A 144,179-nucleotide genomic window follows, 5' to 3' on the forward strand; every position below is an offset into this window, starting at 1 on the left:
AATAGGAATGACTACTACCTGCTCTGAGTCATTGCTTTTCTGTTCTTGATAGACAAACTGATGTCTTGCTCGAGCAATCCATACGCCAGGCTTAAACTAACTTAAACTAGTAACGAACATTTACAGACCATGCTTCATGAAGCTTTGACAAATCATTCGCTTCAAACAAATTCTTTGGAGTGTATTTTAAACTAACCAAATAATGTGATTTTATCAGTAAGTGTCACCAGCATGTGGAGTTTCAAATAGCAAAGCATTTTTGTAAGTAAGCAGTTTTTTTGTGTGTTTTTTTTATTTATTAAATTACATTACACCAATGACAATAAACATAACACATACAAAATCATAAGACAACAGTAAATTATGTAACATTCAGGACATAATTGCTTACATAATTTTGAGCACAGTGGTAAATAAGATATCATTCGGGACCTTCCAAATATTATGTATTGTCTGAGCTGAGTATTTTATGTTATCCCTTAAAACATAATCTCGAATAGACTTGAAGGTATTACAGATTTTGCTGGCATATCGTACTTTTTAAAAACAGCTTTATTCCTTGCTTTCCACATTCCTTCTTTTACAGCATTTATAATTACCCACCATCTTATCTTTCTATCACAATTTAAATTTTTAAGGTCCCCATACAAAATATCCTGTTCGCTTGATAGTCTATACAAATCACCTAACCAGGATTACAGTAAGGACCAAACATCTTTCGCAATTTTACATAACCAAAATAAATGTTTAATTGTTTCATCCTCACCACATTTTATTCTTGGACAACACGCACTGCGTGTGCACATTCTTTTCTTAAGAAAAACACGAGTAGGTAAACATTCATGTGCTACTTGCCAAGCTATGTCTTTGTGAACATTAAACAAAAAACTATTATTAACATTTTTCCAAATTGCAATGCAGTCAGTTTCTATAAATTTACCTATTGGAACCATTTTCAATGAAAGTGGGTGCACATTTTTTTCCACGGCTACTCGATTTAATTCCACAGCTGGGATAACAGAAACCTTCATTTTACTTAAAAGAGTCAAGACTCTATTATATGCGTCTGGTCTACTTTCTGCATGGGATATATTTTGGTGTACTCTCTCACTCCACGCTCTCTGTACTTGCTGACCTATCCAAAATCCAAAGCCCGTGGACATGTTTGTGGGCAACAGAGGAGTCAGGAGGCAGCAAACCTTTAACATGGGTATTCTTTTTATTTACACATTCAGGGTCGCAACTTCAACATAAAAGGGCTCTTAGTGGCCAAACATAAAACAGGAGATTCTTGGCGTTTCTCACTCCAATATGACGGACAACACTCTCTGCTGTCACTCTCTCTCTCCCGCCGATGCTCTGGCATGCCTTATCAAGTCTCCCTCCACCATCACTATAATGAGAGACAGGTGTTAGAGTAATTACAGCCCAGGTGACGAGCCTTACTGCTTTCCATCTCCCGCAGACAGACACATGACCACGACCCCCCCATGCCACATACCCCCACCGCCGACTCAGGCCGGGGCAACATCCGGCCTGCCTACTCCCCCACCATTTCTGGAGAGAAAGTCAGCCACAACCATCTGCACCCCCAGTCTGTGGATCACCTCAAACTTAAAGGGCTGAAGAACCAGATATGCGTGGATCACCCGTTGGTTAGTATCCTTCATGTGGTGGAGCCATTCCAGAGGAGCATGATCAGAACAGAGGGTGAAAGCCCACCCCAGCAAGTAGTAGCAAAGGGTAAGAATAGCCCACTTAATCGCATGACACTCTTTCTCGATGGTACTGTATTTTGTCTCCCTGAAGGAGAGCTTGTGACTAATAAATAACACAGGCCGTTCCTCCCCTCCCACCTCCTATGAGAGCACCACCCCCAGCCCCCTGTCAGATGCATCCATCTGCAAAATAAAGGGGAGAGAGAAGTCAGGTGCATGTAACAGCGGCCCCCCACAAAGTGCAGACTTTACCTTCAGTAAAGCCTGTCGGCACGACTCTGTCCACTGGACCGGATCGGGAGCTCCATTTTTAGTAAGGTCAGTCAACGGGCTGGTGACATCAGAATAACTAGGCACAAACCTCCGGTAGTAGCCAACCAGCCCAAAAAACTGCCTTACCTCCTTTTGGTCTTGGGCGTCAGGCAAGCTGGGATCGCTGCAGTTTTGTTAACCTGTGGATGCACCTGCCAGTGTCCTAAGTGGAACCCCAGATACCTAACTTCCACCCGCCCAATTGCACACTTCTTCGGGTTGGCCGTGAGTCCCGCCTGTTGCAGCGCTCTCAGGACAGCCCTCAGATGTTGCATATGCCGCTGCCAGTCATTACTATAAATGATGATATTGTCTAGATATGCGGCAACATATGCTGTACGCGGTCTGAGTATCTTGTCCATGAGGTCCCAGTATGTGGCCGGGGCTCCGAACAAACCGAACGGAAGCGTCGCGAATTGGTGTAGTCTGAACAGTGTGGAAAAGGCATTTTTTCTCAGGATATTGGAGTTAAAGGGATGTGCCAATATCCCTTTGTTAAGTCCAGCATTGAGTTGATCGAGTAACTCGTCAATTCCCGGCATTGGGCAAACATCAAATTTGGACACCGTGTTTACTTTCCAGTAGTCAACACAGAACCGGGCCGAGCCGTCACTCTTTGGTACCAGAACTACCAGGCTAGCCCAATCGCTGTACGACTCTTGTATTACACCCATTTCAAGCATTGCCTCCAATTCTTCCTGAACTATCTTTTTCTTGTGTTCAGGAAAACGATAGGGGCAGCTACGAACCACCACCCCCGGGGTGGTCTCAATATGGTGCTCTATAAGGTTCGTGGGACTGGGAAGGGTGAAAACATGTCCGCGAATTCCGCTTGCAACCGGGCAATGTCTGTAAGTTGTGACAGTGAGAGGTGGTTTCCACAGGGGACCGGGGTGAATGAATTTGGTTTGGGAGTCACCTCCAGCCCGAGCTCCACCCTCTCTGGAACTACCGTTGCCAAGGCTACAGGTACTGCCTCCCTCCATGGTTTGAGGGGGTTGAGGTGGTAAATTTGATGTGCCCCTCCCCTATCCGTTTGCCTAACCTCATAATCGAGATCTCCAACTCGTTGTGTGACCTCAAAGGGTCCTTGCCACTTGGCGAGTAATTTGGAGCTCGAAGTGGGCATTAATATAAGCACTTTATCTCCCTGTGCGAATTCGCGTAGTCGAGTGCCCCTGTCGTACAGTCAGCGTTGACGTTCTTGTGCTCGGAGCAAATTCTCCTGTGTTACCTCCTGTGGAGTTTTGCTTTAAGGTCAAGAACGTATTGCATTTGGTTTTTGCTATTCGAAGGTCCTTCCTCCCATGCTTCCTGTACAGTAGCTCAAATGGGGAAAACCCTGTGGAGGCTTGCGGGACCACTCGTACTGCAAACAGCAGGGGTTCGAGCCACTTATCCCAATTTTTTGTGTCTTCATGTACGAACTTACGAATCATGTTTTTCAAGGTCTTGTTAAATCGTTCGACCAACCCGTCCATTTGCTGGTGATAAAAGCTGGTGCGAATTTATTTAATGCCCAATAATTCGTACAGTTCGTGTAATGTACGTGACATGAATGTTGTGCCTTGGTCAGTGAGGATTTTCTTTGAAATCCCCACTTGGGAGATAATTTTGAAGAGTGCCTCTGCAACACTACGTGCTGAGATGTTGCGCAGAGGCACTGCTTCCGGATATCTCGTTGCATAGTCCACCAGAACTAATACAAAGTGATGCCCATGTGCAATCTGCTCTAATGGTCCAACAAGGTCCATGCCAATTCTCTCGATGGGAACCTCGATCGACGGCAGAGGGTGCAATGGCGCTTTTGGTGTGGCCGGTGGGTTCACCAACTGGCATTCACGGCATGCCGCACACCGTTTGCATATGTCACCATGAATGCTCGGCCAAAGAAAATGGGCCATTATACGGTTCAAAGTCTTTTCATGCCTTAAGTGACCAGCAATTTGGTTATAGCGAGCCGCCTGGAAGAGTGTTTCCCGATGGCTCTTTGGTACTAATAGCTGAGTTGTATTCTCTTTGGTCTGAGTGTCCTGCATCACTTGATACAACCGCTCTTTAATAATGGAAAAGTACGGATATGTGAGCGCGACGTTAGGTTGGAGCTGTTGACCATCAATTACTTTCACCTGGTTAAAGGCATGCTTGAGGGACTGCTCCAGAGGGGAATCCCCAGAGTACAGGAATTCCCTCATCTGCATCATCATGACACGGGGCTGCCATTGACGGCCCTGGCACCACCTCTCCAGCCATAGCGTCGCACGTGACACACCGCGACACTACTTTTCAGGACACATCCACACACATTACCCTCAGTACATTTTTAAAACCAGGCCAACTGGTTCCCAGAATTAGTGGATAGGTGAGGTGGGAGTTAACCGCGGCCTCGACTCTATGCCATTTTCCCCTGAATCGTATTTCAATGGTAACCACTGGATACTTGTGAATGTCACCATGCACACACCTCATCCTCACCTGTTTATTCTCACCCAATGCCCCGCCTTGCACCAAGCGTTAGTGGATAGAGGTTGGGGAACAACCCGAATCAACCAAAGCTTGATGTGTATCCCCTTTTACTCTTACTGGTATCCGATACGCCCCTGCCCAATCTGGGTTGGCCTGTGTAGCATTGGGGATCTGGATCAGTGACCCCATCTCCATCACCAGACATCAATCCTGGCCATGTCCGGCTTCCCCACAGCTCCAACAGACCGGCCCAGGCTTTCCTTCCACACTCATGGGGGTGGTCTCGCCAACCTGGGGGGGTATAGCGGAGGGAGACGGGGGACTAGGAGGGACAGTCAAGGGGAGGGGTCCACTGGACCTGGGATGGGGCTTGGGCGGGCCTCCCCCCCACTTCTGGGGAGGGACGAGAGGGGGGGATGAGTGACACACGGGGTGGAGAGAGAGCAGAGAGAGGAGAGAGATTTTATTGCTGCCTCCTGGAAATGCCACCTTGTAGTCCTCTGCCATCTGGACTGCCTCTTCCAGTGACGCCGGGTGGTGGCACTGGACCCACTCTGACATTCCTTGAGGAAGTTGGGAGACGAACTGTTCCAGCACCACCAGATAAACAACCTCCATGGCACCACAGCTTCCCTCCGCCAGCAACTATTTCCGGCAGGCATCCCAGAGCTGTTGCTGTAGTGATGGCGGAGGGAGACCTGAAAAGGCATGCCAGGGCATCAAAGCGGGGAAAGAGAGCAAGACGAGCAAGAAAGCTGCTACCCAATGTCCCTTTGTTTGAGTTGGCTATAAGCCATGTCAGTTCCACCGAAAAATAAAGACACTGACCTGAACTGTTCGCTTTTTCCTGACTCCTTTGTTGGGCCTCATGTATTCAGATAGAAGACAAAGGTAGGACTAACACAGTCGTAAAACCTGACTGAGGTCCACACACACAGTCATATATCTTACTGATAAAAACTGCGCCAAAATCAAACAAAGGGAGTCCAAAACAGACTACAAATCCCATGAAGCCTTGCTCACTGAAGGATCGAACTCTCAACTCCTATTGGATGAGGCACACAACAGAACGGCCCTCAACCATGACGTCATCGGGAGTAGAAATAACTCTGAGATCCTTCTGGGCATTGCTTCCAGCAACTTTGCTCACCGTGTGTAGACGCAGCTCATCGCTGCTCTCAGGTGTAGCCTTGTGGCACAAAGAAGTAACATCCGACTTGAAACTGTGGCCATACAATCTCCATCTTGCTGGATGAGTTGAGATTACTCTGTGTTCCACCGAACACTCTAACGGATCCAAAGGAGACCGCTGAGCAATCCGCATCTTCATCCGTTTGCCCACAGAAGTGAAGAGAAAAAGATTTATTTTCCCTCTTCAATCAAGTCGATGTCGCTGATTTCTCTGCCAGCCCGCTGAGAATCCGCAGCCATACCGCCCGCCGACAGAGCGAGGAAATGGCCTCCCGTAACCGAGTCGGAGTTAAAGGACGGATGAACACACATTCGTCTGTGTCCTCATACGATTCAAGTAAGAGGTTTACATCTGGGCAGAGATAGAATATTATAGTGTGTTATTCTTGTGTATCAAGGTTATTGCTTGTACAGTTTACGGACCGCCGAGTCCACTCATTGCTGCTAATAATACTCAAGGTATTACTGTAATGTACTGTTATCACGAATGAGATCTGCTGTGTTGTAGTCCAAACACATTGGACTGTTGTGTATTTCCGCCATCGCAGGTGAGACTGGCACACTGAGTTTATCCATTAAAGAATCAAAGACCGCAGGATGGTTTACGAGCCGTTCACCGCGTCTCTGAGTGATAAACTAAAGCTTTCTCTCCCACAATCACGAAACTGGCTTTGGTGCCGCCACTTTATTCTTTCTCTCTCATACTAACCACACACACACAAACAGTCACACTTTTGGCTAGTAGATAACTTTGTGATAAAGCTCAGCTTTGTCCCTAAGTTATCCTACAAGCGGAGACACGCGGTAAACGGGCAGACGCCATTAGCCGGCTTCTCTCCACCCACATTCTCGGCCATATTCTCTGGCTGGAAATCTCACGTGACGTACTCTCCACGAGAGTCACGTCCGCCATTTTGTGCGCATCACTCCTTACACACACACACACACACACACACACACACACACACACATACATTCACACACACACACACACACACACACACACACACACACACACACACACACCTACCTTCCTCTCATGTGTTATAAGCTTATTTTGGTTACCATATCTAATCATGTCACTGTTTAGTTTGTAGTTGGAAGTTGGAAGTTTATTGACTGCATTGTATTGATTATTAATTGATATTACTGCATAAATAAACTTTGTTATATTTCAAAGAGAAGTGTTTTGGTTTGTTTTGCATACACCTGTGTCAAATGCTGGCAGGGGATGTCAGCGCTCAGATTCAAGCCTTCAATGTTTCCTTTTGAATGTCGATTTTCTTAAGAGAACAATCTAATATTGAGACGGTTATACTGTTATTAGTCCCTGACTCCAGGGTGGTGCCCCGGCAATATTAATCCTTATTAATATTCTATTGATTTTGATAATTAATAATTATCTTTAATGATTGCTGAATTTGAAGGATCAATAAGCTAGTGTTAATTCTAATCAATGTTCCATTGATTTTAATAATTAATGATTGTCTTTGATAATAATTAATATTCTATTGAATTTGATGGTTATCTTTGTTGATGTGAAGGATTAAAAGAGCTAACACTGATTCAAATCGAAGTTCTATTGATTTTAATAATTGAAGATTATCTTTGATAATTATTAATTATTGCTAATAACCAAACCTGCTCCTGAACGTAGCGCACTACATTTACTGGTGCCCCGTATGAGGCTTTAGTAAGTTAGATTCTGTTATTTAATTTAAATATTAATTAATAACTAAATAAATAATTATTAATTATTTCTGATAGTAAAACTGATCTAAACAACCAGTAGAACCTATACCTTCATTGGCCACGAACCTAGAGCTTTCACAGTGGTGCCGAAAACCCAGGTTTGGAGGAGTACGCCATTATGGAGTCCTCACTGCTGGGTGAAGTCTTAAAAACCCTCGCCAGTATCCAGCAGACCCAACACCAGGAACTGCGTTTCCAAGTCCGTCGCCCAGCTTCCACTTGGACATACCTTGCGGGTCCAGTGCCACCACCCAGCGTCACTGGAGGAGGCCGTCCAGCTGGCAGAGGACTACATGGCGGCATATCCAGGAGGCAGCGATCAAGTTTTTTTCTCTTCCCTCTTCTCACTCTGCTCTCTCTCTAAACCCTGTGTTGCATGTTCCTTGATCGAAGTCCCCTTCAAGAGAATTGGCATGGACCTCATCGGACCATTAAAGCGGACTGCACGTGGGCATCGCTTTGTATTAGTTCTGGTGGATTATGCAATGCAATATCCGGAAGCAGTGCTTATTCATCTACAGAGAGCCCCCTTTGAGCCTTTGCAGTCAGCTGAGTTTAAGGCACTCTCCTTGATGACTGCCCTCCTGACTGCGCTCACTTCCATCAAGAGGGTAGGAGACCTGCAAGCGTTCTCTGTCAGCAAAACATGCCTGGAGTTCGGTCCTGGCTACTCTCATGTGATCTTGAGACCCCGACTGGGCTATGTGCCCAAGGTACCCACGACCCCTTTTAGGGACCAGGTGGTGAACCTGCGAGCGCTGCCCCAGGAGGAGGCAGACCCAGCCCTGTCGTTGATGTGTCCAGTGTGTGCTTTATGCATCTATTTGGATCGCACACAGAGCTTTAGGATCTCTGAGCAGCTCTTTGTCTGCTTTGGTGCACAACGGAAAGGAAGTGCTGTCTCCAAGCAGAGGATCACCCACTGGCTCAATGATGATGGCATATCACGCCCAGGACGTGCCGCCCCCTGTAGGGCTACAAGCCCATTCTACCAGGGGTGTAGCGGCCTCCTGGGCCCTGGCCAGGGGTGCCTCTCTAACAGACATTTGCAGAGCAGCGGGCCGGGCAACACCCAACACCTTTGCAAGGTTCTACAACCTACGGGTGGAACCAGTTTCGTCCCAGGTAGTGGCATGCAATACAAGCGGATAAGCCCGGGATAGCCGGCCGGGTGTATCGCTTGCACACAGCGGCTTTCACCTCCTCTGAGCTGAAGACGTGTGTCATTAATTCCCAATTGTGTTCACAAACTATGTTCCCTGGTTGACTTCCTCAGAGCCCTGTGGCAGTCGAGTTTTCGGAAAGACTCGCTGCCGGCCCAGTACACGTGCTAACTAAGAGCCCTGTTCTGGGGTAGGTGCTCCGCATGTGGCGGTTCCCTGTAAGGTAACCCCATGCAATGTATATCTTCCGCTAATTCATTTCCCTGTTGGCAAACTGTTGGCAAACCCTCTTCCTTGGGCAGAGCCCCCTCTGCCACAGTCTCCATGTTTGTAGTAACTCCTCCCCCATTGGGTAGGATCTACCATGAGACTCTTGCCGACCATATGAGGTATTTTCCACTTAAATACCACCCCCCCTTTGGGCGAGGTGTGGTCTCCGCGGTGTCCTCCCCTTGGGAGGGACACCCCCTGACTAGAACTGGCGGCCCAGTCGGATAATCCCCCTTGTTTTTTAGGGAGTGGAAAAAAAGAAGGGGAAAAGAGGCCACGACTGGGTTAGCCTGTCTCTATCTTTTGGGTAGTCGACTTGTCCCCAAAGGGCCATTCGACACATAACTATGTTGGGGGAGGTTACGTGTCGGCCTGGTGCGCTGGCTACGAGGCACACAGTTGTCTGCCCGTCACACACCGCCAGTTCACGTAACACGGTTCAGCCAGTTGCGGCGTTTTGTATAGGGACCCCTAGCGTCACTACATCGACATAACGTTGAGTGAGTGACAGATAGGGAACGTCCTGGTTACTTGCGTAACCTCCATTACCTGATGGAGGGAACGAGACATTGTGTCCCTCCTGCCACAATGCTGAACTACCCACTGAAATGGCCGGACCTTGTCTCGGCTCCTCAGCATAAAACCTGAATGAGTGGTTGCATACCAGCTCCTTTTATACCCGTATGTCAGGGGAAGTGGCATACAAATACCACTCGCCAATTTTCATTGGCCTTTTATCAAAGACCAGAGGTGTCTCGGGCTCCCAAGAGTGACCCCTAGTGTCACTACATCGACACAACGTCTCGTTCCCTCCATCAGGGAACGGAGGTTACGCAAGTAACCAGGACGTCTCTCTGTGCCGGTGGCGCGGAAGCAGATTTGAATCTCTCTAGTTAGATTACGTCAACATTTGAACAATGTATGTAGATAAATAACTAGTCATTCACCGTGATTTTGACAATCTTGGAAGCTGGTCTGGTGTAAATTGGCCATATTGACTGTGGAATTTTCCCAGTTTGCTGCCAATGTTAGTTTGTGTCCACATCAGTATGTACTCACGCTCTTATGCACGTCCCAAGAAATCAATTGTGCAATGCAAAAGTTTGGGCTGGAATGAAAAGTACATTTTAAATCATATTTCTTTGTTTAATGTAAAATAAATTGTTAAATTATACAGTAATTTAAATGCAAACTGTGGAGACTGTGAATCAGAGGTCACACAAATGATTATCATTCACTTGACAATAGAAAAGCTTAACTGAATAGCGATTACATGCCTGATTCTGTTTAAAACTACTCAAACACACATGACTCCCATAAACTCTTGTTGGAAAAACAAACAAACGCTTGTCACAGAAATGGCAAACGGCAACAGTTCCTAAGAACATTTCAGTCAAAAAATTCTTAGCGAATTGTCAATAGTGCCACAAGAATTTATAAGTTTTTACAGAATAGGTGATGTCAGCCAAAAAGGAATGTTGTTTTAGCAAGCATTTTGATAAAAGATGCACTAATGAATTGTGCACAATAAGACCAGGAACGTGTATTTCAAAAGTAAATAGCATCAATTTGGAGTTTATTATTACATTTTGACTTCCAAAAGATTGTTCTTAGGCTCTGTGGCACTTTAAACATATTGCTTGTTTTTTTGGAGCAGTCCGATAGGCTCTATCAATGCTAAGTTTTTTTTTATTATTTATTTTTTTTTGCAAAAACAACAAACCATTCAATTCTGAGTTTAGTATGTTTACAATTTCTTCAGTATGTGTAGCATTCATGTAACTAATGGCTAAAGCATTTGTACATTTGTATAAAAAAATAAAAAGGCTTCAAGGCCGTTTAGACTGAACACCTTGCACGAAAAAGCAAGACACAGAGCAATGATTAGAGCAGAACACAGTTTTTAACAGTTGAAGTTGTTTTTAACTTGAAAAAATTGTGGTGCTCCTGCGTGAGACCGCAGAAACACAGCCATACACGGCACAACAATCAAAGTCCATTAGCAGGTTTATATAGAAAAAACGCATGGATGGACACAAAATGCATTTGGTATGAACTGCCCCTTATTCACATGACACAGCACCAGTTGAAGTTTCTCAGTGTCATCTCTCAAAAAAGTAGCCTTTTGTTCCAAATGATTGTAGGTAAATATCCACTTAATCTAGCAATCGGTTTGATCTCCGTGTTCTTAAATATCCGAATACTGTTTTACTGAATGAGAAACCGCTGCAAATGATTCAGTGAGAAAGCAGTCCGAATGATTCAGACCTTTTTGCTAACCCGTTTGGCCAGTTCACTGAAAAGGTCAATGGAGCTCTGTGGCTCTAAATTCCATGTGGGTGATAAATTAATTTATTGGTTGTACAGGGTGACTTCTTGAAATTCCTAACAAATTAAAAGATATCAGTTATTTTAATCTTATGTAAAACAGAAAAGTACAACAGAATTTTTATATTTGGGTGACCTGTTCCTTTAAGGAGTAGATAAGAAAAGTTTAATGATTTCAGTTGTCATAAAAATAAGACACAGTGCTAGTGTTGATTCAGTGGCATTTATTTTTAAAGGACTGGACCCAGCCAAGGCAGTCTAATATGCTGGAGAAAAATGGCTTTTGGGTCCATTAGAGTTATTGGTGAGTTTCCACAGGCACTGTGTGGCATGTGTAACAGGAGACGAGGTTACAGTCTCATCGGCTCGGTGTCTGCATCTCGCTCTGATACAGTAGACTCTGTCTGGATGGGCGTGGTCTCTACAGCAGACTCTGTTTGGTTCTCCAGGCCCAGACCCCAGTCCTCATGCCCTTTCTGAGGTAGACTGGCTAACAGCTCCTGCCATACATAAAAACACGTTCACTAACATTACATTTACTTCTGTTTGTCTGCGAGTTACAAGCTTGTATATTTCCTCACCTGCTGTTTGTCTCTGTCCTTGTTCTTCACAGCTTTCAGCAGGCTTTTAGTGAAGCTCTTCAGTTTTGAGAACTTTTGCTTTTGGTTCTGCAGCTTGTTCTCCAGGAACTGCACTTCCTCATTCTGAGAGAATAATTCAACAATACTTCACTCATACAACACTGATCTGATCATAAACTTCTCATCAGAAAAGGACATTACAATCAAAATGTATAAAACATTTGAGAGATTAAAACAATTATGAACAACAAAGTCTTAGTGTGAAATAAAATTCTAGTTACTTCTAGAGCTTAGGGAAGCACTGGAAATCTTGACCAAAAATTTGAAAAGAAAACCTTGCGTTAAAGTCTGATTACAGAAACAGTGTGTAATACTTAAGAAGGTAAGGAGGAAGCTGGGGCCATCTTGACAAACACATAGACATTTAATGACACTTTTCAGTGTACAAAGAAACATAAACGCACTGCTTTTCAGCCAGCTGCGTCAAATCATAAAAAAACTCAGACACGTGGACAAGCTTCGTACATCTCTCTCCCGTCTGCCACTGTCTCTTCTCCTTAAATACTCCCGCCTCCCCTCGCTGGAACTCGAGGCCGGTGTGGCGCACAGGTAGAAGTCATTCGCCACTTATCTACCCAGCCTCACTCTGCCCAGATGCCGCTCGGCTCCGCCCTGCTCACCACACAGTGACATGGAGAAAAAACAGGGTTCATGTAAAATGATCTTGGTTTAATTACATTTAATGTAAATGCTGGCTGATGATTGATAAAATGGATGGTAACAAAGATGTGCTTATAGTTAAGACACAGGCACCTCCCTGTGTGGTGAGACTCTTGAGGAGAAATCCAAACTTAGGAGCGTAACAGCACAAAAAAATCACAGATGTTGCCAATACAGTTAGCATTTGCATTTCCTAGTTGCACATTAAAGTCCCCATCCCCAGAAATGAAGTGATATATTCATATATATATATATATATATATATATATATATATACACACACACACACACACACACACACACACACACAAATCTGTTATATACAGATGCAAAGAAATGTATGGCAGAAGAGGTAGGATATGTTGGATAAATATAAATAGACTAAGTTGTGTATTGCACATAATTATTGCTCAATGGGGCAGTTTTAACCGCTCATGAGATGGGTAGCCTGAGGGAAAAAAAACTGTTCCTGTGCCTGACGTTCTGGTGCTCAGTGCTCTGTAGCACCGTCCAGAAGGCAACAGTTCAAAAAGTAAGTGGGCTGCGTGAGTGGGGTCCAGAGTGATTTTTCCAGCCCTTTTCCTCACTCTGGAAGTGTACAGTTCTTGAAGGAGGGCAGAGGGCAACCAATAATCCTCTCTGAACTTTCCTTTGTAGTCTTCTGATGTCCGATTTCGTAGCTGAACCAAACCAGACAGTTATTAAAGTGCAGAGGACAGGCTCAATGACTGCTGAGTAGAACTGTATCAGCAGCCCCTGTGGCAGGTTGAACTTCCTCAGCTGGCGAAGGAAGTACAACCTCCTTTCACAATGGAGTCAATGTGGGTGTCCCACTTCAGGTCCTGTGAGATGGTAGTGCCCAGGATCCTGAATGACTCCACTGCTGCCACAGTGCTGTTTAGAATGGTGAGTGGGGTCAATGTTGGGGAGTTCCTCCTAAAGTCCACAATCATCTCCATTGTTTTGAGCGTGTTCAGCTCCAGGTTGTTTTGACTGCACCAGTGAGCCAGCTGTTCAACCTCCCTTCTGTATATAGACTCATCATCATCTTGGATGAGGCCGATGACAGTAGTGTCGTCTGCAAACTTCAGGAGCTTGACAGAGGTGTCCTTGGTGGTGCAGTCATTTGTGTACAGGGAGAAGAGTAGTGGGGAGAGCACACATCCCTGGAGGGCACCAGTGCTGATCATACAGGTGCTGGAAGTTAATTCCCCCAGTCTCACTAGCTGCTGCCCGTCTGTCAGATAGTTGGTGATCCACTGAGAGATAGATGTGGGAACAGAGAGTTTGTGTAATTTAGTCTGGAGAATAGCTGGGATGATGGTGTTGAAAACCAAACCATAGTCCACAAAAAGGATCCTTGCATATGTCCCTGGTCTGTCCAGATGTTGCAGGATATGATGCAATCCCATGTTGACTGCATCATCCACAGACGTGTTTGCTCGATAGGCAAATTAAAGGGGATCTAGAAAGGTTCCAGTGATGTCCTTCAGGTGGGCCAACACCAGTCTCTCAAATGACTTCATGACCACAGACATCAGAGTGACGGGTCTGTAGTCATTGAGTCCTGTGATTTTGGGTTTCTTTGGGACAGGAATGATGGTGGATTGTTTGAAACTGCAGGGAACTTCACACTGCTCCAGTGATTTATTAAGATTTGTGTGAAGATGGAGGCCAGCTGGTCAGCACATGATTTTAGACAAGCGGGTGAAACAATGTCTGGGCCCTGTGCTTTCCTTGTCTTTTGATTCCGGAAGACATGGCACACCTTCTCTTCACTGATCTTAAGTGCAGGTTGAGTAGCAGGAGGGAGGAGGAGAGGGGTTGCAGGAGGTGTTGATGTTTGTGTGAAGTGAAGGTCAGAGCGGGTGTGGGGTGTGAAACTGGGCCTTTCAATTCTACAGTAGAACACATTCAGGTCGTCAGCCAATTGTTGGTCCACTACAGTGTTGGGGGAAGGTCTCTTGAAGTTAGTAATGTCTCTCAGACCGCTCCACACTGATGCAGGATCATTAGCTTCATCTCAATCATGTTTCTCTTTTGTAATTAACATTTTTATTGATTCATATGTACATGACAGTGAAAAACTCAACACATATATAAAGAATCAACATTTTACATTTAAACCCCCCTAATACAATCCCACCCTGACCCCTAACGAACACCCCTGTAGTCCCACATAACACACACACACACACAATCCTATATATATATATATATATATATATATATATATATATATATATATATATAAATAAAATAATAATAAGCATACGATTAAACTAAACTACACTCTCCACATCCCCTCCCCCGAGAGTCCCCCCAAAAAGCTAAATATTTGCCCCATTTTTTAAAAATAAGTCCCTAAACCCCAGCCTTCTACTTACCGCTTTCTCAAATGCAGCTACCCTCCCCATTTCCACACACCACTCCGAAAAAGAGGGTGCTCCACTTGACTTCCAACCCCTTAAAATTACTTGCCTGCCGATCATGAGACAGGTCAAAATCCAGTTTTTAATGTGATTATCCCCTAAATGTATGACCACCCCATCACCCAAAATACAGAGTCTGGGACAGAGCAAAACCTGAATGTTCAAAACATCACACAGATAACTCCGAACCCTCAACCAAAACTCCTGGATCTTAACACACCCCCAAAAGACATGGGTAGTGTCTCCAACTTCTGATTGGCGTCGCCAGCAGGTGGGTGTGTCTTTAAGACCAAGCCTATATAATCTAGAGGGGGTCCAATAAAATCTATGTAAAATCTTAAATTGCACAAGGCGAACCCTTGCATCTCTAGATACAGATTTGAAATTTTTCAGAATCTTAGTCCACACTCCATCCTCCAATACCAAATTCAAATCTTTTTCCCATACTCTCTTGAGAGAAGTCAAGGCTCCATCCCCCAGACTCTGAATTAGCAGGGAGTAATACACTGGTGCCTCATGACCTTTTCCAAAAGCAGCAATCACCTCTCCCAAAGCATCTGCTGCTTTAGGTGGGTGTGTGCTACTCCCAAAAACAGTACAGAGCATGTGGCACAGCTGTAAATACTTATAGAACTGAGATCTGGGAATCCCAAAATTATTAACCAAATTCTCAAAAGATCTCAACACTCCACTCTCATACAGGTCGCCAAGTGTAGTAACCCCCCTCACAATCCACTCTGACCAGCAGAAAGGGGACTTGTTGATACATAATTTGGGGTTCAGCCATATGCTTGAGGCAACATTTAAATAAATGTCCGAATTAAAAACTCTGGCCACTCTTGTCCAAATCAAGTGCAAATGTGAAATAACGGGATGTGATTTAACTTCTCCAGTTACTTTGATAGAAAGGCTTTGCAGTGGCAAAATAGGGGCAAGGACTTCCTGTTCAATAGAAAACCAGGGAGGGGCTCTTTCAGGTGGAAACGTCCAATGAGCCAAATGCCTGAGTCCAAATGCATAATAATAAAACAAAATCTTGGGTAGTCCTAGCCCACCTTTGTCTATCAGCCTATGTAACTTATTAAAATGCAATCTGGGACGTTTACCATTTCAAATGAAGGACTTCGCTATGCTATCAAATTGCTTGAAATAAGAAAGGGGGACATCTACAGGGAGAGACCGTAGCAGGTAGTTAAATTTTGGAATACAATTCATTTTAATAACATTAACCTTCCCAATCATAGATAAATGTAATGAAGCCCACCTGCCCACATCACTCTAAAAACTTTTTATTAAAGGGTCAAAATTAACACTAACTAAATCAGACAAATTTGCTGGGAATAAAATCCCCAAATACTTAGTGTCCTGTTTGGACCACTGGAAGGCGCCTGGCTGGAAAGCCGTTACTGGACAGTAGGCTGTCAGAGCCAAAGCTTCGGATTTAGACCAATTGACTTTGTATCCTGAGAACTTGGAAAAGGAATTAATAATTCTGTGGAGGCAAGGCATAGATCTAGTAGGTTCAGAGACAAATAATAAAATATCATCTGCGTAAAGCAAAAGCTTATGCGCCACACCTCCCGCATCCACCCCTGGAAAATCATCATCCTTTCTTATCGCAGCTGCTAATGGTTCCAGGGCAAAACAGAACAATAATGGGGAAAGAGGGCAACCCTGCCGAGTGCCCCTATCCAGAGTAAAATAATCTGAAATTAATCCATTTTTTTGTACCGCTGCTACAGGGTGTCTATAATGTAACTTAATCCAACCAATAAATGTACTCCCGAACCCATACATTTCCAAAATCTTAAAAAGATAATCCCATTCTACCATATCAAATGCCTTTTCGGCATCAAGTGAGATGGCAGCAACCGGAGACTGATCATTCGCTACTGACTACATGATATTGATGAGACGCCTGATGTTATCAGAAGAGTTACGGCCCCGAATAAATCCCACCTGATCTATATATATAAGAGATGTCATAACATTACTTAATCGGTTAGCCAGAATTTTTGAAAATATTTTTACATCTAATTGGATCAGGGAGATTGGATGGTAACTTTTACACTTGCTTGGATCTTTGTCCTTTTTAAGAATCAGACTGATCCAGGCTTGTTTCATGGTTGGAGGAAGCTTTCCATTATTTAATGATTCAGTATAAACTTCTAACAAAAGTAGAGCCAGTTCTGTAGCATAGGATCTAAAAAATTCTGTGGCAAAACCATCTGGCCCTGGAGCCTTGCCAGTAGGTAGGGACTTAATTACTTCATCAAGCTCCTCCAAGGTTATCTCTGAATCAAGAGTTTTTTTGCTCAAACATCAGTTTAGGATTATCTAATGGTTCCACAAAGTTTCTAATATCTTCATCAGTAGATGAAGACGAGGGACTATAGAGATCAAGATAGAATTCTTTAAAAGCATTATTAATATCAATGGTCGAGGTAAAAATTTCACCACCAGCAGATTTCACTGAGGGAATGATAGAAAGAGACTCTCTCTGCTTTATATATCTAGCCAAAAGCTTCCCTACCTTGTCACCTGACTCAAAGTATGACTGTCTTGCCCTGAATTACCAAAACTCCACTTTCCGCGACAAAATAGTATTATATCTATATTTCAATCGGGTCAATTCTCTGAGGTCATCAGCTGACATACGACGCTTCAGCTCTGCCTCTGCACTTTTAATATTCTCTTCCAACTCCACGAGTTCTCGTGCTTTGGATTTTTTAATGAATGAGGCATACTGTATGATCCGACCCCTAAGAACAGCCTTAAGTGCCTCCCAAGCCACGCCCACTGAGGATACAGAGGACCAGTTGGTCTCCATATAAACACTGATTGCAGTCTTTAGCATTTGTTGTAAATCAGGATTTTGCAAAAGGGACACATTAAGGTGCCAACTATATGATTTCTTTTAGATGGCAACACCTCTAAACTTACCAGGGCATGATCTGAGACTAAGATATTTCCAACTGAGCAATCAACAACAGATGAAATGAGGGATTTGGATATCAAAAAAAAAAATCTATTCTAGAATAAATCTTATGGACTGATGAAAGAATTTATAGTCCCTACCAGATGGGTTCAAAAGTCTCCAAATATCCATAAGACCAAGATTTTTACACATCCTGTGAAGCGTCAATGTTGCTCTAGGGGGTTTGCACACTTTTGCTTCACTGTGATCAAGGACTGAATCCATAAAAAGATTAAAGTCTCCTCCCAATATTATATCATGAGGGTGCCAGCGGTTTGCAGCATCCTTTCAAGATCTATAAAAAAGCCCTGATCATTAGCGTTAGGTGCGTAAATATTAGCCAAAATCAACCTTTGCCCTTGAATTTCAGCTAAAACAATAATGACTCTTCCTAATTTATCTTTAACCTGTTTGAGACATTTGAGTTGTAGATGTTTATTAATCAATATAATGACTCCCTTGCTCTTACTTGAGCCAGCACTAAAGAAAACATGTCCACCCCATATCTTCCCAAATTGTTCAGCTTCCTGCGGGGAGAGACACTATATCATATTTCTTATGTTTAAGAAAAGTAATAACCTTCCTTCTTTTTATGGGGTGCCCCAAACATTTACATTCCATGTGGAGAGAGATAGTACACTCATATTAACATTTGACATTTTGATATAGCAGAAAAAATTAATTGTGTGTCAAAACAAAATTATACAGACCACATTCCCCATTAGTGAAACAATCAAACACCGAACAAAACAAACAGAAAAAAGCGCATTAACTCCGCGCAAGACCGTTGCCAACCGGCAACAATCCCTTTAAACTCAAAAGGTCCATGAACGCCAACGAGCCCCCACGACAACTTTGCCATTGGATTGCTCAATTTTGCCTCACAAATTTGTGAGGCAAAATTACATAACAGAAAATACTTTGTAAAATAAACCCCAGAATGAACGTGAAGAACGTGTAGATTCATTCACAGAACTGTCTCAAAGGTGTGATCTTCCACAAAACAAATTCCAGCTGATATAAAACTGTTCAGATTCCTCGGACAGACAGACGAATGTTCAGTGAGCCGGCTGTTATGAGTTCAACAGATGACGTCATCATTCCAATGTCCTGTAAAATACTCAACAAAACAAACTACAGCCAGCAGGAGGAATAAGCACGAAGAACGAACAGATTAATCCACAGATGTTCCAAAGGAGTGTTATTCAATAGAACAAGCTCCAGCCGCTAGGCGGAACCAATACAAAAAGAAACAAAACCGGCATCCTGGTTCCCCAGATGGTCGAGTCAGTTCACTCGGAGGCTGCATAAAAATATATACCATGACTTACACAATCCGTCAACTTTATAAAAGACTTTATCCTTTGTGTGAGCATGTAGATATTTTGCGGTCATCCGTAGTGTCCACTCTCAAACTGGCCGGGAACTTCAATGCAAATGTAATCTTTCGTCAATGCAAAAGTTTCTTTAAGGAAAAGTGTTATTCACAAAACAAACTCCAGCCGCTTGGCGGAGCCAACGCAAAAATGACACCCAACTTCCACAAAAGCCAGAATAAGTACAGCGAGTCGACCCATTCACATGAGAAACACCCAGTGGTTTACTCACCCACTGGTTCAATAAAAGACTTTGCCTGATTGGGACATGTAAATACTTTGTGACCGACCGTCATTTCTATTCTCAGTTTGGCCAGGAACATCAGAGCAAAAGTGATCTTTTGCTGATGTAAGAGTTTCTTACATTCCTTGAACCGATCGCGTTTCTCTCTTGTCGAATTCGCAAAGTCCGGGAATAAGAAAATATTATGGTTCTTCCAAGAAAGCTTCCCTTTACTCCTCGCCTGGCGCAACACAAGATCTTTATCGGATGATCTCAGAAATCTGGCCAGAATCGATCGAGGTCTGTCTCCCTCAGCAAATCTGTGAGCTGGGACTCTGTGAGCTCGCTCGATTTCCAACTTGTGGCCTGTTATGTCGAGCAGACTCGGGGAAAAGCTCGTCTAGGAATTTCACCACATCTCTGCCCTCCTCATGCTCAGGAATTCCAACAATTCGAATGTTATTCCTGTGGCTTCTATTCTCAAGATCTTCAAGTTTTTCAAGGAGATGTTCCAAATCAACTTTGGTCGTGGGCGGATTAGCGGTTAATTCCCTCTCCGAAGATTCCAGAAAATCAATTCGTCTCTCAACATCAGTCACTCTTGTAACTATCTCAGAGAATTTTATTTCCATTGCCGTAATTGATCGACGTATTACAGCGAGATCCTCCAAGTCAGCAAGAAACTTCGTCAACATCACCGACATGTTGGACAACTGACGCTGGATCTCCTCTCCCACCGCGCCATCCAAATGGAGTACCTGGTCTGTAGGCCTATTGGGGCTTTCATCCTGAACATGTAAGTGTCTTTTAATGTCTCCAGAGCCTGAGGATTTTGACTTCTTTGCCATGTTTTCCCTCAAATAGCAAATGTGTAACTGGGTGTATCCAGTTTCACTAGATTAAAACATAAAAATAATAAAAAATTTAGCAAAGTGCGCAGAGCTCGTCGATCACACGTCTGCCTCTTGTATGGTGTCACATCTCTCCTTCATCATGTTTCTTAAACCATTCCTGAACAATGTGTGCAGTGTGGCAGGGCACATTATCCTGCTGAAAGAGGCCACTGCCATCAGGGAATACCATCAATCCAAGGGGTGTACCTTGTCTGCAATGATGTTTAGGTAGGTGGTACATTTCAAATTGACATCCACGTGAATGGCCGGACCCAGGGTTTCCCAGCAGAACATTGCCCAGAGCATCAGACTCCCTCCACCGGCTTGTCATCTTCCCACAGTGCATCCTGGTGCCATCACTTCCCCAGGTAAACAGTACACGTGTACATGGCCGTCCACGTGATTTAAAAGAAAATGGGATTCATCGGACCAGGCGACTTTCTTCCACTGCTCCAAGGTCCAGTTCCAATGCTCACGTGTCCATTGTAGGTGCTTTCGATGGTGGACAGGGTCATCATGGGCACTCTGACCGGTCTGCTGCTACGCAGCTCCATACGCAGCAGGGTGCGATGCACTGTGTTTTGTGACACATTCCTCCTGTAACCATTATTTATTTATTTTTGGATTTTCTCCCCTTTTCTCCCCAATTCCCAATGTGCCTCGTGGTGGCGTAGTGACTCGCCTCAATCCGGGTGTTGGAGGATGAATCTCAGTTGCCTCCGCGTCTGAGACCGTCAATCGGTGCATCATATCACGTGGCTTGTTGAGCGCGTTACCGCATGTGGAGGCTTCATGCTATTCTCCATGGCATCCACACACAACTCACCACACACACCACTGAGAGCAAGAACCACATTATTGTGACCATGAGGAGGTTAACCCAATGTGACTCTACCCACCCTAGCAACCGGGCCAACTGGTTGCTTAGGAAGCCTGACTGGAGTCACTCAGCATGCCCTGGACTCCCGTAACCAGTATTAACATTTTCTGTGACTTGTGCCGCAGTAGACCTTCAGTCGGTTCGGACCAGACAGGATAGCCTTCGTTGCCCTCACGCATTGATGAGCCTTGGGTGCCCAACACCCTGTCGCCGGTTCTTGGTTTGTCCCTCCTCGGACCACTTTTGGTAGGTAATCACCGTTACTGATCAGGAGCACCCTACAATCCTTGCTGTGATGTTATCAATGTTATTCGCTTTACCTGTGAGTGGTCAAAATATTTAGGCTCATTGGCTCATACAATTTTGTACATAATATTAAAAATATTATCCAACATTACACAATTATTCTAAGCATATTAGGACCTTTTTCTCAAAATGAAGCTTCTCATATCTGTTGAAATATCTTTATTGTCTTTAATATCTATAAGCCTTTATTGTAAAAAATATGAGATAGTATGACTTTATTCTCAAAATTATCTATTTTTTGAGTAACTCCAGAGCTTAATAAAAAAATTCAAGGTGTAATTCTTCTCTAAAATGTAAAATTGGCAGACATGGATTGGTAACTGCAGAAGAAAGTACCGTTTGGCCATTGAAGGGCATTATTGGAGCCAAGATTTTATGGTAGTAATGGCACCTGAAGGAAGAAGGTTTCCGCCAAGAATTTTCAATTTGCTGCATCACTACAGCATATCTCACCAAAGATTTAAGTGGAACAGTGTTATTGTACAATACTTTACCCCTGCTGATAACTTTGGCAAGTGTCCTAAAGTGTAAAATTTACAATCTGTAATTACTAAAAGGATTAAAATTGTGAAAAACATAACAGAAATGGTGACTACATACAGCACCTAAAACATAACATGGCCATGTTATTTGTCAACTACCAATTAAAAAACTGGGTAAATATTAACACATAACTGTAAATATATTATAACTGTAAATGTTCTAAATAAATACACACAGAGCTACATTGATGACGATATATTTGTTTGTGCCGATGTTGTTGAATGATTGCTCTCCTGCTTCTCTGCTTACCTTGAACTCTAAGAGGCTCTGCATCTGCTCCAACTCAGTGGTCAACATGTCATCACCATCATCATCATCTTCATTATCCATGATTTCAATCTTCTAGTAGAAAGTTTCATGCATGAGTTACTCACAACACCTGACTCAAAGAGTGAGAGTTAAACCATCTGTTCTGTTGCAAGAGAATATGAACTCATACCACATTTTTAGCAGTGAAACGGTCTAATCCTTCCTTTACATTATCGTCTTTCTGAAACAAATCACTGCCTCCATCTTCAAAACAAGCAAGAAACGTACAATAAAATATCCTGTTTTTATTGTGTCATTACAAATCAAACAAATATAAGAGATATACAGTAGTTCGCAAATAGCAAAAAACTCTTCCTACCATCAGACAAACAGAGCGACTCGGCATAGTGTTCGCTGCCGTCTGCGAGTGCAGGAGTGTGACACCTGTCTTCAAGCGTGGTAGGAGTGCAGCCTTCAGTTTGATTGGAGAACACGGCTGGACCAACTTTAGGTGGAGGTATTTCAATGCCCATCAAACGGTACTTCCTTCTGCGGTTACCGATCCATGTCTGCCAATATTAGATTTTAGAAAATAATTAAACTTTGAATTTTTGATGAAGTTCTAGAGTCACTCAAAAAAAGATGATTTTGAGAATGAAGTCATATTAGTTAAATATTATGTTTTTTGATAATTAAGGCTTCTTTATATATATATATATATATATATATATATATATATATATATATATATATATATATATATATATATATATATATATATTTGAGAATAAAAACATTTAAACAGATTTGAGAAGTTTCATTTCAAGTCATAATATTCTAGCAATAAAAGTGTAATGACTAGATAAAAGCAATGAGGCATGATTTTATAATAATAATATCCTTTTGTTAAACAAGTTTTAAAGAAAAAGGGATGTGAATTGTGGGCAAGCCAATAAGCAAGCAGGATACAGTGGTCTGGAGGATTTTGTAAAATCTGACTTTAGATTAACAATTAAGAATTAGAATTAGATTAAGAATTAGATTGCCTCTTGGCAAACCATAATAAAGTTATCATAGTTAGTTTTGAGACTTCTGGGTAAGACTATGTAAGAAACTGTTCAGAAGAAGACAAAAAATGAATAATCTCAATAATCTTTAGCCATAAAGACATTGGCTCATAAGCTGCACATTGGCTCAAAATACCTTGATAAAAGACTAATTACTACAGCAATAACACCCATTCATTGTTAAAATGTCACTTAACTGCAAATAGTGTTTTGTCGCAGCTGTGTCACTAAGTAGTATTATATTTTGTAATATTTCTTACATTATTCTCGTAAAGTTTTACCTTTCAACGTTTATTCAAAATACTATGAATTAATCTTAAACTATTGGATTTTGTAAACAGTGGTCCTAAAATGCTGTTGGGTTATTCCATGTCGAATCAACCAAATTTCAGCAACTTCCCCAGCTGATTTATTTTTTATTAATACCTTTTCTGAAGAAAGAGGCACATAAATGATGATGAAAGGCAAAATATTAAATGGCATGGATCAGTATTTATTTCTTTTTTGTGGAGGGGGTCAAAATGACAATTTTCGCCAATGATTTGGAGCAAGACTACAGGTCACAAAAATAACATTATAGGTGGTGGCATCATACTTTAGTATTAACACAGAGATATGTAGGTCTATTACTAAAATAATTTGACTTCAGCACCCCTTATTGCATTATATGCCAGTGGTGTGAGGCCACAAATAGGGAGGGGGAAACCCTTATAGGAGTGAGTGTCTGTAACTCCAGAACCAGATGTATAAAATATATATGATATTCTTTTAGATTATGGTTCAGAACAAACTTTCCTTTTTGTATCTTAATTTTTAAGATTCCGTAATTACACGTATATGGGACTCTAATCCATATGGCTCTATCCATGAATGATTACATTTTAACACAATTTTATGCTGTAGTCAACTGCTCCATGGCATTTAATATTTTAACATTTATGTTTCTCTTTCACCAGTAAAAAACTATGATAAAAAAATTTGAGCCGGGGACCTCTGGTTGAGTTGACACGGAATGACCCTGTTGAATGAATCGGTAGTTAGTATGAATTTTTTCTGTTTAAGATGCAGTACCTTTACATCAATAACAGCCCTATTATCTGACACTTTTGGATTACGAATAAATGAATTATTGTTGAGAAATACACATGTGAAATGGGTATACAGTATCTACAATGGCATTGGCAACTGAAAACATGTGCTTTTATATGCATCCACTTCTACAGATGTCAGTATAAAATCCCAGACCACAATCATATCAGCCAATAATCCATTAAAACTAAATGACTGAATGCACCTTTTGCATTCACAACAATTTTGTTATAGTAAGAAATTGTTTCCTTGTGGATTATACTGTAAATAATACAATTAAACTTAAAGGTGCACTCAGTAAAATGTGAGTTTATGTTGCACTAACACCTAGCAGTTTAGATGAAGCATCACAAACAAAGAATAAAGTTACAGATGCCATTGTAGAAATATGCCATTCATAGTCAGTCGTGATGAATGTATTCCACGAGTGAAACCGTCAATTACATGGGATTATTGAGATAAAGCAAGTGATATTTGAAAGGTCATATAATCTGTTTCTTTCTGTTTTAAAGTTTAACAATTAACAAATAAATAAATACTTTTGTAAACATACAAACCTTGATAATTTCTGTGTCGACACGGAGTTCATTGGCTGCGGCTACAATCTTTTCTCTGCACACAGAACCGAGGCTCGTCATGCCGTTGTCCCAGTATCTCTTCAGCGTGAACACGTCTCTGTCACTAAACTGAGTCCTGTCCTGCATCTTAACAAACACTACACCATTTATTAAAGGTCATCATCAAAGTCTGACAGAACATCAGCTCTCATATGTTTGTGCTAGAGCAGTGCATCACAAACCGATTTGGGATGTACACATTTGGACGTCTCCCTAATCAAACATGCTTAATTCAACACATCAGCTCTACTAGCCCTTTAACTGACCTTTATTTAGGTGTACATTTTTTTTTAATGGTGTGGGGGTGGGGCAGGGGTAGTTAAAGCAGTCTTCCCACAGGTTTACTGCCCCATGCCCATATCAGCTGTAGGCATGCTGTAGTGACAGCAGCAGTTCACAAACTACAGTGACTCACACAAATGAAAGAAGGGTGCTTTTCAGCCATCAAAGAGTAGGGTCAAAAAAGTAACCAAGTAATTAGGAATCAACAGTTGAAACATGAAAAAAAAAAAAAAAACGCATTTTTTCAAATTCATTCATGACGGGTGATATATATGTAAAGGGTAGAAACAACCTAAAGGTAGCACAGGCTAAAAGTAGTTGAAAGGGGTATCTGTGAGTGATATATGAGAACAGTTATAGTGATATTTGATTTTTTTCCTTTAATAGACACACTGAAACAATAAATCCAAATATTTTGCACACAAACACACACGCAATCATGTGTTATTTTTTTTCTCCACATATACCTATTCCTATATTCAAGTTTTTTTTTCGTGAAAAGTTAAGATGGGTACTTCACTGTTCTTTGGAAAAGGAAAGAGGAAAAACTTTGGTTCCCATTCATCCAGAAGAATAATTCTTTGATAATTTTTTAAGCAAATAAGGTTATTCAGTTGAAGTTACTATAGTGAAGTTTTTGAATTTATGGAAATGTATTTAACTGACTGAAAATGTTAATAATTAACTTTTTTTTTATTGCATGGAAATGTAAAGATTTCTGATTTGGCATTGTGACAAGGAGGAGGGCAATCGGGCTAATCAGCCGAGGAGAGGGATTAATGCAGCTGGATGCAGCAGTTGGGAAAGAGAGAGCCACACGCAGCTGCGCGGTGTTTGTGTTTTGTGTCTTTTTATTTAAGTTTTCATTAAAATATCACTTTGATGCTGTGTCCGGTTCCCTCCTTCTCCTTGCCCATCTTAACCTTGTTACATTGGTGCCGAAGCCCGGGAAGGAGGAGGGATGCGCTGTCGTGGAGTCCTCGCCACTGCCGTCGGCCCAAAGGAGCAGCCGCGGCTGTCCGCCGGGGGATGGAGGAATTGCTGCTGACCGCCTGGATGCGGAGGAACGGATGCCATCCACGAGGGGAGGAGGTGCTCGCTACCGGCCACCAGAATGCGGAGGGGTGTTCCATCCGCCAGGGGTCAGAGGACTTGCTGCTATCCGCCCGGGGAGGAGCGGCTGTCATCCGCCAGAGGGTGGAGGAGTAGTCGAGGACCAGGCGACGGCGTGTCTGGGAACCGGCGAGCAATTTATTTTTCCGCTCTCTCACTGTTGCTCCGCCTCGCTCTTTCCCTCTCCCCTTTTCCCTCCCCTTGTTTCCCTCCCAGGTCCCAAAAGGTGGAAGGGCAACGCCATAGACGAGGGGGTGTACGTCTTGCCGGGGGTTTCCCGGCCTGAGGCAAAGGAGGGAGGAGTGTGACGAGGAGGAGGGTGGGACCGGGCCGTGAGTGCGCACGGCCGGCCCCCAGTCAGGCTACTCAGCCGAGGAGAGAGATAAAGCAGAGCCAGTTGTGGCAGTTCGGGAGAGAGAGAGCCACCTGCAGCTGCCGTGTGTGTGTTTTGTGTCTTTTTGTTAAAATTTTCATTAAAATATTACTTTGATGCTTAAAAAAATTAATAATAATAATTTGCTCGCCGGTTCCCAGACACGCCATCTCCTGGTCCTCAACCACTCCTCCAACCTGGCGGATGACAGCCGCTCCTCCCTGGGCGGACAGGAGCAAGTCCTCCGAGCCCTGGTGGATGGAACAGGGCTCCAGACTAAGAGCCATTGGCTCCTAAACTGATACATTAAGGAGCCAAATGGCTGTTTTCATTTGCAAGATCACAGAATTGCTCGATTGCTGTTCCGAAACAAGATAGAAAGCAGAAGAAAAGGAAGACAGCTGATAACCCATTAATCAGAGGTTTAATAAACAGTACAGCTACAGTATATAGTTGAGAAGATAAGTTTGCATTCCCTATTGTCTCATAAATGTTCACACCCCTTTCATAATTTATACAAATATAAAATAAAATATTTTATTTAATACTGCTCTTCACAATATACACTACAGATAATTCATAAAATATAGCATGCATATAGTAGTGTGTTGTCTTTTTGAGCATCAGTGAATGTTTGCACCATGTGTAATAGTTGTGAACAAGTCCCTCAATTGTCCTAAGCATCAAAAGCTTGATCTGTATACATACATATATATATATATATATATATATATATATATATACATATACATATACATATATACATACACATACAGGGTTGGGAGGGTTACTTTTGAAATGTATTCCACTACAGATTACAGAATACATGCTGTTAAATGTAAATTGGATTCTGTTAGATTACTCAAGGTCAGTAACATGTTCTAAATACTTTGGATTACTTCTTCAGCACTGGTAGATTTTTTCACTTGTTTTGACTATAAAAACTCTGCCAGTACAGTAAGACAAAATGCACATTAAAAATACATTCTCTGAAAAACCTAAATATCTTATGCAGTGTTGTTTCTAAAACAAGATAAATCAAATTGATCTTGTTGTAAGGATTTTTAGATATTTTACAGGAAAACAATACAAAAATTATTATCAAGAATACGATTTGTGCCCTAATATCAAAGGTCTTACTAGAAAAAAGAAATTATGATCCAACGTGAATTTTCTTGATAAAAAAATATGGTCGTGCCTGGTAACATTTGCATGTAAAATGGCTAGAAATAGCCTTTTAGCTTAGCGTAAAGCTGACAATTTACACAAGGTTTATTTCTATTTCTTCTGCTCCAAACTTACTTCAAACTTACTTCTCTGTCTGCTCGTATGAATGTAACACATCATAAGAAAGTGTTTCACCGCTGTTCAAATGCACTTTGGATCGCATCATTTATATGTATAAATGTTTTCCATCTGAAAGGACTAAATATTAAATGAAATAATTGACAATAAAAGTAATCTCTTCAGTAATCAAAATACTATTTGAAAGTAACTGTATTCTAATTACCAAAGATATAAATTGTAACTGTAGTGGAATAGTTACTTATATTTTGTATTTTAAATACATAATCCCGTTACATGTATTCTGTTACTCCCCAACCCTGTATATATATATATATATATATATATATACACACATATTTACATACACATACAGTATATAAATTGTTTTACAATATTGCCTTAGTCTTTTATTGTTACCAGATGGCCCAGACACAGAGACTACAAGAGTGCAAATTGAATGAAATCCCAGATGCAGTTTATTGTGCTACTCCAATCCCAAACAATAATTACCAGAAGAAAAAAAGTGGTACACAATACGAGACTTTTAATTATAAAGAAGCCCGAAATACACATGGGACTCTTATTTTGATATGTCTGCGCTCCCAGTTGTGAGCTCATTGAAGGCTGATTCGCTGAGAAAGTGAGTCTGATTCAAACTGCTAACCTGAGCTCCTGAGTTCAAACCCTCAGTTCTTTTCAGGTGATTATGAAAAAGATCCGGTTCAAAAGAGTCATTTGGTCACGACTCTATCATGCTGGGTTTGTTGTTGCGTGTGGTGCAGCGAGTTCGTCAGAAACAGAATGGGTGAAAAGCAGCACGAGACACACTGCTGCGTGCTCTAAAGATGTATTCAATAACTCACAAGATGATATCTGATGAAACCGCATATGAACGCACACAACCCGACTGACACCAATGGTGACTAGATTTTAAATTATAGTTACAATAAATTATTTTTGGTCGCATTTGTGACCATTTTAGTCGCAGTCTGGAGCCCTGTGGAATGCAACTCTGCGTTCTGGCGGCCGGTAGCGAGCCCCTCTGCCCCTGGCAGCTGCTCCTCTGCTCCAGGTGGCTGGCAGCGAGTCCCTCCTCCCCTCGCGGGTGGCGGCCGTTCCTCCGCATCCAGGCAGCTGGCAGCGACTCCTCCATCCCCCGGCGGATAGCCGCGGCTGCTACTTTGGGCGGACAGCAGTGGCGAGGACTCCATGACAGCGCATCCCTCCTCCTTCCCGGGTTTCGGGACCAAGGTAACATGGGTTTAAAATAGGCAAAGAGGAGGCGGGAACTGGCTGAACAGTCAAAGTAATATATAATGTAAACTTAAACAAAAAGACACAAAACACAAACGCACACACGGCAGCTGCGTGTGGCTCTCTCTCCCGAACTGCCGCATCCGGCTGCATTTATCCCTCTTTTCAGCTGATTAACCTGATTCTACCCTCCTCCTCGTCACAGGCATGTTTGGCATAGAAGGAATTAATGAAAACAGTTGAATTAAAAAAGTTATTAAAATAAAGAATAGCATGTTAACTGTTTAAAAACACTGTTCATGAAAAAACTGATGAATGACTTGAAATGTGAGTTGTTATAATTGTGAGCTGCATGCACATCTGATTTTGTGATTTTTTGGATGTTATTTGGACCGCCATACAGTACATTCAGAAAGTATTCAGACCCCTTCATATTTTTCACATTTAGTTATGAATTAATTAATTAATGAGCCTTATGCTAAAATGCTTTAAATTATTATTTTTTCCACATCAATCTACACTCCATACCCCATAATGACAAAGGAAAAACCTGATTTTTGATAACTTTGCAAATTTATTAAAAAGAAAAAACTGAAATATCACACTGACATAAGTATTCAGACCCTTAACTCAGTTCCAGGGGGATAAAGTAAAGAATTACAAATATGTTACTGTAATTAAGTAGTTTTTCCCAGGAATTGTACTTTTTAAGTAGTTTTAAAATTGTATACTTTTACTTGAGTACATTTTAAGTGCTGTAACTGTACTTTTAATGTGCTATTTTCCCACCATCTGTGTTCCCTACTTCCCTGTCCTGATTTTATTTTTATCTATCAACATGATTGGCTAGTCTTGTGACTCCCATCAAATCAAATCACATGTAAAAAACTTGAATGGCAGCTGTAGATCTGGCGCCAACTGTTATGGATGTGGAGGATGCCTCAAACACAGTTCAAACACCTGAACATCATGGCCGCCCCTGACAGGGCTTTTCACAGTGAAAAAGGCCAATTGCTTGACTGTGTCATGTGAGTTTAACTTGCTCAAGCCAGAAATCCTGCCTCTAATTTGAAGAAACATATCGAGGTAAATTTCATATTTCTGCTTACTAGATTCTGTTTGTCTATAACGTAGCCTGTAAATTAGCTATCTATCACTGAGATTATTGGGTTGATGTGAGAGATTAAGGCAATGTTATCAATAGGGCTGGGCGATAAAACAATCTTGATGTTTATCTGAAAAAAAAAAAAAAAAAAAAGAGATCGATGATAAACTTTTGAGTAGTTCTACATCTAGACCAGGGGTGTTCATTTCATCGATCGCGATAGCAAGACAACCACTGGTTGGTTGATCTAGATAAAATATAAAAGATTGACTTTTTATTTCCTGACGTCTGTAGCTGCGTGGTGTTTGATTGACAGGTGGCTTATGTTTGTACGCTTTACATGCGCGTGTGTTCTGAGAGCGCTAATGCGGGTACATGCCTAAATGGTCAAATACACTTCATAATTCCGCCAATGCCTGTCTTGGTGAGATATTAATGTAAACACAGTCGGTTTGGTCTAAAGTGAACATAAACAGTGGGACAAAAAGCGTATTTGCATCAAAATGTTGGACTTGAAGTGTACATGTAACCGAATAGAGCACTGTCTAGTAGGCTATGTCATATAAAGGCTATTAATCAAACAACAATAACAAGGAAACAAGAAAACCACTCACTACTTTTGGCTGAATAACTTTAAAAATATTAATGTAATAGAATAAAACAGTGACATTTTTAATAATAATATTTTTTAATAATATTGTTAGTTTTTTTTTTAATAATACCAACCCTGATGTAGAGATTGTGTTAATATGTATAATAAATTACCAGGAAAGTAGAGATGATAAAATAATTTATAATTATGCTTAGACTTTATCAAGTTTTTTCTTATGCCTGATAGAAAAGTATCAACCTTTGTAGAGCAATACTTCAGGCAGAACATTCCACCAGTCACAAACTTCAGAATATTGTGCATCATACATTAGAATTAGAACACAACTATTTCTGGGCTTAAAAGATACAAGAACTAAATCAGTGTGGAACATTGTATCTCAAAAGGAGGACAATGTGGCCCCCCATGTGCTACTTAAAGAAATAGTTCACTCAAAAATGAAAATTCTCTCATCATTTACTCACCCTTATGCCATCTCAGATGTGTATGACTCTCTTTCTTCAGAACACAAATTAAGATTTTCAGAAGAATATTTCAGCTCTGTAGGTCCATACAATAAAAGTGAATGGATGCCAAAATTTTGATGCTCCAAAAAGCACATAAATGCAGCACAAAAATAATCCACTTGACTCCAGTAGTTAAATCCATGAATTCAGAAGTGATATGAGAGGTGTGGGTGAGTAAAAGATCAATATTGAAGTCATTTTTGCTAGAAGTTCATCTCCCTGCCCAGTAGATGGCGATATTCATGAAGAATGTGAATCACCAAAAACAAAAGAAAGTGAAAGTTAAAGTGGAGATTGACTGAGCAGGGAGGAGAATTTATAGTAAAAATGGACTTAAATATTGATCTGTTTCTCACCCAACCTATCATATCTCTTCTGAAGACATGGATTTAACCACTGGAGTCACATGGATTAGGCTACTTTTATGCTGACTTATGTGATTTTTTTGGAGCTTCAATATTTTGGCACCCATTCACTTGAATTGTATGGACCAAAAGAGCTGAGATATTCTCCTAAAAATCTTAATTTGTGTTCTGCTGAAGAAAGTCATACACATCCAGGATGGCATAAAGGTGACTAAATGATGAGAGAATTTTAATTTTTGTATGAATTATTCCTTTAAAGCCCAATGTGGCCCCTGTACCAAACAATTGCTCTACCGCCTCTATTGTGCGGGACATGACGCGCCAAGTGACCCTGCTTTTTTAGTGTTTCTTTTTTTTTTTGCATTCCTTGCATTGTTTTGAAAAAATTTTATGCGCAATAATAACTTTCTCAGTCGGCATTGAGGAAAATTTTGACCCTATACATAAACTGATTTTAATGTAATTGTTTCATACATTATGATATTGAAAATAACTTTCATCTTTTCATTTCTGTAATCATGTCACCCTTTTATTTATTTTTTAAAATCAGATTCATATAGTGTTTACAGTATAATAGATAAGTGATGTATTTTAAAACTTGTCAATAACAAACACCTTCAAAATACTTTTTTTTTCTTTTTTTTTTTTTTCTGGCAAACAGCCATAGAAGGGAATGTAAATTATGGTATGTGTGCTACATTTTTATATTGCAGCATTGAGTTTTTATTTTAAAGGGGCATAGATTTCGCAACTCAGTACTCAATACTCACTACTCATGAGAACTTTTAAATGAGCAACTCTTTTACTCTTTCTTGAGTTGTTTTTAGTACAGGTACGTTTACTCTACTCAAACTACATTTTTTAAGAATAACAGTACTTTTACTTGAGTATTATTTTTCAGTACTCTTTCCACCCCTGCTCAGTACTTAGTTGAAGCACCTTTGGCAGCGATTACAACCTCAAGTCTTATTGGATATGATGCGACAAGCTTTGCACACCTGGATTTGGGGATTTTCTGCCATTCTTCTCTGCATATTCTCTCAAGCTCTGTCAGGTTGGATGGGGACCATCGGTGGACAGCCATTTTCAGGTCTCTTCAGAGATGTTCGATTGGGTTCAAGTCCGGGCTTCTGCTGGACCACTCAAGGACATTCACAGAGTTGTCCCTAAGCCACTCTTGCATTGTCTTGGCTGTGTGCTTAGGGTCATTGTCCTATTGGAAGGTGAACCTTCGGCCCAGTCTGAGGTCCTGAGCACTATGGACCAGGTTTTCATTAAGGATATCTCTGTATTTTGCTGCATTCAGCCGTCCTTCAACCCTCACCAGTCCCCCAATCCCTGCTGCTGAAAAACACCCCCACAGCATGTGCCACCACCATGCTTCACCGTTGGGATGGTATTGCACAGGTGATGAGCAGTGCCTTGTTTCCTCCAGACATGATGCTTGGAATTAAGGCCAAACTGTTTAATCTTCATTTCATCAGACCAGAGAATCTTGTTTCTCACAGTCTGAGAATCCTTTAAGTGCTTTTTTATGTGTTTTGCACTGAGGAGAGGTTTCCGTCTGGCAACTCTGCCATAAAGCCCAGATCAGTGCAGTGATGGTTGTCCTTCTGCAAGTTTTTCCCATCTCCACACATGATCTCTGGAGCTCAGCAAGAGTGACCATCGGGTTCTTGGTCACCTCTCTTACCAAGGACATTCTCTCGCCGATTGCTCAGTTTGGCTGGGCAGCCAGCTCTAGGAACAGTCCTTGTTGTTCAAGACTTCTTCCATTTAAGAATTATGGAGGCCACTGTGCCCTTGGGAACCTTCAATGCATTTTTGTAGCCTTCCCCAGATCTGTGCCATGACACAATCCTGTCTCTGAGCTCTGCAGGCAGTTCCTTTGACCTCATGGCTTGGTTTTCAGCTGTGAGACCTTATATAGACAGGTGTATGCCTTTCCAAATCATGTCCAATCAATTGAATTGGCCACAGGTGGACTCCAATCAAAGTGTAGAAACATCTCAAAGATGATCCAGAGAAATGGGATGCACCTGAGCTAAATTTCATAACAAAGGTCATAGCAAAGGGTCTGAATAATTATTTCAATGTGATAATTCAGTTTTATCTTTTTAATACATTTGCAAAGTTATCAAAAATATGTTTTTAGATTGTCATTATGGAGTATGGAGTGTAGATTGATGTGAAAAAAACAATCATTTCAAGCATTTTAGCATAAGGCTGTAACATAACTAAATGGGAATAAAATAAAGGGGTCTGAATACTTTCTGAATGCACTGTATACCAGTATCTAGAGGTATATGTAACAATTGAAAAGACCCTTTGAGGTTGATTTCATTTTATGGGGAGCCTGCTAAATGTGATTATACATAGAAAGACCAAGAAATAGTAATGCCTATTTAAAGCTAAATTTATCATAAACAGAGATCTCAACCGTATGGTAGAGTTTTATATATTCTAGAAAAAACATCAACATACAAAGTTTGTTATTTATATGTCTATTAATTAATAAAATTTTGAATAAAACGGTTTTTCCCTTGGCTTCTAGGCTGAATGTTAAAAGGGCTAGAGATTCCATGAGCTGAAACGGATAGCTGCGTCAAAATTCCAGAACTGTGAGAGTATGTACTGCATTTGATGAAGAACTTCAACCGTTAATAAAGTTTGTACTTTAGGTATACAGGTGTGTATTATAAATACATTCCTGGACATACTAGATTCCCGTTAAACCAGCAGTGTTGGGTGTAATCTGATTAAAAAGTAATTTAGTTACTGGAGTAAAAAAAAAAACAAATAAATTACTGTAATCTAATTACTTTTCTATCAAAAGTATTGCAACACTACATTTAAAATTCTTTTTCCCATGAAAGTTGTGTAATCTGGTATTGGATTGGATATTGGATTACCGTTTTTGTGTACCTTACCCAACACTGGTGACTGGTATGATGTACTAAAACCAACCTTGAAAATAATTTACTCAATAGTAATTAAATAAAGTTCAATTTAACCTTGAGAAATAACTTTCCTCTGTACCTATAGACCAGTTCGCAGTTCTTTGTCATTTTTAAATTATTATTCAACTTTTTAAATCTCGACAGATTGACAGCTAGTAAAGTGTCCATTTCCTACGGTTTCATGAATACTGAGGATTCAGATATTCTACTCATCTGACATACTGCTTTTTGCAGACAGGGAAGTCGAGTTGGACACTAGGGCTCTGTCAAATGAAGGAGAAATACAAAATGTGTACTGTTGAGGGACTTCCAGGAGAGGTTTGGGAATCACTGATTTAGTGGACATTGTAGCATATTTGGGACACTCACCGTTCTTTTCCGGGAGTTGCTATGAAGCCAGGGCACTGACACATTACTGGTTACCTAGTGAAAAACAAACAGGTAAAACTCTTGTGATCCTCCAGGTATTCAGCAAAGCACGTCCTCTGACCAATCACAGGAAGCTCTGACCAGTGAAACCTCACGTCAAATTCATTTTCATTGAACTATAAATGTCCCTGTCCAAGCATTATAATAAAAGAGCTGAACAACAGTCAACCTTTCGAGATCATGTCATTTTTGATTTTTTATGCAAAATCAAAAGAAAAAAACATAATTAATATTTCATAAAAATTTTATATTCAATTTTGATATTTTATATTGCAAATGATACATTATTTTGCATTTCTGCACTGTAAAATTTTCATGTCAATTTAACACCTTTCTATGGAAATATATGTTGTTTAAACAACATGTTAAAAGTAATAACTGTGCAATATTAAGTAGTTTTACATATGTAATAACAAACCAGCATAGCTTTTTGGCAAACCTTGAAACTGTGAAATCTGGAAGATGTCTGTGCGATTAGTCGCAGTGGAAAGCTGCCATGGGAGGATGTACCGATCAGTAATGAGCTGTTGGTTTGACATCCTTTATCTCCAAAGAGAACAGAGTTTGATGCATTAACCGCAGCAGCTGATTGGCTCCTCACCATTAATCCCACACTGTCAATTAAGGAAGACGCACCTACACTGGAGCTCCGCCTACTGTCCGCTGAGCTAATATTGCCTTTACTGCACTGCAACTGTGCGCCCATATTTGCCAACTCCTCCTCTCTCGAGTACTCATCATCAGCGTTGCCTGTTTCCATGGCAATCGAGAAGATCTGTGACACATCAACATGCTTTTTACTCATCTGTCTGTGGTGACTGGTTCCCGAGAGCGGCCGTGTTGACACATCCCCTAATGCCGCCAGAGACAAAACGTGCTGTATCTGAGCACTGTTGTCTGCAGTAGTTCTTTGAGGACTGCGATGAGCAGCTGTGTTTTTTTGCAGTGAGGTATGTGGCCATGTCTGAGGTTGGTTGGCCCAACTGGGCGAGATTCCAACAGAGTCTCTAGGAGCGAAGGGTATCTGGCTGCATTTGAGTGCGCTGCTGGTGGGAATTACAGGGGCTTTGCGTTGCATGGCTGCAATGGTGGTGTGATGAGCTGCAGGGTCCGTGTGAGTGAGCAGCTCAATTTCAGTGTGTAAGGGAAACGATTTCATCCTGTTGTGAGCGGAATGATCTAAACGGTTCGCGTTCCGCATCATAGAGTAAACGCCCGTCAAAAGGACGTCGCTTCTGCCATGGGGACCACTTCTACTGCTGAGCAGCGAGGAAGATGATGGCGAAGAGGAAGAGGAGGAGCACGATACCTGTGGAGGGAGGAGGTGTGTCACAGAGGGGCCACGTTGAACGCTCCGTGCAGCCGCCATCTCTGCTGTTAGCATAGATCCTGCAACATGTGTGCCAGCAGCTGCAGACAGAGCATGGTGGTTGGACAAACCTTGAGCAGTGACTCCGTTATGATCTGCTTTAGATGCCAGCTTCCGTCTCTTGTTTCCTACCCATGTCTGAAAAGACAAAAGTAGGGAAATGCACAACCATCAGGCCAGCTTTGAGAAAGTGCAAATCGTCCACTTTAAAACAATCTCCCAAACTCATATTTACATATGTAATTATTGAAAACCATATATACTGACGGGAATTATAATGAATATAATGATTCTGGTTACGATTTGTATTCATTAACCCTTTATTTATTTATTTTTTGTACTTTTGAGAAATAAATATTTGTAAACAAGAAATACAATTGGATTTACTGTCCTCAGCAGCCTGTTACTAAATGCTAAGATAATTTTATATTTTAACAGAACAGATTCTTACAAAAGGTGTTTACACAGACTTGCAGTATTTTATCAATTAATATTTTTTTTTTTTATAAAATACCACTTATTACAAATAAATTAATGTGTATATTTAACTACACATCATCATATCAACAACCATCCAGCGTTTACAGTTTAGTTAGTTTTTACACAATGATGACTTTATAGATATTACAGTTTCATTTTCTGTTAAAGCATGATTTTCTGTAACGCTGCTTTGAAACGATGTGTGTTGTGAAAAGCGCTATACAACTAAAAATTACTTGACTAGTTTCACAAGCCTTAAGTACACAAACACAAACAATTCTTGGGTCATTTTCAGACGGACATGACAAAATGAATGACTTGCAGCTCAGTACATTTTTCATTCACTCAAAAGAACCGCTGATTAGAGTAATTTGTCCAAGAGCTAGAGTTGTATGTTTTGAGCTGTAGATTCAAAATAATCGACTCTTAAGAGTCAATTGTTTGGGAATAGGACTACACTGGTCATGCTGTACATTTTGTGCTGCTGATTCAATAGCGATGTTGCAGTAATAGTGCAGTAATCATTGTTCAGAGTATTTTAGCATGGTGTCACATACGCATGGGCTTAAGAATGCACATTCAAGAACCGCTAACGGGACAATGAAAAACATGTAATGAAACCATTTGGTTCTGGTATTTTTTTTTTTTTAAATGGAAAAAGTTTTGAATAAGAACCAGTTCTCTGTTCCCAATCCAAACCATAGAGCATCAACTGAAAATATAGCAAAATGTTCTTGTTCCATTCAGATTAAAGGGAAATTAATAATTTCTGTGGCACTAGCATCACCAAACGGAATTTTAAAAACAAAAACAAAAAACCAATGTACAAGAATTTCCTATGAAACATGTTAAAAGAGATGTTTAAAATTAGTGATCATCATGGAAAATTATATTTACTCACACAAAGAGCATTTTTGATCCTTTTTTTTTTCATTTGTGAAACAGTTTATCATAGCAATATTGGCTCAGTAAAGGGTTGAAAGGAGCCTGTTCTTCAGGCATACTGTGCAACCCAACAAGTGTGAAAAGTAAAAGGTTATATGAAATATTTGTCGCTGTCGCTGAAATCTTCCAGCTGCGTAACATCAAATCCTTCTTATTTTTCCATTTGAGGGAACAAAATGATAACATACATGATAAATTACAATTAGTCTTTTTTGAATGAACTGTCACTTCCAAAAGTGATTGAAAGTTTTTTTGTGTGTGTGTAATAATGCAATGATTAATTTTTTCATTACAAAAAAACAAAACAAAACAAAACAAAAAAACAGGTTTCCAGAACACTCCCCATGTGTGCCATTATTCAGATAAATATTCCCTCCCCAAACATACATTTGGTTAAGCCAGTGGTTCCCAACCCTGTTCCTGGAGGCCCCCAAACACTACATATTTTGGTTATCATCCTAATCAAACACACCTGATTCAACTCATAGGCTCGTTAGTGAAAACTCCAAGACCTGAATTGGGTGTGTCAGATAAGGGAAATATACAAAATGTGCAGTGTTGGGGGGGCCTCCAGGAACAGGGTTGGGGTGTTTGAAACCAATGTTTGATAGCGCTAGAGAGTAGGGATGGGCACGAGTAGTTGAGTACTCAGACGTGGCAGCAATGATCAATTATGAAAAAATGATCGATGGTGATCATGCATGATGTGACTTTTCACTTAATTTGAAATTAAGTGACAATTTCCTGACAACTAGTGTGAAAAAGAGGGAGCTTATTTTTGAGATTGATTAAGTTGTGATTTTGAGGGGTACATTGACTGTCAGAGATGTCTCATAGCAACCAAACTGATACGACGCTGCAATGCTATCGTTACGATAATCAAAACAGAGTGTAATTAACCGTGTTTTGAACACCTGTCTCTGCCAAACGTTTGCTAAACACATTTTATTATCATTTAATGCAAGAACTTTGACCTGTTAATGGATATTATTTAATAAAAGTGAATGTTTGTCATCGACTGCTCTGGGCACTGCAGTGCAAGTGTTTCACTCACATTTGTGAGTAAAAATAACTTGGATAATTATTTGGGTGCACCGGTGCAAATGACATCCAAACTTATGAACTGACAAGTACCATCAGAATAAGAACTCCATTATGCATCTAGCCTCATTTTCAAAATATTGTTCTTTTAAAAGTAATTTTAAAAGTAGCATGTTAAGGGGCGGTCACATTTACCTTTCCACACTAAAATTCTGCAAACAATTCTGCACGAAATTCATGATCATGCGGACTCCCATTGAAATTACTATTTTGCCCACGGAATTTCGCCATGCAAAGGTAAATGTGACCACACCTTCAATATTTTTGCATTAAAAGTGCAGTTTTCTCACTCTCACGTCTGAGAGTGCTCTCTTTTTCTTTTCTCCATCTTGACATTGGTAAATCTCATGAAAGTTTGATTAATTTATATTTCATATATTTTAAAATGTTAATTTGAGTGAACTACTAATCTGTTAAGAATAATTAGTTTGTTAATGGCTTATGAAGTATAAAGTGCTATCAATATATTTTTGTTTATGAGTTATTATTAAGGTGATCATATAGGGCCGATGTTGTTTTGTACTGCCTATAAGCAGAGGTTGCTCAAGAAAAAAATCTTTATCCGTCACTCTGACGGACTAAGTTGTAAAATTTCTATCATGGTCTGTTTTTATCCATCTTCCTTGTTTTCATTTCATAAGTACTAGAGCTACATTCAGGGGTGTAGCCCTTTACAGTAGATTGTCATGGCTGGTCACCTTGTCAGGTTGGGTTTCTGCCTGACGGGATCGTGGCAGTATCGGCCTGCCTTAGTGTTTTGTGTCATACCCCTTTTGTGTGAGCACACGGGTCCAGCAGTGGGTTATCACAGTGCACAAGTTGCCTGTTTCGCCTGTTGAGGAACATGGCATCATCGTCCCTTGTCTGTTTTGTCAAAGCATGTTTACGTTTTGCCCTTGTATATTTCAGGTGCTGCTGGCATGCTGAATCAGCGTTTCCATGGGAACCCTGATTGTTTCCATGGGAACGCTGATCATTACAACCTTCAGCTGCGAGCAACACCTGCCCCTTGTTTGTTCCTCTTATTTAAATCCCCTCGTGTGTCATGTCCGATGTCGTATCATTTTTCGTGTTTGCTACTGTTTATGACTGTCATAGTCTTTGGGTTTGAAGTGTTAACCCTGTGCTCTTGTGCAGTTGGAGCTGGCTGCGGTTTATTTTGAAGAAGTGTGTTTACCTTCTTGTGTGCCTTCGCCTTTGCCTGTGATCTGTGCCCATTTCACGTGAGGATTCCTCGATCTCTGCCCTCGTCTCGGGGGAGAATCTCGCCTGGGCTTGACTTTGTTTAAAGATAACTTTTTCTGTTGAATAATAAGTCTGATTGAACTGTTACCTCTGCTTTTGGGTCCTCTCTCACCCTCCCTGACAGTAGATAGGCCTAAAAGTTCTACCTGTCAATTAACAAGATTTTTTTACTTTTCCGGTAACATGCGACTTTAAAAGGAAACAACTGTTTGATCTGAGAGAGTGAAGTCTAATGCCCTTTGTTAAAATGTTTTTTCTTGTTTCTTTTTTTATCTGTCAAAATGATGGACAGTGTTTGGAATTATCCATCAATGTTTAAAAAAAATTGGTAAATGGGGGCGTGGTTATGCAGGTAACTCAGTAGCAGTGTTCGGTTGAAGGCTCCAGCTAAATTGATAAAAATGAACCTGATTGAGAATTGAAAACAGCTCAACTCTTACCAGAGTCAAATCATAGTACTGTTTCATGTCACTGTTAAACTTTTGGAGCTCATCTTTATTGATAATGCCACCAAAAAGCATGAGAAACTACAGAGGAAAAAAGATGGGGCAATTCTCCATGAGGAGGAAAGGATTGATGACAAAGATGGCCTAGCCTCACAAGATAGCACGGAGTTAAGTCCTGAAACTAGCAAGGTCATGGAAACTCTGACGGCTAACACTGATAAAATGATTGACTCTAAATTAGAGTTGATCTTGGAGAAGTTCCAAAGAGGTGCATCATATCAATAACTGCATTAATGGATCTTAGCTGTCAAAAATGCGGCTACCGGGAACAAACGATTGCTTCTCTAACCAAGCATTTAGATGATCAGGAAAACAGAGGGCGACATTGTAATTTGAAGATTATCAGACTTACAGATAAAACCAAAGGGCTGGCGTTTGTCAAATTCATGGAGAAACAGATCCCTGAAATTCTCCACCTGGATACGAAGAATGGGCTAGTTAAACTTGAGCGAGCACGCAGGATTGGCGCGTCTGACACCAGGTAGTATACTCGTCCCATATTTCGCTGGGAAATATGTTATGATAAAAGGACTGCTCTTTGGGGATTACATTTCCGTTATAAATTTGTTAATGCGCCTCCAAGTCAACTTCCTGTCTTTATATCTAAAGCATTTGTGCAGTTTGCTGAGCTTGATTGCACACAGTCTGTAGTGGAAGGTGATCTGAACTGTCTAATTTAGCTTTTAGATAAATTGCCTTCAGGCTGTTTTCCCCTTCCCAAGCAAGCTAGACTGGTAGCTGAAATTTGTGCTGATTTGGGATATATCGATGTTTGGGGAGTACTAAATTCTGGTTATAAAGGGTTTCCTTTTCTGTCAGGGGTCCATAAAAGCAGTGCATGGATTGACTTTTTTTTTTTTTTTTTTTTTACCCCTAAAGCATTATTATCCTATGTTTCATGTGATATTGGTAATATTGTCATTTCTGATAATGCTACATTGTTTATTTAACTTTTGCATGGTGAAAAGTCAATTCAGCCTAGCAGATGGAGATTTCATCCTCATTTTAAAATATTTCACATCACTGTGTCATCATTGTGAGCAAAAACATGGTACAAATGTACATCATTTAGCTAAGTTTTCAATGTCAGCAAACTTAGGTGCTTCTCTTTTGCCTTGTGGCCCCGTTTTTTGGGCCAAACTATTTACTTATTTATTTATTTGTAGTAAGATGTTGCTAACAATGACGTCAGAGTGATGTCATTTTGTTGTTTAAAAAAGTCATAGAAGTACGGCAAAAATCGTGCAAACGCCTTTATGAATTTGTAAGGTATGAGAAATCAAACATAGTGGCCCCGTTTTTTTTTTTTTTTTTTGGGCCACCATTTTATGTTATCATGACTAACAGTTACACCTAACAGTCTTTAAAAAACTGAACTCTGACTGTACCCCAAAACTTTTCACATAGGGGATGAGTGCTCCTACACAAATATGTTATCATAAAACCCTACTACTGTATAAACACAATATCACACTCTCAAGTGTGCTGTTGTTCTAAATATCAGCATGGCCGTGATTGAGCGGTAGGACTCAGGCAGCACGTAATGGCAGTCGTGCTGATATTCAGTACAACAGCACGATTGCGAGTGTGATACTACATAATTTTCTCTGCATATTAGGCCAGGATATGAGAAAAAATTTCAATATTACTTCTTCTTTAACAAACAGTGATGAAGATGGCTGATTAATTGGCCAATTTGATATTATCCACATTAGCCAACAACTGTGCCCACTTAGTTCATTAACAGATGTGGCCATTGAAAAACCCATATTGGTCAATCACTATTAAAGGTGCACTCAGTAACTTTTGCTTTTGTGGCATCTTGGACTTACACTGACATCTAGCGTCTTGGATGCAGCATCATTTAAATTCAATAGTTTTCAGTTCCAGATGTCATTGTAGAAATTAGGATTCACAGTCAGCCATGATTACTTTAATTAATGAGTGAAAGTTTCAAATAACAGGACGGTTACTGAGATTATGCGAGCAGTATTCGGCAGGTCATGTGATTCTAACATGGCAGCCCCCATTTGCAGACCCTCTCCATGTAGAATAAAACAGCTTTTATAAGGTTACTGATATGACTGGAGTCTTCCTGTTAATGTGAGTGGTCATGATTTCCTACATATACTGCAAAATTACAATTCGTGTCTTCATATCTTTTTTAATGAGGAAAAAATTACTGAGTGCATTTTTAAACATAAATTACTCAAATGGGCTAAAAGTAAATGCAAAGAATTATATAAAATACTTACTCTAACCACACTGAAGTCGAGTTTGGTCTCTTGAGCGCACTGTAGAATGAGCTGGAAGCAGCTTTTGCTCTGATTGGTCATACCATTCTCATAGTAGTGCTCCAGGATTCTCTGTTGTTCGGCAGTAAACACTGATCGCAGGTTCATCTGTCAAATGACACAATATTATTCAAAGACAGTAACATAACAATTTTATGGGTTGTGGCAAGAGCACTGTATCAAGAGTATCCCATTGTAAACCATATTAAAAAGACAACACTTCAGGGTTCAAGACACAGGGCCTGAAATTCATTCAAATTTTACAACAATCTCACCTAAAACGAACAGGCGGCTTCTTTTCTTTATTCTTGCCGCTAGTTTTATTCAAATGGAATCATGAATCATACATTATGGCCCTTCTCTTCAGTCTCCTATTTACCAGCAAGAGGGGATGCAGTCATGAGCCAACAAGATATTTTTATTGTTGTTCTTGGCAAATACCTTAACAAACACTTAAACAGGTAGTTAAAAGGAGAGTTCACCCAAAATAAATACATTTATGTCATCATTACTCACCCTCAAGCCACAGAATGTTAGTCTCAGTCACTAATGCATCTTTTTTTGTCTATAAAATGGAAGTGAATGATGACTTAAACTAACATCTCCTTGTGAGTTACAATAAAGAAAGAAAGCCATACAGGTTTGCAACAAGAATTCCCATTAATGGGTTGTGGAGCGGGAAGTGGTCGTGTGTCTGTCACTGGGGAAAGAGGAAGCGGTAAGGGCCATCACCTGGTGATTGTTAATATTAAACACCTGTGTCTCGTTTCAGTGACAACAGAGACAGGCTTTAAAAGGCCGCCAGAGCGACAGACAGGGAGAGAAAGACCAGAGACACCGTGTGTGTCTTGTAAAGCCAATACTTTGTTGTGAAGCTGAAAAGCAATTGTATTAAAAGTTGACTCATGTGGACTGTGAAACCGGCTCCTGTGTCCTTCCTACTCGAACCCTCTACACTGGTGCCGAAACTCGGGATTGCGAAGAAGACTGGCCGCCATGGACACCTCACCACCTTGGCTAGCATCCAGGAGACTCACCAGCAAGCTCTCCTCGAACAAGAATGCTGCATCCATACGGAGCTGGCTAGCTCCAGGCGGATCCCCCGCCGCGACCTCGGAGGCAGCGATGAAGCCGTACCTCTTGCTCACGAAGATGGGTCCCCAAGATGAGCCGGAGGCAATTGTGAGTTTCTTTGAGCTGGCTGCAAACCCAGTGGGCCCACCACCTGCTACCACTGCTTTCCAGGGACCAGCAACTACCAGCTGAGGACCGCCTGGATTATGTGAAGCTGAAGACCGCTGTCCTACAATGGGTTGGCCGCACCCCAGAACAACACCACCAGCAGTTCCACTCCCTCACCCTGAGTGAAGTCGGCCGCCCATTCGTGTTTGCCCAGCAGCTCCGTGATGCCTTCCGGAAATGGGTGCTAGCCAAGGAAGGCCGTGGCATGGAAGATGTCATTGAGCTGATGGTGCTGGAGCAGCTAACCGTTCACCTGCCCTGAAGAACAGCGGAATGGGTCCAGTGCCATCGTCCCACGTCACTGGTTGTTGCCGTCTAGCTGGCCAAAGCCACATGGCGGCCTACCCGGAAGCCGACGAGCAGTCCAGATCTCTCTCTCCTCCACCCTATACCTGCTCCCCAGAAACGGGGAGTGGATCCACCCAAACCGCTGCACTATGCGCCGGCCCCCACCCCTACCCCTCTCCGTCATCCTTCACAAGTTGATGTCTCCGCTGCCACAAGTGCACCCGAGAAGCCTGGGATGGTCTGTCAGAGTTGCGGGGAACCGAGACACGTCCAAAACCAGTGTCCAGCAATGGAGGTGGAGACATGGATCCAGGTCCTCGACACGCCACAGACTGCCCTCAATCGAGCAGGGACGCACCGTATACCGGGCGTACATACCAAGCCCTGGTGGATTCGGACTGTAATCAAACATTGATCCACCACGGCTTGGTTCATGACGGGGCTTTGGGTACAAAACACAAGGTGATGGTGAGATGTGTGCATGGGGATGTTCACAAATATCCGGTAGTGACAACCATCATTAAATTTTGGGGGGCACAGCATAGAGTGGAGGCCGTGGTTAATTCCCGCCTCACCCATCCACTGATTCTGGGGACCAATTGGTTGGGGTTTAAAAGATTATTAAAAGCGTTGTGTGTGGATGGGTCCACGATGGCTGGGGAGGTGGAGCCGTCCATGTCTACTCAGCATCAGGATGATGCAGGAGGGGGATTTCCCTCTAGAACTGTCGCATGACAAAACACTTAGGCATGTGTTTGACCAAGTGAGAGTAATTGATGGCCAGCAACTCCAGCTTGATGTCGCACTCACATATCCATTTTTTTCAATTATTAGGGACCGGTTGTATTGAGTGATGCAGGACACTATGAATGCATGAAAATACAACCCAGTTATTAGTCCCGAGGAGCCATCGGGAAACACTTTTCCAGGCGGCTCACCATAATCAGATGGCGGGTCACTTAGGACAAGAGAGAACACTGCACCGTTTAATGGCCCGCTTTTATTGGGCGGGCATTCGCAGGGATGTACGCAGATGGTGTGCGGCATGCCGTGAATGTCAGTTGGTGAATCCACCCCAAGAGCGCCATTGCGCCCATTACCATTGATTGAGGCCCCCTTTGAAAGAATTGGTATGGACCTCGTCGTGCTATTAAAGCGGTCAGCACGCAGATATCGGTTTGTATTAGTCCTGGTGGATTATGCAACGCGATATCCGGAAGCAGTGCCTTTACACAACATCTCAGCATGCAGTGCTGTGGAGGCACTTGTAGGGCTTTACTGGTTGTTTAGATCAGTGTTACTATCAGAAATAATTAATAATTATTTCTTTAGTCATGAATTAATATTTAAATTAATTAATTGAATCTAACTTGTTAAAACCTCATATGGGGCTCCAGTAAATGTAGTGCGCTACGTTTAGGAGCGGGTTTGGTTATTAGCAATAATTAATAATTATCAAAGATAATTATTAATTATTAAAATCAATAGAACATTGATGAGAATCAATGTTAGCTTTTTTTAATCCTTTAAATCAACAATTATCAAAGATAATCGTTAATTGTTAACATCGATGAAACATTAATTAAAATTAACACTAGCTTATTGATCATTCAAATTCAACAATCATCAAAGATAATTATCAATTATCAAAAATCAACAGAATATTAATAAGGATTAACACTGACGGGGCACCACCCTGGAATCAGGGACTAATAACCAGATAGTCTCAATATTAGATTGTTTTCTTAGGAAAATCGACATCCGAAGAATATCAATTTTCGGGAAAAAAACAATGAATGAAGGCTTGAATCCGAGCACTGACATCCCGTCAGCATGACAAAGGCATATGCAAAACAAACCAAAACACTTCTCTTTGTAATATAAACAAAATTTATTTATGCAGTAATATCAATTAATAATTAATACAATGCAGTCAATAAACTTCCGACTTACAACTACAAACTAAACAGTGATATGATTAGATAAGGAAATCAAAATAATCCTGTAACACATGAGGGTGTGTGTGTGAGAGAGAGCGAGTGTGTCTGTGTGTGTGTAAGGAGGGACGTGCACAAAATGGCAGATGTGACTCTCGTGGAGAGTATGTCACACGAGACTTCTGGCCAGGGAATATGGCCGCGAATGTGGGCTGAGAGAAACCAGTCAATGGCGTCTACCAGTTACCGCGTGTAGCCGCTTGTACGATAGCTTAGGGACGAAGCTGAGCTTTAGCACGAAGCTATCTACGAGCCAAAAATGTGTGCCAGAATGTTTGTTAGGGGTCGCGTGTGTGTGTGTGTGTGTGTGTGTGTGGTTAGTACGAGAGAGAGAGAGAGAGAGAGAGAGAGAGAGAATTAAGTGACGGCCCCAAAGCCGATTTCGCGATTGTGGGAGAGAAAGCAGCTGTTAGTTTATCACTCAGAGACACGGTGGATGGCTCGTAAACAGTCCCGTGTTCTTTGATTCTTTAATGGATAAACTCAGTTTGCCGGTCTCACCCGCAATGGCGAAAATGCACAACAGTCCAATTTGGTTGGACCACAATACAGCAAATCAAATTCGTGATAATTAATACCCTGAGTATTAATAATGAGCGGACATGGCGGTCTGTAAACTGTACAAGCAAAAAAACCTTGAAACACAAGAATAACACACTATAATATTCTATCTCTGCCCAGACGTAAACCTCTTACTTGAATCACATGAGGATGCAGCATGTGTGTTCATCCGTCCTTTAACTCAGTCTCGGTTCCTCGAGGCTTGGGTGATGATGGGAGGCCGTTTCCTCGCTCTGTCTGTGGGTGTACGGCTGCTGATTCTCGGCGGGCTGGCGGAGAAATCAGAAATGTCGACTTGATTGAGGATGGAAGAGAAATCTTTAATCTCTTCACTTCTGCAGGCAAACGGATGAAGATGCGGATTGCTCAGCGGTCTCCTTCGGATCCGTTAGAGTGTTCGGTTGAACACAGAGTAATCTCAACTCGTCCAGCGAGATGGAGATTGTATGGCCACAATTTCGGATGTTACTTCCTTGTGCCACGAGGTTACACCTGAGAGCAGCGATGAGCTACGTCTATACACGGCGAACAAAGTTGCTGGAAGCAAATCCCGGAAGCATTTCAAGAGGTATTTCTACTCCTGATGATGTCATAGTTGAGGGACGTTCTGTTGTGTGCCTCATCCAATAGGAGTTGAGAGTTCGATCCTTTAGTGAGCAAGGCTTCATGGGATTTGTAGTCTGTTTTGGACTCTCTTTGTTTGATTTTGGCATGATTTTTATCAGTAAGATTTACGACTTGGTATGTGGGGGCTGAGTTAGGTTTTATGACTGTGTTAGGCCTGCCTTTGTCTTCTATCTGAATACATGAGGCCCAACACACTCTTCAAAATTATCTCCCGGGTGGGTATTCTGAAAGAAATCCTCACCGACCAAGGCACAACATTTATGTCACGTACACTGTGTGAACTTTATGAATTGCTGGGGATTAAATCGATTCGCACCAGCGTGTATCACCTGACGGATTTAATCGAACCCTGAAAAATATGATTCACAAGTTTGTACACTACACTAGAAATTGGGACAAATGGCTGGAAACCATATTATTTGCAGTCAGGGAGGTCTCGCAAGCCTCCATGGGGTTTTCCCCCTTCGAGCTCCTGTATGGACGTCGGCCCCGTGGGGTGCTTGATGTCATATGGGAGGCATGGGAGGAAGGACCTTCCCAAAGCAAAAATGAAATTCAATATGTCCTTGATCTTCAAGCAAAGCTACACATACTGGGTCGGTTGTCACAGCAAAATTTGCTTCAAGCTCAAGAGACACAAAGCCGGCTCTAGCTCCAGCTATGAGAATTTGCACTGGGAGACAAAGTACATGTATTACTCCCCACATCGAGCTCAAAATTGCTCGCCAAGTGGCAAGGGCACTTTGAGGTTACACGGCGTGTCGAGATCTCGATTATGAGGTTAAACGAACAGATAGAGGTGGAGCACATCAAATTTACCATGTCAACCTCCTTAAATTATGGAGAGAGGTGGTCCCTGTGTCCATGGCAATGGTAGTTCCGGAGAGGGCAGAGCTTGGGCCGGAGGTGAAGTTCAAAGCCAATCCATTCACCCCGGTCCCTTGTGGAGACCACCTCTCATCCTCCCAGCTCGCGGGGGTGGCCAAATTGCAAAAATTATTTGTGTTCTCTCCTCTTCCCGGTCAAACTAACCTCATTCAACACCATATTGAGACCCCACTGGGAGTGGTAGTGCGTAGTCGGCCATACCGTTTGCCCGAACATAAGAAAAAAGTGATTTGGGATGAAATGGAGGCAATGCTTGAGATGGGGGTAATAGAAGAATCGCACAGCGATTGGGCCAGTCCGGTTGTTTTTGTACCTAAGAGTGACGGGTTAGTCTGGTTTTGTGTAAATTACCGGAAAGTCAATGCGGTGTCTAAATTTGACGCATATCCAATGCTCTGAATTGACGAACTGCTCCATTGGTTTGGTGTGGCTCAATTTTATTAGACACTGGATTTAACAAAGGGATATTGGGAGATCCCCTTAACTCCATTATCCCGAGGGATTTTCCAAACCTTTCAGATTGCACCAATTCATCACTCTTCCGTTCGGTTTGTTCGGGGCTCCCACCACGTTCCAGCGCCTCATGGATAAGATTCTCCGACCGCCCGATGTATATGTATATGCTGCTGCCTATTTAGATGACATCATCATATACAGTAACGACTGGCAGAGGCATATACAGCATCTGAGAGCCGTCTTGAGGTGGGTGGGGCTCACAGCAAACCCAAAAAGTGTGCAATTGGATGGGTGGAAGTATGGTATCTGGGCTTCCACTTGGGTCATGTGCAGCTACGGCCTCAAATTGATAAGACCACAGGAATAGCAGCCTGCCCACGTCCCAAGACCAAAAAGGAGGTGAGATGGTTTATGGGGCTGGCTGGCTACTACTGAAGGGGGGGGGTAGGGTGTTAGCAGGCCGGACAGGGCCCGGGCCTCAGTCGGATGGTGGGGGTATGTGGAGTGGGACGTAGTCGTGTGTCTGTCATTGGAGAGAGAAGAAGCGGTAAGGGCCATCACCTGGTAATTGTTAACATTAAACACCAGTGTCTTGTTTCAGTGATGACGGAGACGTGCTTTAAAAGGTCGCCGGAGCAACAGACAGAGAGTGAGACCAGAGACGCTGTGTGTGTCCTGTAAAGCCAATACTTTGTTGTGAAGCTGAAAAGCCAATAGTTTGTTGTGAAGCTGAAAAGCTAATACTTTGTTGTGAAGCTGAAAAGCCAATGCGTTGTTGTGAATATAAAAAGCAATTGTATTAATAATTGACTCACGTGGACTTTGAAACCGGCTCCCGTGTCCTTCCTACTTGAACCCCTCTATATGGGTAGAGAGAACCTTGTTGCTAAATCAGGTATGATGCATATTGAAAACAGATAATATGTATATTAAAGAGATAATAATACATTTAATGTTATGTATATTATCATTATGACAGTATTTACATTTAGGGCCCAAACACTGAAAGTGCAGAGGCCCTATTGTTCTTCTAAGGATTCTTCTTCTTTTCAAGGTTTTCAGTACTTTTGGGGTACTTAACGTTTGAAAACTCTTGAAAGTTTGCACAAGCATCAGAGTTGTTGGCCATTTGGGCTGGGCAAAGTTGCGGGTGGGGGGGGGGCGCTCTGTAGCACCACCTAGCAGATGGGAATGTTCGGGGGGCTATGTAGCACATCCCTTTTGAGCTAGTCACCAAACTTTGTACATATATACAGTTGTGCTCAAAAGTTTGCATACCCTGGCAGAAATTGTGAAATTTTGGCATTGATTTTAAAAATATGACTGATCATGCAAAAAAACCTGTCTTTTATTTAAGGATATTGATCATATGAAGCCATTTATTATCACATAGTTGTGGTTGTTTCAAGGAGCACAATACTTGTTGACCCCTCTCCAACATAGCGCTTATGGTTGTGACCATAAAGCTCTATTTTGGTCTCGTCACTCCAAATTACAGTGTGCCAGATGCTGTGAGGCGTGTCAAGGTGTTGTCGGGCATATTGTAACCTGGCTTTTTTTGTGGCATTGGCTTCTTTCTGGCAGCTCGACCATGCAGCTCATTTTTGTTCAAGTATCGTCGTATTGTGCTCCTTGAAACATCCACACCGTCTTTTTCCAGAGCAGCCTGTATTTCTCCTGAGGTTACCTGTGGGGTTTTCACTTCTTAATAAGTGATTGAACAGTACTGACTGGCATTTTCAAGGCTTTGGATATCTTTTTATATCCTTTTCCATCTTTATAAAGTTCCATTACCTTGTTACGCAGGTCTTTTGACAGTTTTTCTGCTCCCCATGGCTCAGTATCTAGCCTGCTATGTGCATCCACTTGAGAGCTAACAAACTCATTGACTATTTATACACAGACACTAATTGCAATTTAAAAAGCCAAAGGTGTGGGAAATTAACCTTTAATTGCTATTTAAACCTGTGTGTGTCACCTTGTGTGTCTGTAACAAGGCCAAACATTCAAGGGTATGTAAACTTTTGATCAGGGCCATTTGGGTGATTTCTGTTATCATTATGATTTAAAAAGGAGCCAGACAACTATGTGATAATAAATGGCTTCATATGATCACGATCCTTAAATAAAAGACAGTTTTTTGCATGATCAGTCATATTTTCAAAATCAATGCCAAAATTTCACAATTTCTGCCAGGGTATGCAAACTTTTGAGCACAACTGTAGATTTCATCAAGCCGGACAACTTTAGTACTGACAGTCATAAGCTCCGCCCAACAGGAAGTCGGCCATTTTGGATTGTTTGAAAAATGCATGCTCTTGAAATACTCTCCTAGGGATTTTATGTTACAGGTACCAAATTTGGGGGACATTATGACAAGACATTGATGATGTTAAATTGCGAACTGATTTTTGATATATCTAACGGTGTGCCATGGCGACGTGATAAAGTACATAAAAAAATGGGAAAAAGGAAGTGTCTCATATCTTCTATGTGCACCGTGTGATTTACATGAAAATTGTTTGTACTTGCAGGCTGATCACATTGATGTGGCTATTGCGGGTCACATTTGTAGTGCCACCAACTGACGAAAGTATGGTACATTTAACAGACTTTGAAATATCCCTCTTATGTTTACCTGAATTGCTTAAATTGTTTTTAGAATAATGTCAAAACAGTGCAGATTTTAAATTCTGAATGGATTCTTGTTTTCTTAACTAGTGCTGCCATGGCAATGCATTAAATGTCATAATTCCTTTTTTATGTATATTCATGTTTTAGAGGTACTTGGCATGCTTGAATTTTTATGATATTTTGCACACACAGAATTGTGCCATTAGGCCTGGGCAAATGTTAACACATGGGCGTGGCTGGGGAGCTCTGTTCTTCTACGGTCACCAAACTTGCACATATGTTGTTCTCATCAAGCCGGACAACTTTCAAAATTACAGTCATTAGCTCTGCCCAACAGGAAGTCGGCCATTTTGGATTGAATGTGCATTTTTTGAAAATTGCAGGACCTGAATTTTTGAATACTCCTCCTAGGTGACTCACCAAATTTAGGCAACCTTATGCCAAGACATTGAAGATGCTAAATTGCGAACAGACTTTGTTGCCATGGCGATGCAATAAATTAAGGGCAAAAATGTGAAACAGGAAGTTCCTTATATCTTCTGTGTGCATTGTATGATTTTGATGAAAATTCAGCTGTATGTTTGGTCATGGGGGCTGATCACATTTCTGGGTCACAGTCATAGTGCCACCAACTGGCAGCAGGAAGTAAGGCAATTTTAACAGACTTTGAAATAGCCCTCTTGTGTTTATGTGAATTGCTTCAAAATTCTTTAGAATAATGTCGACACTGCTGATGAAAATTTGTAAAGGGATATTTGTTATCTTAAATACTGTTGCCATGGCAACATATTGTTTTTATTTCTTTCTTCCTATATTTGGGTGTAAACTTAAACAGTTGTGGCCGAGGGGAGTACAGACTTAAGCCTGGTCTCTTTTTAAAGACGATACTTGGCAGTTCATTGTGCAAGTGAAAACAGTTTTTAAAGTGAAATAAAAAAGTTATAGAAATTTAAGTTTATTGTAATGAAAATGTACTGCACAAACTTTTTATTTTTTATATATAAATAAAATATACTAAAAATATCAAGTGAAATGCTAAAATATTAGAAAATCAAAGCCACATGTCTAATCCAGTTCTGTTCTAAATTTTAGGTCAATATATAAAAATAACCTTTTGGTGGCAAATCTCAGGTGCAGTACCAGAAATGTCCAGTAGAGGACAGCCAAGCTCCATTGGTGAATGATTCCCAAAAGACCACATCTGCACAACAGACCTTTTTTCACAGACTGTGATGACACGTTTCCGCCTTATTTATCTGTGTAAATCTAAAAAAAAAAAAAAAATTATATTGTACATTTTTTAAATATTGAATGTAAATTTGTAACATTATGCTTATTGTTATATTACCCTGGAATTAGTTTTAAAAAACTAATTACCACAGCTGCGAGGGGGTTTCGATTACAGCTGCTGAGAAAGTGACAGTAAATTTGTCATGTTCTCCCATCTGACTTGCTGAATCCACCGCTCTCTATTAATTTCCTCTTCAAGAAAGTCATTCAAATGTAATAAATGAAAATAATATTTGATCTGTGATCTCTCAATTACCACAGTCAAAGTTTACCCTGCAAACGTTTACTTCCACGTTCCAAAACCCGGAGTGAGAAAAAGGTCTATTATCTGAATAACTCGGCAGGAATTGGCATAAAAATACAAAGGAACAAAAGCCACTTGTCTGACCATGTCCTGATATGAATTTGAGAACAATCTGTGCTTGAAGTGGGGCATTATTATTCTTCATATCCAAGTGGGCCTGCACTTCTGTAATTTACTCTGCAGCATACAGGTGTCCTGAAAACATATGCTACCTATCAGGATGTGCTACCAATGCTATATTCACATTAGGGTTTGGGGTAGGGCTTAATACAGCCTCATGCCTGTTTCACATCGCAAGCTTGAGAGAGACATGAGCATAGCATCAGCTTAACTACAGCGTAGCTGCAGACTCGACAGGGCTTTCACTCTGGAAGCGTTTCTATAGCGTCACAGCAGTGGCTCTCTACAGAAAAATACTGTGATTTCTATGTTACTAAGGTGAATATTTATTTGAATAAAGACCATAACTTATAAAATGATTATCAGGAGTGGGTCATTGATAAGTATTAAAAAACTGATCGTCGTGAAATCTTATTTACATGAGGAAGAGGAGGACCACCTTTGCATCTAAAAGGTAAACAACACAGCACTTTGTTCTTCTCCACCTCCACAATCATTCTGGTACCATACATTGTTGAACATGAATGAGATAAGTTCTGAATTTACTGATGTCACGTGTATCTGTTTACAAGTGAAAGCAAACTCGGCTGTGACTGGGTATTGCTGAAGCCTATAGATGAAATTACTGTTTACAAACAAATGCTCCGCCCCGCCCTTTCCAGGTTCTTTTGTTGCCCAGAAAAGAACTGCTGTCTATAGGCGCTTGGCTCAAATTGTGCTGAAACTGCCCAAAAAGTGCTGTTTGTGGAGATGGAACACCCCGTTTTCCACAGATTATTGGAGAGTGGGGCTGCTTTATATTTCCACCAGATCATTGCATCAGGAAAAACACAGGATTTTACATAAATTATGCTGATAATTCACAGGTCACTGTCATTGTTATCGTGTCTGCTCTATTAGACACAACTGACCCGCAGCAGCTGTTGGTTGATATTAACTTTATTAAGAAGAAATTACATAAACTCTGACATAAACATTGCTGGTACTGGCAATGACGAAGACAATGAAATGAAGAACCCAAGTGCAGATTTATTTACAAACGTGATATCCAGAACAAAAACATAACTCCAAATGTGAACAGAAACAAAACATGAACTTCACTTGACTTAACATGGCATGACCAGACTATGAACCAACATTACATCAACAATACCTGACAAACAACAATGGAAAACATGAGGGCTTAAATACTTGGACATGGGAGAACATAAACCAATGAACAAACAGAACTCTAAACAAGATAATCAAACAATGAACTAATGAAAACAAGACATATGAACATGGAGGGAAAACAGTACATCACATGACCAGGAACACACAACATGAAACAGGAACTAAACTTTTCAAAATAAAATACATGAAAAACATAAATCAACAAAATACACATGACATATCCCCCCCACTAAGGGGCGGCTCCCGACGCCCCAAGACATGAACAAACACATAAAACATAAATCAATCTAAAGTTCTGTAGGGAGCTGGGGGGGGGGTTCTTGAAGTGTGACTATGAATGGCATGGCGTGGGGCGTGGCCTGGCGAGACAGGGCGTGGGACCAGGGCAGAGTCAGTGGAAGGTGGGGCCCTGAGAGGCTCGAGGGGCGGAGCCGTGGAAGGTGGGGCTGAGAGAGACTTGAGGGGTGGAGCCATGGAAGGCGGAGCCATGAGAGACTTGAAGGGCGACACCAGGGAACTTGGTACCCAGAGAGTAGCCGAAGACTTGAAGGGCCAGGGTGAAACTGATGGCAGGGAGGACCAAGGCAGCGCTGGAGGCTCGGAGGAGCAAGGCAGATCTGGGGGATTGGAAGACTGAGGCGGAGCCGGTGGGACTGAGGACCAAGGTGGAGCCATAGGGAAGGAGGTCCCTGGTGGAGCTGACGGATCGGAAGGACGAGGTGCAGCCAGAGGATCGGAGAGCCAAGGCGGAGCCAGGTGACCAACAGACCAAGGAGGAACCGGAGGGGCGAGGGACCCCGGCAAAGCCGACAGGCTGAAGGAGCGCAGAGGAGTTGAGGGAACGCAGAGCCGAGGCAATGTCGAGGGACCGACAGGCCAAGGCGGAGTCCAGGGCTCGGAGGGTCCATGCAGGGTCGGAGGATTGAAAGTTCCCCTTGCCTGCTCAGGAGAACTAAGGGTGGGTACAAGGGCGGGAACCATCTCCAGGTCTAATAGCTCAGATGTGGCTATGACAAGGCGTGGAGCAGACTTAGGCGTGGCTGTGACGTGGCATGGAGCAGGCTCAGGCGTGGCTGTGACATGGCATGGAGCAGGCTGAGGCGTTGCTGTGACATGGCATGGAGCAGACTGAGGATCCGGAGCAGAAGATGGCGCTAGCTCAACGACCATAATGAGGAACTCTGGTTTTGGCGTCCATGACGTGAAACTCTGGCTCGGCGGCCATGACGTGGGATGCCGGCTCGGCAGCCATGACGTGGGACACTGGCTCATTAAAGTCCACCCAGCAGGCCAGATCGCAGAAGTCCTCTACATAATCCTCCAGGGGAAGACTCTCCTGACGTAGGCGAAGAAGCCGAACTGCTGGGTTCATTATGGATGGTCAGGTATTCTGTAACGTTGCTGCTGGTACTGGCAATGATGAAGACGATGAAATGAAGAACCCACGTGCAGATTTATTTACAAAGGTGTTATCCAGAAAAAAACATAACTCCAAACGTGAACAAAAACAAAACATGAACTTGACTTGACGTGACGTGACGTGACAATGACATGGCACGACTAGACTATGAACCAACATTACATCAACTTTATCTGACAAACAACAATGGAAAACATGAGGGCTTAAATACTTGGACATGGGAGAACATAAACCAATGAACAAACAGAACTCTAAACAAGATAATCAAACAATGAACCAATGAAAACAAGACACATGAACATGGAGGGAAAACAGTACATCACATGACCAGAATCACATGACATGAAACAGGAACTAAACTTTTCAAAATATAAGACATGAAAAACATGAATCAACAAAATACACATGACAGATTGCAAACTGCTTTTTAATTTCCAAAGTGCTGTCACTGTGACAGATATGAGGTCAAATATGATCTAACAATGATCTTATCTAATCAAGACCACCACGTACGATATAGCAGGAGGAACAGATCCCATCTCCACCACCGCAGCACATGGACTACTGTTTGTGAAAGGGTAAATTACTAAAAATAATGTCATACTGCTAAAATTATGTATTTGCATTTATTTTGAATGCAGTAAATAATATTGTCCTATGGAAACGGCTGTTATTAAGTTTTGATATGGAATATGATCATACTGAATTAAGAATACTGAAGTAAAAGTCTTTTGTTTTGTTTTTGTGATTAATTTTTTTTTATTGATTCACACATAAAACAAAGAAAAGCAAAACATATATACACAGAATCAACATTTAACTCCCACTACCACCAATCCCCCTCTCAATTCCCAAACCCACCCTAACCCTAACTCCCCTGTGGTCACACATGAGCACATACACACACACACACACACACACACACACAAAATCACACACATTAATAACTATACCTCTCTCTCCACTGCCCCACCCCGAGAGCCCTCCAAGGACGCCACATGTTTGCCCCATTTCTCAACAAACAAATCCAAATTCCCCAGTCATCTAGATTACCCTTCTTCGAAAGCCACCACCCTCCCCATCTCCGAGCACCACTCCTGAAATGGGGCCACTCCAGCCAACTTGCATCCTCTTAAAACAACTTGTCTGGCGATCATAACACTGGGTAGCACATGTCGAGGCACAGGAGAACCTGTCAGAATATACTACAACAGCATTAAAGGTGTTAAAAACCTAGGTAACACATCTTGTCAGCCAGATAATACCTATCAGGATGTGCTACCAGCATAACTATCAGATAGTGTGATATAGTGTAACTCCCGTTTCACATCACAAGCGTGATCGGTGTGTGAGCAGAGCTTTCGTTGTCTTGTAAAAGACACAAGCCTGTTACTAGTTTGTAATCAGGCTGTAATATTATTCCACACTGCTAGGGTTTTTAGAGTGCCATAAAGTTTGTATAAAGCTAGGTGTGGAGTAGAGGAAGTTAGCATGGCTAGAGTTGTGGCATGTCTCGCCTACTCTGTGCTACAAACAAAAGTCCTTTTTGAAAAACGTGCTGTTTCAAGTTCAACTGTAAGTAAGATATTGTCCTCTTTTATTGTATAAGAAATGTATCATGCTTATGATTTATTTGTAATGTGACAGAGACCTTGTATATATAATTATTCTGATGTTTGGACTTGTTTGCTTCAAGCAAGACGAGTAATTTGTGTTCATTTGTATTTTTGTACAAAGACTTTCTTTATGTGTTTGCACTATATACTTTATACAACACTGCATCGACATTGTGGATCCTGTGTGGATAATAAGCCACAAGATGGATGTAAGGATGTAACTTTATGAACGCTGGATTACTACACTCATGTGAAAGAGCACTTACCTTACCTGGAATTCACCTTAAATGTAACTAGAAGAATTAGAAGTTTGTTCACCAACAACTACCTCATCGGATATCATCATTGCTGGATCGCCTAATCACAGATAAGACTTATACTCGCAGAACTCTCACCATCTCACCCTCTTCCAAACAAAGTAGAACTTTATATTTGAAAAGACTGATTGGTTCACCTCAGCAATTCGATTGCATCTTAATTCTATATATGTTATTTTCTTTATTCAGGTTTTCTGGTTTTGCTATTGATGAATGTTGAGTGTTGTGTTCCTAATTTGAGTTTAAATAAAATCATAGAAAGTATTTATATTGCTGCCTTTGTTCTTAATTGGTTTTAAACATGTTGATGCTAGTAACTCTCCCTAAATACAGATGTATAGCTGGTATGTATGCAAAAGCACACGTACGGTTATAGTCTATAATAACAGATTAGAGCATTCACATCGGAAGCATCAGAAATGTGTCAGAGCGTAGTATGAGCGTCGTGTGAGCTGAAGTGCAGCGGGGGTTTTGGCTCCAATTCTATTTTTGCTGCACCGCTCATGCTCAATTAAAGTGACCGCACACTGTTGATGGTTAAAATGAATGTGATGTGACACAAAGTACACAATGCACAGAATAAGCATATATTAGTAGTCTAGTGTGTCTTTATACTGTATTAATTAGAGCACATCTGAAAAAGAGATTTAACAATTGAAACCAATTTAACCCTTGTCCTTAGAGGACAATGTCCATATCAAAAAACGTCATGGTTACTTGCGTAACCTCCGTTCCCTGATGGAGGGAACGAGACGTTGTGTCGATGTAGTGACACTAGGGGTCACTCTTGGGAGCCCAAGACACCTCTGGTCTTTGATAAAACACCTGCCTGTAGAAATGAGAGGTCGGTCCAAGGGCTGAAAAGATGGTGACAGACCGGCGTGATGACCACGCGATGTGTCCCACGGCGCCATGCCCATCTCGGGACTTGAGTCTGAAGCCAGTGCTGAAGCGGTCTCATATGCATCAACCCGAGCGGGGTGGCCTCCGCTGAGGATGCCATATGCCCCAGGAGCCTCTGAAAAAGTTTCAGTGGAACCGCTGTTTTCTGTTTGAACACCTTCAAACAGGCCAACACCGACTGGGCACGCTCGTTCATGAGGCGTGCTGTCAAAGAGACTAAGTCCAACTCCAAACCAAGAAAAGAGATGCTCTGAACCGGGAGAAGCTTGCTCTTTTCCCAGTTGACCCAAAGCCCTAGTCGGCTGAGGTGTGAGAGCACCAAGTCCCTGTGTGTGCACAACATGTCCCGAGAGTGAGCTAAGATTAGCCAGTTGTCGAGTTAGTTGAGAATGCACACCCCCCTTAGTGGGGCAAGGGCTGCCTCTGCGACTTTCGTGAAGACGCGAGGAGACAGGGACAGGCCGAAAGGGAGGACCTTGTACTGATACGCCTGACCTTCGAATGCAAACTGCAGGAAGGGTCTGTGTCGAGGAAGGATCGAGACGTGGAAGTACGCGTCCTTCTGGTCTACTGCCGCGAACCAATCTTGATGCCGGATGCTCGCCAGAATGCGTTTTTGCGTCAGCATCTTGAACGGGAGTCTGTGTAAAGCCCGGTTCAGTACTCGCAGGTCCAAGATTGGCCGCAACCCACTGCCATCGGGGGAGGATTTGTGCCACAGCTGGGCACTCAGGGGCGGGAGACCGCCGCTGGAGCGCCAAACCTGCCAAATAGAGTGGTGGACGGTGGTCGTGATGACGGCCGTGCACACCGGATATGTGACCCAGGGAACAAGGAAACCGCTCTTGGTGAACTCTTGAGTACTGCATCCACTTGGGCATGCAGCGCAATTGAATGCAAAGGTGAATGCCTTCGACCGGGGGATGGAGAGGTCTGTTTACCAGCTCCAGAGCAGCAGGTTTCGTCGTCCCTGGGTCGCCCATCTCAAGGGCGCTTTGAAGCCTTTCACGGGTTCTTGGCGGCTGCGAGACGGGTGGCGTCTGCTTCCTGCGGTGGGCTCCACGCCGGGGCCGGGCCTAAGGGGCGGGCTGTAGTGGAGCCAGTGCAGTCACCGCAGACGGGGTGCGGGATTTTGAGCCGTGCCAGGGCAGGACATGCCGGATAGCCTCCGTCTACTGCTCCACTGTCGAGAACTGCTGCTCCACTGTCGAGAAGTCCTTGACGGTGTCGCCAAATAGGCCAGCCTGGGAGATGGGGGAAGCAAAGAACCGTGTCCTGTTGGCCTCACCCATCTCGACCAAGTTGGGCCAAAGGTGGCGCTTCTGGACCACTAATGTGGACATCGTCCACCCGAGAGACCACGCAGTGACCTCCGTCGCTCGGAGAGCGAGGTCGGTCAACGAGCGCAGTTCCTGCATCAATCCCGGGGCGGAACTACCCTCGTGCTGTTCCTTTAGTGCCTTGGTGGACATGCAGGAGAGCCATGGTGTGCAGGGCGGAGGCGGCTTGTCCAGCGGCACCGTAGGCCTTGGCCGTCAGAGACGATGTAAACCTACAGGCCTTGGAAGGGGGCTTCGGGCACCCGCGCCAGGTGGCGGCGCTCTTTATCCACCAGGGGATTGCCGAATAGCCCTTGGCCGCCCCACCATCGAGGGTAATGAGGGTGGGGAAGCTGAAAAGATCGGGACCGGGCAGTAAAAAAGTGCCTCCCACGACCTTGTCAGCTCTTCATGCACTTCTGGGAAGAAAAGAACGGGCGCGGGGCGTGGCTTTGAGCGGCGCCGCGAGCCCAGGAACCAATCATCAAGCCGCGAGGGTTCAGGGAAGAGCGGAGGGTTCCACTCTAGCCGACGCTCGCGGCTGCCTGGGAAAGCATGTTGTCATCTCTGTGTCAGCCTGTGACTGGGCAATCGTCCCCGAAGGGAGGAGCTCAGCTAAGCTTCCTCTCCGATGCTGCGCTCGAGAGCTCATCACTTTCGCGGGCTCCGAATAAGAGGTCAAACTCGCCGTGAGACGAGCCGGCAGACTCATCTGGAAGCCCGATCGGGGCAAATAAGCGTGCTGGGGAATGGGAGGTCTGCGGGGGGATACCCGGCGGAGGCGGTCCCATTGGGGTCCCCAAATCTCCCCCAGTGCTAGCTGCGCTGGCCTCATACCCATGGGTAAAAGGACCAAGATGGGAAGCCTCTGGGGTGGCTTGCTTTCTTACGAAGGCGAGCCGCGACTGCATCGTTGCCATGGACATGTCCTCGCAATGAGTACATGACCATCCATGATCACTGTCTCCGCATGAGCAGTGCCCAGACACAAAAGACAGTGATCGTGACCGTCAGAAGGCGAGAGATAACGAGCACAACCAGGAATAACACACAAAGGAAAGGCATCTTTAAAAAGACGCGTCTTTAAAAAGATGTTCCATGTGTGCCGCTCTTTTACAGAAATATACTGTTTTAGAGAAATATACTCTTATTTCTGCCGAAGCGCCCAGGGGCATTCTCTGCAGTGCACTAGTGCAGAGGAGGGAGAAGCCGCTGAAATGCGCCGTCAGATCCAGCAGAGGTGAATGAACATTCGTGGGAATTCAGCTCAGTGAGCATGACCTTTCGGCTCTGAAGAGAAAATCTGAATGAGTGGTTGCATACCACTCGCCAATTTTCATTGGCCTTTTTTCAAAGACCAGAGGTGTCTCGGGCTCCCAAGAGTGACCCCTAGTGTCACTACATCGACACAACGTCGAGTGAGTGACAGATAGGGAACTGTCATAATATTATATGCAGTTGAAGTCAGAAGTTTACATACACTTAGGTTGAAGTCATTAAAACCCTTTTTTTTGAGAGTCACGTGATGCCATGCAAGGTTCAGATGTGTGAACGGCAAGCTCTGCGCAATTTACTAGTTTTAACACTATTAATGTCATAAACCAGTGAGATTCGATACACTCTGTTCCATAACTGTTCTAGGAGGACAATATGTCAAAGAAGCCGGCGGAATAATGTCCATATTGTTGGAATTCCTGAGGCCGAAGAGGGTCAGGATATGGCAAAATTCCTGAACAGGCTCTTTCCGAGGCTGCTCGACATAACAGGCCATAAGCTAGAAATCGAGTAAGCTCATAGGGTTCCGGCTCGGCGATCCGCTGAGGGAGACAGGCCCCGATCAATTCTAGCCAAATTTCTGAGATCATCCGAAAAAGATCTCGTGTTATGTGAGGTAAGGAATAAAGGAAGGCTTTCTTGGAAGAACCGCAGCATTTTCTTGTTCCCAGACTTTGCAAATTCAGCAAGAGAGAAATGTGATCGATTCAAGGAATGCAAGAAACTCTTACATCAATGGAAGGTCACTTTTGCACTGATGTTCCTGGCCAAATTGAGAATAGATGCTAAGGATGGCTGTAAAATATTCACATGTCCCCAGCAAGCGATGTCCTTCATAAAGACAATGGAGTATTTTGTAGTACTCACGTTGCAGCCGAGTGGACCGACTCACTGAACATTCACTTGACTGTCCGAGGAAACTGAGCACCTTTTTGTTTCTTTTTGTGCTGGTTCCGCCTAACGGCTGGAGTTTGTTTTAGAGATTATCTGTTGTTGTGTAATTCTGTCTCACAAATTTTGAATAGAAAAACCGGACTTGAGCAATCCGATGGCAGTTGTCGCGGGGGCTCTCATACATGGACTGTTTGAGTTTAGAGGGATGGACGTCAGTTGGTGCTGTCGTGAGAGGGGTTCATGTGCACGTTTTTCTTTTTTCTGTTTGTTTGGTTCGGGAGGAAGTTTGGGGTTTGATTGTTGGACTAATAATGAAATGGGGTCTTTTTTTGTAATTAACATTTTTATTGATTCATATGCACATGACAGTGGAAAAAACTCAACACATTTATAAAGAATCAACATTTTACATTTAAACCCTACTAATACAATCCCACCCTGACCCCTAACAAACACCCCTGTGGTCCCACATAACACACACACAATCCAAAAAAAAAAAAAAATAAATAATAAAAAAAAATAATATATATATATATATATATATATATATATATATATATATATATATATATATATATATACACACACACACACATACATACATATATACACAAATAAATAAATAAAATAATAATAAGCATACATGATTAAACTAAACTACACTCTCCACATCCCCTCCCCGAGAGTCCCCCAAAAAAACTAAATATTTGCCCCATTTTTTAACAAATAAGTCCCTAAACCCCAGTCTTCTACTTACTGCTTCTTCAAATGTAGCTACCCTCCCCATTTCCACACACCACTCTGAAAAAGAGGGTGCTCCACTTGACTTCCAACCCCTTAAAATTACTTGCCTGCCGATCATGAGACTGGTCAGAACCCAATTTTTTATGTGATTATCCCCTAAATGCATGACCACCCCATCACCCAAAATACAGAGTCTGGTACAAAGCAAAACCTGAGTGTTCAAAACATCACACAAATAACTCCAAACCCTCAACCAAAACTCCTGGATCTTAACACACCCCCAAAAGACATGGGTAGTGTCTCCATCTTCTGATTGGCATCGCCAGCAAGTGGGTGTGTCTTTAAGACCAAGCCTATATAATCTAGAGGGGGTCCAATAAAATATATGTAAAATCTTAAATTACATAAGGCGAACCCTTGCATCTCTAGATACAGACTTGACGTTTTTAAGAATCTTAGTCCACACTCCACACTCCATCCTCCAATACCAAATTCAAATCTTTTTCCCATACTCTCTTGAGAGAAGTCAAGGCTCCATCCCCCAGACTCTGAATTAGTAGGGAGTAATACACTGATGCTTCATGGCCACTCCCAAAAGTAGTGCAGAGTAGGTGGCGAAGCTGTAAATACTTATAAAACTGAGATCTGGGAATGCCAAAATGTTTAACCAAATTTTCAAAAGGTCTCAATACTCCACCCTTGTATAGGTCACCAAGTGTATTAACCCCCCTCACAATCCAATCTAACCAACCAAAAGGGGACTTATTAATACATAGTTTAGGGTTCAGCCATATTCTCGAGGCTGCGTTTAAATAAATATCCGAATTTAACACTCTGGACACTTTTGTCCATATCGAGTGCAAATGCAAAATAACAGGGTGTGACTTAACCTCTCCGGCTAGTTTGATCGAAAGGCTTTGCAGTGGCGATATAGGGGCGAGAACTTCCTTTTCAATACAAAACCAGGGAGGGGCTCTCTCAGGTGGAAGCGACCAGTGAGCCAAATGTCTAAGACCGAACGCATAATAATAAAACAAAATCTTGGGTAGGCCTAACCCACCATTGTCAATCGGCCTATGTAACTTATTGAAATTTAACTTGGGGCGCTTACCATTCCAAATAAAGGACTTCGCTATATTATCAAATTGCTTGAAATAAGAGAGGGGGACATCTACAGGGAGAGACTGAAGCAGGTAGTTGAATTTTGGAATACAATTAATTTTAATAATATTAACCTTCCCAATCATCGATAAATGTAATGAAGCCCACATGCCCACATCACTCGAAAACCTATTTATTAAAGGGTCAAAATTAACTTTAATTAAATCAGACAAATTTGCTGGTAATAAAATCCCCAAATACTTAATGCCCTGTATGGGCCACTGGAAGGTGCCTGGCTGGAAAGCCATTGCTGGGCAGTACGCTGTCAGCGCCAAAGCTTCGGATTTAGACCAATTGACTTTGTATCCTGAGAACTTGGAAAAGGAATTAATAATTCTGTGGAGGCAAGGCATAGATCTAGTAGGTTCAGAGACAAATAATAAAATATCATCTGTGTAAAGCAGAAGCTTATGCGCCACACCTCCCTCTGTCACCCCTGGAAAATCATCCTCCTTTCTTATCGCGGCTGCTAATGGTTCCAGGGCAAGACAGAACAATAATGGGGAAAGAGGGCAGCCCTGTCGGGTGCCCCTATTCAGAGTAAAATAATCTGAAATTAATCCATTTGTTTGTACCACTGCTACAGGGTGTCTATAAAGTAACTTAATCCAAACAATAAATGTACTCCCGAACCCATACATTTCCAAAATCTTAAAAAGATAATCCCATTCTACCATATCAAACCTTTTTGGCATCAAGTGAGATGGCAGCGACCGGAGACTGATCATTCGCTACTGACCACACGATATTGATGAGACGCCTGATGTTATAAGAAGAGTTACGGCCCCGAAAAACCCCACCTGATCCATATGTATAAGAGATGTCATAACTTTACTTAATCGGTTAACCAAAATTTTTGACAATGTTTTTACATCTAGTTGGATCAGGGAAATTGGACGGTAACTTTTACACTCACTTGGATCTTTGTCCTTTTTAAGAATCAGACTGATCCGGGCTTGTGTCATGGTTGGTGGAAGCTTTCCATTCTTTAATAATTCAGTATAAACTTCAAACAAAAGTGGAGCCAGTTCTGTAGCATAGGATCTAAAAAATTCTGCGGCAAAACCATCTGACCCCAGAGCCTTGCCAGTAGGTAGGGACTTAATTACCTCGTCAAGCTCCTCCAGGGTTATCTCAGAATCAAGAGAGTTATTTTGCAGAATCGTCATTTTAGGAAGATCTAATGGTTCCACAAAGTTTCTAATATCTTCATCAGTAGACGAAGACGTGGAACTATAAAGATATAGAATTATAGAATATAGAATTCTTGGGGGAATGATAGAAAGAGACTCTCTCTGCTTTATATGTCTAGCCAAAAGCTTCCCAGCTTTGTCCCCCGACTCAAAGTATGACCGTCTTGCCCTGAATAACCAAAACTCCACTTTACGCGACAAAATAGTATTATATCTATATTTCAATCGGGTCAATTCTCTGAGGCCATCAGCTGACATACGGCGCTTCAGCTCTGCCTCGGCACTTTTAACATTTCCTTCCAACTCCACGAGTTCTCGTTCTTTGGATTTTTTGATGAATGAGGCATACTGTATGATCTGACCCCTAAGAACTGCCTTAAGTGACTCCCAAGCCACGCCCACAGAGGATACTGAGGACCAGTTTGTCTCCATATAAACATTGATTTCAGTCTTTAACATTTGTTGGAAATCAGGATTTTGCAGAAGGGATACATTAAGGCGCCAACTATATGATTTCTTTTTCTCCGTATATGGCAACACCTCTAAACTCACCAGGGCGTGATCTGAGACTAAAATGATTCCAATTGAGCAATCAACAACAGATGAAATGAGGGATTTAAAAAAAAAAATCTAAATCTATTTGAGAATAAATCTTATGGACTGATGAAAAAAATGTATAGTCCCTACCAGATGGGTTCAAAAGTCTCCAAATATCCGAAAACCAAGATTTTTACACATCCTGTGAAGTGTCAATGTTGCTCTAGGGGGTTTACACACTTTTGCTTCACTGTGATCAAGGACTGAGTCCATCAAAAGATTAAAGTCTCCTCCCAATATTATATCATGAGGGGTGCCAGCGGCTTGCAGCAACCCTTCAAGATCTATAAAAAAGCCCTGATCATCAGCGTTAGGTGCGTAAATATTAGGCAAAATCAACCTTTGCCCTTGAATTTCAGCTAAAACAATAATTACTCTTCCTAATTTATCTGTAATCTGTTTGAGACATTTAAATTGTAGATGTTTATATACCAATATAATGACTCCCTTGCTCTTACTTGAGCCAGCACTAAAAAAAACATGTCCACCCCATATCTTCCCAAATGTTTCAGCTTCCTGCGGGGAGAGATGTGTTTCTTGAATAAACACTATATCGTATTTCTTATGTTTAAGAAAAGTAATAACCTTCCTTCTTTTTATGGGGTGCCCCAACCCACTCACATTCCATATGGAGAGAGATAGTACACTCATATTAACATTTGACATTTTGATATAGTAGAAAAAATAAATTGTGTGTCAAAAACAAAATTATACAGACCACATTTCCCATTAGTGAAACAAACAAACCCTGAACTTCCCCCGAACAAAACAAACAGAAAAAAGAAAAACGTACACATTAACCCTGTGCACGACAGCACCAACCGGCGTCAATCCCTCTAAACTCAAAAGGTCCATGAACGCCCTCGAGCCCCCGCGACAACTTTGCCATCGGATTGCTCAATTTAATTACATAACAGAAAATACTTTGTAAAATAAACCCAGTCAATAGGAAGAATGAACACAAAGAATGTGTAGATTCATTCACAGAACTGTCTGAAAAGTGTGATCTTCCACAAAACAAATTCCAGCTGATATAAAACATTCAGATATGTTCAGTGAGCCAGCTGTTATGAGTTCAACGGATGATGTAAACATTCCAATGTCCCGTAAAAAAACTCAACAAAATAAACTACAGCCAGCTGGAGGAATAAGCACGAAGAACAATAAGATTAATCCACAGCTGTTCCAAAGGAGTGTTATTCAATAGAACAAGCTCCAGCCGCTAGGCGGAGCCAACACAAAAAGAAACAAAACAGGCATTCTGGTTCCCCGGATGGTCGAGTCAATTCACTCGGAGGCCACATAAACATATATACCATGACTTACACAACCCATCAGCTTTATAAAAGACATCCTTTGTGTGAGCATGTAGATATTTTGTGGTCATCCGTAGTGTACACTCTCAAACTGGCAGGGAACTTCAATGCAAAATTTCTTCAAGGAAAAGTGTTATTCACAAAACAAGCTCCAGCCGCAAGGTGGAGCCAATGTAAAAAACCCAAAATGTCACCCAGCTTCCTCAAGAGTAAGTACAGCGAGTTGACCCACTCACATGAGAAACATCCAATGGTTTACTCAGTCATTGATTCTATAAAAGACATTGCTTGATTGGGACATATAAATACTTTGTGACCGACCTTCGTTTCTATTCTCGCCGATGTAAGAGTTTCTTACATTCCTTGAACCGATCGCGTTTCTCTCTTGTCGTGTTCGCAAAGTCCGGGAACAAGAAAATATTATGGTTCGTCCAAGAAAGCTTCCCTTTGCTCCTCGCCTGGCGCATCACAAGATCTTTATCGGATGATCTCAGAAATCTGGCCAGAATCGGTCGGGGCCTGTCTCATTCAGCAGATCTGTGAGCTGGGACTCTGTGAGCTTGCTCGATTTCCAGCTTGTGGCCTGTTATGTCGAGCAGGCTTGGGAAAAACTCGTCTAGGAATTCCACTATATCGCTGCCCTCCTCATGCTCAGGAATTCCAACAATTCGAACATTATTCCTGCGGCTTCTATTCTCAAGATATTCAAGCTTTTCAAGGAGATGTTCCAAATCAACTTTGGTCGCGGGCGGATTAGCGGTTAATTCCCTCTCCGAAGATTCCAGAAAATCGATTCGTCTCTCAACATCTGACACTCTTGTAACTAGCTCAGAGAATTTTTTTTTCCATCGCCGTAATCGATCGACGTATTACAGTGAGATCCTCAAAGTCAGCAAGAATCTTCGTCAACATCACCAACATGTTGGACAACTGACACTGGATTCTTTCTTCCGCCGCGCCATCCAAATCAAGTCCCTGGTCTGTAGGCCTGTCGAGGCTTTCATCCTGAACACATAAGTGTCTTTTAATGTCTCCAGAGCCCGAGGATTTTGACTTCTTTGCCATGTTTTGTATCAAAGAGCAATTGTGTAACTGGGTGTATCAAATTCACCAGATTATAACATGAAAATAATTGAAAATTTAGCAAAGTGTGCAGAGCTCGTCGCTCACACGTCTGCTTCTTGCATGGCGTCACGTGACCCCCTTGAAATGAAATGGGGTCTTTATCATTTTGTTTTTGACACACAATTTATTTTTTCTATTTTGTCAAAATGTCAAATGTTAATATGAGTGGATTGTCTCTCTCCACGTGGAATATGAATGGGTAGGGGCACCCCATAAAAAGAAGGAAGGTTATTTCTCTTCTAAAGCGTAAGAAATATGATATAGTGTTTCTTCAAGAAATGCATCTTTCAGAATCAGAATCAGAATCAGCTTTATTGCCAAGTATGCTTACACATACAAGGAATTTGTCTTGGTGACAGGAGCTTCCAGTGTACAACAATACAAAAACAATACAAAAACAGCAGCAAGACATAGATAATAATAAAAAATAATTATACACATGCGTACAGACACACACTTACATACATACACACATACGTATGGGTAGTGCAAATTTAATACAATCTGTTATGTACAGTGCAAATGTTTTTTTGTTTTTTTCAGAGGAATGAAATGGCAGAAGAGGTTGAATGTGTTGGATAAATATAAGAAAGACTAAACTGTGTGTTGCACATAGTTATTGCTCAATGGGGCAATTTAACTGTTCATGAGATGGATAGCCTGAGGGAAAAAACTGTTCCTGTGCCTGACGGTTCTGGTGCTCAGTGCTCTGAAGTGTCGGCCAGAAGGCAAAAGTTCAAAAATGTAGTGGGCAGGGTGAGTGGGGTCCAGAGTGATTTTTCCAGCCTTTTTCCTCACTCTGGAAGTATATAGTTCTTGAAGGGGGGGCAGGGGGCAACCAATAATCCTCTCAGCAGTCCGAACTGTCCTTTGTAGTCTTCTGGTGTCTGATTTCATAGCTGAACCAAACCAGACAGTTATTGAAGTGCAGAGGACAGACTCAATGACTGCTGAGTAAAACTGTATCAGCAGCGCCTGTGGCAGGTTGAATTTCCTCAGCTGGCAAAGGAAGTACAACCTCTGCTGGGACTTTTTCACAATGGAGTCAGTGTGAGTCTCCCACTTCAGGTCCTGTGAGATGGTAGTGCCCAGGAACCTGAATGACTCCACTGCTGCCACAGTGCTGTTTAGAATGGTGAGGGAGTCAGTGTTGGGGTGTTTCTCCTAAAGTCCACAATGATCTCCACCATTTTGAGCGTGTTCAGCTCAAGGTTGTTTTGACTGCACCAGACAGCCAGCTGTTCAACCTCCCTTTTGTATGCAGATTCATCGTCATCTCGGATGAGGCCGATGACAGTGATGTCATCTGCAAACTTCAGGTGCATGACAGTGGGGTCCTTGGCGATGCAGTCATTGGTGTAGAGGGAGAAGAGTAGTGGGGAGTGCACACATCCCTGGGGGGCACCAGTGCTGACTGTTCAGGTGCTAGAAGTGAGTTTCCCCTGTCTCACAAGCTGCTGCCTGTCCGTCAGAAAGCTGGTAATCCACTGACAGATAGACATGGGAACAGAGAGTTGGTGTAATTTATTCTGGAGTATAGCTGGGATGATGGTGTTGAAAGCCTAACTGAAGTCCACAAAAAGGATCCTTGCATATTTCCCTGGTCTGTCCAGATGTTGCAGGATATGATGCAATCCTATGTTGACTGCATCATCCACAGATCTGTTTGCTCGATAAGCAAATTGAAGGGGATCTAGAAAGGGTCCAGTGGTGTTTTTCAGGTGGGCCAACACCAGTCTCTCAAATGATTTCATGACCACAGACATCAGGGCGACAGGTCTGTAGTCATTAAGTCCTGTGATTTTTGGTTTCTTTGGGACAGGAATAATGATTGAGCATTTGAAACTGCATGGGACTTCACACTGCTCCAGTGATCTATTGAAGATCTGTGTGAAGATGGGGGCCAGCTGGTTAGCACAGGATCGAAGACACGCTGGTGAGACGCCATCTGGGCCTGAAGCCTTCCTCGTCTTTTGTTTCCGAAAGACATGGCTCACATCATCTTCACAGATCTTAAGTGCAGGTTGAGTAGCAGGAGGGGGGGTTGCAGGAGTTGTTGGTGTTTGTGTGAAGTGAAGGTCAGAGTGGGTGTGGGGTGTGAGATTGGACCTTTAAAATCTGAAGTAGAACACATTCAGGTCGTTAGCCAGTTGTTGGTTCCCTACAGGGTTGGGGGTAGGAGTCCTGTAATTTGTGAGTTGTTTCATGCCATTCCACACTGATGCAGGGTCGTTAGCTGAAAACATGTTTTTCAGCTTCTCAGAGTATCTTCTTTTAGCCACTCTGATTTCCCTGTTCAGTGTGTTCCTGGCCTGATTGTACAAATCAAATAAAATCACTTTTATTGTCAAACAGCCATATACACAAGTGCAATAGTGTGTGAAATTCTTGGGTGCAGTTCCGATCAACATAGCAGTTGTGACAGTGATGAGACATATACCAATTTACAATAACATCAAATTAACACAACACAATTTAAAGTCTAATATACACATAATTACACACAACACAATATACAAATAATAACATACACTGTACAGTATACAATACACACAATATAGATACACATTATTCAATTAAAAAAGTATATATAGTATATATAGAAAGTACAGTAGGTTGTATTGTACTGTATTGACATTCAGGCTGTCGATTGATAGTAAGTTGTTAAGAGAGAATATAATATAATAATAATATAATTATGACAGTCCGGTGTGAGATATAAGAGTAAGAGTAATAAAGTTCAGTGCTGATGTATTTTGATCGTGGGAGATCAAGAGTTCAAAAGTCTGATTGCTTGGGGGAAGAAGCTATCATGGAGTCGGCTGGTGCGGATCCTGATGCTGCGATACCGCCTGCCTGATGGTAGCAGTGAGAACAGCCCATGGCTCGGGTGGCTGGAGTCTTTGATGATCCTCCGAGCTTTTTTCACACACCGCCTGGTATATATGTCCTGGAGGGAGGGAAGCTCACCTCCGATGATGTGTCTGGCAGTTCGCACCACCCTTTGCAGTGCTTTGCGGTTGTGGGCTGTGCTATTGCCATGCCAGGTGGAGATGCAGCCAGTCAGGATGCTCTCTACAGTGCAGGTGTAGAACCGTGTGAGGATGTGGCTGTTCATTCCAAACTTCCTCAGCCATCTCAGGAAGAAGAGGCGCTGATGAGCCTTCTTCACAACAACTTCAGTGTGGATGGACCATGTGAGTTCCTCAGTGATGTGGACACCCAGGAACTTGAAGCTGCTGACTCTCTCCACTGGTGCTCCATTGATGGTGATGGGACTGTGTTCTCTGTCTTTTCTTCTGAAGTCCACCACAAGCTCCTTTGTCTTACTGACGTTGAGGGAGAGGTTGTGCTCCTGACACCAGTGTGTCAGAGTGTGCACCTCCAATCTGTAGGCTGTTTCATCATTGTCAGTGATCAGACCTACCACCACTGTGTCATCAGCGAACTTAATGATGGCATTGGAGCTATGTGTTGCCACACAGTCATGTGTGTACAAGGAATACAGGAGTGAGCTGAGAACACAGCCCTGTGGGGCTCCAGTGTTGAGGGTCAGTGATGAGGAGATGTTGCTGCCTATTCTAACCACCTGGCGTCTGCCTGACAGGAAGTCCAGGATCCAGCTGCACAGCGAGCTGTTTAAGCCCAGAGCCCGGAGTTTCTCATCTAGCTTGGAGGGCACTATGGTGTTGAATGCTGAGCTGTAGTCTACATACAACATTCTCACATAAGTGTTCTTTTTTCCAGGTGGGAGAGAGCAGTGTGTATTGTAGATGCAATGGCATCATCAGTGGAGTGGTTGTTGCGGTAAGCAAACTGCAATGGGTCTAGAGAGAGAGGCAGCACAGAGCAGATGTAATCTCTGATTTGTCTCTCAAAGCATTTGCTGATGATGGGGGTCAGAGCAACAGGACGCCAGTCATTTAAGCAAGTGATTTTTGATTGCTTTGGAACAGGCACAATGGCTGATGTTTTAAAGCATGTGGGGACTACAGACAAAGAGAGGGAAAGGTAGAAAATGTCTGTAAAAACACCAGCCTGCTGGTTCACGCACGCTCTGATGATGCAGCCCGGAATGCCTTCTGGGCCCACGGCTTTGCGGATATTCACCCGTCGGAAGGATCGGGTTACATCCGCTACAGAGACGGAGAGTGAACTAACCTCTGTAGCTTTGGCCGCGAGAGCTCTCCGCAAGGGCGGTGTTATTTCCCTCAAAACGAGCATAAAAAGTATTTAGCTCATCCGGGAGAGAGGCGGAGTTTTTATTCCCTTTAAGTCCGTGATGATGTTAATTCCCTGCCACATGCTTCTAGAGTTGGTGGTGTTAAACTGTCCTTCAATCTTGTTCCTGTACTGGCATTTTGCTGTTCTTTCGGAGGGCATAACTGGCTTGTTTATGCTCCTCCGCATTCCCGGAATTAAAAGCGGAGGTCCGCACATTAAGTACCGCGCGAACATCGCTATTAATCCATGGCTTCTGGTTCGGATAGATCCGTGTTGTTCTGGTCGGAACAACGTCCTCTATGCACTTTCTGATGAAACACATTACGCTATCAGTGTAAAGCTTGATGTCATCATCAGAGGTGGACCGGAACATCTCCCAGTCCGTATGATCAAAACAGTCCTGTAGCATAGAGTCTGATTGGTCCGACCAGCACTGGATCGTTCTGAGGGTGGGTGCTTCCTGTTTCAGTTTCTGCCTGTAAGCGGGCAGAAGCAGAATGGAAGAGTGGTCCGATTTGCCAAATGGTGGGTGGGGGAGGGATTTGTAGCCATCCCGGAAGGGAGAGTAGCAATGGTCCAAAACCCGGTCCCATCGTGTGTTGAAACTAATGTACTGGTGGTATTTTGGTGCGACTGATTTGAAACTGGCTTTATTAAAGTCCCGGGTCACAATGAATGCGGCCTCAGTGTGCGCGGTTTCCTGCTTGCTTATAATCCCATACAGTTCCTTGAGTGCCTGGTGTGTGTCGGCTTGTGGCGGGATGTACACAGCAGTGATAATGACCGCTGTGAATTCCCTCGGTAGCCAGAATGGTCGACACAGAATCATGAGAAATTCCAGATCAGGAGAGCAGAAAGACTTGATAGAATGTACGTTTCTCTGATCACACCAGGATTTGTTGATCATAAAACATACACCACCACCTCTGCTTTTACCTGAGAGGTCTTTCGCACTGTCCACTCGGTGCACGGAGAACTCCGCAGGTTCAATGGCTGAATCTGGAATCTCCGCAGACATCCAAGTTTCCGTAAGGCAGATAATGCAGCAGTCCCTCGTCTCTTGTTGGAAAGAGATCTGCGCTTTCAGCTCGCAGAGCTTGTTATCCAGAGACTGAACATTTGCCAGTAGAATACTGGGTAGCAGGGGTCGATTTGCACGACGTCTTACTCTGATGAGAACGCCGGCTCTATTTCCCCTTTTCATACTGCATTTCCGCGGCTGTGTAGCAAAGACAAAGAGCTCCGCTTGCGTGTTTGTAAACAGCGGGTCGGCATTGAGGAATTTGAAGTCCGGTTTACGGTGTGTAATTGCTGAACCAATGTCCAAAAGTGTTTGTCTATCGTAGACAATAAGGCAGACAACATCCAAGACAAAAAACATAAGAATTGTAAACAAAACAAACATAACACTACCATGTTGTGTTGGAGCTCGCAACGCAGCAGCCATACTCTGCGCCATCTTGAGATCAAGACTTTATCCCCACCCCTGTAAGCATCCGCTTTGGCCTGACGAAGCTGCCTGAGCTATGCTGTAAACCACGGTTTGTCATTGTTGAACTTTAAATAAGTCCTAGTAGGAATGCACATATCCTCACAGAAACTGATATATGATGTAACAGTATCTGTGAGCTCGTCCAGGTCTGTGGCTGCAGCCTCAAAAACACTCCAATCCGTGCAATCAAAGCAGGCTTGTAGTTCCAGCTCTGATCTATCTCTTTACAGTCCTTACTACTGTCTTAGTTGATTTTAATTTCTGCCTGTAGGTTGGAAGAAGATGAACCAGACAGTGATCAGAGAGTCCCAAAGCTGCTCTAGGGACAGAGCGATATGCATCCTTTATTGTTGTGTGACAATGATCCAGTATGTTCCTGTCTCTGGTGGGGCATATGATGTGCTGATTGTATTTGGGCAGTTCACACATGAGATTTTTTTAGTTAAAATCCCCAAGAATAATAATAACTGAGTCCGGGTATTTTTGTTCCATGTCTGTGATTTGATCAGCCAGCTGTTGCAGTGCTGTGTTCAAACACGCATTATGCGATATACACACTCACTAGAATAAACGAGGAAAACTCCCGCGGCGAGTAGAAGGCTTACAGTTAATAAAGAGTGCTTCCAAGTTAGGACAGCACATCCTCTTTAACGTTGTTACATCTGTACACCAACTTTCATTGATATAAAAGCATGTTCCACTGCCTCTCGTTTTCCCCATTAACTCCACGATGCGATACGCTCTGAACAGCTGAAAGCCCGGCAAATGTAACGCACTGTCCGGAATGGCTTCACTCAGCCAGGTTTCTGTGAAGCACAAGGCAGCAGAGGTTGAAAAGTCCTTGTTTGTGCGGGTGAAGAGATGTAGTTCGTCCGTTTTGTTTGGAAGAGAGCGGAGATTCGCTAAGTGAATACTCGGCAGCGCTGTTCGAAATCCGTGCCGACGGAGTTTGACCAGCGCACTGGCTCGTGTCCCTCACCTGCGTCTCTTTAACTGCAGAGCTCTGCCTCCAACTAAAATGTCTAGCAAAACATCTGAATATTCGAAAACCGGGAAAAGATTGTCTGTTATATGCTATCGAATGTTCAGCAGTTCATCTCTGTTAAAACTGACTGGAAAAAGATTATTAAACACAGGACAAACAAACAAAAACAACAAAAGAACTGAGGAGCTCCACACCGAAGCAGCCATCTGTGGCGCTAAGTTCCTCATTTCATCTGTTGTTGATTGATCAATTGGAAACATCTTAGTCTCAGATCACGCATGTTTAGAGGTGTTGCCACATATTGAGAAAAATAAATCATATAGTTGGTGTTTTAATGTATCCATTTTGCAAAATCCTGAATTCCAACAAATGTTAAAGGCTGAAATCAGTGTTTATATGGAGACCAACTGGTCCTCAGTATCCTCTGTGGGCGTGGCTTGGGAGGCACTTAAGGCGGTTCTTAGGGGTCGGATCATACAGTATGCCTCATTCATCAAAAAATCCAAAGCACGAGAACTCGTTGAGTTGGAAGGGAATACTCAAAGTGCATAGGCAGATCTGAAGCGCCGAATGTCGTCTGATGGCCTCAGAGAATTGACCCGATTTAAATACAGATATAATACTATGTTGTAGAGGAAGGTGGAGTTTTGGCTATTCAGGGCAAGACAGTCATACTTTGAGTCAGGGGACAAAGCAAGGAAGCTTTTGGCTAGATATATAATGCAGAGAGGGTCTTTTTCTACCATTCCTTCAGTGAAATCTGCTGGTGGTGAAATATTTACCTCGGCCATTGATATTAATAATGCTTTTAAAGAATTCTATCTTGATCTCTACAGTTCCACATCTTCGTCTACTGGTGAAGATATTAGAAACTTTGTGGAACCATTAGAACTCCCTAAACTGATGATAGAGCAAAACAATCCTCTTGATTCTGAGATAACCTTGGAGGAGCTTGGCGAGATAATTAAGGCCTTGCCTACATCTACAGGTAAGGCTCCGGGGCCAGATGGCTTTGCCGCTGAATTTTTAGATCTTATGCTACAGAACTGGCTCCAATTTTGTTAGAATTTTATACGGAATCATTAAAGAATGGACAGCTTCCACCAACCTTGACACAAGCCCGGATCAGTCTGATTCTTAAAAAGGACAAAGATCCAAGCAAGTGTAAGAGTTACCATTTAATTTCCCGGAGTCAGCTAGATCTAAAAATATTGTCAGAAATTCTGGCTAACTGATTAAGTAAAGTTATGACATCTCTTATACATATAGATCAGGTGGGGTTTATTTGGGGCCGCAGCTCTTCTGATACCATTAGGCGTTTCATCAATATCATGTGGTCAGTGGCAAATGATCAGACTCCAGTCGCTGCCATCTCACTTGACGCCGAAAAGGCATTTGATATGGTAGAATGGGATTATCTTTTTAAGATTTTTGAAATATATGGGTTCAGGGAATACTTTTATTGGATGGATTAAGTTACTTTATAGACACCTGGTAGCGGAGGTACAAACAAATTTATTAATTTCAGATTATTTTACTCTGGATAGGGGCACCTGGCAGGGTTGCCCTCTTTCCCTATTATTGTTCTGTCTTGCCCTGGAACCATTAGCAGCCACGATAAGAAGGGAAGAAGATTTTCCAGGGGTGGTGGCAGGAGGTATGGTGCATAAGCTTTTGCTTTACGCTGATGATATTTTATTATTCATCTCCGGCCCCATTAGATCTATGCTTGCCTCCACAGAATTATTCATTCCTTTTCTAAGTTCTCAGGATACAGAGTCATTTGGTCTAAATCCGAAGCTTTGGCTCAGCCGGGTGCCTTCCAGTGGCCTAAACAGAGCATTAAGTATTTGGGCATTTTATTCCCAGCAAATTTGTGTGATTTAGTTAGAGTTCATTTTGACCCCTTAATAAAAAGGCTTTCGAGCGATGTGGGCAAGTGGGCTTCATTACATTTATCTATGATTGGGAAGGTTAATGTTATTAAAATGAGTTGTATTCCAAAATTCAACTACCTGCTACAATCTCTCCCTGTAGATGTCCCCCTCTCTTATTTCAAGCAATTTGATAGCATAGCAAAGTTCCTCATTTGGAATGGTAAGCATCCTTTTACACTTTAACAAGTTCCATAGGCCAGTTGACAAAGGTGGGCTAGGCCTACCCAAGATTTTGTTTTATTATTATGCATTCGGTCTCAGACATTTGGCTCATTGGTCGCTTCCACCTGAGAGAGCCCCTCCCTGGTTTTGTATTGAACAGGAATTTCTTGCCCCTTTTTCACCATTGCAAAGCCTTCCTATCAAACTAATCGGAGAAGATAAGTTACACCACGTTATCTCGCATTTCCACTCGGTATGGACAAAAGTGTCCAGAGTGTTTAATTCAGACATTTATTTAACTGTTGCCTCAAGCATATGACTGAGCCCTAAATTATGTATTAATAAGTCCCCTTTCTGCTGGTCAGACTGGATTGTGAGGGGGGGTTACTACACTCGGTGACCTATATGAGAGTGGAGTGTTGAGATCTTTTGAAAATTTGGTTCAAAATTTTGGGATTCCCAGATCTCAGTTCTTTAGGTATTTACAGCTGTGTCACCTGCTCTGTACTGTTTTTGGGAGTAGCACACACCCCCCTAAAGTGGCAGATACTCTGGGAGAGGTGATTACTGCTTTTGGAAAAGGCCATGAGGCATCAGTGTATTACTGCTAATTCAGAGTCTAGAGGTCAGAGCTTTAACTACTATCAAGAGATTATGGGAGAAAGATTTAAACTTGGTATTGGAGGAGGGAGTGTGGGCTAGGATTCTAAAAAATGTAAAGTCTGCATATAGAGAGGCAAGGGTGCGCCTTATGCAATTCAAGATTTTACATCGATTCTATTGGACCCCCTCTAGATTGTATAGGCTTGGTATTAAATACATACTCACCTGCTGGCGATGCCAATCAGAAGGTGAAGACACACCCCAAGAATTTTGGTTGAAGGTTCAGAGTTTTATATGTGACATTTTGGGCACTCAAATTTTATTTTGCCCCAGACTCTGTATTTTGGACGATGGGGCGGTCATCGGTATGGGGATAAACACATAAAAAATTGGGTTCTGACTAGTGTTATGATTGGGAGGCAGGTTATTTTAAGGGGATGGAAGTCAGATAGAGCGCCCTCATTTCCGGAGTGGTGTGCGGAGATGGGGAGGGTGGGAGCTTTCGAGGATGTGTCAAGCAGATTTGTTTGATAGGAAATGGGGCAATTATTTTGTGTTTTTGGGGGACTCTCAGGGAGGGGCTGTGGAGAGAGAAGTTTAGTTTTAATTATATATGATTATTATATTATATTATTATTATTATTATACATTTTATTTATAGGCGCCTTACATGACACTCAAGGACATCTTACAATAAAACAATCAACATTAAACAACAAATAATCATTATTACAGCCTGAACAGACTTAATACAAGCATAAAAACTATCACATAAAAGCCTGCCTAAAAAGATGGGTCTTAAGGTGAGATTTAAAAACAAGAAGACTTTCACTGTTTCGCACATCCTGTGACAACGAGTTCTATAAATAAGGAGCTGCATGTCTAAAGGCTTGAGACCCCATAGAAGTTGTGCGAACTCAGGGGAGAACAAGAGTGAGTGCAGAAGACGATCTTAATGTGCGAGTAAGAGTGTGGATTTCAAGAAGGTCAGATAAGTATGAAGGGGCAAGATTATTGAGTGCCTTGTAAGTAAGGAGAAGGATTTTAAAGTCAATGCAATATTTAACCGGGAGCCAATGCAAGTGTTGTAATATGGGAGTAATGTGTTCAGTTATAGGAGTTCTGCAAATAATTTGTGCAGCTGAATTCTGTACTAACTGGAGTTTGTAGAGAAGCCTTGATGGCAGACCATAAAAAAGAGTGTTACAATAATCAATACAGGAAGTGACTAAAGCATGAACAAGAATCGCAGTGCTCTTTACTGAAAGAGCCAGACGAAGTCTATTAATATTACATGTGAAAATATGCAGAGCGAATGACACTGTTTATATGTAGTTCGAATGATAAAGTACTATCAAAGATGACACCCAGACTTTTTACCTGTTTAGCAACAGACACTGGAAAATTATCAATATTCACTGAGCAACATTTAGACTTGGCCAAGTTGGTTTTTGAACCAACAAGAAGAATTTCAGTTTTACAGCTATTTAACTTAAGAACATTTTATGTAAACCACTCTTTCATCTCAGCTACACAATCTGAGAGGATAGATGGAGGAAAAGTAGAGGTAGGTTTAGAGGACAGGTAAAGTTGGGTGTCATCAGCATAGCAGTGGAATTGAATACCAAATTTCCTAAAAATATTACCAAGAGGTAAAAGATAAATAATAAATAAGAGAGGACCTAGGACTGAACCCTGCGGAACGTAACGTATGAAGGCTTTGATGTAAACTGCTTCAGCTGTACAAATTGAGTATGACCCGTAAGATAAGATCGAAACCAAGTCAAGGCAGTGCCCATGATTCCAATAGATTCCAATCTGTCCAACAGAATGCTATGCGAGATAGTATCAAATGCTGCACTTAAATTGAGCAAAATAAGTATAGATAGAAGACCTGAATCAGCAGCTGACAATAAGTCATTAGAAATCTTAACCAATGCAGTCTCAACACTATGATATGAACGGAAACCAGATTGAAATTGCTCGTACAGACTATTATCAGAAAGATGATCCCGGACCTGGGATGCAACAATCCTTTCCAGTATTTTAGAAAGAAACGGTAGATTTGAAATGGGGCGAAAATTATCAAAGTTACTTGAATCAGCCCCCAATTTCTTTCTTTTTTTTTTTTTTTTTGTAATTAAATTTTTTTATTAAATCATACAATAACAATGAAATGTAAAACATATATATGTATGTATTTATGTTTGTATATATATGTATATTTTTTTTTATATATGAATATATGTGTGTCTGTTTGATTTTTATTTCTATATATTTACTTATGTTTGACCACAGGGTTGTCTTTTGGAGGGTCGGGGAAGGGGGGTTGTGGGGTTTAAATGTTGCTTTATATATATATATATATATATATATATATATATATATATATATATATATATATATATATATATAAATCAACATTGATTTTTATTTCTATATATTTACTTATGTATGACCACAGGGTTGTTTTCTGGAGGGTCGGGGAGGGGGGGATGTGGGGTTTAAATGTTGATTTTTATATATATATATAAAATCAACATTTAAACCCTCACTCGGAGGCCGCATAAAAGTATATCCCATGATTTACACAGTCCGCAAACTTTATAAAAGACATCCTTTGTGTGGGCATGTAGATATTTTGCGGTCATCCATAGTGTCTATTCTCAATCTGCCCGGGAACTTCATTGTAAAAGTGATCTTCCGTCAATACAAAAGTTTCTTTAAGGAAAAATGCTAATCCACAAAACAAAACAAACTCCAACCACTCGGCAGAGCCAATGCAAAAAGAAACAAAAATGGCGCCCAGCTTCCTCCGAAAGCCAGAGTATGTATAGTGAGTCAATCCACTCAAAAGAAAAACACCCTATGGTTATTCACCCATTGTTTCAATAAAAGACATTGCCTGATTGGGACATGTAAATACTTTGCTGCCATCCTTGGTGTTTATTCTCAGTCTAGCCGGAAACATCAGAGCAAAAGTGATCTTCCACTGATGTAAGAGTTTCTTGCATTCCTTAAACCGATCGCGTTTCTCTCGTCGAGTTCGCAAAGTCCGGAAACAAGAAAATATTGTAATTCTTCCAAGAAAGCTTTCCTTTGCTCCTCGCCTGGTGCAACACGAGATCTTTATCGGATGATCTAAAAAATTTGGCCAGAATCGATCGGGGCCTTTCTCCCTCAGTAGATCTGTGAGCTGGGACTCTGTGAGCTCGCTCGATTTCCAGCTTGTGGCCTGTTATGTCGAGCAGACTCGGGAAAAGCTTGTCTAGGAATTTCACCATATCTCTGCCCTCCCCATGCTCAGGAATTCCAACAATTCGAATGTTATTCCTGCGGCTTCTATTCTCAAGATCTTCAAGCTTTTCAAGAACACGTTCCAAATCAACTTTGGTCGTGGGCAGATTAGCGGCTAATTCCCTCTCTGATGCCTCCAAATAATCGATTCGTTTTTCAAAATCTGTCACTCTTGTGACTAGCTCAGATAATTTTTTTTCCCATCACTGTAATCGATCGCCGTATTACAGCGAGATCCTCGAAGTCTGCAAGTACCTTCGTCAAAATCACCGACATGTTGGACAGTTGACGCTGGATTTCTTCTCCCGCCGCACCATCCAAATCGAGTCCCCGGTCCACAGGCATGTCTGGGCTTTCATCTTGTACCCGTAAGTGTTTTTTAATGTCTCCAGAGCCCTAGGAATTTGACTTTGCCATATTTACCTCTAACAGTAAATCTCAATCTCATCGGTCACTCATCTCAGCGCTATTTTGTGAGAACCCTGATTTAAATCAGAGATATATGTTTGTCACAATACCACTATGTGATGAGGAGGAGGGCATGGCCAGGTCGTGAGGGTGCACGACCGGCGCCGAGTCACTTAATCAGCAGGAGAGAGAGATAAAGGGAAGCCAGAGACGCCAGTTCAAGAGAGAGAGAGAGAGAGAGAGAGAGAGAGACATGCGGCTGCACTGTGTGTGTTTATGTTTGTTTTATGTTGTTTTAAGTCCAGTTACTTCATTAAAGTTATGTTGACTGTCCTGCCGGTTCCCACCTCCTCCTTGCCCATCCTGAACCCGTTACATTGGTGCCGAAACCCAGGAAGGAGGAGGGATGCGCTGTCGTGAAGTCCTCGCTGCTGCCATCCACCGGGGGATGGAGGAGTCACTGCCGGTCGCCGGAAGTCGGAGGAACAGCTGCCATCCGCCAGGAAGGGAAGGAGCTGTTCTGTCTGCCAGGGGACGGAGGACTCGCTGCCGTCCGCCCGGGGAGGAGCAGCTGTTGTCCGCCAGAGGGCGGAGGAGTGGCTGAGGACCAGGCGACGGCGTGTCTGGGGACCGGGGAGCAAGTTTTTCTCTCTCCTCTCTCTCTCACTGTCTCTCCTGCTCGCCCTTTCCCTCTCCCCTCTCTCTTGTCTGTCCCCAGGTTCCCAGGAGGTGGGGTGGACCATCGGCTGGCGGAATGGCCGGAAGGGCATCGTCTCCCCTTCAGAGATGGGGGGGAGTAGGCCAGTCCAGATGGTGCCCCGGCCTGAATCAGGTGGGGGAAGGAGTGTGACAAGGAGGAGAGCATGGCCAGGCTGTGAGGGTGCACGGCCAGTGCTGAGTCAATTATTCGGCAGGAGAGAGAGATAAAGGGGAGCTAGAGACGCCAGTTTGAGAGAAAGGGAGACACACGCGTGTGTGTTTATGTTTGTTTTATGTTGTTTTAAGTTCAGTTACCTCATTAAAATTATGTTAACTGTCCTGCTGGTTCCCGCCTCCTCCTTGCCCATCCTGAACCCATTACACACTAAAAACAGCAATAACAGTTTAATCTTCAATAAAGCCACTGCATCTTCACACAGTTGCTTAATAATAAGTGAATTCTGTTCCAAACAAAATGCAAAAGCCTTATTTGGACGAGACTAGTTTTCCCTGAGGAGGTTAAAGAAATTTGTGTTTAACAGTGTTAAACTTTGTGATTTGAATCCCGTCCGAATATGACAAGTCTGTGTTTTTCTCACACAACCTCCGTAAAGATTCCAGAGCAAATGACCTACTGTTTTTTGGCTAACTCAAGGGTCCTCTGAGAAATCTAATCCTGTTCCAATGCAAATGTCTGTGATTTGCTGATATTGAATTTTCACAACGCTTCTCATGTTTTTTGACCTACATGAATTACCGTAAAGATCGAACTTATACGCGCCAATCTTCTGCCTGCTGTGCACCTTTCAATATGGATATTGTTTGTAGACATTTTTGCTATCCAACGAAAAATATAAGGAAATAAAATCAACAAGGCGAGCCGAATCAAGGAAATACCTTAATTTCTCTGCTCGGTTACTCTGTTATAATTATATAATCACTGATGAGTTGTTTATTTCAGTGGGTTTATTATAAGCAGCCACTTCAATAAATTCATGTGTAGTTTATTTTAATAAGGTTTTTATAATTAGTTGTTTTAATAATTATTTAACATTTATTTTTTAAGTAAAAAAAATATATATATATTTTAAAAGATAAAGATTCAAAATGTTATCATCTAAATTCATTCAGTGTGTTCAATGTGGTTTTGATGTATCCAGAGCACATGATCTTCTGTAATGCCCACATCTAGAAAACAGACACTCCAAATCTATATCTTCAGAAGAGATATGATAGATGTGGGTGAGAAACAGTGAAAGTGGAGATTTAGAATAATAATAAAAAAACTTACATTTTAATCTGTTTCTCACAAACACTTATCATACCACTTTTGAAGATATGCATTTCACCATTGGAGTCATATGGATTACTTTTATGTTTCCTTTATGTGATTTTTGGAGCTACAAAGGTCTGATCACATTCACACTGTATGGGCCTACAGAGCTAAGATATTCTCCTAAAAATCTTAATTTGTGTTCTGCTGAAGAAAGAAAGTCATACACATGAAGGTGACTAAATGATGAGAGAATTTTCATTTTTGGGTGAATTTTCATTTTAAAGTTTAGTTTAGTTAGCTCATGAATTTACCATTGACATATAGAAGAAAATGCTAGAATGTCAGCCTTTTTCAATAAATGGAAACCATTGCTTCATAGATATTGGTTAATGCCAATGCTGTTTTTATAGGTAAGATACCAGCCCTGGCACCTCAGGTTCGATAATAAACTGATACTTTGGAAATAAATAAAAAGTCTCAGATTACTGATGAATTCACACAGAAGATGACTTGATTAAAATAACTGCATAAAAATCTTGCACTTGCAAATTCAGCATTTAATTTTTCTGGATTCCATGTTTTATGTTTTAAATGTTATCATTAAAATAGTGTTTAATCAAATGAAAATATAAAGCTTTAATCAAATACAAATATAACTATTACTTTTCAACAAAACTTGTAAATTTTTTAGTCAATTAAAATGTTGCACAACAGAGCTTCACAAAATGAAAAAAGGCTGCTACTGAATCACAGTGTGCTGATATTCATGTAGGGCTTTACTTTTTGTTTAGATCAGTGTTACTATCAGAAATAATAATTATTTCTGTAGTTATCAATTAATATTTAAATTAATCAACTGAATCTGACTCATTAAAACCTCATATGGGGCTCCAGTAAATGTAGTGTGCTACATTTAGGAGCAAGTTTGTTTATTAGCAATAATTAATAATTATCAAAGATAATCGTTAATTGTTAACATCGATGAAACATTAATTAAAATTAACACTAGCTTATTGATCATTCAAATTCAACAACCATCAAAGACAATTATCAATTATCAAAAATCAATAGAATATTAATAAGGATTAACATTGACGGGGCACCACCCTGGAATTAGGGACTAATAACCAGATAGTAAAACAGTCTCAAAATTAGATTGTCAGTGTGTGTGTGTGTGTGTGTGTGTGTGTTTGTGTAAGGAGGGACGCGCACAAAATGGCAGACGTGACTCTCGTGGAGAGTATGTCACGCGAGACTTCCAGCCAGGGAATATGACCGCGAATGGGGGCGGAGATGGCGTCTACCAGTTACCGCGTGTATCCGCTTGTACGATAGCTTAGGGACAAAGCTGGGCTTTAGCATTTAAGCTATCTACGAGCCAAAAATGTGTGCCAGAATGTTTGTGAGGGGTCGCGTGCGTGTATGTGTGCGTGTGTGGTTAGTACGAGAGAGAGAAGTGACGGCCCTAAAGCCGATTTCGCGATCGTGGGAGACAAAACAGCTGTTAGTTCATCGCTCAGAGACGCGGTGGACGGCTCGTAAACAGTCCCGCGTTATTTGACTCTTTAATGGATGAACTCAGTTGCTGTCTCACCCGTGATGGCGAAATTGCACAACAATCCAATTTGGTTGGACCACAATACAGCAAAACAAATTTGTGATAATTAATACCCTGAGTATTAATAATGAGCGGACATGGCGGTCCGTAAACTGTACAAGCAAAAACCTTGAAACACAAGAATAACACACTATAATATTCTATCTCTGCCCAGACGTAAACCTCTTACTTGAATCGCATGGGGACACAGGTAGAATGTGTTTTCCTCCGTCCTTTAACTCTGACCCGGTTCCTTGAGGCTCGGGTGATGACGGGAGGCCGTTTCCTCGCTCTGTAGGCGGGCGGTACGGCTGTTGATTCTCGGCGGGCTGGCGGAGAACTCAGAAATGTCGACTTGATTGAAGATGGAAGAGAAATCTTTAATCTCTTCACTTCTGTAGGCAAACGGATGAAAACGCGAATTGCTCGGCGGTCTCTTTCGGATCCGTTAGAGTGTTCGGTTGAACACAGAGTAATCTCAACTCGTCCAGCGAGATGGAGATTGTATGGCCACAGTTTCAAGTTGGACGTTACTTCCTTGTGCCACGAGGTTGCACCTGAGAGCAGCGAATAAACTACGTCTATACTCGGTGAACAAAGTCGCTGGAAGCAAATCCCGAAAGCATTTCAGAGGTATTTCAACTCCTGATGATGTCATGTTTGAGGGACGTTCTGTTGTGTGCATCATCCAATAGGAGTTGAGAGTTCGATCCTTTAGTGAGCAAGGCTTCATGGGATTTGTAGTCTTTTTTGGACTCCCTTTGTTTGATTTTGGTGCGATTTTTATCAGTAAGATTTACGACTTGGAATGTGGGGGCTTGAGTTAGGTTTTTACGACTGTGTTAGGCCTGCCTTTGTCTTCTATCTGAATACATGAGGCCCAACAAAGGGGTTGTTGCAATGTTTGATGTGTTTTACCAATGTGAAGTGCTGTTTTGATAGAAATTATGTTAGCTAGCCTAGTTAGAATTCATCTGCCCAGATGTTACCTACTATGACTGCCCAGGTATCAAAAGCCTTTATGAACTGCTAATGTTTCCAGGAACTAAGCTCATGCAAACCCAGGACACATGGACTGTACAACTTTTGGGTTGCTCTCAAGGACTGAACTGTTCAACTTTTGGGTTGCTCTCAAGGACTGTGGCAGGAACCCCAACCTTAAGACCAAAGGGGGGAGGTGTAGGGCCTTGGCCCACTTAAAATGGCAGCAGAGACCGCATGGCCCTTTGTTCTATGATCAAAGGAGAGACATTGAACTCAGTTTCCCAGGATCCTTCACAAATTCACAACTGGATGCGAAGTCCCGCCCATGGACCCAGTCTCAAACGCCATTGGTCGAGCGGCCTACGACCGATGACGTCATCTTGTCAACAAAACCAGTGGAGAGATGAAGTTCGGCCTCTCTGTGCTAAGCTCTGCCTGGCTGTTAAGGGACATCTGTACTGTGCACGTACTGAAGGAGTTTTCCCTCCGTTTGGACTGAGAACAAAGAGACCACGTTTTTCTAACCTCACCATTTGGCCACGGCAGAGTAAGATTAACTTAGTGTAAGGGGGTTTAGAGGAAAGGAGGAGGCGAGAACCGGCTTGACAACTTAAATAATAATTTATTAAACAAAGACCCAAACAAAAACACACAACTAAAAACACAGCACAGCTGTGCTCTCTCTCTCGAACTGTCGTCCCCGGCCGCCTTTATCCCTCGCGCGCCCCATCAGGCTGATTGGGGACCGGGTGTGTCTCATTCCAGCCCGGCCCTGCCCCCCTCAGCTCTACACTCCTCCCGGCGTTGCCTCAGGCCGGGGAGCCCCCGGCATGACGTACATCCCCCCCACCCTTCCTCTCCGGGTGGGGGGGGGGCGTGCCTTATGCCCCGACTGCCGGCGGGTCCTCCCCGCCTTCCTCAACCTGGGAGGAGAAAAAACAACAACACAAAATGGCGAGGGAAAGGCCAACACGGAGCGGCAGAGAGAGAGAGAGGAGAGAGAGAAAAAGAAACTCACCGGTTCTCTGATGCGCCGTCGCGTGGTCCTCGATCACTACTCCACCCTCTCAGGCGGACTGCAGCCGCTCCTCCCCTGGCGGACCGGAGTCAGACCTCCGACCCCCAGCGGACAGAACGCCCCTCCGCGTTCCCGGCGACCCGTGGAGACTCTCCTCCGCCCCTGGCAGCGGCCCTACCACTCCAGGCGGTCGGGGAGTCACTTCCCTCCTCCCCCCCGCGGACGGCGGTCTTCTCTCGACCCCTCCGCGTTCCCGGGGGACGGCAGGGCACTCCTCCGCCCCCGGCAGCGGCTCCCTCACTCCAGGCGGTCGTGGAGTCCCGTCCCCACTCGCCTCGCGGACGGCGGCCGTTCCCCGCGTCCGGGTAGTCGGGCTACTCCGTCCCCCGTCGGACGGCAGCGGCGCTCCCCTGGGTGGACGGCAGTGTCGAGGACTCTGCGACGGGAATCCCTCCTCCTTCCCGGGTTTTGGCACCAGTGTAAGGGGGTTTAGAGGAAAGGAGGAGGCGAGAACCGGCTTGACAACTTAAATAATAATTTATTAAACAAAGACCCAAACAAAAACACACAACTAAAAACACAGCACAGCTGTCTGTAATTCTCTCTCTCTCGAACTGTCGTCCCCGGCCGCCTTTATCCCTCGCGCGCCCCATCAGGCTGATTGGGGACCGGGTGTGTCTCATTCCAGCCCGGCCCCGCCCCGCTCTACACTCCTCCCGGCGTTGCCTCAGGCCGGGGAGCCCCCGGCATGACGTACATCCCCCCCACCCTTCCTCTCCGGGTGGGGGGGGGCGTGCCTTATGCCCCAACTGCCGGCGGGTCCTCCCCGCCTTCCTCGACCTGGGAGGAGAAAAAACAACAACACAAAATGGCGAGGGAAAGGCCAACACGGAGCGGCAGAGAGAGAGAGAGGAGAGAGAGAAAAAGAAACTCACCGGTTCTCTGATGCGCCGTCGCGTGGTCCTCGATCACTACTCCACCCTCTCAGGCGGACTGCAGCCGCTCCTCCCTGGGCGGACCGGAGTCAGACCTCCGACCCCCAGCGGACAGAACGCCCCTCCGCGTTCCCGGCGTCCCGTGGAGACTCTCCTCCGCCCCTGGCAGCGGCCCTACCACTCCAGGCGGTCGGGGAGTCACTTCCCTCCTCCCCCCGCGGACGGCGGTCTTCTCTCGACTCCCCCTGCGTCCGGGTAGTCGGGCTACTCCGTCCCCCGTCGGACGGCAGCGGCGCTCCCCTGGGTGGACGGCAGTGTCGAGGACTCTGCGACGGGAATCCCTCCTCCTTCCCGGGTTTCGGCACCAGTGTAAGGGGGTTTAGAGGAAAGGAGGAGGCGAGAACCGGCTTGACAACTTAAATAATAATTTATTAAACAAAGACCCAAACAAAAACACACAACTAAAAACACAGCACAGCTGTCTGTTATTTTCTCTCTCTCGAACTGTCGTCCCCGGCCGCCTTTATCCCTCGCGCGCCCCATCAGGCTGATTGGGGACCGGGTGTGTCTCATTCCAGCCCGGCCCTGCCCTCCTCAGCTCTACACTTAGCTTTGTTCAAGTCTTATAGTATACTTATATCAACCGGTTCAGTTTCACTGTAAAGCAACAGTAAATTTATTTTGAAAAACGGAAAGGTGACCAGTTTCCCTTCTCCCTCTTTTTCATTCAACGTTGACTACTTTCTGCATTCTTCTCCATCGCTGGATCCGAAGAATAAAGCAGAGACGCGTCTTTTCGCTGATGAGCGTAAGACAAGGAACCATCCAGACCGTTTCTCCTGACCGCTCAATGCAACAGGAATTCCAACGGACAACCCTACTGAAATCACACAGGATTTCCCAAGTAAGGCTTGATATCTGGGCAGATTTAGAAACTGTGATTTTTCTTGTGAAACTAAATCATATTTTTGATTCTAAATGCTGATGTTTTGATTATATTTGTATGTTAAACTCTGCTCGCTGCTTCGAGTTGGGAGATTTGTTTTAGTTTCTTTTGGGGTTACGTTTGTTTTGTTGAGTGATTTGAACTAGTAATTCAGTCCCGCTGTTACGAGCGGTTACCCTTAACTAAACTGCATGCACTTTTCCTCTCTCTCTCGCTCTCATTCTCTCTCTCTCACTGATATTCATTGAGTGAGCGGCGCCACGGTTTGTGTTCGACTCAGGCTGGTGAACCAAATTCTCCCGCCTGTTTCGTCAGTTCCTTTGTGTGTCCGCTCATTTCCACCCGCACGTGGTATCAGCTCCATTTTGGATTTAACCCTCCATTTTGAACCTGATCCTCCATTCTGATTCCTTTGTTACCACACCTGGACACACACACACACACACACTAGCATATAGCTCCACTGTTTGTTTAGGATTTCCTTGATTTTATTTTTTGGATTAAATTCGGATAGTATTGGCTGTGTTCACTGGCTGGTGAACCAAATTCTCCCGCCTGTTCTGTCAGTTCCTTTGTGTGTACGCTCATTTCCACCCGCACGTGGTATCAGCTCCATTTTGGATTTAACCCTCCATTTTGAACCTGATCCTCCATTTTGATTCCTTTGTTACCACACCTGGACACACACACACACACACACACACACTAGCATATAGCTCCACTGTTAGCTTAGGATATCCTTGATTTTATTTTTGGATTATACTCGGATAGTATTGGCTGTGTTCATTACTGCTTGATTATAATAAATCTTATTATATTATAATAAGTACTCCTGTTTGTTTTTGTTTGAATATTGTGTTGAAGCCAACCTCTGCCACGTGAAGAACTCCCAAGTTACCTCAGAGTACTATTATTTTATTGGTGTTAGAAACTAACTGTAACTAGATTACTATTAGATTTGTATACCAATAATTTAACTAGTTTTTCTCCTTTTTGATTATTTTGATTAACAATTAAGATTTATATATTGTACATTTATATATTGATGTACACTGAAAAGTGTGGCATTAATGTCTTAACGTGGTTTGTTTTCCCGGGTCTCACTTCCTTCATAGGAAAGGCAGAGGTCTGTCACATTTGGTGCCAAAACCCAGGATCTGGAGGATCTGGATCTGGAAGGCGCTGTCATGGAGTCCTCGCCGCTGGTTAAAGATTGCGACACTAAGGAGAATCCCGATCCGGCGGTGCTAGAGCAGTACATCATTCGGCGACCGAAAGGGACAGCTGAAGGTGGTCCAGTACCGTCGCCCGGCATCGCTGACAGAGGCAGTGCAGCTGGCTGAGGACTGTTTGGCAGCGTGTTTGGGGGGTCGGCGTGCCCATCTCTCTCTCCTCTCACCTTCTCCCTTTCCTCCCTCCCCCTCTCCTTCCCCTCATCTTGTTCTTATTCCCAGAAGCCATTCCACACCAACACTCCCTCTCAAGAAATGGGGGGGGGGGGCTAGTCACAGGCAAACTCCACGGTCTGGGTTTGGCAATGGGGGTATGTGGCCAGCAGGGCGTGGTTGAGCGGCACCGTGGCAGAGTGAGGCCGGAGAGATAAGTGGTAAACGAATTCCACCTGTGCGCCACACTGGTCTCGCATTCCAGGGAGGAGTGGTGGGAGTATTTAAGGAGAGAAGACAGTGACACACAGAGCTGTGTGTGTGTGTCTGTGTCACAGTGACTGCTGAAAAGCAAGGCTGTTGAGCGTTGTTGAATGTGTTTGATTATTGTGCTGAAAAGCACGTTTGTGTTTTGATGTACACTGAAGTGTGGCATTTAAGTCTTACATGGATTGTTCACCTGGCTCCCGCTTCCTCCTCCATAGGAAAGGCAGAGGTCTGCCACACACACACATACATACAGTTGTGCTCAAATGTTTGCATACCCTGGCAGAAATTGTGAAATTTTGGCAATGATTTGAAATTATGACTGATCATGCAAAAAAAAAAAAATATTTTAAGGATAATGATCATATGAAGCCATTTATTATCACAGAGTATCAACAGAGTTGTTTGGCTCCTTTTTAAATCATAATGATAACAGAAATCACCCAAATGGCCCTGATCAAAAGTTTACATTCCCTTGAATGTTTGGCCTTGTTACAGACACACAAGGTGACACACACAGGTTTAAATGGTAATTAAAGGTTAATGGCAGGAGAAACCTCAGGAGAAATACAGGCTGCTCTGGAAAAAGATGGTGTGGTTGTTTCAAGAAGCACAATATGATGATACTTGAACAAAAATGAGCTGCATGGTCGAGTTGCCAGAAAGAAGCCAATGCCACAAAAAAGCCCGGTTACAATATGCCCGACAACACCTTGACACGCCTCACAGCTTCTGGCACACTGTAATTTGGAGTGACGAGACCAAAATAGAGCTTTATGGTCACAACCATAAGTGCTATGTTTGGAGAGGGGTCAACAAGTATTGTGCTTCTTGAAAACAAGGCCAAACATTCAAGGGTATGTAAACTTTTGATCAGGGCCATTTGGGTAATTTCTGTTCTGTATGCAAACTTTTGAGCACAACTGTAGCAACATATGTGCCACAGTGATGTACTCGAGGAATTGAGAATATGTGGCAAGCGCTCCTTGTTGCTTCGAGTTCCGCAGTTTGCACTCTTTTCCAGTCAAATTCCACAGAAAAATGCTAACAAATGTGTCCCTCCTGAGGTGCGGATGCAATTTTTGTTAATTAAAATATAAATTTGCATATGGACAGATTAGAACCTTTAATCTCTTATGTAATGAGCGAATTAATTACCACTAGACCACACAGTCAGACTCCTTTTCCCAGAGCTGATTGATGTACTTCTCCACTGACTTACAATATCTCATGACCGACAATAGCACACATAGAGATGAAGTTATCAATTTATGTTAAATATTTATTTTAGAGCTTGAATTGATCATCAAGAATGATGTTTTATCAAAGCAGACCATTTAAAATAATCTTTTACTAGTGCTCATCGTTGCTGTGTGACTTCAAACGCCATGTATCATGAACATGCCATTGTTATTTTACTAGCCATCTTAAACTGATCTTGAACTTTATATGACATTCTTTTGATAAACACAGTTAACTGATAAACACAATTACACATACTTAGAATATACATAACAGACTACGCATGTGCGAGAAGTTTACAAAAGAGGGATCCCTTCTAGTCACGACCGATTTTGCGATCTTGCAAACTCAACCAATCTCCGCATTATTTGTGGTAGCTTGCCACTTTATATAATTCCGCAAATTTTCCACAAAAAAATGTGAATCTGAGGGAATTCCATTGCTTTCCTTCATGTTTGACAATTGCAAAACAAATGCTTGAAAAACCTGAAGCAGTCACAACATATCCAAATGCACAGGAGCTATTGTATCATCTCCATAGTAACAGTGTGTGTCTACTCCACGTTGTGCATTCACTATAAAAATCCTTCTAAACTTTTGCGGAACTGCATACAGCACACATACATCACAGTTAGTGTTTAATCTTCACCCTCCCAGAGACACAAAAACCTGCGTTTATACAAAGAATCCCTAACATTCACTTAAAATCCCCATTAATTGTGTAATAAAATGTGTGAAGTCCTATTAATACAGTAGGCTATGAATCTGAAAATGGCAATATATGCCGAACACATGTATGCTGAAATTAAATGTTCGTAAATATTTTTACTAATATAAAAAGGTCACATATAGATATATTCAATATTCTGTATATGTCAATATGACAAAAACGGCAATTTTCATATATGTAACGTTTTTGTTTTTTTGTTTTTTTAAACATTTGTGGAATTTAAATGTGTACATAAATGCTCAAATATATGAACTCTAATTGTATTTGTTCGTATATGGCCATATACCAGATTTAAATATCAGACAATGTAATAATTGCAACAGGCCTAATTATTGAATCATTTGTGTTTTTAATTTACAGATTTATTGTGTCTATTTTAACCTTAAATAAGTTTTCTTGCATTACCTAACTGCACCGTAATTTGATGACCAATCTTTCGTTGTGGCAACATAACTGATTACGTTGTGACAACCGGAAAAGTGAAATTCCTGGATTTGTAGCCACAATGTAACTTTGGAACAGTCCGTCATGATGACGTTGTGGCAACGTCGAGGATCAATAGTTGTTTGTTGGTTACCAGTTGGCAATTTTTGCTTTTAATGATTATTCTATGGGAGGACATGCAGTAGTCTAACCTAATTTATGTCCTTATTTTCCCAACATAATTTAAAGGCTATTTAAACAGTTGTGCGTATGAATAATGAATGCAGACTAAAAGTTAATTAACTTCATTTATTTTGAAAGAGAACAAAATGCAACAATAAAAGAAACTGAGACCTATTGCCACATAATTGCAACGAAAATACAAGGCTAAATTACTTCTGTGCTCATATTAAACTCTACTTAGAACAACTTAACACTTAATGCAAGTAAAAATGAATATATATATATATATATATATATATATATATATATGTATGTACAGTTGTCCTCAAATGTTTTCATACCCTTGGAGAATTGGTAATATATGTACCATTTTTAAAGAAAACATGAGTGAGCAAGCAAAACACATTTCTTTTATTTCTTATGGGATTCATATTCAACTGTAGGTTATAACAGAATGGCACAATCATAAAACAAAACATGGCAACAAAGAAAAAAATGAAATGACCCCTGTTCAAAAATCTGCATACCCTTAGTTCTTAATACTGTGTATTGCCCCCTTTAGCATCAATTACAGCGTGCAGTCTTTTGTAACAGTTGTCTATGAGGCCCCAAATTCTTGCAGGTGGTATAGCTGTCCATTCATCTTGGCAAAATGCCTCCAGGTCATGCAAAGTCTTTGGTCGTCTTGCATGAACTGCACGTTTGAGATCTCCCCAGAGTGGCTCGATGATATTAAGGTCAGGAGACTGTGATGGCCACTCCAGAACCTTCACCTTTTTCTGCTGTAACCACTGGAGGGTCAGTTTGGCCTTGTGCTTAGGGTCATTGTCATACTGGAAAGTCCAAGAATGCCTTTAGAGCTCACACACCCCCAAAACATCAGTGAGCCACCACCATATTTCACAGTGGGCATGGTATTCTTTTCACTATAGGCCTTGTTGATCTCTCTCCAAACAAAGCTCTATTTTGGTCTCGTCACTCCAAATTACAGTGTGCCAGAAGCTGTGAGGCATGTCAAGGTGTTGTCGGGCATATTGTAACCAGGCTTTTTTGTGGCACTGGTGCAGTAAAGGCTTCTTTACCATGCAGCTCATTTTTGTTCAAGTATCGTCGTATTGTGCTCCTTGAAACAACCAAACCGTCTTTTTCCAGAGCAGCCTGTATTTCTCCTGAGGTTACCTGTGGGTTTTTCTTTGTATCCCGAACAATTCTTCTGGCAGTTGTGGCTGAAATCTTTCTTGGTCTACCTGACCTTGGCTTGGTATCAAAAGATCCCCAAATTTTCCACTTCTTAGTAAGTGATTGAACAGTACTGACTGGCATTTTCAAGGCTTTGGATATCTTTTTATATCCTTTACCATCTTTATAAAGTTCCATTATCTTGTTACACAGGTCTTTTGAAAGTTCTTTTCTGCTCCCCATGGCTCAGTATCTAGCCTGCTCAGTGCATCCACGTGAGAGATAACAAACTCATTGACTATTTATACACAGACACTAACTGCAATTTAAAAAGCCACAGGTGTGGGAAATGAACCTTTAATTACCATTTAAACCTGTGTGTGTCACTTTGTGTGTCTGTAACAAGGCCAAACATTCAAAGGAATGTAAACTTTTGATCAGGGTCATTTGGGTGATTTCTGTTATCATTATGATTTAAAAAGGAGCCAAACAACTCTGTGATAATAAATATGATCATTATCCTTAAATAAAAGACATTTGTTTTTGCATGATCAGTCATATTTTCAAAATCAATGCCAAAATTTCACAATTTCTGCCAGGGTATGCAAACATTTGAGCACAACTGTATGTATGTGTGTGTGTGGCAGACCTCTTCCTTTCCTATGGAGGAGGAAGCGGGAGCCAGGTGAACAATCCATGTAAGACTTAAATGCCAAACTTCAGCGTACATCAACACACAAATGTGCTTTTCAGCACAATAAACAAACACATTCAACAATGCTCAACAGCCTTGCTTTTCAGCAGTCACTGTGACACAGACACACACACAGCACACAGTCTTCTCTCTTTAAATACTCCCGCCACTCCCTGGAATGCGAGACCAGTGTGGCGCACAGGTGGAATTCGTTTACCACTTATCTCTCTGGCCTCACTCTGCCACGCCCTGCTGGCCACATACCCCCATCGCCAAACCCAGACCATGGAGTCACTGGGCCTGTGACTAGCCCCCACATTTCTTGAGAGGGAGTGTTGGTGTGGAATGGCTTCTGGGAAAAAAAACAAGATGAGGGGAAGGAGAGGGGGAGGGAGGAAAGGGAGAAGGAGAGAGGAGAGAGAGATGGGCACGCCGACCCCCCAAACACGCTGCCAAACAGTCCTCAGCCAGCTGCACTGCCTCCGTCAGCGATGCCGGGCGATGGCACTGGACCCCCTTCAGCTGTCCCTTTTGGTCGCCGGGTGATGTACTGCTCCAGCACCACCGGATCGGGATTCTCCTTGGTGTCGCAATCTTTAACCAGCGGCGAGGACTCCATGACAGTGCCTTCCTCCTCCAGATCCCGGGTTTTGGCACCAAATGTGGCAGACCTCTGCCTTTCCTATGAAGGAAGTGAAACCCGGGAAAACAATCCACGTTAAGAATTTACTGCCACACATTCAGCGTACATCAATATATAAACGTGCTTTTCAGCACAATAAACAAACTCATTGTAAGACTGACACAGAATTGTTTGCATCACTTCCGGGAAAGTCAAAGAATTTTGCGAGAACCAAGGTCACAAAACTCTCACACAGAGGAGCATCTCCACCTGAGAAAACACACCCTACTGATTGGGGATCATAAAATGCAAATCACACTCACATCTGCTCTCTCTCTCTCTCTCTCTCACCTCAGGTCACTTTAAGGACACTAAAAACTAAGTTATGACTTATTCTGTTCTGCAATGTAAAAGGTTTTCTGATCATACATGTTTGGTATCATTCAAGAGGTCTCAGTGCAACTGGTAAAACGGTCGCATTCCCTTTCAGCAAAGTCATATCACAAGTAAGATTTAAGAACTTAATAAAATACAGTATTCTATCCGGGACATGCCCCTCCCAAGTCTCACACAGAGACCAGATGCTGTATGCAGATTAGGTGTATTCTTTGTAAACATCAAACAACCTACTCAATCAAAGGTCGACTTACAACTCCCTAAATTGGAAACCAAATCCTAAATAACATCAAACACACATCTGAAATAACAATGGAATCGTTTGGTACTTAAGGAAGGATAGCAGAGAAGCTCGGGGAATCTGTAAATCAGATCTCCCATGCTTTGTCATTTGCATGTAGTTTTTTCACTACCAGGTAATTGCAATTTGTATTTCTTTTGTTTGGTAAATGTTTGAATGGAATACAACTTTAATTATATTATTATGCTTGGTTCACTGATAGCTTTGAGTTTGATTTATTATTTTAATTGGATTGTTTGAATGTATTACTATTACCTGGTAAATAAATTGTTATTATGATTCATTCTGAAGGACTGTTTTCTAGTATATTTCTTGTTAACTACAAATCTAATTAAGCTACTTCAGAAGTAACCCATTAGTTAAGTATGTAAAAGGCTAAACGGTAAACCGAAAATCTATAATAGAACTTAGCCAAGTAGAATTAAATGGGAATACTAAGGGTAGGACAGAGAATCTGTAAACAGAACTTAATTGACTGGGGCTAAACGGTAAACCGAGAACCTATAAGGACTTAGTCTAAAACTTACTAATATCTGAAACTGATGAATTTGTAGTTAAAGGACTTGTGTCCAGCTGGCACTGGACCCAAATAACATTGAAATAACAAATGCAGTCTAGAAGAAAGAATTACTAAATTCAGAGCATAGATACATCAACAAGGTTTTTCATAATTGGAGTCAGATGAAATAAAGAAAAGAATTAATGATAAGATTAATAAAACATGGAACTCAAATCAAATAATCAAAGTATTATTTAATGTCGCACACGTTAAGACAGAACACGCAGGAGACCTTCAGCCACGCCATTGGATACCGTCCTTGGACCAGTGGGTGACTTCCCCCTTACAAAGTGGTGACCCCGACATGATAATCCACTCCGAACCGATAGGTTGTCCCCCCTACAAAGTGGTGACTGACCTCCGTGATCTCCCAACCACAAGCAAGTGATGTCTTCCGAAGCGCGACATTCAGTTCCATTCCACACAGGACATGAGGTTTGGTCTTCTTCTCTGCCTTCATCTGCTGTGCTAAGTCCATTCTTTTTGCCTTTTAGAAATTGTGAGGGAAAGCCTCAAACACTACATACAGACACATTTGTAGAATGGGTCGAAATACCCATCGTTAGACTGGAGACCGTAGAAATCCGGTGGGGCAAAAGAATTAGAAGGAAAACATGGCTTTCCAGGGAAATTGTAGCAGCAGCGTAGACAAGGAGATTATGAAAACTGTGGCCATACAAGTAAAAAACCTCCTTATTCATTTAACTGACAAAGGACTAGACTTCAACTGGGACAATAATCAAATGATATCCTGGTATTCTGCCGAGGGCCAAAAATTAGCATCTAAAAGCAAATACAAAAAGATTCCCATCACTATGTTATATACACTTCGTCGCAATGACCAAAAAAACCATTGCCGAAAATGAATGAACTATAATGAACATTAAAGACATTGAAATATCGCGATCGGAAGAACTAATAAACCTAAGAGCTCAGGTAACCGCGTTTGTGTATGAGAAACAGGGTTGGGCAAGACAGAGCGAGACAATGGCAATAAAGATTGATGAACTCGAAAAGAGACTCAAAACCGGCAAAAATTACATCTCTGCACTCGAAAATTGCTGGGATAACACAGGATTTCCAGTGGCTGCAATTAAACAAGCAGCACTTTATGAACTCGCATTTAATACAGAGACGCGAAACGAAAGTGATGACGATGATGATGATGATGTTGCCGCACTAGAAAGTAGGCGACGGAGAGAAACTCGTAACCGAGCTCCGGTTCAAGAGCCGAATCAGAGGGGTCAAATAAACGTTCAAGAGCCGAATCAGAGAAGTCCAATAAAAACGAGAACAAAGGCTAATAAAACAACAAAAAAATCTGTTAGGGTCGCTGTAATAAAAACAATGACAAACACAGACGATGAAGTGACAACGATCAGCCGGCCACTAACCTGTGAAGAATGCACTAAACATAAAGAGGTGGTAGGAATAATGCCAAGGAAAGGTCCGTTTCAACCGTACTGGGATTCATTGATTTTACAAGCTTCCATTTGTAAACTGGAAGTGAGGGATCTTTGGCAAATAGCTCCACTCACCATCCCAGAGGAGCTCAGACCTAATCTGACTCAGGAAATTAAATCTGGGACCATTCTAAATAGGCTAGATGATGAAACAGACAAGGATATTTACGAACGACTGAAACAGACATTGTTAGAATTACGGGGGACAACACCCGCAGAGTGGGAGAAAATCATAGGAATAAGGCAGGCAAACAAAGAATCGTTTGAGACATATGCCGAACGAATGTGGATCACGTTTAAAGAGCATTCAGGTCTAGAAGACGCAACCCGCAATGAAGAGGTTCTATTACAGCTCATAAAAAACAATGCAGGCCAGCCAATCCAGCAAGCTCTGCTAAATGGTGTAGATCCAGCAGAAAACACATTCAGGTCATTAGTTCAGTGGGGCTCAAAAATAGAGAGCAGATGGAAATCAAAATCTCGCTCAATCGCATCAAATCAATGGGTAACAGAAGGAAAACAAGACTCCGAATTGATTAAGGGTTTTGAGAAATTACTGACTGGAAATCAAGAACAAAACAGACCTGATGACAAACTACGTGCTGATTTGATCGCCATATTAGAAAAACATAATCATCAATAGGGGTGCGTGGCCTCCATAGCTGTTGGGAACATAATTATGAGCAGAAACCGGATAAAAATAAGAGCTAACCTAGGAGGCTGGTTAACTAATATTCTTATTGATACCGGCGCAACGTGTTCCTGTACAGATATCGCACTACCCCTAACCAACGAAACAATTCAGATCAAAGGCATCGGTGATACGCTAATGATAGCAACAAAAACAAAGCCAACTCGACTTGATTTAGGTATGGTGGTACTAGAAGAGTCCTTTTGGTACCTACCAAATAACAGCGAAGGAACTGTACTGGGAATGGACATCATGAAGAAACATGGCTTTGTAATTCATTGTTCTGAAAAACAAATTGAATTAAAAACAAAGAAAACTGTAAAAATGTGTTTATCACACAAGAAAGCCAGCATCATGTCCATCTCCACTACAGATCCAATTCAACAGCTAATTCAAAAACACAGCAGCATTTGGGCTAATCATGAACATGACTGCGGCCTCATTGACTTTGTCATGTGCATTGAAGGGGAACCCCCTCCCCCGCAAAAACAATACCGCATCAGATCCGAGGCAGAAGCTGCCGTTCATGAAACAGTGAAACAACTGGAAGTCAGGGGGGTAGTTTGGCAGTGTAGTTCAACAATAAATTCTCCATGTCTTCCAGTACCAAAACCAAATGGTAAATGGCGTCTTTGTATTGATTATCAGCGGCTCAACAAAGTATTGCCCAAGGCTATAGCCACAGTGGCAAACCCGTCAACTTTGCTTTCACAAATCTCAACAAAAGCGTCGTGGTTTACTGTCCTCGACATTAAGAATGGCTTTTGGTCCATCAAAGTGAGATGCGAAGATCAATGGAAATTAGCGTTTATGGTAAACCAGATTCAGTACACGTGGGAAAGAATGCCGCAGGGTCTCCATAACAGCCCAGCCATTTTTCACGGAGCAGTGGAGGACACACTCAAACCGTTGTTAGATGCAGGCAACGTAATCCACTATGTCGATGACATACTAATTTCAACAGAGGGGTCAGTGGATGAACATTTACAACTTGTTGACGAGGTGTTACTGACACTTGGTAAAACCGGATTTAAACTAAACAAAGAGAAAGCTCAAATCACGCAGAGAGAAGTGCAATACTTGGGCTACACAATAACGAAAAGCCATTGCGCGTTAACAGACGACAGGCGGAAATGCATAGCCGAACTACCCCGACCGCACACACTGAATGCATTACAAAAAGTTCTAGGAACAGCAAACTATTTAAGAGACTTTATTCCTGATTTCGCAAACACCACTGCACCGCTGTACTCGCTCGTAAAAGGGAAATCAAAGCCTTCCGACGTTCTAGAATGGACAGAAGAGCATGAACAAGCTTTTACAAGTTTAAAACAAAACTTGTGCGCTGCGCCCGCTCTGGGTTTGCCCAACCCATCAAAATCATTCCATATGCAAGTATACGCTCATGAAAATACGCTAAGCGGAGTGCTAGCTCAAGAGCATGGAGGGAAATTGCGTCCGATTGCCTATTACAGCCGAAAGAAATCTCCTGTTGAACAGGGATTCGACCCATGCATGCAGCATGTGCTGGCGGTTCATTGGATTTTAACCACAACAGAACCTATTGTGGGTTTACAACCTGTTGTTGTGCATACAATGCACACACCAGTGCAAATGTTGCTGCAGGGCCGAATTAAAGGGGTATCATCACAATGATTAGCAACCTATTAGGGGACGTGGAGGGCCACCCACACACATGCCAAGCAAAACCAGAAACACAGGGTCCGGTTCATGACCAAAAACTCCCGAACCAGACTCAAGTGTACATTGATGGCTCCCAGTACTGGCAAGACGGTCAGTTCCATACAGGGTGTGCAGTGTGGACTCCTAATCCTCTCGATTCAGATGCTGACCAATTGTTACTCAAATTACCCGCAAACATGTCTGCACAAGAAGCAGAACTCATTGCATTGCTTGAGGCTGTCAGGACACATCACGAATCGCTATGTGTGTTTACTGATAGCAGATATGCATTTGGCGTAGTGCATGTTTTTATGGCTCAGTGGCAATTACGCAAGTTTCTAACATCCACCAGGACACCGATAAAACATTTTAATATAATCACCTCGATTTGGCAAGCAATCAAAACACATGATTCCCCGGTCTCAGTTGTTAAAGTGCGTGCGCACATTAACAAAAACCCAGACGAACATGAACAAAATAACAACATTGTTGACAAACTAGCAAAATTAGCAGCTATAAAAGGGGATGAATGGCAGCCCGATATGCTAATTGCACCTGCTGTGAGTGCGGTTCAGGTTACTCCCATCGACTTAAAACAGTATCAACAGGAACTGTGGATCTCTGATGGAGAGCTTTAATCAAGCAGGATCAATTAATCAATGTCACAGAGGGCATGATTTTAAGAGATGGGAAATAAGTTTTCCCAGAGGCCCTCCAGAAACCAGTGATAAAACTATACCACGATTATGCACACGTATGAGCTCCCAAAACACAACAGCTGATACAACAGAACTTCTGGTGGCCGAGAATGGCATCAGACATTGAAAGATGGTGCAATACATGCATCGTATGTGCCACCATCAACCAAGGTAGACCTGGTCGAACTAAACTCTGCAGACCAGACCCACCAAAAGGACCTTGGGAATTATTACAGCTAGATTTTATTGGTCCACTACCCAGTGCCAAAGGGGGGTATCGCTATTGCCTAGTGATAATTGACAAATTCTCTAAATGGGTTGAAGCAATTCCCACTCGCAATAACAGTGCAAACACAGAGACACGAGTGATAGCGAACCATATCCTCCCACTCTGGGGGGCGCCAATACAGATTGAATCAGATCAAGGAACACACTTCCCTTGACAGATAATGAAACACATATGCAAAATGCTGAACATCAAGCAAAAATTTCATGTTCCATACAGGCCACAAAGCTCTGGAATGGTTGAGTGTGTGAATCGCACCATCAAAGAGAACATATCGAAACAGATCACGCTGCATAACAGGTGGACTGACGCGTTGCCTACAGTTCTGACAGTCTTGCGAGCAACCCCGTCCAAAGCCACGGGCATCAGCCCGTTCGAGCTGATGACTGGACGAGTCATGAAGCTCCCCATAGACCCAGAAATCACCCTAGCAGACCTGGGGCCCCTTGTGCTCGCATCTCAGCAGACTGTGTTGAAACAATTACAAGAAAGGCTGAAAGTGTTACATACACAAGCCACCTTGAAACAGCAACAGTCAGACCTGATTAATGATGCACAGTTCAATCCAACCTCTGAAGTGAAATATACTGAAGGTGACATGATAATGGTGCGTGTCTTTGTGAAGCAAGGTGCATTCACACCTAGGTGGCACTGACCATATGAAATCAAAGCTGTATGCAACAGCCACAACCGTAAAAGGGAAACTAAGATGGTACCACATGTCTCAATGTAAATCGTTCACAGGGCCACAAAAAGACTAACTGTGTTCTCTTTCTCTGTCTCAGGACCACCACAGCGATTCCATGGAGACCGGACACAAGACAGGTGTCCGGGCCCACCTGCATCAAGCACACACTGAAATGTGGGAGATGGGTGTGGAAATACTCAAAGGGGCCTCTCACACCTCAAATTACCATTACACCAAGAGAAATAGTTATATGGCCTCCCGGTGTAACACCGGAATCAAATTGTGCACCACAAATCTGTTGCAAATTAGGTTCCACCCATCTCCCAACCATGAACTTCTCAACACACACTCCAGCGTGGCCATCCCAACACAACATCACTGCCTGGTATCAACTAAAAAAATATCCAGGGGCTACAGAAGATGGGTTGCGCACCCTATATGTAAAGGACAATGATGGCATAGACCCAAAAATATGTTATTTTGTCAACAATCTGGAACCTGCTATATATAGGTGCACCCACACAGAAACAATAAACTCCACACACATTAGCTACACAGAATACCAATTCAACTTAACACTATACAAACCCTTTGACAACAAACCAAAAGCCTTCATTTGGACTAGCCGAAAGGAAGGAACTTATTGTGTGGGAAAATGCAAACATAGCATGGACAATTTCACTGACCCACACAACTGCTCATGGACTGTTAATCATTGTTTCAGTTTAATCACCTGTGGGTATAGCAAGCCAAAACAATGCCCGATGCTTTACCCTATTCCTCCTGGTGGACTTAAGGGAAATGTCAACAAAACTCTACTGCATGATGTAAATTTGGTTATGACTCATGTAACATACAACATTTCAAATATATTATCTGCTTATGTAAAACATTGCAATAATGATAAAAAAACGCATGCATGGCCACAGACACGAATCGATGATTTAATCTCTGATTACAAAGGCAGACTTGCCGTCCAAATACCACCTGTATGTACTAAACGGGACCTGCTTGGAAATATAGCAGGCCTTTTTGGCTCAGTAAATTCAATAGCCGACACATATAAGATAAACAGTCAATCACAATTTTCAACGTGGTTGGCTAACCAGGTGGCCACCGGTTTCCAAAACATCACAAATAGTAATGAAAATATCATAAAAGCGGTCAGATCCGAGGCACAGGCGCTTCTACTGATCAGTCACGCAAGGTTCAATCAGACCCATACCATCGAACGTGAAGTAGCCTGCAGATCATATGCACAAGATTTATTTACTGCTGCAAGACAAGAAATGTTAGATCTACATCTGTGCAAGACACCTAGGCATGTTCTAAATTATCTTATGGAAATTTTGGACCTGCGCAGTTGGCTTGCATCAGAAAAAATGAAAGGCATTAATTATTCTGAATTATTATCCACTGTAATGATGTATACTGGTGCTGAATGTTCTGGTTGCCTTGGATTCTTTGCCACCTTTCCTTTAATCCATCCAGATCAAGTTTTTACAAATTCCACTACTATACACCCTATTGGTGTGGTAGTGAAAGATCAGATAGTCAAATGGGATCACCTTACTGGTTACATGACGGTGAAGGGCACTGAGACCTTGTTTACCAGTTGCACATGTTGTCATGAAACGCATAACTATGTTATTTGCACATGTAACACATTACAACCTTTTTCTTCCAATGACACTAAGCTTATAAATGTTCAGTCATTACATGGGCATTCTGACGCAATCCAGGTGTCCCATACTCAGTGGTGTGTTGTCAGTGAGATGAGTTCCTTCTCGTATGGAGGACTGACCTGTCCTGCCAATCACTCCTTTTGCCTAGAGGTAACAGAGGACTTTTCTATGGGTCAGATCAACATCCTAGGGAGGATACCCCTGGACACTGAAGTTTCCCCATGGTGGGATGACACATTCTACGAACACAGCGCACAAGCTGTGGCAGACACAATGGACTTGGCACAAAGAATGATACTGCAGACGGAATACCACCTCAACCAGGCACAGATAGAAACAAATCTGGCCAAAAAGACTGCACAGATCCTCTCCAGTTCCTCTACACGCTCAGCACTGTATGCTTACACATGGTGGGACTGGGTATTCCGGGGATGTGCAATTGGCAGCGCCTTCATTTTCACCTTCACACTGTTCCAGTGTTGCTATTTCAGATGCCTCATCGGATCCTTACGAACATCAACCAATGCGGCACTGGCCCTCAGCCCACTGCATCTGCACACGCTTCAACGACTAAGATAAAAACATTTTTGATTAAACCCAGCAGACATTTTACAATGACCCCACCTGGACGGTTCTGGAACTGTCCCTGGGGGGCCAAGCGGAGGAGCTGTAAGACTGACACAGAATTGTTTGCATCACTTCCGGGAAAGTCAAAGAATTCTGCGAGAACCAAGGTCACAAAACTCTCACACAGAGGAGCATCTCCACCTGAGAAAACACACCCTACTGATTGGGGACCATAAAACGCAAATCACACTCACATCTGCTCTCTCTCTCTCTCTCACCTCAGGTCACTTTAAGGACACTAAAAACTAAGTTATGACTTATTCTGTTCTGTAATGTAAAAGGTTTTCTGATCATACATGTTTGGTATCATTCAAGAGGTCTCAGTGCAACTGGTAAAACGGTCTCATTCCCTTTCAGCAAAGTTAAATCACAAGTAAGATTTAAGAACTTAATAAAATACAGTATTCTATCCGGGACATGCCCCTCCCAAGTCTCACACAGAGACCAGATGCTGTATGCAGATTAGGTGTATTCTTTGTAAACATCAAACAACCTACTCAATCAAAGGTCGACTTACAACTCCCTAAATTGGAAACCAAGTCCTAAATAACATCAAACACACACATCTGAAATAACAATGGAGTCGTTTGGTACTTAAGGAAGGATAGCAGAGAAGCTCGGGGAATCTGTAAATCAGATCTCCCATGCTTCGTCGTTTGCATGTAGTTTTTTCACTACCAGGTAACTGCAATTTGTATTTCCTATGTTTGGTAAATGTTTGAATGGAATACAACTTTAATTATATTATTATGCTTGGTTCACTGATAGCTTTGAGTTTGATTATTTTAATTGGATTGTTTGAATGTATTACTATTACCTGGTAAATAAATTGTTATTATGATTCACTCTGAAGGACTGTTTTCTAGTATATTTCTTGTTAACTACAAATCTATGGTCAGAGTTGGCTTAATTAAACTACTTCAGAAGTAACCCATTAGTTAAGTATGTAAAAGGCTAAACGGTAAACCAAGAATCTATAATAGAACTTAGCCAAGTAGAATTAAACAGGAATACTAAGGGTAGGACAGACAATCTGTAAACAGAACTTAATTGACTGGGGCTAAACGGTAAACCGAGAATCTATAATAGAACTTAGCCAAATAAGACTAAATGGATAAAGCCAAGAACCTATAAGGACTTAGTCTAAAACTTACTAATATCCGAAACTGATGAATTTGTATTTAAAGGACCTGTGTCCGGCCGGCACAGGACCCAAATAACATTAAAATAACAAATGCAGTCTAGAAGAGAGAATTACTAAAATTCAGAGCATAGATACATCAATGAGGTTTTTCATAATTGGAGTCAGATGAAATAAAGAAAAGAATTAATGATAAGATTAATAAAACATGGAACTCGAATCAAATAATCAAAGTATTACATAATGTCGCGCACGATAAGACAAAACACGCAGGAGACCTTCAGCCATGCCATTGGATATCGTCCTTGGACCAGTGGGTGACTTCCCCCTGACATCATTCAACAACACTCAACAGCCTTGCTTTTCTGCAGTCACTGTGACACAGTTACACACACAGCCCCATGCATCTCTCTCCCCATCTGCCGCTGTCTTCTCTCCTTAAATACTCCCGCCACTCCTCCCTGGAATGTGAGACCAATGTGGCGCACAGGTGGAACTCGTTTACCATTTATCTCTAATATTTACAAAGGATATAAACTTGATATTCTAGATAACTAAATAACACGATACCTCAACTTGAGCTTCCCTCTGTCTTGTGAAATGGGCAGTTTGTGACGTTGGCACCAGGGCAGTGTGTTAATAGAAGGTTTTAGGACACAAACACACATATACACAAACAGATCGCATGTGATGAACACAATGTGGTGTGTTTAGTGTATAAGCAGATGTGAACACTTACACAAACTCCTCCAGTGCTGCTCTGAGATCTCAGCTTGCGAGTATTTCAGCATTTTATTTAGAATGCAAACTACCACACAGGAGGAAATAATAAAAGTTCTGCCAAAATAAAAGCTCTGTTTAATTGGATGCATGGAATTGAAGACATTATGACAATTTCTACTATTATATACAGTAGAAAAATTGAATATTCAAATAGCAATAATACTACTAACAACAATACATTTTTTATTGTTATTATCATTATTTATAATAATTATTATTACATGTGTAAGCAATATCACTAAAACAAGTGTACTGAATATCAGCACACTGTGATTCAGTAGCAGCCTTTTTTCATTTTGTGAAGCTCTGTTGTGCAACATTTTAATTGACTAAAAAACTTACAAGTTTTGTTGAAAAGTAATAGTTATATTTGTATTTGATTAAAGCTTTATATTTTCATTTGATTAAACACTATTTTAATGATAACATTTAAAACATAATACATGGAATCCAGAAAAATTAAATGCTGAATTTGCAACTGCAAGACTTTATGCAGTTATTTTAATCAAGTCATCTTCTGTGTGAATTCATCAGTAATCTGAGACTTTTTATTTGTTTCCAAAGTATCAATTTATTATCGAACCTGAGGTGCCAGGGCTGGTATCTTACCAATAAAAACAGCATTGGCATTAACCAGTATCTATGAAGCAATGGTTTCCATTTACTGAAAAAGGCTGACATTCTAGCATTTTCTTCCATATGTCAATGGTAAATTCATGAGCTAACTAAAATAACTTTAAAATGAAAATTCACCCAAAAATGAAAATTCTCTCATCATTTACTCACCCTCATGTGTATGACTTTCTTTCTTCAGCAGAACACAAATTAAGATTTTTAGGAGAATATCTCAGCTCTGTAGGCCCATACAATGTGAATAGTGATCAGACCTTTGTAGCTCCAAAAATCACATTAAGGAAACATAAAAGTAATCCATATGACTCCAATGGTGAACTGCATATCTTCAAAAGTGATATGATAAGTGTTGGTGAGAAACAGATTAAAATGTAAAAAAAAAAATTATTATTCTAAATCTCCACTTTCACTGTTTCTCACCCACATCTATCATATCTCTTCTGAAGATATAGATTTAGAGTGTCTGTTTTCTAGATGTGGGCATTACAGAAGATCATGTGCTCTGGATACATTAAAACCACATTGAACACATTGAATAAATTTAGATGATAACATTTTGAAACTTTATCTTTTAAAATAAATTATTATTATTTTTGTTTACTTAAAAAAATAAATGTTAAATAATTATTAAAACAACTAATTATAAAAACCTTATTAAAACTACACATACATTTATTGAAGTGGCTGCTTATAATAAACCCACTGAAATAAACAACTCATCAGTGATTATATAATTATAACAGAGTAACCGAGCAGAGAAATTAAGGTAAGTATCTTATCTGACAATGATATTACAGTGGCCGTTTCCTTGATTCGGCTCGCCTTGTTGATTTTATTTCCTTATATTTTTCGTTGGAAAGCAAAAATGTCTACAAACAATTTTCATATTGAAAGGTGCACAGCAGGCAGAAGATTGGCGCGTATAAGTACGATCTTTACGGTAATTCATGTAGGTCAAAATACATGAGAAGCGTTGTGAAAATTCAATATCAGCAAATCACAGACATTTGCATTGGAACAGGATTAGATTTCTCAGAGGACCCTTGAGTTAGCCGAAAAACAGTAGGTAATTTGCTCTGGAATTTGGAGGTTGTGTGAGAAAAACACAGACTTGTCATATTCGGATGGGATTCAAATCACAAAGTTTAACACTGTTAAACACAAATTTCTTTAACCTCCTCAGGGAAAACTAGTCTCCTCCAAATAAGGCTTTTGCATTTTTTTTGGAACAGAATTCACTTATTATTAAGCAACTGTGTGAAGATGCGTTATTGAAGGTTAAACTGTTATTGCTGTTTTTAGTGTGTAATGGGTTCAGGATGGGTAAGGAGGAGGCGGGAACTGGCAGGACAGTTAACATAACTTTAATGATGTAACTGAACTTAAAACAACATAAAACAAACATAAACACACACAGCGCGGCCGCGTGTGTCTCCCTTTCTCTCAAACTGGCGTCTCCAGCTCCCCTTTATCTCTCTCTCCTGCCGATTAATTGACTCAGCACTGGCCGTGCACCCTCACAGCCTGGCCATGCTCTCCTCCTTGTCACACTCCTTCCCCCACCTGATTCAGGTCAGGGCGCCATCCGGACTGGCCTACTCCCCCCCATCTCTGGAGGGGAGATGCTGCCCATCCGGCCGTTCCGCCAGCCGATGGCCCACCCCGCCTCCTGGGAACCTGGGGACAGACAAGGGAGAGGGAGAGGGAAAGGGCGAGCAGGAGAGACAGTGAGAGAGAGAGAGGAGAGAGAGAAAAACTTGCTCCCCAGTCCCCAGACACGCCGTCGCCTGGTCCTCAGCCACTCCTCCGCCCTCTGGCGGACGACAGGCTGCTCCTCCCCGGGCAGATGGCAGTGAGTCCTCTGACCCCTGGTGGACAGAATGGCTCCTTCCCTTCCTGGCGGATGGCAGCTGTTCCTCCGGCTCCCAGCGGACGGCAGTGACTCCTCCATCCCCCGCCGGATGGCAGCGGTGAGGACTTCACGACAGCGCATTCCTCCTCCTTCCTGGGTTTTGGCACCAATGTAACGGGTTCAGGATGGGCAAGGAGGAGGTGGGAACCGGCAGGACAGTCAACATAACTTTAATGAAGTAACTGGACTTAAATCAACATAAAACAAACATGAACACACACAGTGCAGCCACGTGTTTCTTTCTCTCTCTCTCTTGAACTGGCGTCTCCGGCTCCCCTTTATCTCTCTCTCCTGCTTATTAAGTGACTCAGCACCGGTCGTGCACCCTCACGGCCTGGCCATGCCCTCCTCCTCGTCACATAGTGGTATTGTGACAAACATATATCTCTGTTTAAAATCAGGGTTCTCACAAATTAGCGCTGAGATGAGTGACCGATGAGATTGAGAACACCTAGAAAGCATGCATGTTGGAAGTGAAACCTCTATCGTGACTGTCTCGACTCACATTACATCACATGTACTCAGATTTGTATTTGCATCTTTATTTGTTGTTTAATTTGTTTCTACATCCATTTTCAGTATCTTTGTTCTCTCAATCTCTTAACTGTATAGCGAGTCAAAGTTATTTCTGTAATGATTCTAGAAAATGGGCACCTTAATATTCCTAAACATGTCATCTGTAAACACTTTTAAAACAAACCAACATATTAATCTCAATTACAGCATGTCTGAAAGTGTACATTTGCGAATGCTTAGAATTGCCAACAATTCACCACTGCAATGTCATGCTTCAAAGGCCGGGCAAGTGCTCATTCATTTGAGTAGCAGTGAGTGACTTCATGCGTGCTGCAATTAAAAAAAAAAGATCAGTGCTAGATCTAAGCATGATTGGCCGATCACCGATCATAGATTCAAGACAAAGATCGGCCAATCGAGGAGCCACGTGATGCCATGCGAAGGGCAGACGTGTGCGATACAGCTCTGCACACTTTTTTTGTATTATTTTCATGATATAATCCGGTGAAATTCGATACACCCAGTTACACATTTACTGTTTGAGGTAAACATGGCAAAGAAGTCAAATTCCTCAGGCTCTGGAGACATTAAAAGACACTTACAGGTTCAAGATGAAAGCCCAGACAGGCCTGCGGACCGGGGACTCGATTTGGATGGCGCGGCGGGAGAAGGAATCCAGTGTCAACTGTCCAACATGTCGGTGATGTTGACAAAGGTACTTGCGGACTTCGAGGATCTCGCTGTAATACCTCAAACGATTACGGCAATGGAAAAAAAATATCTGAGCTAGTCACAAGAGTGACAGATGCTGAAAAACGAATTGATTATTTGGAATCATCAGAGAGGGAATTAGCTGCTAATCCACCCGCGACCAAAGTTGATTTGGAACGTGTTCTTGAAAAGCTTGAAGATCTTGAGAATAGAAGCCGCAGGAATAACATTCGAATTGTTGGAATTCCTGAGCATGAGGAGGGCAGAGATATGGTGAAATTCCTAGACGAGCTTTTCCCGAGTCTGCTCGACATAACAGGCCACAAGCTGGAAATCGAGCGAGCTCACAGAATCCCAGCTCACAGATCTGCTGAGGGAGAAAGGCCCCGATCGATTCTGGCCAAATTTTTGAATCATCCGATAAAGATCTCGTGTTGCGCCAGGCGAGGAGCAAAGGAAAGCTTTCTTGGAAGAACTACAATATTTTCTTGTTCCCGGACTTTGCGAACTCGACGAGAGAAACGCGATCGGTTTAAGGAATGCAAGAAACTCTTACATCAGTGGAAGATCACTTTTGCTCTGATGTTTCCGGCCAGACTGAGAATAAACACCAAGGATGGCAGCAAAGTATTTACATGTCCCAATCAGGCAATGTCTTTTATTGAAACAATGGGTGAGTAACCATTGGGTGTTTTTCTTGTGAGTGGATTGATTCACTGCATTTACTCTGGCTTTCAGAGGAGGCTGGGCACCATTTTTGTTTCTTTTTGCATTGGCTCCGCCGAGTGGTTGGAGTTTGTTTTGTTTTGTGGATTAACACTTTTCCTTAAAGAAACTTTTGCATTGACGGAAGATCACTTTTACAATGAAGTTCCCAGGCAGATTGAGAATAGACACTACGGATAACTGCAAAATATCTACATGCCCACACAAAGGATGTCTTTTATAAAGTTTGCGGACTGTGTAAATCATGGGATATACTTTTATGCGGCCTCCGAGTGAAATGACTCTTGACCATCCGAGGACCCGGGATGCATGTTTCGTTTCCTTTTGTGCTGGTCCCGCCTAGCGGTTGGAGCTTGTTTTGTTAAATAACACTACTTTGGGACAGTTATGGATGAATCTGTCAGTTCCTTGTGCTTATGCCTCCTGTTGGCTGGAGTATGGTTTGTGGAGTATTTTCGTGGGACATTGGAATGATTATGGTGATTATGTCACCAGGAGTGGTGGTGGCGTAGTGGACTAAAGCACATAACTGGTAATCAGAAGGCTGCCGGTTTGATCCCCACAGCCACCACCATTGTGTCCTTGAGCAAGGCACTTAACTCCAGGTTGCTCCAGGGAGACTGTCCCTGTAATAAGTGCACTGTAAGTTGCTTTGGATAAAAGCATCTGCCAAATGCATAAATGTAAATGTCATCTGCTGCATTCATCAGCTGGCTCACTGAAGATTTGTTGGCCTGACTGAGGAAACTGAACGGCTTTATATCGGTTGGAATTTGTTTTGTGAAGGAACACACCTTCAAGACAGTTCTGTGATTAAGTCTACACATTCTTTGTGCTTATTCTGCCTATTGGCTGGGGTTTGTTTTACAAAATATTTGATGTTATGTAATTTACAAATTTGTGAGGCAAAATTGAGCAATCCGATGGCAAAGTTGTCACAGGGGCTCTCGTAGGCATACATGGACTCTTTGAGTTTAAGGGATTGATGCCGGTCGGCGCTGTCGTGCGCGGGTTTAATGCGCACGTTTTTCTTTTTTCTGTTTGTTTTGTTCGGGGGGAAGTTCGGGGTTTGATTGTTGCATTAATGTTGAAATGTGGTCTTCATAATTTTGTCTCTGGCACACAATTTATTTTTTCTATTATATCAAAATGTCAAATGTTAATATGAGTGTACTATCTCTCTCCACATGGAATGTGAATGGGTTGGGGAACCCCATAAAAAGAAGGAAGGTTATTTTTTTTTCTTAAACGTAAGAAATATGATATAGTGTTTCTTCAAGAAATGCATTTTTCCCCGCAGGAAGCTGAAAAATTTGGGAAGATATGGGATGGACATATTTTCTTTAGTGTTGGCTCAACCTACTTGAGCAAGGGAGTCATTATATTGGTAAATAAACATTTACAATTCAAATATCTCAAATGATAAATTAGGAAGAGTCATTACTGTTTTAGCAGAAATTCAGGGGCAAAGTCTGATTTTGGCTAATATTTACGCACCTAACGTTGATGATCAGGGCTTTTTTATAGATCTTGAAGGGATGTTGCAAGCCGCTGGCACCCCTCATGATATAATTTTGGGAGGAGACTTTAATCTTTTGATGGACTCAGTCCTTGATCATAGTGAAGCAAAAGTGTGTAAGCCCCCTAGAGCAACATTGACGCTTCACAGGATGTGTAAAAATCTTGGTCTTACAGATATTTGGAGACTTTTGAGCCCATCTGGTAGAGACTATAAATTTTTTTCATCAATCCATAAGATTTATTCTAGAATAGAATTTTTTTTTTTATTTCCAAATCCCTCATTTCATCTGTTGTTGATTGCTCAGTTGGAAACATTTTAGTCTCGGATCACGCCCTGGTGAGTTTAGAGGTGTTGCCACATATAGAGAAAAATAAATCATTTAGTTGGCGCCTTAATGTATCCCTTTTGCAAAATCCTGATTTCCAACAAATGTTAAAGACTGAAATCAATATTTATATGGAGACCAACTGGTCCTCGGTATGCTCTGTGGGCATGGCTTGGGAGGCACTTAAGGTGGTTCTTAGGGGTCGGATCACATGATTCTGAGATAACCTTGGAGGAGCTTGACGAGGTAATAAAGTCCCTACCTACTTGCAAGGCTCCGGGGCCAGATGGTATTGCCGCAGAATTTATTAGATCCTATGCTACAGAACTGGTTCCACTTTTATTAGAAGTTTATACTGAATCATTAAAGAATGGAAAGCTTACTCCAACCATGACACAAGCCCGGATCAGTCTGATTCTTAAAAAGGACAAAGATCCAAGTGAGTGTAAAAGTTACCGTCCAATCTCCCTGATAAAACTAGAGGTAAAAATGTTGTCAAAAATTTTGGCTAAGCGATTAAGCAAGGTTATGACATCTCTTATACATATAGATCAGGTGGGGTTTATTCGGGGCCATAGCTCTTCTGATAACATCAGGCGTCTCATCAATATCATGTGGTCAGTAGCGAATGATCAGTCTCGCTGCCATCTGACTTGACGCTGAAAAGGAGTTTGATATGGTAGAATGGGATTATCTTTTTAAGATTTTGGAAATGTATGGTTCGGGAGTACATTTATTGGTTGGATTAAGTTACTTTATAGACACCCTGTAGCAGCAGTACAAACAAATGGATTAATTTCAGATTATTTTACTCTGGATAGGGGCACTCGGCAGGGTTGCCCTCTTTCCTCATTATTGTTCTGTCTTGCCCTGGAACCATTAGCAGCCGCGATAAGGAAGGAGGATGATTTTCCAGGGGTGGCTGTGGGAGGTGTGGCGCATAAGCTTCTGCTTTACGCAGATGATATTTTATTATTTGTCTCTGAACCTACTAGATCTATGCCTTGCCTCCACAGAATTATTAATTCCTTTTCCAAGTTCTCAGGATACAAAGTCAAATGGTCTAAATCTGAAGCTTTGGCTCTGACAGCGTACTGTCCAGTAACGGCTTTCCAGCCGAGCGCCTTCCAGTGGCCCAAACAGGGCATTAAGTATTTGGGAATTTTATTCCCAGCAAATTTGTCTGATTTAGTTAGTGTTCATTTTGCCCCTTTAATAAAAAGGTTTTCGAGCGATGTGGGCAGGTGGGCTTCATTACATTTATTGATGATTGGGAAGGTTAATGTTATTAAAATGAATTGTATTCCAAAATTTAACTACCTGCTACAATCTCTCCCTGTAGATGTCCCCCTCTCTTATTTCAAGCAATTTGATAGCATAGCGAAGTCCTTCATTTGGAATGGTAAACGTCCCACATTGCATTTTAATAAGTTACATAGGCCGATAGACAAAGGTGGGCTAGGCCTACCCAAGATTTTGTTTTATTACTATGCGTTCAGTCTCAGACATTTGGCTCATTGGTCACTTCCACCTGAGAGAGGCCCTCCCTGGTTTGTTATTGAACAGACAGTTCTTGCCTCTATTTCGCCATTACAAAGCATCTCTATCAAATTAATCGCAAAAGTTAAGTTACACCCCGTTATTTCACATTTACACTCGGTATGGACTAAAGTGTCCAGATTGTTTAAACTGGACACTTATTTAAATGTTGTCTCGAGCATATGGCAGAACCCAAGATTGCGTATTGGCAAGTACCCTTTCTGCTGGCTAGAGTGGATTGTGAGGGGGGTTGCTACACTCGGTGACCTATATGTGGAGTGTTGAGATCATTTGAAAACTTGGTCCAACATTTTGGGATCCCCAGGCCTCGGTTTTATAGGTATTTACAACTGCACCACCTGCTTTGTACTATTTTTGGGAGTAGCACACACCCCCCTAAGGAAGCAGATGCTTTGAAAGAGGTGATTGCAGCTTTTGGAAAAGGTCATGAGGCATCTGTGTATTACTCCCTGTTAATTCAGAGTCTGGGGGATGGAGCCTTAACTTCTCTCAAGACAGTTGGGGAGAAAGATTTCAACTTGGCATTGGAGGAAGGAGTGTGGGCTAAGATTCTTAAAAATGTTAAGTCTGCATCTAGAGATGCAAGGGTGCGTTTTATACAATTCAAAATTTTGCATAGATTTTATTGGACCCCCTCTAGACTGTATAGGCTTGGTCTTAAAGGATGGAGGATGGAGACATGGCCCATGTTTTTTGGTGGTGTGTCGAGATCCAGAAATTCTGGTCGAAGGTTCAGAATTTTATGTGCGACGTGGTTGGCACTTGGGTTTCGTTTTGCTCCACACTTTGTGTTCTGGGCGATGGGTCGGTCATCGATATGGGGGATGGCCATATAGAGAACTGGGTTCTGACCTGTGTGATGATCGCCAGGCAGGTTATTTTGAGGGGTTGGAGGTCAGCTGGTGCGCCCCCATATCCGGAGTGGTGCACGGAGGTGGGGAGGGTGGCAGCCTATGAGGAGGTGTCATCAGGAAGACGGGGTGGCTTGGATATGTTTATACTGAAATGGGGCAGGTATTTGGAGTTTTTGGAGGGCTCTAGGGTGGGGTGTGGAGAGAGTAGTGTAATATAGTTAGTATGATTATTATGTGTGTGTGCATGTATGTATGTATGTGTATATATATGTTTATGTATATATATATATATATATATATATATATATATATATATATATATTTTTTTTATATATATATATATATATATATATATATATATATATATATGTATATATGTGTGTCTGTTTGATTTTTATTTCTATATATTACTTGTGTTTGACCACAGGGTTGTTTTTTGGGGGGGTAGGGTTGGGTTGGGGAGCTGGAGGGGGGGTTGTGGGGTTTAAATGTTGATTTTATATATATGTTTTGCATTTCATTGTTATTGTATGATTTAATAAAAAAACATTTTAATTACAAAAAAAAAAAAAAAAAAAGATCGGCCAATCGATCGGTGCATCCACTAGTTATATGCATAGATTACAAACAGTAAACAATGAATATTAAGTTCAATGGCTGTTATTATTTTACTAGATACTGATGCTCATACTCACAGTATGAATGCTCCTCTTCTCCAGCCATTTTTCCATCCCTCTGCAGGACGCTGTGAGACAGCAGGAGACGCCTCACCACAGAATGAGCGACTGGTTCACACTCAACATACGGCACAAGAGCAAAGTTGTGTCAGTCTATTCACACAAGCATTCAGCCCTCATGACCACCTGTGACTGCTCAAATAAGATGTCTTCAAGAAGAATCTGACTGTATTAAGGATGTCAAAAACCTCAAGAGTTCCTCTTTGTTAGGTTACACCTCTCAGATCTGAAAGAGACCACATGAGAACATAGTTCTTATAAAACTGTTATAATTCTATTATTATTATTATTAGTCCTTAAGCTCATGAACCTAGACTTTTAGACTAGTTAAAAGTATTTTTCTTAAATGTAGAATTCCTATAAAGTTCATTATTACATGGCCCTCTAGACTGCTCAATTCTTATTGTTCAGTCGTGTCATCCATAGGTCTTATATTTCTGAATAACAACCATACATCCAGAGATAAAGTGTTATCAGACCGGTCATCCAGGTATTACAAGTCAACTTTTCTGCTTCTCATATCACTGTGATCTCTACAAGTAAGATCATAAAATAAAATAAAAATTAAATTGATTTATTTCCTGAGGTGGAATTCAGTGTTTCTGGAGACTGTATTCTTTCTTTTCACATAATAACATAATTTCAATGCAAATCAATATTTCATGTCCATTTATTTATTTGGTAGGTAGCCACGTGATAAGCGGGATGATCGCTTCATGTCAGGGTCCTGATCACCCTGGTGGGTTTATTTTGCAGCAATGACTGGCTGACTATACATTAATCTTTACTTATTTACTCATCAAAATAGAGTATAAAACCACTGATCACTCCCTTACAAAAATGTAAGCGGGTAAACAGTTACTACAGATATTGTTGCATTAATAAAGCTGTGGTATCTTAGTATTAGCCACAGTTAAAAATATATATTAAATCACAGATTCTGAATGTTTCTTACACTGTTTGAAAAAAATCAAATATAAAATTATCAATATGAATTTAACAGTAGTAGCAACATACAGTATATAATATCTATGGTGTGTTAACAATAATTTATATCTCTAGAATGAACTATTGTACTGTGTAAATATGGCTACCATGGTAAAAAAAAATAAAAATAAAAAAAAAATAAAAACATTTGCAAGGACTGCCACTGTATACAGAGTTTATTTATTAAATAAATGTTATTATGTAGAAGAAAAGAATCACATTAATTCAATTAAATTAATCTGAAGTGGTGAATTTGTGAATTACATTTATGGTCTTCTAGCTTGAAATCAGAGTTGAATTTAATCACAGTAAATCTCAAGTGAAGTCTGAATTTCATACAAAACAATAGATTACTGTTTCCTAGTAACATTTATAAAGTTACAAATATGTAACTGAGAATATATAATATCCCGTGTCTATCACTGTGCTAATGCTAATTCAGTCATTTTGGCGTTTGTTGTGATGTTTGCTATAGTCACCGTCTCCAGCACCATTACTACAACACACACACACACTCATCTTATCTACACACATATTCTTCTTATCACACGTTATAGCACTGCTGCATGGACAGGGAAACATAAACAACTCGGTTATCTGATTTATTTCAACTTGACCTCATGTGAATGCTTGGAATATTCTGGATGTACATTACAGAGGTTGTCCGCTTTTAAAATATTATCACATTATAGACTCGCGCTCGTGCATGAAATCATAATAATGACATCTGAAGCAAAGCTAAAATGGACACAGAGCCGGACCTCCGCCTGGACCAGTTCATCGCGGGGATAAAACTGGGCGTCGCGTTCGCGAGTTGAATGAGAAGCGTCATTTAACAGAGGTAAAGCGGGTAAAAACATGGTGAAGTGAAGAATTAATGACGCAAGCGCCGTGCACGAGACAGGCCCTGGAGGCCACGCGCGAGCCAGATCCACCTAGCGAAACTTTTGATTTTTGCATCGCGCATGAACAGATGCTGCTGTAAATGCACGAGCACAACACATCCGTCTTCCGCGAGCGTGTATTTCTGTGTTGGAGTATATTAAATGGCATAGATACCTTCCTTTATGCGGACAACAACGGCCACTGGAATTTAGTAGATTTCTTGACGAATCCCCTGGCAAGAAATTGAAATCAAAACGTCCGATCATCAATTCTAATCATGATCGTGACGTCAGCGGTGACAGGAGCCAATGGAGGTGTAGCATCATGGCTGTGACAAAGTGAGGCCCGCCCACTCCTGAATGTGTGTAAGGATGTGAGGGGGACCACAGAATTCAAAAGAAAGACCAGTGACAATGAAGATTACAGAGGTCATTTTAGTCAAGTTACATGTCATTGGAGATGAAAATAATATTCAGTTTTTCAAAAATGTACATAAGATAAAAATTCTGTGTTAAAATGCATCATTTAAAACATCAGTACCGTTAACCTGTAGACATATTAATACTTAAATTACTAAATTAAGCAACTGTCTAAACTAAGATTACATTTTCCCAAAATGGAAATTCCATCAGCTAGACTAAGAAAAATAAGAAAGGGTGCAGGGAAAACAGCTGGAACATACTAATTACAAGCATTTTGATCCAAAAGTTTAAGACCATATTAAACACGTGTTTATATACAGTATATATATATACACAATTACAGGGGCCACATCAGGCTTTATTTAGTACATTGTACTCATTTTGAGATTCAATGTTCCGTATTGATTTGGTTCTTGTATCTTTTAAGCCCAGAAATAGCTGTGCACTCATTTTAATTCATGATGCACAATTTTCTGAAGTGTATATGTGACTGATGGGACTGTTGTGCAATTGCCTTAATTATTGCTCTACAAAGGTAGATACTTTTCTGTCCAGCATAAAAAAAAAAAAAAAATTTAAAAAAAAAATTAAAAAAAATAAAGGCTGAGCATAATTATAAATTATTTATTTCAACATCTCTACTTCCCTGGTTATTTATTATTCAGAACAGCACTCTACATCAGGGGTCTGTTTTAATAAAAATAATACTTTTACTAACCGTAAAATAAATACGTTTACTTATTTTATTCTCAAAACATTACCCATAATATGCTCTAAAAAGGTCATGATGCAGGTCTTGTCAATGGTTTGTCTGCCAAATTGGCAGTGCCCATTCAGCACACAAGGAGGGTGTTTGTGGAATCAATAATAAATCATAATAGAAATTTTATCTGAATATTACATATTTTTTGTCACATAGAAATGCACTTTTGTCAGTAAAAACTCAAAATTGATTTTGAGTTGGGATGCAGAAATACATTTACTGATATTAACCACAAAAAATATGTAAAGTTAATTAACATCTAATTTATATAAGGTTATGTTCAAACAGTCTGACAGTAGGACTTCTTAACTGATATTGATCTTTTATCAGGCTCTTAATTATTGACTAGATTTGTTAACAGGGATCCAAGCTTTAAAGCCCCTTTGTTAAATTCTCCTTTGTAGTTGCCCTTTAGAAAATGTACCACAATTATTGCATAGTATCCAGAGTGTAATTGTGTTATTAGTAAGAGCATGCTTCTCATCACCCTGTTTAGATGTAATTATGGTTTCTATATAATAGAATTTAATTATTTATAAATACATTTAATAATAATAAAAATGGAATTTTAAATAGTAATTATAATAACAATAATACATTTTATTTGTAATGTGCTTTTTCTCATACCCAAGGTGCTACAATGATATGAAAAACAATAATCTAAACACATGTATAAACTATAAAAACAACCCGATAAAAGTGACTTATATTCCCCAAAAATACAATATTTAATATAATTATAATAATAGTAATATTTATAATAAATATATAAATTTCTGCCAAAACAACATAGTTTTTACAGTTAGTGTTACTATAGTAACTGCAATGTACATTTCTATAAGTGTGGTATAATTACTGTTGTGCATGGCACCATGTTTTGCTGTTTACCTTGTCACTGCTGTTTAGAATGTCAGGGCTGTTTAATCTGGTTTCAACTAGCTTAAGCAAGGACCCTTTAAGGTTCTCATATCTTACAGGTGTATAACAGAGAATTCTGTGTAGAATTCAAATAGGTCTCACAACTTGTGCTCTGTACCACTGGACAGCACGGCGCGAGCACAGATCAGATCAGATTCATCAGCGTTGTGTGGGTGAGAGATGGGTCCCTCTCTACTCTCGTGTTGGGGCCGGCAGATGAAATGCACAGTTTAGTCAGGTAGTTCCGTTTCATCACAGTTTTGGAGTATTTGGCATTTGGTGTTTCCCATGTACAGCAGTTAGTGGTAGTGCTTGATCTTTTGCCAATCAGCCCCTCTGCTCAAAAATCCGGCCCACAACTCGACCGGCCCACCAGGAAAAGTCCTGGTGCTCCATATGCAGGCTTGGGGAGTAACTGATTATTTGTAATGGCGTTATGTAATCAGGATACAAAAATTAGGTAACTGTATTCTGTTACAGTTACATAAAAACCCATCATAATCAGATTACAATTAAATTTTCAAAAAATTAGGATTACTATCAGGATTACAAATTTTAATTTCTGATAAAAGAAATAGTGAATATTCCTGACATAAAGTGATACAGACAGCTGTTTGTTTAGAGTGAGAGATGGTTTAGATGCACGTTCTCTTCGGGTTCTCTCTCATGACTCACTTGAGTCGCATGCGCAAATAATACCTGTCTCACATCAGCACTCTGCTCTTGAGGCAAACAGCTGCTTCATCGCGATGGCCACAGAAGAACATGCATTATTTTCTTGGAAATTTCGACATTATTCGCTTTTTAATAGAGAAAATCTAAACAGCATCAAAGTTCAGTGGAATTTATGCCTTCCAGTTGTGAAGATGCTCTCATTATCCATGGACCTGAGAATCTGAATGTAATAAGAGCCCCACAGAAATCACATTAGCTAGGTTAGCTAAAATGAGTTAATATTAAAATGTGTTAAAATGGGAGTCATGTGACACCATGCGAGGTTTGGACGTGTGAACGACGAGCTCTGCGCACTTTGCTAGTTTTAATATTTTTTATGTCATAAACTGGTGAGATTCGATACACCCTGATCCTTAACTGTTCTAGGAAGACAATATGTCAAAGAATTTAAAATCCTCAGGCTCTGGAGACATTAAAAGACACTTACGTGCTCAAGCTGATGCCCCTGAGCAGCAGGCCGCAAGCCTGGGAGCCGATTTGGCCAGAGAAGTGAAGGAAATTTGGCCTGAATTGTTGAACATGTCGGCAATGCTGACGAAGGTCGTTGCTGACATAGAGGATCTTGCTGTAATACGTCGATCGATCACTGCCATGGAGACGAAATTCACTGAGGTGGTTACAAGAGTGGGGGATGTCAAGAAAAATATCGATTATCTGGAGTCATTGGAGAGGGAATTAACTGCTAATCCGCTAGCGACCAAGGTGGATTTGGAGTGCATATGGACAAAGCTGTAGGACTTGGAGAACTGTAACTGGCAGAATAATGTCAGAATTGTTGGAATTCCTGAGGACAAAGAAGGTCGGGATATGATGAAATTCCTGGATGGGCTCTTTCCAAGTCTGCCCGTCATAACTGGCCATAAGCTGGAAATCGAGTGAGCTCACAGGGTTCCGGCTAGGCGATCCGCTGAGTGAGACAGGCCCGATCAATTCAGGCCAAATTTCTGAGATCATCCAATAAAGATCTTGTGTTAGGTGAGGCGAGGAGTAAAGGAAGGCTTTCTTGGAAGAACCACAGCATTTTCTTGCTCCCAGACTTTGTGAATTCGACGAGAGAAACATGGTCAATTCAAGGAATGCAAGAAAGTCGCTTAATCCTGAATCCCAACAAATGTTAAAGGCTGAAATCAATGTTTATATGGAGACCAACTAATCCTCAGTATCCTCTGTGGGTGTGGTTTGGGAGGCACTTAAGGTAGTTCTTAGGGGTCGGATCATACAGTATGACTCATTCATCAAAAAATCCAAAGCACGAGAACTCGTGGAGTTGGAAGAGAACATTAAAAGTGCTGAGGCAGAGCTGAAGCGCCGAATGTCGTCCGATGGTCTCAGAGAATTGACCCGATTTAAATACAGATATAATACTATGTTGTCGCGGAAGGTGGAGTTTTGGCTATTCAGGGCAAGACAGTCATAGTTTGAGTCAGGGGACAAAGCAGGGAAGCTTTTGGCTAAATATATAAAGCAGAGAGGGTCTTTTTCTACCATTCCCTCAGTGAAATCTGCTGGTGGTGAAATATTTACCTCGACCATTGGTATGAACAGTGTTAGGGAGACTATTCTATAGTTTAGGAGCCAAATATGAAAAGGATCTACCTACTTTTGTGGATTTTGATATTCTAGGAACTATTAACAGGCCAGAATTTTTCGATCGTAATGAACATGATGCATGGTAGAAAGTCACTTAAGTACTGTGGAGCTAGACTATTCACAGCTTTGTACGTAGTTAACAGAATTTTAAAATTAATACGAAATTTAACAGGTAGCCAATGTAACGACGATAAAATGGGGATAATGTGATCATAATTCTTGGTTCTAGTCAGCACTCTGGATGCTGCATTTTGAACCAACTGAAGTTTATTTATTGATCTTTCTGGACATCCTCCCAGTAATGCATTACAATAATCTAGTCTTGAGGTTATGAACACATGAATTAGTTTTTCGGCATCAGCAACAGAGAGCATGTGTTGTAATTTAGCAATATTTCTAAGGTGGAAGAATTATGTTCAACAAACATTGGTAATTTGATTTTCAAAGGACAGATTGGTATCAAATATAACACCTAAGTTCTTCGCTGTTGAAGACGATGTAACAGTACATCCATCGGGAGTCAAATTATATTTTAGTGACTTGTTTTTAGAGGTTTTTTGTCCAAGAATTAGTACCTCTGTTTTGTCGGAATTGAATAGATGGAAATTTCTGGCCATCCAATCTTTGATTTCATTGATACACTCTAATTTGTAGAATTGTGGAATTTCGTCAGGTTTTGAAAAAATATAAAGTTGGATATCATCGGCATAAAAGTGGAAATGTATTCCACAAATTTATTGGTATCCTTCATGCAGTGGAGCCACTGGAGTGGGGCGTGATCTGAACAGAGGGTGAAGGCCCGCCCCAGCAGGTAGTAGTGGAGTGTGAGAATGGCGCACTTGATCGCTAGACACTCCTTCTCCACAGTGCTGTACTTAGTCTCTCTCAGCGAGAGCTTACGACTAATGTACAGCACCAGTCGCTCCTCCCCCTCCACCTCCTGCGAGAGCACTGCTCCCAGCCCTCTGTCAGATGCATTCATCTGCAAAACAAAGGGGAGAGAGAAATTAGGAGCATGTAAAAGCGGCCCTCCACAGCACATGGATTTTATTTTTAGGAAAGCCTGTTGGCACGGGCCCCCTTTCCAATAAGATCAGTCAGTGGGCTGGTGATGTCAGAGTAACTAGGCACAAACCTTCAGTAGTAGCCAGTCCCAGAAACTGTCTCACCTCCTTTTTGGTCTTGGGCCTTGGACAGGTTGCAATCGCTGCGGTTTTGTTAACCTGGGGATACACCTGCTCGTGGCCCAAGTGGAACCCCAGATACCGAACTTCCCGATGTCATCACGGGCCAGCCCCGCCCTCTTCCTTGTCACATAGAGATTGCAGAGTGACATGAGACTGGTGAAATATCAGTCTGTCTCCAGATGGTGAGACTGACTAATCAGAATCAAGTATTCTGTTGAAAACTTGCAAAGAGCACCAGGAAGCTTGAATAAAGCTTCAGCAGGGTTCTTTTTTGTAGTAGAAAAGGATCATTACTCTACATGTCAGAATGTCTTGCTCTGCAGCCATCAAGTCTAAACTTTGGGAGACATACATTTTATTTTTATAGTGATTCAGCTGTACTTAATGTAATATTTTTATTTAATCATTCATTTAATCAGTTTTTGATAACTGAATTAATATGTATGCAATATGCAATGATCTAAAAATGACAATATGTAATCAATGAACTATGAATAACTGAATTATGAATGTAATTCAATATGTTAGATATTTAATCATTCATTTATTGATTTAATTATCATTTACTCAGTTTAATAATCAAAGTGCAAATCAATGGAAAAATGAAGCTTGGCTTCTTTAGGGAGAATTACAGCCTCTTTCTGTCAAACTTTGTATGACCCAAAGGGAGATGTTTGTGAGGATACTAAAAGGATAATTTAATGAGCAGAGCTGGTGTCCAAAAAAGGCAGATGATATGTGTTAATTAGTGCTAGAAATGACATGAAAAACATGTATGTGGACAGCCTCTATTTGTTAAACGTTATTTGACTTTAAGGGAGATGTGCGTGTGGATATTAAAAGGATGACTTAAGGTCAGAGACAGGAACTGCCTGGTGTCCAAAAAAGGCAGATGATATATGTGCGCTAATTAGTGCTAGAATTGAGATGAAACAGGTATGTGGGCAGACATACAACTCTCCATTTATAGGAATATGTGTAACCAACGACTTTTATAAGGGAAATCATTTAATATACTAATCAAATTAATGCAGGAAGTAAGGATGGTTAGTCAATATAAAATATGTAACCATATAAAGTGATTACAGTGTGTTTTATACATACAAAATGGAATAGTCATTCTTTTGCCATCATTGAAGCAGGTTGGGGTCAAGGTTGACCAGCTAGAAGGGAGACGGCGAAGATGAAACTAGGGAGGCATAAGACGATTTTATTGGATGAAGAGGCCTGCACTCAAAGAGATAAGGGGGAGCAGAAACTGTATAAAAAAATTCATGATTCTGAAGTGTAATTTTAGATGCTCCATGGACCACCTCGGCTTTGTTACTCTGTAATAAAAGTCTATTTTTGGAATCAGAACTTTGCGCCTCCGAGAAATCTTTCACTCAACTGAGCTTCGATGGCTGTTTTGGGAAATCTGCCACGACAATTTCCATATTTTGACCAGTATTCAGGTGAAACAAAACCTCCAAATGGGTGAAGACTCTGAATTCAACCAGCCTTAATTCAGTTTACATAACCGTATCATCCAAATGGCTTGAGATGTTCAAATAGTAATATAGTGTATAGTGTTTATATAGTAACTTATGATGTCAAAAGTACCGGTACTTCAGCACCAAGTCGATACTAATATCAAAAAGATTGTGGCAAGCTGCCTATATCTTCAGTGTCGCCCCAGGCTGCACTCCGCGAATGGGCACTGCTTCATGCCACTTAAACTCTATTCCAGCTTAAATTTAAGGCAAGTGAATGAAAAGGTTAGCAATTGTGTTTCAACCCGTTTCTCCCGCACAGGAGTTTCTTCTCACCCTTGATTACCTCGCTGTGCAGCTAGTTATAATCACGTAACAAGCAAACTTCCTTTCAAATCATGGCACTCTAATTACAAATATTTCCATCACTTCAAACCAGAGCAGAACTTTAAACTTAAGCTCGCGGCCTCAGAAACATCTACTCTGACCATACCACAGCTTCCTACGGCTGCATACAGCTTCTGTCTGAGCAGACTCGAGCTGAGTTTGGCTCCGCAAGTGTCGGGTTGCACTCTGTGTCTCAACATGTTCATTCTGCACATGTGTCTCTCCTCCTCGCAGCATTCGAAATCACCTCGATATGCAGCTTCATTAATAATGCAGTAAGAGCTTTCTGCAAACTTTTATTCAAATGTATAACGCAATAAATGTAAATGTACATTCAAATGTAATAGTCTGTTGTATGACTTTTCTCTCCTTCCTCAGCTCAGGACAAAAGTTTCTTGCATGTCAACTTAATCCATCTCATTTTAATCTCACAGACAAGTCTTCCCTATTTTTGTTTGCCAAATGTTGTTGGTTATTTTGAAAGCAATATTCTAATCTAGTGGAGTACAGATAGACCAGTCACTTTAAAGTGACTAATCAATCTGTCATAATTTTGCACTCCACACAAGCTTAAAGTAACGTGTTCAAATCGGCGCCTTTGCATTTTGATTTCATCCTCAGTATATTTCAGTTATTCTGTAGAATTTATTAAAGCTATCAATATAAAGAAGCTGTATTGATTCACAACACTGTTGGGCCTCATGTATTCCGATAGAAGACAAAGGCAGGCCTAACACAGTCGTAAAACCTAACTCAGCCCCCACATACCAAGTCATAAATCTTACTGATAAAAATCGTGCCAAAATCAAACAAAGGGAGTCCAAAACAGACTACAAATCCTATGAAGCCTTGCTCACTAAAGGATCGAACTCTCAACTCCTATTGGATGAGGTACACAACAGAACGTCCCTCAACTATGACATCATCAGGAGTAGAAATACCTCTGAAATGCTTCCGGGATTTGCTTCCAGCAACTTCGCTCGCTGGGTATAGACGCAGCTCATCGCTGCTCTCAGGTTCAGTCTCGTGGCACAAGGAAGTAACGTCCGACTTGAAACTGTGGCCATACAATCTCCATCTTGCTGGACGAGTTGAGATTACACTGTGTTCAACCGAACATTCTAACGGATCCAAAGGAGACCGCCGAGCAATCCGCATCTTCATCCGTTTGCCTGCAGAAGTGAAGAGATTAAAGATTTCTCTTCCATCTTCAATCAAGTTGACATTTCTGATTTCTCCGCCAGGCTGCCGAGAATCAACAGCCGTACTGCCCGCCGACAGAGCGAGGAAACGGCCTCCCGTCATCACCCGAGCCTCGAGGAACCGAGTCTGAGTTAAAGGACGGATGAACACACATTTTGCATCCTCATGCGATTCAAGTAAGAGGTTTACGTCTGGGCAGAGATAGAATATTATAGTGTGTTATTCTTGTGTTTCAAGGTTTTTGCTTGTACAGTTTACAGGCTGCCATGTCCGCTCATTATTAATACTCAGGGTATTAATTATCATGAATTTGTTTGGCTGTATTATGGTCCAACCAAATTGGACTGTTGTGCGTTTTCGCCATCGCGGGTGAGACCGGCAAACTGAGTTTATCCATTAAAGAGTCAAAGAATGCGGGACTTTTACGAGCCGTCCACCGCGTCTCTGAGCGATAGACTAACAGCTGCTTTCTCTCCCACAACTGCGAAATCGGCTTTAGGGCCGTCACTTTATTCTCTCTCTCTCTCTCGTACACACCACACACACACACACACACACACACACGCGACCCCTCACAAACATTCTGGCATACATTTTTGGCTCGTAGATAGCTTCGTGCTAAAGCTCAGCTTTGTCCCTAAGCTATCGTACAAGCGGATACACGTGGTAACTGGTAGACGCCATTGACTGGTTTCTCTCTGCCCACATTCGCGGCCATATTCCCTGGCCGGAAGTCTCGCTTGACATACTCTCCATGAGAGTCATGTCCGCCATTTTGTGCGCGTCCCTCCTTACACACACACACACTCGCTCTCACACACACACACACCCTCATGTGTTATAGGATTATTTTGATTTCTATATCTAATCATATCACTGTTTAGTTTGTAGTTGTAAGTCGGAAGTTTATTGACTGCATTGTATTAATTATTAATTGATATTACTGCATAAATAAACTTTGTTTATATTTCAAAGAGAAGTGTTTTGGTTTGTTTTGCATACGCCTGTGTCATGCTGACGGGATGTCAGTGTTCGGATTCAAGCCTTCATTCATTGTTTTTTTTTTTCCGAAAATCGATATTCTTCGGATGTCGATTTTCCTAAGAGAACAATCTAATATTGAGACTGTTATACTATCTGGTTATTAGTCCCTGATTCCAGGGTGGTGCCCCGTCAATGTTAATCCTTATTAATATTCTATTGATTTTTGATAATTGATAATTATCTTTGATGATTGTTGAATTTGAATGATCAATAAGCTAGTGTTAATTTTAATTAATGTTTCATCTATGTTAATGATTGGTGATTATCTTTGATAATTGTTGATTTAAAGGATTAAAAAAGCTAACATTGATTCTCATCAATGTTCTATTGATTTTAATAATTAATAATTATCTTTGATAATTATTAATTATTGCTAATAACCAAACCCACTCCTAAACATAGCGCACTACATTTACTGTTGCCCCATATGAGGTTTTATTGAGTTAGATTCAATTAATTAACTTAAATATTAATTAATAACTAAAGAAATAATTATTAATTATTTCTGATAGTAACACTGATCTAAACAACCAGTAAAGCCCTACAACACTATTGTAAAATGGTGTCCACATAGTATTTCATCACTGTCTGATAACTATTCGACTAGTCTTTCGACCCCGCCACTTCACTCCAAAGGTCTGAAGCAACATGATTTATTTATTTTTACATATTTTTTTACCAAAAAAAAAAATGCATATCATACATGCACCAGTCAAAAACATTTAAAGACATTGCAGAAAAAAAACAGGCAGTCAGTTTTAATAATCATACATTTTTCAACTCATTCCATATACCAGCATATATATATATATATATATATATTATTCATTCATTTACAAGCTATGGTTAAAAAAAAAGTTAGGCCAAATGTTTGGAATAATGTACAGATTTTATGTACAGATTTTGCTGTTTCGGAAGGAAATTGGTACTTTAATTCACCAAAGTGGCATTCAACTGATCACAAAGTATAGTCAGGACATTACTGATATAAAAAACAGCACCATCACTATTTGAAAAAAGTCATTTTTGATCAAATCTAGACAGGCCCATTTCCAGCAGCCATCACTCCAACACCTTATCCTTGAGTAATCATGCTAAATTGCTAATTTGGTACTAGAAAATCAATTTCCATTATATCAAACACAGTTGAAAGCTATTTGTTTCATTAAATGAAGCTTAATATTGTCTTTGGATTGGTTTTTGAGTTGCCACAGTATGCAATAGACTGGCATGTTTTAAGGTCAAAAATGGCAAGAAACTCGTCAGTCAATCATTGTTTTGAGGAATGAAGGCTATACAGTGCTTGAAATTGCCAAAAAAACTGAAGATTTCATACAAAGGTGTACACCACTGTCTTCAAAGACAAAGGACAACTGGCTCTAACAAGGACAGAAAGAGATTTGGAAGGCCAGATGTTCAACTAAACAAGAGGATGAGTACATAAGAGTATCTAGAAATAGACGCCTCACATGTCATCAGCTGACAGCTTCATTGAATTCTACCTGCTCAACACCAGTTTCATGTACAACAGTAAAGAGAAGACTCTGGGATGCAGGCCTTATGGGAAGAATTGCAAAGAAAAAGCCACATTTGAAACAGAAAAACAAAAAGAAAAGGTTAGAGTGGGCAAAGAAACACAGACATTGGGCAACAAATAATTGGAAAAGAGTGTTATGGATCTTAACCCCATTGAGCTTTTGTGGGATCAGCTAGACTGTAAGCAGGGTTGGGAGGGTTCCTTTTGAAATGTATTCCACTACAGATTACAGAATACATGCTTTAAAATGTAATTTGTAACATATTCTGTTAGATTACTCAAGGTCAGTAATGTATTCTAAATACTTTGGATTACTTCTTCAGCACTGGTAAATTTTTTCACTTGTTTTGACTATAAAAACTCTGCCAGTACAGTAAGACAAAATACACGTTAAAAATACATTCTCTGTAAAACTTGTTGTTTCTAAAACAAGATAACTCAAATTGATCGTGTTTTAAGGAATTTTAGATATTTTTACTAGAAAACAATATAAAAATGATCAAGAATATGATTTTTGCCCTATATCAAAGGTCTTACTAGAAAAAAAGAAATTATGATCTAACATGAATTTTCTTGATAAAAAAATTATCGTGCCTGGTAACGTGCATGTAAAATAGCTAGAAACAGCATTTTAGCTTAGCATAAAGCTGACAATTTACACAAGGTTTATTTATATTTCTTCTGCTCCAAACTTACTTCAAACTTACTTCTCTGTCTGCTCGTATGAATGTAACACATCATAAGAAAGTGTTTCACCGCTGTTCAAATGCACTTTGGATCACATCATTTACATGTCTACATTTTTCCATCTGAAAGGACTAAATATTAAATGACAATAAAATGCAAAGTAATCTCTTCAGTAATCAAAATACTTTTTGAATGTAACTGTGTTCTAATTATCAATGATTTAAATAGTAACTGTAGTGGAATACAGTTACTTATATTTTGTATTTTAAATACGTAATCCCGTTACATGTGTTCTGTTACTCCCCAACACTGACTGTAAGGTGTATGAGAAGTGCCTGACAAGTCACATCTATGGTGCTACAGGAAGCGTGGGTTGAAATGTCACCTGAGTATCTGGACAAACTGACAGCTAGAATGCCAAGGATCTGCAAAGCTGTCATTGCTGCACGTGGAGGATTTTTTGATGAGAACTCTTTGAAGAAGTTTAAGAAGTTCTAAACATTTTTTTTTTCAAATTGTAATAGTCATTTTTCAAGTTATTTTTTTCTTTCTTTTTCTTTTCTTTTTTTTTTTTTTTTTGATTTTCTCCCCTTTTTCTCCCCAATTTGGAATGTCCAATTTCCAATGTGCTCTAAGTCCTCATGGTGGCGTAGTGATCGCCTCATCGCCTCAATCCAGGTAGCGGAGGACGAATCTCAGTTGCCTCCACGTCTGAGACCATCAACCCATGCATCTTATCAAGTGGCTTGTTGCGCACTTGCCTGAAATGTTTCTCATGATCTTAAAAACCTTTTAATTTCAAGGCGTATGCTTAAATGTTTGAAATTTGTTTTGTAGAGACAAAAATATAATTGTGCCAACATATTAATTTATTTAATTACAAAACTAAAATTTTATTTAAAAAAAAAAGTTTTTGAAATGGATGACTTGGACTGAATAATAAAGAAAAGCAGCTAATAAGTGCCCAGTATTGATGGGAACTCCTTCAATACTGTTTAAAAATCACCCCAGGGTGATACCTCAAGAAGCTGGTTGAGAAAATGTCAAGAGTACATTTCTACAAATTCTATGCAAAGGATGGCTACTTTGAAGATGCTAAAATATAACATAGTTTTTAAAATATATTTTTTTAGACAACACAATTCCTATAGTTCCATTTCTGTTCTTCCATAGTTTTGATGACTTTACTATTATCCTTAAATGTGAAAAATAATAATAATAATAAAGAATGAGTAAGTGACCCTAAACTTTTGACCGGCAGTGTATATACACAGCAGATTCAAGATTCTTCTTATTACTAGTGTTCTTCACTGTAAGATTATAATACATTAGTAATTTTAAAGCTACTAAAATAACCTGGCAAAGAGCAGTAAAAGGTTTTCTCAATTTCTTGTTATTGTTTTTTGATTATTATTAATGACATGCTAGACAGCGACAGCGCTGGAATTACACATTTATAATTTAAATATTTTGATACAACTCAGCCTTTTTCCCACTGTTTACGTTTACTTTAGAAATAACTCTGTGTATACATTCATACCTCGATAAGTCACCAGATGGGTATTTTGACAGAATTTCTAAGCATGTTTGAGCATTCTTGCGCGAATTCACTTCGCGAGTACTCTTGGAACACACACACACACACACACACACACACACACACACACAACTGCTGGCTACAGAGCCGAGGAAAAGTTGTACTCTGTCAACATGTTCTGCATGGACGGATTTAGCTGTTGCACACTGTCTCTGTGTTTACATTCGCTTCTCCCGCTGTACATGTTAGATGCGCTCCACTCGCAAGCACTCCACTCGCAAACGGCTTCTGGGAAGAAGGATGTCGGACTGCCTAGGAGTTGTGGACCCCTGGGCTGCAGACCACATAAGCCCATGGATTAATGCACCCTTGATCAGCACATTGTTTTGCAACGCCACTGCTAAACAGCAGTGCAGGAACGCTGAGAGAGATATCTAGTGGAGAAGCTAGTAATAAAAGAATTAACGTTAATCATACCCAGTACACAAAGACTGATCCATTGCTTTTCAGAATTTATATTGAATCGACCAAATAAAAAAAATAAATTAATCGAAAAATCATTCTTTTTTTTTTGCCCAGCTCTAATGAATACAATTAAATTTGAGTCAGCTGCAGCCACCTGCCAAAGTGGCTAGAATAGGGTGACAGAGTTACCCGCCACTGCCGATTTCTATCCGCATTTGGCGGGTGTTAATGTCAAGCCCTGGTTATGATATTCCATAATTACATTTACATTATATTTAACGACGTCAACTGTTTTCCATTTTAAAGCATGGCTACAGACCAGTAACATGCCTGTTGGACATCTGCTAGAAGGTAAAAGTGTTGCAAAAACCGGGAGCTTGTAGATTTGAATTCAAATACTTGTAAATATTTGTAAACGTATATGAATACACAATATGTGAGCAAAGTTTGCTTTGATTCTTTACGTGTAATGTGTGTCCAAAGATGGGTTTCCTGCATTCCATTCTCATTTCATGTCTCTTTTAATATCCTTTCTGTTATTGTCAGTTGGTGATCAAAAAGTAAAAAATAAACATTAATTCTAATCACATACTGTCATGAACCCAGTTTCCCAGCAAGTATGTGGCCTCCAAACATGGCCACCCCAGACTCCAATTCACACAACACAATGCACCACCTCGATCCCAATCACCTGAACTCTAATCAGCCTCACCTGCAGCTCGTCACCACAGATATCACTACACTCTTTACAAGAGACTCATATTCCATCCCTGCGAAGTATATGCTCTATTCCTTGTGTCTTAGACGTTACAAAGCCTACATAGTCTGCCTGATCTCTTGTTAAAGTACCTTTGCCTGTTTCAGTAGTTCGTATGTTAATGTAATCTTGTGTTAAAGCAGTAAACATATTTGGCTTGCTGTCTGTATACTGGAGGGCACGGAGCTCGAGACTCCAGCATGCATTCAAACAGGGAAGGTGAGAATGAGAGTTGGCTCACGCTGCGTTCGAAAGGGAGGGCTCACACTACGATTCAAATGGGAGACTGCTCTATGGAGAAAGAGAGAGGTCATGGCATTCGAATGGGTAAGCCCGGCAAGCAGTCTAAAAGGGAAAATGAGAGCGAGGGTTGGCTCACACTGTGTTCGAAAGGGAGGGATCACACTGCGATTAGAATGGGAGACTGCTCTATGGAGAGAGAGAGCTCACAGCATTCGAACGGGTGAGCCAATTGAACTGGAAAAATGAGCAAGGAGAGTTGGTCACGCTGTGTTCAAAAGGGAGGGCTCACACTGTGATTCGAATGGGAGACTGCTCCATAGAGATAGAGAGAGAGCTGCATTCGAACGGGTAAGACAATTGAACGGGAAAAATGAGCAATGAGAGTTGGTCATGCTGTGTTCAAAAGGGAGGGCTCACACTGTGATTCGAACAGGAGACTGCTCTATAGAGAGAGAGAGAGAGAGAGCTGCATTCGAACGGGTAAGCCCAGCAAGGAATTGAACCGGTGCCACTCTGTATCTGAAACGGAAAGCCGAACGATCGACTCGGAGGGGAGAGCCCGTGATACAAGGATGTGGATGAGTTTGCATGGCATTTGATGGAGAGGACTATGCTGCGATTCAAATGGGAGGACTTCTAATTTAAATATACACACACACACACACACACACATATATATATATATATATATGCATACATACATTCATACACACATACATGTGCAAAAGTGCCCATGCACACACATGCATGCACACCTGTGCCCATACGCACGTGGGCACGTACGCACGTGGGCACATATGCACGTGTGTATGTAGAATGTATCTACACGGCAGCAGGTGGTGACGTGAGTGACGGTGACAGGTGGTGCTGATAAGGAATTTAGCTGATTAGTGATTGATGAGCTTTCCTGATGTGGAAACGATTGGATCTGATGTAGGTGTGATATGCGTCTGAGAACCAACGACTGAGAGATTGAATTTGTTGTTTTGATAAACCTTTTTGGGCAGCGGTGGTTGCTGCGCCGATACGGAATGAATGACTGGAGTAAAAGTTTGCCAGGATGCTGGAATGGAGGAGGACGGATTTAAGGTGCTTTTGAAACCAGAATCTTGAAACTGCGTGGTTATTATCATCGGTGAATAGCGGATCCAGAGGGGACTTGATATGGGAATGTCTGTAAGCGAGAAATGAAGCGAGAGATTGGTAAGGTTGGATGGGGGTGGGCAAGTTGAAAATGTAAATCGAATGACCCTTTTTAAATTGATCTGTTTTGCTCTGTTTAATGAAGAGTCTGATTGTTTCGTTATCTATAATTTGCAGGTCTGAGAAGGTGGGATGGATTTTGGGATCGAATTGAGTGTTGACAGTGATTTCTGAGCAGCGCAGAAAACCGAAAAAAGCTAGAATGAACATAGCGTCAAGCGTGTGGGCTGTGTTTAATGAATGGTAACCAAGGCGGAGGATTGTTAGGCATTTTGTTAAAATGTCGATGGTTAGAGGCATTCTGGTGTCTGGGCGTGCAGGCTGGGATTTTTTTAAATTCCTTTAATTAGCAGAGAAATTTGGGGGTTATTGATTGCTGGGGCTAAATTGCCGAATATTAATTTGTGGAAGAAATGTAAGCTGCTCAGATAGCCTTTGATGGTACCTGGTTGAATGCCTTTGAATTGATTTAGGAATGAAATAAAAGATGAAATGTATAATAAGGAAAAATTTGGGAACTGCAGCTTGTAGGTTTGGTGAAATTGTTTGAAGCTTTTCCAGGCTGTCCAGTAGGTTTGGAGTGTTCTCGGTGAAACTGCTCGAATTATGGAGTCAAGTGATGCGGTGAGAAGTTGTTTGAGGGGATGGTCTATAGGAATCTCAGCTCAGAACAGGGAGGTACCGGAGTCGAGTCTGCCTCTGGAGCTAATGCTCTGAAGCGGGAAAGTGAGTCAGCAATTTGGTTCTTTGATCCTGGTATGTGTCTAGCAGAGTTTATGAATTGGTTACAGGCTGAAATCCAAATTAGACTTCTTAGAAACGGCATGATTTCGGGGGCACGAGAACAGCCCTTGTTGATGCAATGAACTATAGCCTGATTATCACAGTGGACTATGATGCTTTTTGAAGTCCATTCGTTTCCCCACAGAAAAGCTGCGACCACGATGGGGTATAATTCGTACAGGGATGAGGAAGCTGCTAAATGTGGCAGGCTGGAGAGCTCTGGGGGTCATGTGGAGGTGAACCAGCGACCTTGGTAGAATCCCCCGAAGCCTACGGATGGAGCAGCATCGGTGAAAAGTTGGATGATCTTCAGGGAATGAGAGGCAGTCCTCGTAAAAGAAGGTAAGTCCATTCCATTGTTTAAGGAATGTTAACCATAGCTGGAGGTCGGCACGGCAGTATGGGTTTAGGGTTATTGTATCATTTAATGCAGCAACAGATGAGGTGAGGGTGAGGAGGTGCGAGATGAAGGGGCAGCCTTGGGGAATTAGATTAGAGTAGATTCAACTGTATTGTCATTGTGCAGAGTACAGGTACAGAGCCAATGAAACGCAGTTAGCATCTAACCAGAAGTGCAAATAGCAATATGTGTGTATATATATATATATATATATATATATATATATATATATATATATATATATACACGAGTATACACAATAAAGATTTTTATGGAGTGCAAAGTTATGAGGTAGAGAAGCAGAGACCAGCTCAATGCAAATGTCTACGAATACAGTACAAGTTGCAAATGAAGAAGTATAAACACTGAAGGTGCATCATACAGAATTAAGTATAAATATGTAAATATATATATATATATATATATATATATATATATATATATGACCGGTGACCATAACAGTGCAAGTGGCATCAAGAGGTAGAAATTATGTGCAAAGAAATATGCAAAGGAATGTGCAAAAATATGTAGTCCGAGTGGGATGTAGTGTTCAGCGCCTGAGTTTAGAGTTCAGTAGGCTGACAACTGAGGGAAAGAAACTGTTCCTGAGTCTGCTGCTGCGACAGTGAAGACTCCTATAGCATCTCCCAGATGGGAGAGGAGTAAACAGACCATGGTTGGGGTGAGAGGTGTCATTGATAATGCTTCTCACCCTCCTTAGGCAGCATTTGTGGTGAATGTCTTTGATGGAGGGTAGCTGAACACCAGTGATGTATTGGGCAGTTTTCACCACCCGCTGGAGGGTCTTCTGGTCAGAGACAGTGCAGTTGCCATACCACACTGTGATGCAGTTTGTTAGTATACTTTCAATAGTGCAGCGGTAAAAGTTCAGCAGGATGTGGGGGGACAGATGAGCTTTCCTTAGCTTCCTAAGGAAGTAAAGGCGCTGTTGTGCCTTTTTGATCAGGTGGAGGTGTTGTAGGTCCAGGAAAGATCTTCAGAGATGTGGACACCCAAGAACTTGAAGCTAGTCACACGCTCCACTTCATCCCCATCAATGTAGATGGGAGTGTATGTGTGTCCCTTCCTAGTCTGCCGGTAGTCCACAATCAGCTCCTTGGTCACCCAGAAGGGTGTTGAGTGTGAGATTGTTGTTGGCACACCACACTGCCAGGTGCTGTACCTCTTCCCTGTAGGCTGTCTCATCATCGCCGCTGATCAAGCCTACCACCATGGTGTCATCTGCAAACTTGATTATGGAGTTGGAGCCATGCTCAGGTATGCAGTCGTGGGTGAAGAGGGAGTAGAGGATTGGACTCAGCACACAGCCCTGTGGTGCACCAGTGTTCAAAGTGAGGGTGGAGGAGTTGTGATTGCTGATCCTAACAGACTGTGGTCTGTTAGTGAGAAAGTCAAAGGTCCAGTTGCAGAGATTCTTAAATTTGTCCTCAATCCGCAGTTTGTAATTGTTTTTGGCTGCTTTAATTCCCCTCTTCAGATTGGCCCTGGATAAATTGTAGGCTTCCCAGTTGCCAGATGTGAAAGCAGCATCATGTGCCTTCAGCAGGAGTTGGACTTCCTTGTTCATCCAGGGTTTCTGATTGGGGTATGTTTTAATTGTTTTATGGGTGGTTACCTTGTCAACATACCTGTTGATGTTTTGCAGAACAGAATTTGTGTAGGTATTAATGTCTGTGTGTGAGTCCAGGTTGGCCTGAGAAGCAAACGCATTCCAGTCCGTGTTCTGGAAATGAAGTGAAGTGAAGAGTCTGCTCCTTCCAGCCACACTTTTACAGTCCTCACTGTGGGTTTCACACGTTTGATGATAGGGGTGTATTTGGGGAGTAGAAACAGGGATAAGTGATCAGATTGTCCAACATGGGGAAGGGAGATGGCTTTGTAGGCATCAGAGATTCTTGTATAAACATGATCAAGAGTGTTGTCTCCTCTTATAGGGCAAGAAATTTTTTGATAACATTTGGGGAGTGCTGTCCTCAAATTTGCGTGATTGAAATCCCCAGCAATGATAAAAGTATCTGCAGCGATTATGGTAGATGTAAATTCACGGGGCAGGTAAAAGGGTCTGCTAAGGGATTTGGTAATAACAGCATCAGTGCACCAAGTTCTGTTTACATAGATGCAAACACCCCTACCTTTGCTTTTACCGGAGTCCACAGCCGTTCTGTCAGCTCTATAGATATTGCACCCCTCTAGCTCAATTGCGCTGGTTGGAATGGTATTATTGAGCCAAGTTTCTGTGAAAACCATAACATTGCAGTCCAAAGGAATTTGCTGAGTAATCCGGAGCCGTAGTTCGTTGATCTTATTTGCCAGAGACCGAACATTAGTGAGGAAGATGCTCGGTAGCGCTGGGCGATGTGGGTTGAGCTTTAACTTAGCCCGCAGGCTGCCCAGCTTACCCCATCTTTGATTATGCTCACGGCGCCGGCGACGGGCACTTCCTGTGGGACTGTCTGACTCACTCGTGTCCGGGAACCAGAGTAACTCTGGAGGTAGCAGATGGAGGTTTAATGTTGTATCCACTGCGGTGTTTGTGCAGCGAAGTTTGATGTCCAATAGTGTGTGATGGCTGTATGAATTTAATGCAAAGTTGTGACGAACAACTGAGCTGAAAATAACTAGGTAAATAATAACTAATTTGCAAAAACTGGAGAGATGCTGAGCCTCGCGTTGTGCACGCACCGCCATCTTACATCTTAATATGCACATGGTGAAATTGAGATGCCCGAGGAGGGAGAGGAGATTTCGTTTAGAGCAGCTTTTGTTAGATAGGAGGTTGGACATAATTATGATTATCCTGTCAATTTTCTCTTTTGGCAGAGAGGCTTGAAAGACATCTGTATTGAGAATGATACCTAGGAATTCGATGGATGAGGAGAGACCCGCTGTTTTCTCATGTGAAATTGGAATTCCAAAATCGGCAAAAAGTTTCTGGACGGTACAGAGGTGCGGGAGGGGCGTTGGGGGGCGAGATGAAGAGGAAATCATCTAGTAGGTGAATTAAGTGGGGAACGGAGTAGTTATTTGACAGGATCCAGCAGATAGCTTCAGACAATAAGTCAAAAATCTTGGGGCTGCTTTTACATCCAAATGTGAGGCGGATGGATAAATAATAATGATCTCGCCAGTGAACTCCGAAAAGATGCCAGAAATCAGGATGGATGGGCATTATTTTAAACGCTGAAGTGATGTTGACTTTAGCTAGCCAGGCTCCTTTCCCAACATTTTTTATCATTTAGATGGCTTGATCAATGCTGTGGTAGTGGAGAGAGAATTCTTCGGGAGGAATTGAGCTGTTAATGCTTGAGTATTGGGATTCGTGCTTGGCCAAAAGATCGATGATGATGCGTTTTTTGCCTGAGAATTTTCTAATCGCTACCCCTATAGGGCTGATGCGGAAGGTTTTGAAAGGGGGGGCTTTGAACAAGCCGACCATAAAACCTGATTTTAGCTCTTTATGGATTACTTCATCCACCACTTCGGGTTCAGCTAACGCGGATTGCAAATTATTGCAAATAAAGCTAGTGGAGTGCAAGCTTTCTAGCCCGGGGTTGAAGCCAGATTTTAAACCATTCAGGAGGTAGTGTGTAAATTGGGTGTCGGGATGGTTTGCAAGTTCTTTAGCAAGAGAAGAAATATTGACAGGAGTGCTGAGATATTTTTTAAGATTTTTATTTTTGAAAGTTTTCAATACAGGGCAAATAGCAGCCGCAATGGGAACAGACATGCAGGAAACGACAGCGTTTCCGAAGGCAACCAAACTCATTGAAGTTGTTGCAAACTTGTCTGCCGGTTGAAACTCTTGCTACCCTTCCTCTGAAATCACGATCTGGTTGATCGAGGGGAGGGTTGTTGGAGGTGTGTGGGATGTAGCTGGTAGAGTTTTCGGATCTTTGGGCTGACCGGGTGGAAAGGTTAGAATTTATTTCAGTTTGATGGTCTGATGATCAACATACTGCTCAGGAAATTCTGCGGCAGACCAGGAAAACTCTGTTATGGAGATCTAAGTCGAGGGCTCCCCAGTATGGACACTGATTGCACTGCATGACTCAAACAGTGCATTTGGGAGAGAATATTTTATGGTAGGTGTAGAAATGACTGCTGCCGAAAGAGAGAGAGAGAGCTCTGCAATGATCGCCATGTAATCATTTAGCGCACGTCGTCTGTGTGGAAACACAGAGCAAATAACTTCTGTATAACGGCTGAACAAAATACAGAATTATGCAAAGGAGAGCGTACGAGTGGAGGTGATTTTGGTGGTTTTTAGCGTTACAGAAAAGTCGCCGCAATCTAAAAGGCTTTGCGGCTCGTTGGTGGGGTAGAGAAAGAGGAGAGCAGAAAGGTCTATATCTGCACTTGACAAAATCTGGGTCCGGAGGTTATTGGAAACTTGCGGAGGTTCCATGGCTGCGACATTTGGGGGAATAGCTAGAGGCGTAGCTGTATGAAGGGTAAAAGTAGAGGGGCGGGCTGGTTGAGGCCTACCGAGAAGGAGTGGGGGCGGAGCCTGCTCTGGTGGCAGAGGCATCCTCACACCTGGGGCGGCACCGAAGGCAGGATAGAGTGAGTGGGGAGGACCTGGAAAAGTTAAACATTGGGCTGGAGCATTTGTCGATAGCGGAGGCAGCCTCATGCTTGTTTCCGCTCTGAAAGCCCAAGGGTAGGATAGGGGGAGAGAGCTGGTGAAGGCTGGTTGAGGAGAAGGATTTAGAGTATTCTGAGGTTGGTGATACTTCGAGCGGTGACGGTGGGCAGACTCCTGCAATAGGGTGCCCGGTGGTTGGGAGTGAAGTGAGCGGAGGCTGGAACGGGAGAGAAAGTAGAGGTGGTGGCTTGCTAGGTGCTTGGCCTGACGCCAACGCCACACTGGCTAAAGACCTTTTACGGGATGGAGGTTTGGTGTGGGAGAAATGGCCTGCACCCAAAATCCAGGAGGGTTGTGAGCGGTCGGGGTGCTTGTGAGCTGGAGCGTCGCATCTGGAGGAACTGGTAGAAGGTAAGGATTCAGCTATCACGTTTTCAGGGTTTTAGAGGTAGATGGAATGTCAAGTTGAGAAAAGACATATAAATCGTATAATTGGATTTTGCTTAGCCTGCGAGAGAAGTGGATGTTAGAAGCTGCTAGAGCTTGGCGAAGTTTATTAACTGTCCATTTTGAAATGACAGGTATAGTTGGGTGGTTGGCAGAGGTTGAAGATCTGAGTGATCTGGATGGTGGAGGAGAGGGCTGATTCTGAAGTCTTGGAGTGTGGGTTGCTGAGCAAGAAGCTCTGCGTCCTCGGCTTTGAGCAGCCGGATCGATGACGGCATTGGACGTAGAAGTGTCTTTGCCGGAATCGGATGGCTGTGATGAAGCAATGTTGGGAGTGTTGAAGACTTCCTCGATGGAGGGAAAGAGATCCAGTTCAGATATATTGCTGGCTTGAGGGTGGGACCCACTCGTCAGAAGAGTTGTCACAGGAAGCAGGTAAGCAGCGGCTTATATACTCCTGCTTGTTGGCTGTGATTTGTCAGATTAAAATTAACATGCTCCTCCCGAACCTCTGTTAATTAACTCAATTTTGACCATGAGTTTGCCTCTAGCCCTGTTACCTCTGTTTGCCAATCACCTGACCTTCTGCCTGTACTGATTTTTGGATTTTGTCTGCTGTTTGAACTGTATTGTCACCTAATCTACATTAAACTGCACTTGCATCCTACTCTCCTGGTGAATTTCCTGACACATACTGCACGGATAAGGGAAAAATAACTGTGCAACTTCTCTACCTCGTTAATGTGCAATGCGCTCATTCAACCATAAACACTTGCTGTCTGAGCTGCCGGTTCTCTTAAAGAGACAGTACCATTTTAGGGAAATATGAAAGAAAATTAACACTTTTGCATACTATATTGCATGAAGTCATATACTGTATGAATACTTTATATATGTGAAATTTCCCCCTTCTGTTTGCTTAATATCTTTTTCTGTTTTCAGCTGCATTACACTTATATCAAAAGTCTGGCAAGTAAAAACAAAAATGTACTTGCCAATGGTGATTCCTTCTCCAACGTGTTACGTTTATGTTGTTTATTGAACTCTTGTCTAAGATTGTATAATACACTTGTAGATTATTGGAATTGCATACTTTTTGTAGTTTATTCTTTATTTATACTGTCACACATGCATACATTTAGAGAGTACTAAATCCCCTTGTTGTGTACCTACAGCTTTTTCTTCTTCTGAGCATTACATGGAGACTCTATTTCATCTACAGATGTGAACAACACTGTTATTACTGAAAATGTGGAAGTTGCTGCTAATATTGTGGAGGATGTTTTTGATTTTACTGCAAGGCCCTTTGTAACTAAATGCAGCCCTGCAGGAGAAATAATATCCATCATTAGCTCGCTATATTCTGTATATCTGATGATGACAATTCTGCTCTGGAGAATGTGGGTCATGTACAGTCATTTCATGGTGACATTGAACAAATGAAGGTGGATTTATTGTCTCTTAAAGATCAGGTACAACTTAAGAGAAAGTTTTCAGACAGTCCATCAACAGTGCTCTGAACCGAGAACGGACCCTGGAGAATCTGAAGAGAGCGATGGTAGATTGTTTCCTGAGGAGAGATGCAAAGTGAGAAAATCTGATGAAGTGAGGCAAACTAGCACCCCTACATTTGTTAAACATGCATATGCCCCAGCCACTTCTAACATTTCTCCCTTACATTGCCCCAAGACTACAGTTAATACATAAAGTGCTAAAGTTACACACCATAGTCCATTACGTTTATTACATTTAATCTTTTAACAGAGTGGAAGCATGATAACCCTGAGGATGAACTGCATTGTAAAAAGTGATTTGGGTGTAAATTTGATTTTTTTAAAAATAACATGAAGTTACTATATGGATTTTTCATTTTTTAAATTATGGCTCATAATCATATTGGGTGCAATTAACTCATACATTTAAGAAAAAAGACAACTGTGGGAATATACATTTAAGAATGAGTTTAAGAATATGTTTTTCTATTATATGTGTATCAAACTTGGTAGTTTAGAGAAGCAACAGCGTCAGCTGTATTACACTGTTAAAGAGAGTTGCTAAGTGGAGGTCTCTGCCAGATCCTGTTAACCTTTTTGTGAGTCAAACAAGAATGGCTTTCTGAAGCTATCACCTTTGGTATGTGTTGGCTTTTGGTGCCTCCATCCCAGTCACTGAATTGACAACCATCGTTCATGATTTAATCATTGTCCGAGTCAAATGTAAATATAATGGCTTAGGTGTGGACCTTCTTTTATCTCTATGATAATGAAGTAGTCTGAGTGATATAGTTATGCTGATTGGATTAAGGGCTGGTGAAACTCCAGGGTCTGGGAAGGTTTCCTACAACTGCTTACTTCCTTTGCATATTTGTTAATGGTCAACTGAGTACTTTGTCTTCACTTGAAGGACTGCCCACCAAAATGTCTATAAAACTACAATGTAAGTCTCACTTAGTCAGATTTTATGACTGCAGCGCAAGACAGCAACTTCTGACCTGTAGACTGATGCTCCTGATGTTCTACAATAAAGAATCCTGCTAAGGCTTTACCCGAGTCTCCTGGTCTTCGCATCTGAGTTTCCAACAGTTTTGGTGCCTTGAACCGGATAGAGTTTGACGCCTGACATCGATCCAGACTGAAGTTACTCAAGCTCAACTACGATTTGGTGAGTGTCACTCTATCCAAAGAACTGCTACAAACCAGTACATGTAGTTATCCTCTGCACCACCAGAGAAGTGTTAACAAACAGCTGCAGGGTTGGTTAACAAATTGTTTATCCTCTGTTTTACCAGAGAAGAAAGGTTTATCCTCTGTTACATCAGGGAAGGTTAACAGTTGTTTCTGTTAACAAGTAGGTTATCCTCTGTTTTATCAGGGATGTTTTTGGTTTATTCTCTGATCAGTAAGGGAAGGTTAACTACAGTCATTTGTGTTAACAAATTGTTTTTTCTCTGCTTTGACAGGGAGGTGTTAGAGGGTCCAGTTTTTGTCAGAGAAACACTGCAAAAATGTTTAAAAAGGAATGCTAGACTTATTCCAACAACTGAGAAAGGTGGACTAGCTACCCCTTTATGGTCGGACAATGAGTTCAAAGTCTTGTTAGGAGAACACGTGGACTCAATAGTAACAGAAGTCAGAGAGAATCTAAATAAAAAATATAGTCCAGAGAAAACATGGTCACTGGAAGAATGCAAGAAGGTGTTGGGTGCATGTATTAGGAAGAAAAACACAAAAGGCATTATCTGTTGCCAAAGAGAATTCAGCTTAGCTAAGGCTGTAGAGCAAACTCAGCATATTGCCGAA

At 41.7% G+C, this 144,179-nt stretch overlaps 2 protein-coding genes across 6 annotated transcripts; one reads left to right on the forward strand and one right to left on the reverse strand.

Annotated features, from left to right (window-relative positions):
• Window positions 1-11,407: 11,407 nt before the first annotated feature.
• On the reverse strand, window positions 11,408-118,781 carry LOC127413427 (highly divergent homeobox-like). Of its 5 annotated transcripts, none has more exons than XM_051650582.1 (11): window positions 118,669-118,781; window positions 116,581-116,848; window positions 43,339-43,485; window positions 35,877-36,944; window positions 35,378-35,431; window positions 25,094-25,234; window positions 22,760-22,949; window positions 22,571-22,644; window positions 22,381-22,473; window positions 11,782-11,904; window positions 11,408-11,700 (listed from the first exon to the last, which is right to left on the reverse strand). In XM_051650582.1, exons 2-11 carry the CDS (start codon window positions 116,614-116,616, stop codon window positions 11,551-11,553), a joined length of 2,076 nt encoding a protein of 691 aa, XP_051506542.1. In that variant the 5' UTR covers window positions 116,617-116,848; window positions 118,669-118,781; the 3' UTR covers window positions 11,408-11,550. The 5 variants fall into 5 exon arrangements, 3 of the variants coding, with proteins under 3 accessions (XP_051506542.1, XP_051506541.1, XP_051506540.1); XM_051650581.1 differs by having other exon boundaries at window positions 22,381-22,470; window positions 25,094-25,240; XM_051650580.1 differs by having other exon boundaries at window positions 25,094-25,240.
• Window positions 103,730-105,154, forward strand: LOC127413429 (uncharacterized). Its single transcript, XM_051650587.1, has one exon. The coding sequence runs from the start codon at window positions 103,730-103,732 to the stop codon at window positions 105,152-105,154; it is 1,425 nt and encodes a 474-aa protein (XP_051506547.1).
• Window positions 118,782-144,179: the final 25,398 nt, after the last annotated feature.

Source organism: Myxocyprinus asiaticus, chromosome 22 (genome assembly GCF_019703515.2).
Source record: "Myxocyprinus asiaticus isolate MX2 ecotype Aquarium Trade chromosome 22, UBuf_Myxa_2, whole genome shotgun sequence".
Classification (NCBI taxonomy): domain Eukaryota; kingdom Metazoa; phylum Chordata; class Actinopteri; order Cypriniformes; family Catostomidae; genus Myxocyprinus; species Myxocyprinus asiaticus.

What these genes read in the sequence shown, in the direction of transcription:
- LOC127413429 (XM_051650587.1), top strand. Translation starts at nt 103,730, where the DNA reads ATGACTCATGTAACATACAACATTTCAAATATATTATCTGCTTATGTA.
- LOC127413427 (XM_051650580.1), bottom strand. Translation starts at nt 116,616, where the DNA reads ATGGAAAAATGGCTGGAGAAGAGGAGCATTCATACT. An exon ending in GCAACTCCCGGAAAAGAACG is followed by an intron (nt 25,241 to 35,377) that starts GTGAGTGTCCCA and finishes GTGTTTGTTAAG; the next exon opens with ATGCAGGACAGGACTCAGTT. An exon ending in GTCGCTCTGTTTGTCTGATG is followed by an intron (nt 22,645 to 22,759) that starts GTAGGAAGAGTT and finishes CTTGTTTTGAAG; the next exon opens with ATGGAGGCAGTGATTTGTTT.